Source organism: Ambystoma mexicanum, chromosome 12 (genome assembly GCF_040938575.1).
Source record: "Ambystoma mexicanum isolate Mex_15411 chromosome 12, UKY_AmexF1_1, whole genome shotgun sequence".
Classification (NCBI taxonomy): domain Eukaryota; kingdom Metazoa; phylum Chordata; class Amphibia; order Caudata; family Ambystomatidae; genus Ambystoma; species Ambystoma mexicanum.
The window spans coordinates 633,802,822-633,947,000 of record NC_090936.1 but is presented as its reverse complement, the minus strand read 5'-3'; positions in this window follow the sequence as shown (position 1 = coordinate 633,947,000).

The window sequence follows — 144,179 nt, the reverse complement described above, 5'->3', positions numbered from 1 at the left end:
GGGCATAGTGCCCCTTCGCCCCTGCTTTCAGATCTAATCGGGCATGGAACCATTGTGCACCCTCGATTTAGGGACCAGGCAGCTATGAACTTTAGTAATGCACTACTTTGGATATGGAAGAATGTATGAAACATGGCCTGTTACTCTATCACATGTATGCCAACAGATGGCAATTTGTGGCTCCTCCACTCATCAGCCAAAACGAAACCTCTTTCATGATATCCTTCTGAAACAGGTAGTTTACAAAAGGATCAGACGAGACACGGAATAGTTCATTTGAGGATTTGTAAAGGTAGAACCGATTGTTCCACTTAAAAACAAAACATTTTTATTAAAACATTCTGATTAGAAATAATAATGTGCTTTTGCACCTTGAAGCATGTGTTGTGCTAGATGGAATTACCAATAAAATACTTCAGACCCAATAACCAGACAGACTCAAAGGAGATGGTGAAATACTGCTTTAATCTCAAGAAGTAAAGCAGGGTGAATAAACACTCATCATTTCGACTCAAGCAGGATCACCCTGTCTTATCATTTATGTGTAGCATATATAATGCTAGATGTGATGTGTCATCTATGACGTCATCCTACGTGGCAAACTTCAAAAACCTATCGAGGGGTGGGATTGGAGTAGGGGATCATGTAAAGTGTGCGTGTTGGTTCCTCATTGGTGGTCTCTGTTCAGTAAGACACACCCTGGGCTACTTCTAATCACATGGTAAAGGGCACTCATAGCAGAAAATGTGGCAGCAGGATAATATTTTGCAACATTGTATGGAAAGTGCATGGCAGGCTATTCTAATTGGTTGGCAACCCAAATCCAACCTTGGACATTTGGTTTGTTAGCAGCACTTTCATAGAAATGAAACCCTGGTGGTTGGAGATATGTCATCTTTCCTCGTTTCCCAATTAGGCCACCCTTGCTCATCAGTAGGCCTCATGCCAGTGTCTTCTGTTTGAAGGTTGACCTTGCCAGTCTGTACTATCTCGGGACATTTAAGGGAGTGTAGGTGCACCACTATCTTAGCTCCAGGCCTAATGAATAGTCCTTGTTTGCGAGCTCTTCGTCACGTGTTGCAAGACCATGAAACTGTCCCTACCGACTGAGCTTTTAACCTCATTTGATTGAACTTTGCTGGGTGCAGTTCTCTTTTTAGCCTTTAGTGATATGCTCACTCTATCCCATATTGACTGCATGCCTTTGAGTCATCCAATATTTGGCATCAGTAAATGTTGCGCACCATTTTATTCATGGCTGTTTAACAACAACTCGGCAAGGTACATCCTTCTTGGGAGGTTTCCTCTGCTGTTTCAACGTGAGGGTATCTTCTGAATGACTGCCTGAGTGCAGATCATTTTTCATATAGCCAACGTGGTATAGAATCCTAGTCTGTTTATTTGTTTGTCGGCTTTACTGTTGCAAATGTCAGCATTACATGCATCATCCAACCCAAGTAGAAAACATTTCAAGAGTTTTGTCATTTCATTGTGTAACATACGTGCAGTCAGAACAGAACCTTGACTTGGCATATATATCGGAGACAAGCATGGCAAAAGCTCTTTAATTGCTTGCATTTTTCTGCTACCAGCCAGCATACAGTGTGTCTTTGATACAGTCATTGAGGACCTCTCTCAGAGCAATGCTAGAATGCTTTGGCTTTACACTCTATTACTGGACATATTGTTACATTGCTATATGGTCTGGCACTTGGACCTAAAAAGACATAGCATGTGAAGTGACTGGGATAAGAAGAAGCATGTTATGTGCTCAAAATCATTTTATAACTTGGTGGCTGGAGGTGTTGGCTGTTCTCCACTGTTGCAGTTGCTGGAGTTTCGAGGAACGAGGATCCGATTGTCCACACTGTGCAGGTGCTTGTCCTATTTGCCTGTTAAAAGAGGCTTTTTCACGTGTCAGCGTGCACGACTGCGGGCGCTGGCTGTTCCCTGTTGTTGGAACAGTTGCTGTAGGGTCACGGAACAAGGATCGGATTATCAAAATTATGGAGGCACTTGTCCTCGTTACCTGGAATAAGAGATCAAATTAAGCCCTTTGAAAAGGGCTTTTTCGCTCGTCAACCTGCGCTGGCTGGTCCCCGCTGTTCCTTGCTGGGGCGCTTGGTCGCTTGACTCGGAGTAAATCTGAGATTTACTAACCTGCGGCTGGGACTGCAGTGTGTACTGCAGTTAGAGAGCCTCCTATGGCCGACAGTTGTGAGCGGGTGAGTGCTCTGAAAGGTGAGCTCTTTTGATTGTCTTGCCTGGATCAGCTGTAAATCACTCGAGCCCCGTGCTCTGCTATGCCGCCTTAATTTCTACCTAGATTAGCATGGATGAACTGAGATGCCCTAATCAGGATAGCATGTGTCCAGACCCATCTACTACCAGCCCACAAAGAGTCCCCCTGGTAACTGCTGAGCAAATATTTGGTGGTAATCATAGGCATAGTGAGTCAGTTAAAATAGTATTAAAGATCAGGATATCAATAAAAGATTTCTTTTCAGTTTCCTGTTTGATTATGGATAGGCGCAGTGGGCAATCCTCTGATTTATCCCTAAACAAATCTATGGAGACCAACTCCCTTGACCCCTACTTGCTTGGGACACTATTTAATGAGGCAGTGGGGACCTCAGCATTCACTGATAAAAATCCTACACAGTCGGAGACTCTCTATTCTCAGAATGCTGACACTCCTCCAGAGACCTCTAAGATGCATGAGGCTATACCCAATATTCTTGGGTCTCCCTTGTTGGACTCTTCTACATTTTCAACATGTTCTTCTACTTAAAGGCATGGTCCAGTAAAAATGTTTATTGTCCCTACGGGTCGGCCATGTTTTTTTTAAGCCTAAGTGGCTCGATTTTAGAAAACTTTCCTATGGACCTTACCCGAGTTTTCGTCCATTAAACGCAAGCGAAAACAGGCACCAGGGAGCCGCCATTTTGTGATAATCCTATCACTTGCCGCATCGCCCTGGCTGACCTGCTTCTGCGGCACTAAATCAAATCCCCCGTCCCTGAGCCTGACATTATAAAAACATTCATATTCCCCGCCTCTCTCCGTGACGTTTCTGTGCTGCCTAGGCAAACGCGCCCAGTCGTCTTCTACGCGACTCCACACAGAACCCGGAAACCAACACAGACCATCTCACAACACAGCGCGCCACAATTCGGAATATGAAACTGTACTTTAAAATCAAACAGCAACACGGTACATTTGGTAAAGTACATTTATTTGACATTAAATGTTTAGAGAATATTCAGCAATTGCCATATGAACTCCGAAAGCCATTTATTTTCTTTTATCTGTATCCGCAAATCCTTAAAATGTTATCGTGAGTCACGCGCTGTTCCTTTATGGTACACAGGGTGTTGCTTTTCGTTAAAAGAAGCACTTTGGAAGCACGGTGAACCGCAAGGCTGTTCCATCAACTAGGCACTAGTCCACCGTAAAGGTTGATATGTTGCTTCTAGCCACTAGTACAGCGTAAGGGCATGTGGGCCCTTGGCGATCGTCCCATAATATGGTTAACGTGCTCCAGTTGTTCAAACGAAGCTGCAGGTGTCTATTGAAGAATCCGTCTGCCGGTGTCTCAAACCGATGACAGTAGCAGAAGGGGAGCAAATACCTGTTATGAAAACAAAAAAATTATAATTAGTCTCGCCAGCCGATCTTTATTAATATTACTCATTTTATTTATTACGGCCGATCAGAAACTATTTGCTTGCAAGGATAGTTCGATGGAGTATGTTCGGCTCTAAAATCAATGCGAAAACTAACTAAATAAATCGAGGCCAACACACAATGAGAAACGACAGTTAGTCTACATGCGTGTGGAATGATATGATATATGATATGGCATTTGTAAACGCGCCTATACACAAGTGTTTCAAGGCGCGACGAGGCGGGGGGGAACAAGGGCAGACAGACAACGATCCTACTAGGCCAGGTGTCTTTCAGATCGCGCATGGGGAAGGGGAGAGGGGGGTAAAAGTACTGTACATGGTTAGTAGAATACAAAATAAATAATAGGGCCAGCTGGTGGCAAGTGCAAGGTAAATGCCGGGAGAAGGGGCTGAAGGATACAGAGACAGTCCCGTAGTGCAGGTAGGCAGTGCAGTGAAAAGTGGCTGGGCCAAGGACCGAGATCGGTGAGACCAGTGGACCTGCATGCCCATGTGCCCACTACGAACACGTTTTCCTTGCTTTTCCTAGCTCTTCATTCATTCACTTATTCATGCATCCATTCATTAATTCTTCATTCCGGTAAAAAAGCATCTAAAGATTTACTCACATTATATTTGAAATTTCCATTGTGTCTCTGCGTAATGCAGTCTGTAAAACGGACCGTGCTCTTGACAACGATTTTTCGTATACTGAACTAAAATGAAACTCGGTCTAGTTTCTGAATTTTCTGCCTTATGGTCTCTTACGTTATTGCGCACCCCCTTCAAATGAAGTTCTTTCGGCATGGTCCCTGTCTCAAGGTCAAAAAACAATAGACCCTTATACTTCCAGTGCGACTTGTGGGTCTCTTCTGGGCACGAGCTGAAAATCAAAGCCGCTGTCCTTCGCATTCTTTATTTGCAACATCACGTAGTAAAGGCATCTGTGAGAACTTGAAGTTTAGAATCCCTCTATGTAGTGCGCCACAATGTGCAAATGCGAACTGGCTTCTCTCCCAAATGCCACGGCCCGCTTGGCGCGTTCTAAGGCCCCCAATTTTGTCCCCATTGTCTGCGAGCTTTGCAGCCCAAATGGAGACATTTAATTTTTGGCGGAAGGTCAGGGAAAGTATAAAGTACCACAGGAGTTGAGTTAAAAGTGAGATTTATTGTTTGTTTGTTTGTTTTATTATTTGCAATATGCAAGCCTCCCCTCTGTTAACAGTGTGCAACAGTGCGCAGCATTTACATTTACATGAGATGAGACATGAGAAAAATATATACATACACATATATGAGGATAATAGAGAGAATTCAAAGATGACACCCAGCTTGTTCGCCACCCATGATGGTGAAGGTAGGGGTTAGGGTTACAGGTACACTGTACAATAACATTTATTTACAAAAAGACAATCGTATTGCAATTATTTAAACCGGGATTTGTACTTCACAACCAGCTGTGCTTCTGGTGGACATGGCACAGATGCAATGTTCGGTGGCAATGGATCACTGCTCTGCACAGAAACGTGAAAAATTCCATATCTGTGCTTCTCTAACACAGCAACAATAAGGCCTTTCACAAAGTCGAACTGCATTTCATCATAGACTGGTTTGATCACCCATTGCTTACTTCGTTTTGAAAACACCTTTTCAAGGCATCCTTACTTTACCCCTAGTCCTAGATTGTTCACGTCCGACATTGCTGTTATGGGCCAAGACCGCTAGTAGAGTGCGATGTTTCATGCCCCGAAAGCTAAAATGCAAGCGCTTTGGCCTGTACTTTAGGCACATATTGTGGAACACCTCCAAATCTCCTGTGTGACAGAATTCTGTCAGTCCTCTCAAATCTCTTGATAGAGTTTTGTCGAAAACAATCTTCTCAATGGCTTTGTGTGTCGGTGAAGATGGAATCAACCACTTCTTCTTCCTTGCCTCCTCTGGGGACAAAGGGCCATGTTCACATTGGTGGAAATGTAGGTTTTCTGACCAGCGGTGAACGTTGGTACAGTGGTGCATCAGTGACCGCCATTTTTCAAGTAGTATTTCCACTGACCCGTCACAAGTTTTTGAGCTCCACCAAAGATGGTTGGTGATAGACTGGGACCACTGCAAAATACTTTCAAAACCTTTTTTTTTCCTGCAGCCAAGATTTTCTTACTGATTAATTTAGCAAGATGCCATACGTCAAATTGATGATTAATAAGCGGGAACTGCTCTCTCATTGTCTTGGCAATTGAAACGTGTCTGTCCGTGGCTATGAGGTCGATGTGCATTCCCCTTGATTGTAGATATTCCACTGATTTTATAAATCCTAGTTTCTCCATGGCCACTGAGGATGTACATTGTGTTACCTGCACGACCACCAAACTCACAATTTTATTACTATCCATGTCCTAAAAGTGGTAGGTGCAGTACTTGGCAGAAAATCCAGGGCTGTCGCACTGTCCATTGCTGGCTAGCCTGAAACGTTTCCCTTTGAATGTACTTGCTAGAGACAATTGTTCAATTTTCCAAGCATCACTAATGGCCAGAAACAGATAATCACGTTGGTATATGTAGTACAGCGATTTAGAAATGAAATGGAGTCCCACAAACTGAAAGAAAGCCTCTAACTTTCTAAAACTGGAGCCACTAAAAAGTGATGCAGCTGCACACAGTAGATTGCCTGCTGGCATTTTCCCCAGCATCGTTTGTACAGACCATGAGAACCTATGATTTAATCGACAGGCGGCATTTATTTTGACGTTACTGCCTTTTATTTGACGAGTCACATTAATCAATGGCTTCCCACATACTTTCCCTCTAACTGAATGCCCGCATTTCAGCATACTTATAATTTCCATCAAACAACTGTCGAATACAATGTATTTGCTCTCTTTCATTAGACTGTCATCCTGCGTCAACGTTGTTTCGGCCTGTGACGTTGCAGAGATTTCAACACATTGGAAAGTAATATTGCTGCTATCAAGTTCTGATGCGTCTATGGATGCTGCGGCTGGTTCATTCTCTGTCATTTCGACATCTGCTACTTCAACATTGATGGGAGAACACAACAATGTTGACATGTTTTTGGGTGGCAATTTTTTGGCGGGTGTAGATTGTGCGAATTGATCTGCAACTACTTCAGAGCTATCTTCAATACATTCAATATCATCTTCTTGTGGTGGTGCGGTCGCACTGTAGCAATGGTCCAATGCAACTTTGCTGTATTCTCCAAACACAGTTAATTCATGTTCTGACCATTGGACATGAGAATCTCGAGCCTGAACACGCCTCGCCTCAATTAATAGTTCCTCCATAGTGTACATGGTCTGGCAAGCAACATCTCTCATTCGCTTCACTGTCTGTGTATGTATAGTTCTGACACCCACAGGTAACTAGAGGAGAGATTGGAAAAGGGATGTTCAGTTTAAACACAAGATAAAGTGTAGTCCAATTGACAGGAAAAAAACATACAATAGTCCCCAGCACAAACACTTTTTTAAAGTTATTAACTGTTTGTAACTAACCTTTTTTTGTTTTTTTTTCTTTGCAACTTTTTTGACTCGACCTTCAACATCTGCACGCTGTAGCTCCAATTCGTTTCCGCATGTCCTCCCTTCCTCTTGCGCTGCAACAACTATATTTTCTGTATCCGCATAGACAGCACGGAATGAGGCTCCATCGTCTCCCTGAAAGATAGTACTTTCATTACTATGTATCAAAATATTGTTAGCATAAAACACACGTGAGGACGAACACACAGGTACATCTCAATAGCCAAACACGATTTAAACATTGTGTGCAACTATCAAACGACAAGTATTCGACCAGTGATGATCTATTTCGATGGAGCTGTCAGTATCCATACCTCTGGCTCTGCATGGACTGCCATGAATGGTTGTATTGGAGAGGAGGCATCAGCATCTCCCTGAAACACAGTACTTGCATTAGTATGGTTTTCAATATTGGAAACATAACACACACTTGGGGTCGACGGCAGAGGTACATATAAAGAGATAACCACAAATGATGGATTGTCTAAAACAATCAAGGAAAATATAATTATGCAGATTTCATCGACTTATTTCTCTGATTCCTTTGACATCTGCATCATCAAAATGGGATGTTGTGATTGTAGTGGAAGCTCCGTCGTCTCCCTGAAACACAGTACTTGCATTAGTATGGTTTTCAATATTGGAAACATAACACACACTTGGGGTCGAACGCACAGGTACATATAAAGAGATAACCACAAATGATGCATTGTCTAAAAGAATCAAGGAAAATCTAAATATGATCACATTTCATTGAGTTATTTCTCCGATTTATTTACATCTGCATCATCTAAATGGGATATTGTGATTGTAGTGGAAGCTCCGTCGTCTCCCTGAAACACAGCACTTGCGTTAATAGGGAAGAAAGTATAGCAAATGGAATCACGTTATATGATCACGCATGATGGAGCTGTCAGTATCCATACCTCGTGCTGCTGAAGAATATCTATGGATGTTGCAAATGTAGTGCGCACTTCCGAAAGCTGTTGCGCCGATTCGTATTTGCATGGTCCCGCTTCCACTTCCCCTGGAATTACTTGAATGTCAGGCTCCGCATCAAGTGCAGGGGTTGATGCTCCATCAACTGCCTGAAACATAGTACTTGCATTAGTGAGGATTACAATAGTGAAAACATAACACACACCTGGGGTCGACAGCACAGGTACATATCAACCGCTAACCACGAATGAAACATCTTGTAGAACAATCAAACGATGGAGCTGTCAGTATCCATACCTCCTGCTGGTGAAGAACATCTAGAAATGTTGTAGATGTGGCGGACGCTTCAGCATCTCCCTGAAAGACAGTACTTGCATTAGTATGGATAACACTAATTATAACTGAAAACAAACACCAGTGGACGATAACTAAGGTGTATATCAATTGGAAAGCACTAACCAAACATTTGGTAAAATAATAAAACGATAGAATAAAACTATTACTTGACATGCATAAAACAAGTCTGTAGCGGATTAGCCTAGTAAGATTACCTGATACGCGGTAGAAGTGGTTGATAACTGCAACCACGTCAAGGATGTAGAATGTTCTTGCTTCAGATTCAAGGGATAGTCAAGAAGTTGTAAAGGTAAATTAATGATTGATAATGAAATGCCAATATTAAAAATAGCCATGTAAGGCGACAGAATACTTGAAAAATGCTCAATACAGCACAGTTCCCTGTTCCCATATATATACATTTCGTTTGTGGGTTATGAAATCGAAAAAGAATATATTGATAAATGTCATCATTCAAAAAGCTATACACTCATATCAATATCGAAATTATTACAAGGGATAGAACACCTACAATATCAATTAATCCATTCGGCTACCTATACACCACCGCAAGGCCTAAAGCTAAATCCGGACACTTGACTCACCGGTGGCGGAATGTGGACGAATAGAGTGGGAATAGCGTTTTCGAGCAATTTCCGTGTCGTTCGCCGTTTATTCTTCTTTGGTACCCAAGATGTTGTGAACATGTCCAAGGAAAAGTGCCTGCTGCAGATGCGGTATCGATCACCCCTCTTGTCCTGTAAAACTTGTTGGACTCTACTTTCCAGCTCATGCAGTGGATATCCGCAATCTCTGACCCATTCTCTTATTCGATCAACAGTTTTCGGGAATACATGCATTGTAGTGCCTTCAGATTTCGCATGGGTCTTCGTAGGGCAACCGCTAATCGAACAGGCAGGCATTGTTGATAAATCTGAAAAGTAAATATCGACATTATTATACAATCTTCATGAATAAAGATTTGATACAAAAGTAAATGAATCATACAATCATCAATGCAAGGTTTGTTTTGGTCGCCGGAACTATACCAGTTCATTATGTGCGGCTTAGTATTTGCATAAGTTGCAGAAATGTATAAATGATGTGACTAAAATCTGAACATGTGACTCGTCCCTTGGATGTTCTGTCTTGCACGAGAAGGAAACATGCTTACATTATAGACTGGACCCGCGAAGGATGCAATTCGATGATAATAGACAAAGATGAAAATAAATAGATCTATTGATAGCATAGCAATGGAAACTCAAGTCAATAGCAATGAGACCAATGAACATAGCACTATTGTGTACTCTACTCGCAAATAGATAGAAATTTAAAAATCTGCGAAATATGACTAGGATACATGGCCTTACCTTGACCAACAAACAGTTGGATTCAGCAAGCAGAGCAGTATGTTGCAGGAGAATAGGTGGGTGGCCACAGGTAGCACACTGATGGGTTTGCTCTAAGCGGTCACAGAAGTTCACGGATAGCACGACGACGAGCAGATTAGCGTAGATCTCAGTGGTTGCCAGGTAGCACGTTGAGGAGTTGACTTGCAAAGCACAAAGATGTTCTCATGAGACATATCAAGTGGTTTATAAAGTATTAGAAACAGGGGTGTGTTTGTGAATGAATGACGTATGTATGTTGTGGTTTTAGGGGGGCGGGCTGCTTGAAGGGGAGGCCTGGCTGGAGACACGTGGTCTTAGGAGGCCATGTGAGCGATGGCCCCTGGGCGTGGGATACCTTTTGAAGTGTACATGCTGTTTGGCACCTTGGCCGTTTGCGCCCATGACAGCCCCCCATGCCAGCGCTCATCCCCGGGTGCGAACCACCTTTGATAGAGGGGGTGGGATGGATGGGCCTGGGGTGTGCAGATAAGGCACAGGAAGACTGCTGAATGGAGACACACTTATGTGGATTGCAGGGGGGCGGCCTGCTTGAAGGGGAGGCCTGGCTGGAGACACGGGGTCTGAGGAGGCCATGTCAGCGATGGCCCCTGGGCGTGGGATACCTTTTGAAGTGTACATGTAGTTTGGCACCTTGGCCTTTCGCGCCCCTGACAGCGCGCATCCCCTGGCGCGAACCCCCTTTGATAGAGGGTGGGTGGGATGGAGGGGCCTGGGGCGTGCAGATAAGGCACAGGAAGACTGCTGAATGGAGACACACTTATGTGGATTGAAGGGGGGTGGCCTACTTCAAGGGGAGGCCTGGCTGGAGACACGGGGTCTGAGGAGGCCATGTGACCGATGGCCCCTTGGCGTGGGATACCTTTTGAAGTGTACATGTTGTTTGGCACCTTGGCCATTCGCGCCCTAGACAGCCCCACATGCCAGCGCTCATCCACGGGTGCGAACTGCCTTTGATAGTATATCGTTGCTTATCAATAACAAATGCCACATACTGGAGATTCTTGTGAGCACAGACCCACACTTCAACCGGTGTATTATAGTGGTCAAGACCCTAAGGCCTGTATAATCCAATGGTAATTGTTAGTATAGATATATGTGTGACTTTTATAGAGACATAACCTACTGAAAGACCTTGAACAAGTGTTATTTAGTGCATGCATTATCGAGAATATGTTATGTTATCTTAGATAGATAGTGAGCACCCTGCTTCACAGCGACCAGACCTTCACCCATTCGGAGCACAGATGTCTGACGTCCATCCTTGAATGGAGACACACTTGATTCATTTAAAAAATCGAAACAACCGTTGTTAAAATATATGTGGTGTTTTATTTTCTATCTTATTTTCATGACACAAAAATACAAGATTTTAAAGATTATACAGGTCAGGTTGCACCACAGCGAGAGAAAATCCCCTGTACTGACCGCTGTCACTCGGAATGTTTCTCTTATGGCACGAACGCCACAGGCGGGTATCACTCTTCGAACGCGGTGTCCAAGCCTCCCGTGGAGCCACCATGTAAAGGAACGATAGGCCACCAGCCTGTACCACCTGTGAAAAGGAATGAAACAAACTGTTTTTAAATGACCAAGATAAGGTTAATAAACGTTTGTTGTCAATGAAAATTCTTGTAACTAATGGCATTCTGCACGGACAAATGCTATCTAGACAATGCACACTATTGAGCGACTTTCATGCGTTACTATGATATGAATATATAATTTTGGATATAGTAGAAGAACATGAAATAGGAGTCTCATGACAAGCAGAGTATACTTACTCGTTACTCCGATTACGAGGACGAACAGTTGCGCGAAGTTCATGCATAAGCACCATCATTATTCTCAACACGGCCCGTGTGAGGCAGGCTGCCCTGAAGTCTGGCTGCTCGGTGATGCATTGCGGTCGTGGCTCGCCTTCCGAAATGTAGGCCAGGCATCCCGCGTTTTCTCGGCAGCAACAGTTCTCGTCCTCGGTTGGCATTAGCTCGCACCGATTGCATGTGCACCAGGTCGCGACGCCGTCCATGCGACTAGGCCCAGGCTCTTCATCTGTTGAATCGTCCTCCCAACTGCCGTCCGAATCCCCATCGTTTTCGCGTGCTTCCCTTTCCAGCAGTTCGTCCTCGGTATACTCGGGCTCGTACATGTAGGGCATTATTGTAGCCATTGTGTGGTAAACAAAGTAAAATAATTTACAGAGATGGTACAGGTGTTCACACGGGCTACAAGCGGCGAAGGTAGCTGACCAGAGCACAGAAACGAGTCACAGAATACTCAAAGTAACACAGAGAGAGGAATGGAATCGAAAATCTGCTGCTGTGTGTTGGGAAACGGTCTGTTTATACTTATTGAGGAAAGAGGCGACCTGCCATTTCCATGGCGACACGTCATTAGCTGAGGCGCAGCGATTGTTGACACGAGAGGTGCTTTGGCGTTGGGAAATGGGCGGTACGAGTCTGCTGATGACAGGCTCATGGGCGGGGGATTTGATTTAGTGCCGCAGAAGCAGGTCAGCCAGGGCGATGCGGCAAGTGATAGGATTATCACAAAATGGCGGCTCCCTGGTGCCTGTTTTCGCTTGCGTTTAATGGACGAAAACTCGGGTAAGGTCCATAGGAAAGTTTTCTAAAATCGAGCCACTTAGGCTTAAAAAAAACATGGCCGACCCGTAGGGACAATAAACATTTTTACTGGACCATGCCTTTAAGGCCAGGCCTCAGCACAAGTACGTTCTGGGAAAACCCTGGATAGTACTACCAATCTAGGTCCGGCCTCCATTCAAGCCTTCAACATGGTTTTCTTTTCCATATTAAATCTGTTTGATAACATGAGGGCAGAGGTGATAACACATACAGAACTCCTACAAGCTATCCTATCTAACTTGGACGAGAATTCAATAATCCATCCATTACATTCTTCGGCTGGTGGCGACTTACGTTTGGTTAAAGATAACAACCTGGTAATACCTGAAGCCCCAACAACATTAAATCACAGTAGGATGGCAATAATTTGGCGTTTAGAAATCAGAGCCTTCCAATCCATGTCCAGGAGTTTGGTGATATAATTACGGAAAGTGGAGAACCTGGGACTATAATATTGGAATCCGAAGCTTGTTTCATAAAACAGAAACCTGTGCCAAAGTAAAAACCAAAGAACATGAAACCCACTTATCCTAATAGGAAGTCATCAAGAAAGTTTTTGCGGGTCTTAACAGAGCATGTTGCCTTTGATTGGAAATCTAATAACAAGCCATTGATAGAATTCGAACTTGCTCTGTGTAAGATTTCCATAAAGCCTATGGAAGTTTATTCCATGGCTGAGTCTGAGGTGGTCGATGACCCTTCCTCTGGTCTCGGGTATTCACCTCCTTCTAAGGCTCTTGGAATGCACTCAACAGTGGTTACCAAAGTCTGTATTTAAACAGGCATGAATACCTGGCCTGTTGTGGATAATGCTTGGGATTCAATAACTCATTGTCCCCCAAAATCTGTCCCTTGTTTATTATCCTCACCAATGGTGGGCAAAATTATTTTCCTCCCTTGAAGATGACGAATCATAATATTGATAACCAGCCATGAACACAATTAAAAGAAATATCAGTTCCGAAAGAACCAAGCATGATGAAGGCTATCGGACTCTAAAATAATGCTAGAATTCATCCTCCCTGATGGGAGCACACCACTTCTTTCTCATATTAATGTCTTATCTCTTCTCCACGAAATACCAAATCTGCAACTGGTGATGTCAAGCGACATAAAACTCATGGAATGTGTGAATGGGGACCACCTGGACATTGTGGGCCTAATTCACAGAGCCTTTTCCAATGAGGTTTTGCCATTATAAAACGCTTCTGTGAATTAGATCCTATATCTTTGGACATACCATCCCAAATTATTTGGGACAGGATTCTGACTGAAGTAGAGACATTTGAATCTATGGGATATGACATCACCGATGCAAGGGCATGGAAGCACTTAATTCCAACTTCCAATACGAAAAATGAATCCTCGTGGAAGGATCGAGGCTAAATAATCATATGACATCAGGCATCTGGAGACAGGCGAAGAATTGTTTTTAGTGCTGGCAATCACCAACTCCAGCTAAGATACACGGATTGGTCTTGGCTCCCTGCGGCTCTGCGTTCTCCATTGAAACGACCCAAGAATGGTTTTTAGCCAGCTATCATGTACAAAAATGGCCTCTTGGAACACTTCTGGCCACAGACAGCTTCCAACAAATGATGTGATATGCTCCAAACTGAGTGACTTCTCAACCATTCTCCTTCAAGAAGTGTGGCTGTCAGACTCCCCTCATTTTGCCGGCTTCCAAATAATGTTGCGACCTGCCACTCATGGCCTATTGGGAAAAAGTGTATTCTATGCATGAAGGCATTCTGACCGCGACTGTGACTTATAGTACGAATATTCTTTTTCCCTCCTAATTGCAAACATATATTGGAATCTGAAAGAAATGAACTATCCAATCATTCAATAGCAAATTAACATGTATTTTGGATGAATGGAATGCTATTTATTTATTATTTATTTATTCATATGCGCACAGCAGACTGAAGGCATTGTGGCGCTTGTTACAGTGTTGCTTATACTTAGTTACATACAATTCAGTCCGTCGGAGTTACATTGGACGATATGATTCTTTTGTTACATATATACATTGAGGGACAGGTAACTAGGAGAGCAGGGTAAGTTAAAGAGAGCAGTTTTGATATTTATTTATTTATTCGTATTTGTTGAGCGCACAGCAGAGCGAAGGCATCGTGGCGCTTGTTACAGTGTGCTAGTACTTCCCGTGGTTACATTCTGATCGGGGGTGATTTTAATGCTTATTGTTTGGCTTTTGAAAATATGCATGATAATTGCAATGTCTGTCCTACTGATCTTTTTAACTCTGCCAGCACTTATAGCCTGATTTTCTGAGGAATCATGGTCATTTGGATGAGGCTAACAAATGACACAGGGGGAAATCTGCATGTTTGTGTGCAAGATGCTTTTCCACAAATGTATGCGGTTTCATATTCACAAAACAGTGGTAAGTGACCACAATTTGCTGGTTGCGGAATTGAGTCTTGGACCCCCCCAGTATAACGAATATGGGACCCAAAAACTTGGAAGTTAACAAGTCGGGTACCCGAGTCACTTGGCGCCCACAAAATATTGCAAAATTGAATACACTATTGCATAATGCGTTGACAGATACTAAGGCAAATATGAACGCCCAAATGTCGCCCATGTGCTTTAATGTATTCCTGCAAGAATACCAAGCTAGACTCCCCTTGACAGGTGGTGGTGGCAAGCCTCGACATCATCATGTATACGAAGGGGCTATCCATTTCAATAAAAGGGAGCTTCGGAGAATCATCAGAGCTGCGCAGAGAAGTCAGGACACTCTAATCATTAAAAGAAAGACGATAAAGCTCTTTAAACAAAAGTACACAAATTGACTATTACACCGTCAGCACCTCGTGCTCCAGCATGACAGGGAAGTAATATTAGACATTTTAACTGCTAAATATGATTCCCAATGTTGGTCAATAATCAATCAATTAGAGCATTGCCAGCTGGAAATTCAAATCAATAACATCTCGCATACAGTCTGGCCATCCCATTTTCCAATTCTTTATGCATTGGGAGACCCTGCTAAACGGGAGCTCATACCCTCCACAGAGAGGAAATGGACCTTCTCTTTTGATGCTGAGGATATTGTACTTCTAATTAAGCAATCCTCAGACTCTAGAGCATCAGGACCGAACAGCCTATCTAATCCGGTCATTATAAGTGCACCGGAATTATGGACTTATCATTCAACACACACTTTTTTCTAATATTATTCTTCAACGAAAACTCCAGTATCATGGAAGGTCTTCCACTGTAGTCCCTATTTTTAAATGTGGAGACCGCTTAAATCTGTGCAGCTATAGGCCCATTACTCTACTTGAAGTAGATAGCAAGATTTTCACTGCAATATTGTTAAAAGAAATAGAGTCGTGGGCAATTAAAACAGGACACTTGAACACATATCAGACACGTTTTCGGCAGAGTATTGGTACTTCTTTCAATGGGTTATGTATTGATTTACAGAAATTGAAAACCATTAAAGCAACTAACTTACCCATTGACATGGGTTTCGTGGATTTCACGTCCGCGTTTGATATGGTTAACCATACTATCCTATGGTACAAACTCTCCAACTGGGGTTTTCCGGGTGGACTGCTCAAAATTCTAATATATCTACATAGAGATACGCACATCAGAGTCAGACCTATCTAAATGGCGATTCAATAGGCAGGATCCCAAAACATCATGGACTTAGGCAGGAGTGCATATTGGCACTGTGCCTGTTTAATATCTACATTTCAGATATTGGAAATGCGATGGAATCGGCAGAATTCGCAACCCCCGATTTGGCAACCTTCGCCTGATGTGGCTGGTATATGCAGACGATGTAGTCCTAATGGACCACTCCTCAATTGCACAGCAGAGGCTGTTATCTGCCCTTGATGAGAACGACTTGATAATTAATAAAGCAAAGACAAACATATTGAGATTTGCAACATCCTGATGGAGGCACAGCTTCAAGTGGTATTTAGAGGATGTGCCCCTGAAGAAGTGTCACACTTCACGTACTTGGGTGTCTCCTTGTTCGCTAGTAAGAACAAGGCTGAACTGATGAATGTGTTATATGCCAAAGCTGTACAATTAATACCCAAGATAAAACTAATTAACAACAAATTTGGCAAATTCTCAATATTATCAAATTCTTTAGCTGTAAGGTCATACCGTAATTTATCTATGGCATAGAAAGTAGTCTCATTTTTTACTATAATAATTTGAGTGTGATAGAGGCAAACATGTGGAGAAGTTTCTAAACCTTACCAAGTATGTTCCTGTGGTAGTGATCCATTATGAGTGGGGCCTACTTTCACTGAAAGCAAGAGTTCACAGGAATCTGCTTACTATGTATAGTAAAATAGTATCCCCTCCTGAGAATTCACTGTATACAGATCCCCATGACTGCTATAGGTTACACAACAGTGACATTAATGGCGGGTGGATTGATGAGTATGTCCAAATTCAACAGGAACTAGAGAACACCAATGAAATGCTAGTGCTCATTCCACATGTTAAAAGATTGCTCTGGGAATTAGATTGGATACACACTAGTAATGATATATAAGATATACTCTGACGTTGCTTTAGAACACAAGAGAAGAGTCAATCCACCACCTTATTGCAATAAATTCCCAGATGCCAAGTGGAGAGAAACATTTTCGAGATTTCGCCTTAATCTACTACCACTAAGCAAATAGTTCATATTAGGGATCAAATAGAACATCCCTCATGTTACTGCCGCTTTTGTGATACTGAAGCAGAAGGCATTTTGGAACATCTTCATGTAGTGTGTCCTGCTATTCCTAGCCCTAGAATTAAGTATTTTGGCAGATGTGTTCATAGCCATGCTTTTGTTGAAGAAAACTGGTTATGCTCAAGGATGTTTTCAGGGTCTTATACCTCTTTATACCTCTTTAACCATGGCTATATTGCGCTTTTTAAAGTATCTCAAAATAGTTGTGTAATGGATAATAGTGGCCCATTGACAGTAGTTTTTCAATTTGCATTTATATATTTATTAAGCGCTGAAATCCGGCAGGCATCAGAGTGCTGTAACGAAATAAAACTGAAAACATAAAATAACACAAACACCCAAAGCAATACTAACTAATTTAATATCAACATTCTTAACCAGTATTTAGTAGTCCAAAGCTAGACCACTATAAGTTTTATACATTTTAAATCAGATGCCTCCTTAGGCAGGTACTTGCAATTGCTAAATAAATCGGGTAGGTTATTGGCCCCACATCCTACCAGGACACAAACTCGATTTTCCTGAGCACACCGCATGTCAATATCCAGTCTGCGTAAAATGTTCAAGTCCGAGCATCTGACCACTCCCAATCCCCATACAATCTACAGTGTAAGATTGTATGGTTTTAGGCATGCAGGATTTATTTTCCTCAGATGAAATGCATTGATACGATTCCCGCAAATAATTTCTCTACATGTGCTTCTATTTGCCTAATTTTAAATTATATATCTTCCTTTTTTGTGTTTTTTTTGTTTGTTCTTATTTCTATGTGAATGTTGCAATGTAACCTTTTAAAGGTTTAAATCAACCAATAATTAAACGGACATAATAACCCATGCGTTTGGCATAGGAGAAATTATAAATATCTAATATTTATTTATTTGTTTCATTGATAACATTTTTATTAGCAAAGTTTTTTAAGAGGACTTTAGTGCAAACAACATACACAAATTAAGTGGCTGGAGGCATATTTGGCTAAGACATTTTTTATTACAGCAGTAGTATATTTACAGCTGCAATTAAGCCATTAAATCTCAGAAGATTGTGTAAAAATACACGACAACTGTCAGACCAAAGTTAATGTTATTGCCTGATAAAGCTAGCTCTAAGAGGGTGGACATTGCCATAGAGAAGAGCATGGGCTTGTGCAATCAATGTTTGGGTAAATAACCAAACAGCACCTGCAAATAGTGTGTCCCTCCTTGTGTGTTTCACTCCTATCTGTAATGCACTGCAATAGCTTAGGCTTATGAGTGTCACCTATTAGGTACTTATAAAAAGTTAATTGTCATAAATCAAAGCCCCCATAAAACACATTTGAACGGGGTTCTGGTAGCATCAGGCAGGTCTGAGTGGCTCTGTTTGTATCTGTTGTTATGAATATACCTCTGCCATCAGTTGTCAATGCATCCAAGCAGTGCTGAAGGCACCATGTTTCCAAACCTATGATGCTGCACACACTCAGGGTAATTCATGGAAATTTGCACAAAAGTGTCGCACGCCGCTGGCACACAGCGTGCCCGTGCGAATGTCTGCGCCAGCCGCGTGCGATAAAATCAATTTCCGCGCACAGCGTATTCATGGATTCTCGCCTCCAAAAGCAGACGTGGCGCAGAATGGCGCAGCGACCCTGCAGCAGCGCCAGTTACGCCCCCAAGAACGCCCTCACGCAAGGAAAAGCCATCAAGATCGCAAACTTATCGCAAAGGGCTGCGCCAACCCTGTACCAGTTTACCGGACTGGCAAACAGCAAACGCAAAGCGGGGAACGTGTATTACGGGTCTCGGGAACACGCGTGCGAGAGAAGTTTCACACGCGATCTGGCCTGGGGGAGCGTGTGCGTGTATTTCAGAGGTGCGCGAGAAGTTTCACACGCGAACGGGCTGGGTGCGTGTATTTCAGGGGTGCGCGAGAAGTTCCACACGCGATTGGCCTGGGTGCATGTATTTCAGGGGTGCGCGAGAAGTTCCACACGCGATTGGCCTGGGTGCGTGTATTTCAGGGGTGCACAAGAAGTACCACACACGATTGGCCTGGGCGCGTGTATTCCAGAGGTGCGCGAGAAGTTCCACACGTGATTGGCCTGGGCGCGTGTATTTCAGAGGTGCGCGAGAAGTTTCACACGCGAGCGGGCCTGGGGGAGCGTGTGCGTGTATTTCAGGGGTGCGTGAGAAGTCTCACACGCGATCGGGCCTGGGGGAGCGTGTGTGTGTATTTCAGGGGTGCGCGAGAATTTTCACATGCGATTTCAGCAGGGTACGTGTATTTCAGGGGTGCGCGAGAATTTTCACATGCGATTTCAGCAGGGTACGTGTATTACGGTGCGTGTGTTTTGCAGGCATTGGCGTTCACACGCTATTACTTCACAGCGGGTGGGTGTTGGCTACGCGTTCTTCTACACGCAAGGCAGATGGTGAGTGGTACCCTGCTCCCCCAGGCCCGATCGCGTGTAAAAACACCCGCGAGCCCCTGAAATACACATACCCTGCCCCCCCAGGCCCGATTGCGTGTGGAACTTCTCGTGCACCCCTGAAATATACGCTCCCAGGCCAATCGCGTGTGGAACTTCTCGCACACCCGTGAAATACACGCGCCCAGGACAATCGCGTGTGGAACTTCTCGCGCACCCCTGAAATACACGCGCACAGGCCAATCGCGTGTGGAACTTCTCGCGCACCTCTGAAATACACGCACACGCTCCCCCAGGCCCGATCGCGTGTGGTACTTCTCGCACACTCCTGAAATACACGCACACGCTCCCCCAGGCCCGATCGCGTGTGGAACTTCTCGCGCGCATAGAACTTTGGCGCACCTTTTTCGCCTGCGCAGGGACGCTACCGCCTGCTTTCGTGTGGCGGACATGTATAGGCCTGTGCGCGTCTTTGGCCGTGCGCTGTTTTTCCCTATTCCATTCCATGAATACGTGTTGTAGGCGAGCATGTGGGCGTTCCGCGCACTTGCCTCCTGTACTTCCCCCGTGACGCCCACATTTTCACGAGTTGTTCCCCATTCTGCGTGTAACGCCCCGTGTTACGCCTACTTTTGTTATGTGCGGCGCGCTATGTGCGAATTCGCTGTGGCCTTATCGCACGGCGTTCGATGACCTGTGCGCCAGCGTGCGCCACGCACTTTTTCAGTGCACATCCCACATTTTGCGCGTGCACGGACTTCCATGAATAGATGTGCGCTGTTTTCTGTGCGATAAACGCACTTGAACTGCGATTTTCGCTCTTTCACTGCGAATCGCACGTTTTCGCACGCTTGCGCCGAAATTTTCAGCGCACATTAATTCCATGAATCGGCCTGACTGTCTCAATGTTTTCAAGCTGGAAAAGAGCTGCTTTCGTCCTGGGCCATGTAGATGCTCAAAAGACGCACATCATGAATTAGGGCAGAAAAGCGCAATGTATCACCGATCCAAACAACAACAAAACTACAGCCAAACAAGCAGTGACAAAACGATAGCTTGGCTCCAGAATAGGTGAGTAGAGGGACAGCAGGGACAGGTCGGGTGGCAGAGGGCGGGTGAAGTGGGGTGTGGGGAATGAGTCACTTTGGCAGATTTGTGCTTTGTATAATATCTGAACAAACACGCATTGGCATCATCAATAGTTTGCCTCTTTAACAGTGAAAAGCATGACAGCAAGGGTGAAGGAACACATACACAGACAAACAATTTTAATGTGACCAAGTATTGCCATTATATGCCCAAGAATACCATCATCATATCATCGTCTAGATATGCCCACCCAGAGCCACTCATATAACCTGGAGGATGTTTAAAAGCCGGGCAAGGATTTAAATTGAGATTAGTGGAGCAAGAGATTGTGTATCACGTTACTTGGATGCCCCGGAGCTAAATGACTTTTAGGCAAAAAAAACTCCTAAATGCGTTGTTAAAAGCTACCTGTTTACAAATAGATGCGAAATACAAGAACGGAAACTAACAACGTCTTCATACAGGGAATGCCAACTTCTGCTCTCATTGAGAAATCACGTGCCTACCACTCATCAGAGTTGCAGCTGAGTGAGGGCACATTGGAGAACATGTGGACTTTGCTGGGATTCAAGCCTGCAAGAATCTAGGAGTACACAGCTCTTTGTAGGCTATGTCGTAATCCAATGAGATGTATCCCTTGCTAACAGAGCTTGCTTACATGGTTTGACATCTCAGCATGTATGAGTAGAAAGGTGGAAGCAGGACCCCATTGCAAACTGTTCAGCATGAGAACGTTACCAGTATATTTATGGAAGCCATCTTGTGGTCTGGCTATCGAGCCCATACTTCTGCAAGAGCTCGCGTGTGCAAGTGGGCTTTGGGGCCAATCAGCTAGTCTGTGATGCACAGATAGAGTGCATCATGTTGTAAGCTCTGTTATAGTGTCAACCATTTTGTAGAAGGGAGAGGAACTGCTTTAGTGAGGGGGGGGGGGCATGTTGATGGTTGTTTTAAGAGCTTTCTTTATTTCCATGCTGCTTAGCACATATATTTGCTTTCCATGGTTGTGCTTCATTCGATTGTGTTATTTGTCTTGTTATTGTGTTTGGTATCATGCTGAAAATACTAAAGAAGCTCATAATTCAGAATGACTGCCACAGTCCGGCCCTCATGTTGCACACGCGTTGGTCTCTCTATTATTGGGTCGTAATGGATTGGAAGCCTCTAAACATACACCTTTACAAATGTCCCAATCCATCATGGTGCTTTTGCAACAATAGAGAAAAAATGGCTATTTAAGTGTTTGTATGAACTAGAGTTAGTGCCGTGTTTCTGTGGGGGCCATGCCTTTGGCAATGTTGAATGCAAGCAGGTTCCTTTTATATAAGAAATTCGATTCTATTAGGGGTTGTCTTATCCAATGTAATCTCTCAGATCACCCTCAGAACACGTGTGTTTCACTCCAACGGGGTGCTTTTTTAAGGCTGCATGTTTTAATCAGATTGTGCCAGTTATTGATCCAGCATGATAAATGGGATCTTGCAAATTGTGTAAATACGTTTGATGTAGCGTCGAAGTTCAGGTGCACGTCTTTAAGTGTTGATGAAGTGGGTCTTTGTTGATGGCGCCTAGGGTGCGTCTTTCCCGAGGGCAACCTCAGGTGTTGGAAGCCTGGTTGACACACTCCCTGCAACGGTCTTCTAGGGGATCAGGTGTTTTGGGTGTTTTTTTCCGGGGTGTATGTGTGGCGGGACACTGTGAAGTTAGTAGAATACGCTCTGCATGACCCAGCTTGTGTAAGTGTGAGGCGGCATGGCAAGTTGCGTGCATTTACCTGCAGTGTGTGCGGTTAGCAGCGCGTGTTTGTGTCTAGTGTAAGTTGTAAAGAGGAAAAAGAAAAAAGTTTACTGGGGAGGGGAATCCTGGGCTGAGGGTGTTTATCATGCAAAGGAGTCCTAACTGTCCCTGGCTATATTCCTATGATGGTAATGGGGTGGTTATTTGGGTGTGTTCCAGCATTCCCTGACCCAACCTAGACCAGGTCTTGTGAAAAAGCACTGATTTATTTGTAGTCATGGTAGGGGGCGCATAGTCAAGACTGAAGCGATTGGGTATCGCCACCATAGCAGGTGTAACAATGTTGCGGTGGTACAAAAGAGGACTTTAAAACCTGAGTCTGTTGAGGGAGGCATCTTTCTAGATTAGATTAGGAGCCTAAAAGTGGCTTATCATTCACTATGGTCTCAAAGATGGACAGGGGGTCATCCCTTCTCATAAAGTTCCATGTTCTGTTCTTCTTGGCTTGACAGTGTGCAACTGGTTTTCTCAGCACTGTGCTTGGGTGAACTAATGGCAGAGTCAAGAATGCCTTCACAAAGGCCTCCATGAACTGAAAAACCCAAAACACGTTTTTTTTAAATTATTTTAGTTGGCATGCATGATACTGCAACCTTGATCACTCTGAAGCACTAACAATATTTGGCTGATAATATAAACCGAGGCAAGATAAGATACATATCGTTTTCTAACACAAAACAGAAGCTGGAGTAGTGTCAATGAATATCTGCACAACTGTCATGAGTTTACACCATACAACACTGAAGTACATTGAGTGGTGTCTACCTTGCCTTCCACAGGTCTAAAATGGCTCTGCGGGTCTGCACCACAGCACTCTTCTACAAAAACATTAATCACACACATTCATGTTTCAGAAGTTTGAAAGGAAGCGTCAGCACTGCCAGGATTGATACCGGAAACCTGCCTATCGAATACAGATTTAGTAACAAGTGTCCCCGGGCTGTATCCTCTATCCTAGATAATTGAGGCCTTTGCAAGAAATGAATAACAACCCAATTCGCTATTCAGTGAAGACTGTAATGCAGAGGCCCATTAAAACAAGTATCTGTGCGCCTCATGCTGTAACTGATTTGAAGGTAGATGCACAATTTCAAGATTCACTCCCATGCAGCGATTGAACTCAGCCTAAATGCTCAAAGTCCATTGCTCTAACCACTGTGCCAGAGAGGCTTCCCCAAATGATGACTTACAGGGAGAATTCTGTCCAATTCAAACGTAATTGTAAAACTGTTTTTACTGAACAGAAAGCATGTATTAAACATGCATGCCTGTTTCAAGTTATCATTTTCACTGGAGACATTCAGAGTCTGAAAAAGACATTGAGCCTTATTACACGTTGTGCGTTAAAAATCGACATTTACCGGCATGGCGCTATTAACGTGTCCGCCTTGTCAAGAGGCTGCTAATAGCGTACCATTACGAGTACGCGGACACAAGCATAGCACCATGCCGGTAATGACCCTACCACCATGCCGCTAAAGACCCCAAAAAGACCCTTAGCGGCACCGATGAAAGCGCTGATAGCACTTCCGACCTCCCGCAACATGCAAACAACGGTCACCGCTAATAGCGGCCATCGCAATTAGTGGTCATAGTTAAATAGCGGAACCGGAAATAGCGTCATCGCACAGGAACAAGAAAGAGCATGACGGCCATCTTTAAAAACACAATCCATTGCCATCCTCTGCCCCCTGGACCTGTTTCGAGAACTGTGCCATTCCAAAGCCACAAGGAATCCCTCGCCACGCCTAAGGCCATAAAAAAAACAACCGACCACCAGCGCAAGGAGAAGTTCACCAACGAGGAGCTAACAATGCTCACTGAGGCCCTTGCAGTGAATGCCGACGTGGTATTTTCAAACGACATGAGACCCTTATCCGGAAGAAGGCTATCTGGGCATAGGTTGCCCTGAAAGTGAGTGCGGTGGGCACCACCACCCGCACTGTCCGGGAGAGCAGAAAGCGGTGGGACGATCTCCGCCTCCGGGTCCGCAGTATACTGTCTGCGAACCGCAACATGGACATGGCCACAGGAGGTGGAGCAGAATCGTTGAAGGAGTGGGAGGAGACCTGCGCCAACACGATTGGTGTTGAATCAATTGACGGAGTCGGGAGCATGGAGCATGGTGTGGCCACTACATCAGATGGAGGTGAGTGTACACATGAAACTATGCACTGTGAATGTTGAGGTCCCCCCCAAATGTGAGCCCAGATTCACCTCATGGATGTGCCAACATCCATACATGCATACAACCCTGGCCATGTCAGTGTCAAACACAAACACACACACATGCACGCATCACCACAGACAAGTGCCACACAGAACCAGGCATGGATGACCCACTCAAGAGACCCATCACCTGCATCCCTACCAATGAAGTCCCAATGCACACAACAGCATGATTACCGTATTCTGCATGAAGTACATTGAACCATCACCAATGCCATCCCCCTCTTTGTCCCCCACAGGCTCACATACAGACAGTGAAGAACCTGTCACTGCGACTCAGGCACCCCCTGCCAAGAAAAAACCCAGGCCCCAGGACACAGGGGACACCCCCACTACATCAAGGGGCAAAGTGAGAAGTGTTCCCATGCTGAGTGCCAAACATCGTCGGAGCGCCACTGCTACCATACCGCAGTCCACACCAGCAACAACTGCCACACCTTCAGATATGAACCCCCACCACAGATTCCAGCCACGGAGGGCCCACTTTCCGCTGCCACAAGTTCCACAGGTGAGGCGGCAGCCACAGGGCTGCTCTCAGATGTGGAGGACCCGATTGAGTTCTCCATGGAAATGCACACCCCAACCACCCCAGGAACCCCAGAAGCAACTCCACAGCAAACACCAGGGTCCAGTGTCCATGGCCAGTCTGGTGAGGACAGCATGGGAGGGTGCAGTAGCCCACCGGTGGTTTCACCAGATGCCCTGGATGCAGAGGAAGGCGTAGCAGCCACACCACGAGCACACAACAGTGCCCTTGACCTGGCCAGCATCAGGCAGTGCCAGGAGGACATTACTGTGCTGGTTGGGCAGCATGTGGAAGAGGCTGCCCGTCTCAAGGGGGAGATAACAGAGACTGCCAGGCACTCGAGGGAGGCAATTGAGGCCTGTACCAACAGGCTGTGCATGGAGATTGGCCAACTCAGGCAGGTCCTCACGCGTATAGCGGACACGATGGACCGCCAGTTCCCACCACCACCACAGGGACAGACAGCCACCTCATCATCTGCTAGTTCGAAGCGGACAAGCCCCCTCCACCGCTCCACGCGCACCACGAGGCGCACGTCAACCCAACCTCCTAATGGTGATGGTGGCAATGGGGAATAGGGACTGCAGGGTCAACCTTCCATGTGTGCAGCAGGACAACAACATTGTGCAAGACACATAAGGGGTTGTCGGGGGGAGGGGGTAAAGGGTGTTTCGGGACTGTTGTGGGGGGAGGGGGGAAGGGTGTTTCGGGACTGTTGTCGGAGGATGGGGGAAGGGTGTTTCGGGACTGTTGTGGGGGAAGGGGGAAAGGGTGTTTCGGGACTGTTGTGGGGGGAGGGGAGAAGGATGCTGGGATAGTTGGGGACATGCACTTTTACATCTTAATATTCCTTAATACACTGGTGATTACTCAAAACACAGGCTTGGACTTCTTCATTGTGTATGTGTACTTTATTGGTGACAGGGTCCATTGTGCGCTTCAACACAGACACCAGTGCATTACTACCCATATCCATCCTACAGAGTGAAACCATGTTACTCAGAATATTTGGTTGATCAGATGCTGTCTCACATCACGTCCCTCCTGGCCATCGTCTCTTGCATGACCTGCATCCCCGTCACCTCCGTCCTCATCACCATCATCATCCTCATCAGGTGCTTGTATTTCAACATCAGGGGGCAGTGGCACATTCCGTCTGATACACATATTGTGCAGCATGACACATGCCATGGTGATCTTGGCCACCTTCTCATGGCACTACAGGAGAGCACCACCAGACCTGTAATGCACCTAAACCGTGTCTTCAAAAGGCCAAATGTCTGCTCTATCACGACGCGGGTACGGTTATGTGCACGATTGTAGTCCTCTTCGTGCCGGTTCTGTGGGTTCCCTACAGGGGTAAGGAGCCACCTCTTCAGGGGATAGCCGGCAACGCCTGTATGGGGGGAAGAATGGGGACCTGTTACTGGTCACCTCTGGAGTGGCCTGTACATATCAGACAAATCGACTTTGCATTGTGATTGATGTCCACGACTAGCAACATGCATGCAGACAATCTGTGTGACTGCAATGTGCAAAGGTGAGCTTGACCCTGCAAGTGGACATGCACAAATCATGGCTCTGACACCAATTGACATGTCCTGGGTGAGGCCAGGACTTAGGTGTCCCTGGGCCCAGGCAAATTTGAAACCACACTGCTAGTGTGGTGGCATTCCGATATCGATGATGCAATGCTGTATAGAATCACTTCACCGGTGCTATAGGTGTGTGGTTGAATGCTATGGCTAGGGGTGATCCCTTTGCATGCATTCAAGGGCACATTTCTGTATTGATGTTGTGCTGCGCTAATTCTGTATTACCATCTTGCCGCCATGTTGCTGATTTGTGTATTATATGGTGTGGCATGGTGTGCAATGTGGATGGATGTGTAGCATTCGTTGACCTGCATTGTTCTCTATGTTGTGCAGCTTATCATTGCATGTGGGTTATTGTCAGGTACATTGCGGCCTTCACTGATGGACATTGGGGTACATCTGTATGTCCATTTCTTCTACGGACGACAGTCAACACCCATTTGGAGTACGTATCCCCCCCCCCTAAACAAACCCAGTTGGAGTATGTATCTCTCAACTCCCCCCCCCCCCCAATTACACTGCCATGTGCTTGGCCGGCTACTCACCGAGTAGCCACGAACATTGTCCAGCTTGTTGCTCCATGTAGCGTGGTATGGTTGAGTTCCACAGGACCATGGAATCATGGGTTGATCCGAGAAAATCGGGCACAACAATGTGTGATTATCTTGTTAGCGTCACATACCATTTGGACATTGATGGAGTGGAATTGCTTCCTATTTCGGTAGACTACTTCATTGTGATGTGGGACCACCAATTCCACATGGGTGCAGTCGATGGCCCCTATGCAACTTGGGATGCCTGCCAGTGAATAGAAGCCAACTTTGGTGTTTGCAATCTAATGGGCAGTCCGGGGCAGGTATATGTGTTCACGTGCATTCTTCAGGAGGGCATCCAGTACCTGGTTCAGCTTGCGTGAGAATACTGGTTGTGAGATACCATGCATCTGCCCCACTGTATGCTGGTAGGTGCCTGTGGCCAGGAAGTGGAGCACAGTCACCACCTTCAGTAGAGGGGGGATGGCAGCTCTGATGTCTATGAGGCTCACTGTGTCGTCATGTATCATATCCACGATACTGGTGAGGGTATCCCGGTCCAGACGGTACAGGGTGTGTATCTGCTCAGGGGTTAGGTTAAATGGACTGGCTCTGATCCTGGGGATTGGTGGCTGCCTCTGTGGTATGACTAGGTGCCCTGGTGGTGCTTGCTGCGCCTGTCTTGCCCTCCTCCTCCTCCTGCGTCTCCTCTGTGCTGCCTGTTGTTGTTGCTGCTGCACTGCAATCATGTCCTCCAGCCCATGTAATGCTGCCAGTATTGGAACCATCTTGGTGTGGGAAGGGGTGTGGTGTGCTCCTTTTGTGCTGCCACAGTCTCCATTGCCTCCACCTGTGCTGATTGTGTCCACCTGTGGCAGGTGGGAACATTGCTCTGTTCTTTTAACGGGTGGTTCACGATGCCGGTATTAGCGCCATGCCGGTAAGGGTTTTTTGGGGCTTTACCATGACACTATTAGCATGTCCACATGGCTTGTGATGGTGGGCTATTAGCGGCATGGCGCTATTTACGGGATGAAGGGTCGCGCGCACGCGAACTGACCGCTATTAGTGGCACCGTAGTTAGCGGTGCCACTAATAACGGTAATCCGGGTCGTAATTGGCATGGGGATTTAACGTTACCGGTATTCCCTTACCGGTAACGTTAATCCCTTACCACACAATGTGTAATGAGGCCCATTATGTGTTTGCTGTCAAACAGATTTCTGTAAAAACAAAAAGGTAAGACAGAGCAGAGAAAAACAGGCTTGGTCACCCACACCTGAAATGGATTGTAATCTATAGAGCTGCCTAGAAGGAAGCCTGAATAACTCATTCATTTCAACTGCTGGAGTTGTCAAGTTATGATAGTAACAAGAGAGAAGACATTCCTTCACAAGGCTCAGCAGTTCTGCCAGGACATCCAGAAAGCACAGCTAATCCATCTTGCTAGGAGCCCCATTCCTACTGCATGGTGTATGGAAGATAATTTACAACCAGCTCCCCCAGGTTATCCAGAAATAAAGAAACACCTGTACAACAAACAAGTGTGGGATGGAGCAAAATACTTCAAATCAACCTGTGAGCTAGACCTTTTTCTATAGGTTTATATGCAATTCTCAGAGAATATTGGTTTCAGGTTCACATTCAAATCTAAACCACATATCCTCTGATGTCCGACCCCTCTGGAAGCAGGTCTTTTAGCGCAGCACAGACTTATTGTGGCAGTTGCCTCTCGTGCAAGGGTGGACCGCGCCAGAGTGGATCCTCACAGCATCCCTTCACTTACGATAAAACAAGCTTTCAATAAGCTAAGGCAGGGGAAATAATGTTACTTCCAGTGTAAGCATAGAATTAAAAGGATGTGGTGTTTATGGGGGGTATCCCAATCCCTGATGCTGCATTATTTGTTAACACACACTGCATGCAGCACATTGCACATCATGTGCAATGAGATACTAGCCCATTATGGAGCAGTCAGCAAAAGTAGGCAGAATGATACAACCTGTCTGTTTTGATGGTTCCCACCATACCCATAATTGCCTCCTCCCCTTGTTCTGCTCATGGAGCGAGCTGATGTGTGGAAGGAAAGCACATCTCTAAGAGGCTCTTAGGACATGTCTGAGTAACTACACTGAGTGGCTGCCAATGCAGTTACACTCTGCACACCTTCAAAAGCAGAGATTCTCAAATGTGAAACTACAGAACCACCGAGGAGGAGAGTCACACTATTTTGGGATCTGCCTTCATATTTGGTTTTGGCTGTTAGGTGGCACTCAAGTACCAACTAAAAGCTGAGACGATTACATTGGAGTACAGCTGCATGGTAGAGGACATGTGTGGAGTGACACACAGCTACGGGGGTGTTGTTTGGTTATTTACCCACCCATTGACTGCTCATGGCCATGGGTATCCTTATGGCCATTCCCATCCACTAGCTACCCCTGCCCACCCAAAACACATCCTCCTGAGCTAGCTATTTCAAGCCGTATCATCGAACGTTGGTCCGCTAGTGGTATTTCTGAGCAGTCTGCTGGGTTAACAACTTAGTTGCAGCTGTAAATATGCTACCAGTGTAATAAAAATAACTTAACCAAGTGTGCCTTCAGACACTTGATTTATAGCTGTTCCTTGCACTGAAGCCCTGTCTAAAACACGCATTGACAACGCCAACAGTTTTGTATGTGTTACATATACCTATGCCATGCCTACACAAAAGTGAAAACTGCAGACTTTACCAATACTTATTTTTTCAGCTCCAATCCCTTCAAGGCCTACTCTGTGCGCAAAGAACTATGAGCTGTTAACAGAATTGGATTAGAACTACAATGTTGGGGATGGAATCACACTAATTGAAAGTTATTTTTTCATAAGCGCTTGTCTGTCTTTTTAACTTTTAACTCTGTCACATTAGTTATTCAAAATGTAAAAGCTCAGAGCATCAGCTGTCCAAAAAATGATGTGTTCAAGAAACATTGAGCTGACTGTCAAGCAACAGTGGGAGGACATGCTTGAAATAACAGCTGCTTCCTGGAATGTAGTTGTAATTAAGAAGTCAGCATGAATGCCACAGCTAGCTGCAGGAGTCGACGCTTCGACACTATGTTTGGGAGCGGTGCTCGGTCCTGTCTATGGAAATGGCAGATGGTGACAGAGAACACGAGGAAGCAGCCACTGAGCTGAATTTCAGGAGGGAAACAAACTCTTAAATATGCATCCTGTGCAGGTACAAAAAACATTTAAAATGAGTCCAAACTATAATACAAACTGCGCCTTAGACTGGCGCTGTCTGACAAAATATGAGCACAGGAACTTTGGTCAGCGTTCTGCCGGTGTTTCCTTCTGGATTGCCATGGCCCCATGACCTGCGCGAGGTCAGGAACAATGCCATGACGAGTTTGCTGACTAGGGTTGGCCATGTGCTGGGCGCGCGGCCGAATCCTGACCCGATTCTTTCAGTGTGAACACTCCGTTGTTTTAATAAGATGACCCTGTCGTATTTTCATAGTAGGGCGTAGTGGGTTTTTTCGTTACTTTTTTGGGGATTTCCTGCTGCGGCACGTTATCAATCAACTGGGCGTAGAAAACAAAGTGCTTACATCCTAAACATTAATTACGCATTTTGTGTAAATATAACACACACTGTAAGAAGACATTCTGCATTTATTTACCGGAAGAAAACATGGATGATTATTCTCCAAATATGTGAGAGCGCCTCTCATGGCAATGAACAAACCGCCGCAATCAAACAACCCAGACACTGGATGTTACCCCTTCCGAGACAACAACCCCAGTGCGCACAATCCAATCACACTCAGAAAGCAGACACGCCAGACGCCAGTTTCTCCTGGTTCTGCAAGCACCAACAAAAGAGCACAACCTCGATCCTATCCCATTTCCCTCACTAGCCTACCCAACCCACTTTCTTACAACGTACCGGCTCCCTTTCCGGATGGCCACACTATAAGTCTGCTTGCAGGGGCCGTTGCGGCCGGCAGGTCTGACATGCCGGGCGTAACTATCCGAGTAGGCAGACTTGTTACGGAAGCAACAGCACCATAAGCAATGGTACCAGTACTTGTTGTCCCCATTCCCATGAATGGGAATGGGGACTTACACTTTCCCCGCCTGATATCCCTGGCCGCTGGGACTTGTCCCGGTGGCAATGGGATATCAGGTGGCGAAAACGCTGTTACGAGTTTGGCGACAACCCCCCGGTAGCAGGTTACCATTGAACTCTTATGTCTGGATTTCCTTAGTGATGTAGGATGAAACCCCAAGCATTCCAAAAGCTGACCAAAAACGTGAGAGCCCGTCCTCTGAGAGGGAACAAGGCCAATAACTTATTCTATTGGCTGGTGCCCAGTCAGGAGGATTTACAGTTATGGTTTAGCTCACTCTTCCTTAAAGAGTCAGAATATGTATTTGCAAATCCATCTGGCCCACAAGCACAGCACATCACTGAAATGCTAGACAATTCTTCTCTGAACAAGAGTACTGGCAACAACTTCCTAACTATTGGTGCACTTTTTATGTGGAAAGGGGGTATACATTCTTAAGGAACACTATGAACCCTGGTCATGCTATGGTGTATTTTGCACCACAATTCTTCTGTGAAATAGGATTAAAAGCCACAGAATATGTTGGGGAACACATTCAATATTTCCATACATCGGACTCCAAATCACCAAAACGTACACAGGAGTATTTCGCATCAGCAAATCATGTACATGCCAATCAGTAAAATGTGTGCTGAAACACCTGATGCACAGTAGACACAGATATAAGTGTGCCTCAACACAGAAATAGTGTATGTTACTATTGCCCTCTACCACACATTAAAATACCAATCTTAAATCATACACACGTAGAAATTACACCATTTAAAAACATTGTACCAAGAGATATCTCATTAACTGCACAACATTATTCATATCTACTTAATTAAATACAATCAGAACTGCCAGAACATAAAATACAACGTGAATTAGATGCTCATTTTTGTCTACATTCCAGCTTACCATATATGACAAACTTCAGTTTAATGTTCCAGTATGTTATGCCACTTTCCATATTTTCAAGCCATGTTTAACATGGCCTAAGTAAAGCACATATTATAAATCTCAAGTCAGCTTCAATAATCCCATGCATGCCTGTGTTGTTTCTGTAAAACATATTAACGTACTTGAATATACATTTCCCCCATAAATGTGTGATGCCAGTATAAACAGGGCAATGCCAACATTATCCTTGACAACACATGATTATGCAAGAGTGATGATGTGTTTTACTGAGGCAACAGTGGCAAGGCATTTTTTGAACCAGCAACAGAGTTTTTTGGCTTACTGCACAAAAACCCAGACTCATTTAAAAGTGGAAAAGGTCGCTTCAATGTGACAGGCCAAAGCTTACAATCAAAACGCTTAACTGGCTCCATGGCCTAACAAACTAAAGAAATATTTTAACAACCAATTATATAAATTAAACATTTTCATTTTCATTTTCCCCCAACAATTAAATAATTAAATAACCCACTTCCTCCCTAATTATCCCTTGGACCCTACCATCTCCTTGCCCCTTTTCCAGGCGTCCTGCTTTCTCCCAGGGGGCATGCCCCTCCAGGCTCAATACCTGTTCCCCCAGGGTGACCTGCTTTTGCAAACAGCTCCACCCCATCCTTTCCCGTGTCATTCCCCCATTGTGCTTCCCTCCCCCACATCAAAAGGGGCCATGCCCCCGGCGCCCCGACCCACTTCAACACCCTTCAAACTCCCCTCTACACAAAACTCCCCCTTCCTATGACCTGCAGCCAGCCTGACCTGCCACATCAGCAACATATATTACACACAAACTTTCACAATGCCCTGACCTGTCACACAAAACTACCAACCCCTACCATCCTAACAGACCCCAAAACTCATAAAAAAACTCGCCATGTCATCTAAAACCCCCCGCATAATCCCATGAACAATGGACCCCCCATATTCCATAACCAGACACCAGCCTAAAACCAAAATGAAGGGGTGGGAGGGCGGGACAATCACCAAGTCCTAACCGTCGCCTGCCTCCCGAACCTTCCCTGAGCCCTTAAATACCCCCGGGAGGCGCTCTGCCCCCCACGGCCACTCGCTGGCCGTGTGCACCGCCAAAAACTCCCCGGGGGGAAACGCTTCGCGTTCCCCCCAGGGCCCCCCTTTTGGCTTACTGCACAAAAACCCAGACTCATTTAAAAGTGTAAAAGGTCGCTTTAATGTGACAGGCCAAAGCTTACAATCAAAACGCTTAAGTGGCTCCATGGCCTAACAAACTAAAGGAATATTTTAACAACCAATTAAATAAATTAAACATTTTCATTTTCATTTTCCGCCAACAATTAAATAATTAAATAACCCACTTCCTCCCTAATTATCCCTTGGACCCTACCATCTCCTTGCCCCTTTTCCAGGCGTCCTGCTTTCTCCCAGGGGCCATGCCCCTCCAGGCTCAATACCTGTTCCCCCGGGGTGACCTGCTTGTGCAAACAGCGCCACCCCATCCTTTCCCGTGTCATTCCCCCATTGTGCTTCCCTCCCCCCACATCAAAAGGGGCCATGCCCCCGACACCAGAAAAACCCTCCCCCGAGGAGTGAGGAGTTCTTTCTGCCCCACCCCCCCCCAATTTTTTCTACCTCCAACTTTTTACCCAGTCTCCCAGCCAAGAACCAAAGTCCGCCAGGTAGTGATTATTCCCATACACAGACAAGTGTACCCCATCCTCTCTAAAGATAAGGAGACCCTCATATGTTATTTCCTTATGGTCCATGACCTGCACCGCCACCGAGGCACAAAATTTGACCATTTCTCTGTTTATCCCCTTCCTGGCCCGCTCTATTGCTCCCTCACTTCTCGCTCCCCTCCAAACTCTTTGCGGCAACAACTTAGTCCACACCACCACTGCTTGAGGCCACATTTCCCGCACCCACACTAAGTCCCACTTCATTTTCTTTAGCAGAGCCACCCCCGTATCTCTCACCAGGTCATTCTCCCCTGCATGCATAATCACCACCTCTGGAACCCCATAGTGTTCCCTCATCCCTGCCAATATCGGAAGCAGCTGATCCCACCGCAGGCCCCCCAACCCGTGCCATCTCACCACCACTTCCTTGTAACTGCACCCCAGTTGCCTTCCAAACACCCTTTTCTCCGCCTCTTTCCCAGCCCACTTAACAATTGAATGGCCAACAATCCAAACTTGCACCAACTCCCCCTTCTTTCGCGCAGCATCTGAAAAAGAAATTACAAAATCACTGACAAGTCAAAATATTTCAACAACAACAGTTGGCCCACAAAGTCCTACTCCACCTTTCTTCAACATTCCCCTTTATCAAACTTCCTGACGTACCCCTTGTATTTGCCAGACCTCCAACGCCCCAATCTTTTCACCTTGTCTTCTGAAAAACCCAGCCTGGTACCCTCAGATGCTGCGCCCATCCTAAAGGAATGAGTCCCAAAATCCTCTGCCTTTTCTCCCACTGCCACCAGCGCCTTCCGCAATACCCCTAGCACCTGGGCCGCTGAAACCGGCGATCCATCCGCATGCTGAAAAACCAAGCCTGTCTTACCCCCACAGCGCTCCTTCTACACCTTGCCTGCCTGAACTGGGCATAACACCTTGCTCCCTCGACCCAGCAGAACCCAAGAGCCCCTTCCCTTCTGGTCCGTCTTAGACCTTTTAGTCTTGATGTCTAAACCTTCTTCTGTAATTTGAACATCTTCCCATTGCAGTCCCCCTACCCCCCCTTTTCCCACGACCAACTCAGAAACACTGAAAGCCCCAAAGAATAACCACGTAAAACAAGTCGCAAACAGTTCCCCTTCCCATACCGACCGGCAAACTCCACCCACCACCTCAATCAACCTCTGCAGCAATTCCGCCGATATTGGCCTCCTCTTATCCTTGTCCCTCTTACTCTCCCTTGCCCATCCTTCCAACATCCTACTCGCCATTTCCCCCCCACTTGGCTGAAAACCCCAAAACCATTTCCCATAAAAGGCAATCCCTGCTAACTTTCCCGCTATCGTCGCCCTTGACCAGCCCCTGTCAATGCACCTCAGGAGGAAATTCGTGACATCATCCCTCCTCCACTCTTCCTCATCCCATCTACCCCTCCAACTACAAGCTCCTCCTCTAATAAAATCCTCCCAGGCCCTCCGGTATGACTTCTTAGATGCCACGGCCAATGAACCCTCCACCAGTGCAAGCGCTCTCAGCTTCCTATCTTCCACAGCTCCTCCGGAATCTGCTGCCCCTCCTGATCTGCATCTGGAGCCAATCCACGGAATCTCTGCCATTGAAAACGAGATAATGCATCAGCGATGCCATTATCCTTCCCCGGCACATGTGTTGCCTTAAACACCACATTCCATTCCATGCAACGCAGAACAAATTCTCTCATCAGTCTTGCCACCCTCTGATCCCTCGCTGACTCCCTGTTCACCACATGGACCATGCATTCGTTGTCAACATTGAAGTTCACCTTCTTGTTTTGCAACTCCTTCCCCCACAACTCCAATGCCACTAGTAATGGAAAAAATGCAAGAAATGCTATACTCCTCCCTTCCTTCAACCACCGCGCTGGCCACTTCTCCGCACACCACTTTCCCCCCCAAAACACTCCGAAACCTCCAGCCCCTGCTGCATCCGAAAATATCTGAACTTCCCATGTCACCGGGTCTCCCTGCAACCACATTGACACTCCATTGAAACTCTCCAAAAAGCGCAGCCAAATTCTGCAATCCTCCCTCACTGCCCCCGATACTCTTAACCGATGATGTGGGCACTTTGCTCCCGCCATGGCCCTTGCCATGTTCCTGCAAAACGTCCACCCTGGGGCCACCACCTTACATGCAAAATTGAGATGCCCAAATAATCACTTCATCTCCCCCAGCAGCATTTTCTTGGCCTCCACCACTTTCTCCAACAGTACCACCAATTTGCTCACCTTGTCGTGCGGCAAGCATGAGGTCATGGCCACTGAATCCAGTTCAATTCCTAGAAATGTTAACACCACTGCCGGCCCTTCTGTTTTGTCTTCGGCTAAGGGTACACCCAGCTCCTCCATCAATTCCTGAAACAACTTTAGCATTTCTTTGCAGTCCTCCTCTCTTTTTGCCCCGCTAATGAACAGAAAATCATCCAGATAGTGCAGCACACTCTCCCAACCCGAGCTGAATGACAAAACCCACTGTAGAAAAGAGCTGAACCGTTCAAACAAAGCACAGGAAATTGCGCACCCCATTGGCAATGCTTTGTCTATGTATATGCGGTCCTCAAACTGCAAACCCAACAACCAAAACTCCTCCGGGTGCACCGGCAATAACCTGAAAGCCGCCTTGATATCGCACTTGGCCATGAAGGCCCCTCGCCCTTCCTTCCTTATCAGCTCAACTGCCTGGTCAACACTTGCATACACAACCCCACATTCTTCCGGGGCAATGAAATCATTAACTGGCATACCCTCCGGCCATGACAAATGATGAATCAGTCTGAACTCCCCTGGAGCTTTCTTGGGCACCACCCCCAATGGGGATATCACTAAATCACCCGGCATGTCATCAAATGGGCCCACTATCCTTCCTGCCGCTATTTCCTTGTTCAATTTTTGTCTTATCACCCCAACGTTCTCTCTCGCCGACTTCAAATTTTCAGCCCACCGACGCACCCTTGGGCCCTGGTAACCTAATTTGAACCCCTGACAAAACCCCTCACTCAAAATCTTAGCCCCTTCCCTATCCGGATAAAATTGCAACCATTTTTCCAACACACCCACTTTAATTGGAATAAAAGCTTTTCCCCACAACCCCTTTTCCTGAACCTCTCCCCCTCCCCCTGTCTCCCTGTTGGAAACACTGAGTGAGAGGGTGTTTTCCACCACACTTGCTACACTCGTGCCTGAACCTACACAGGGTCCTTGTGCAGCCGTCCTTATTATACCCCCAGCACGCTGCTGAGGACTGACCCCTGCCTCCTCCCCCACCCCCTCATGGGCGGGGCGACCAAGAAAGGGCCGGAAAGGCACCGGCAGCCCACTTGCTGTGTGCAATGTCGGGCAGGCCTTGTTGGGGCCATCCATGGCAGCCAAAGATCCATATCTATCTCCCCCCATACCGTCTGACTGTCCTCTGCCATTCTCGCTCTGAATTCCTCATCATACCTTACCCAGGCAAAGCCCCCAAAACTTGTGAAAGCCTTCCTTATTACATCCATATATTTTAGCAGGGCCACGCAACGCTCCGGGAATTTTTCACAATACACACTGGCATAAATGATAAACGCCGACGTCCAATTTTCAATAGTCACCGGGACCCTTGGGCGTGAAGCCAGTTTCTCTCTTTTCCTCCTTAGACCCCTCCTTTGCTCTCACTTCCCTATGGAGCAATTTAAAGACATCCACAAATTCCCCCGCCTGAATCTTCTCCCTGGTCGCTGCCATCAAGTGCGCCCCCAATGGTTTTGTTATCCCCATGTATGGCAATTTATTCTCTTTTCTTTTCACTTCAACCTCCTTATCTTTCCCAGCTTACACTTCGAGCACCAATGGCTCCACCACCTTGTCCGTTTGGACCTCCACTGAGCAAATGCTCTTCTCAACCCCTGCCGCTCCAATGGCCTGCACACCAACTTCTTTCCTTACACCTTGCAGTCCAGACCCTTCATCCCCTGTCCCCCTTCTTGTGACCCTTCTCTGCCATGCAGATGACCATTCCCTTTCCCGCTCACCTCTTTCCACACCTGCCGCCTGTGGTCTGGCGTCCACACCAATGCTCCTCCTCTCCTTTCTTAGAGGGCTCCTACTGCGGGGACAAAACATGTCAGCACTCTCACCCAGCCAATAGTTCCCCTGACCCCTTCCCCCCCGTCCACCCTGCACTTCCCTTTCTATATCCCACCTCAAACTTCTTCTCTCCTCCCCACTTTCCCTTTCGGCCCTATAATCTTCCACTTCCCATTGCCCCACATATTCCTCCCATCCAACTTCATCACCCCTTAAATACCATTGCGGATGCAAGCTCATGCCCGAGTTGAGTTGATGATCTTCTTGCGAGCCCGGGGCGTCCGCCCCGCCACTCCTTTGACGTCTTCTCGGCGGGGTTGTGGAAACCCCTGCCTGGTCCTCTTCTCTCGGGCGAGGCGTTCCGTCCTCCACCCTGGAATCCTCATTGCTAGGGGATGTGCTGCGCCCTCTAGGCTCTCCTTGCGCTGACCGAGGAGGGGCCGTACTGAAACCCTCTACCTCCACCTGACCAGTGGGGGCTGCGCAGCGCCCTCCGCCCTCACTCCTCCTACCCGGGGGGGCCGTTCCGTGCCCCACTCTAACCTCCTCAAATGACGGTGACCTCTCCCTCCTTCTCCCACCTGCACTCTTCTGCAGGTATTTACCCCCTCTTCCCCTTTGCCCTGTCACCCCCCTCTGCACCCCTTCACTGGCTCCACTCTGATTCCTTTGAGCCACCTCCATCTGAGAATTCCTATCTTCCCTAGAACTATTACTCGCTCCCTCCCTCCATGGCTGCCCACCTGAAATTATTTCTCCCCCTGACGCCCTCCTGTCTATCTCCTTCCTCAACTTCCTGCCCCTAGTTTCCCAAACCTCCCCTCTCCCCGCCGATGGGGTGCAAGCCACCACTGCCGCGAGAGCCCCATCTGCCGCTGCTCTACGCTGCGGCCTACCACCACTTATCTCCCCCTCCGCCGTGACCGCTCCGCCGGTGACCTCCCCAACTGCCCCCTCCAACTGGGCCCTAGATGCCATACTAATTATTTCCAAAGCCTCCCTCAGAGCCTTAGCATCAACCAGACCCTTCTTGCTGGCTCCCTGGCCCACCATCGTGCACTACTAATCTGGTTGTGCACTACAATATATATGCCCCCTGAAAATGAACCTAGCAAACCTAAGCCCCCGAGCCAAAACGACCCGTGGACCTATCCCCCAATTGACAACTACTAACTTTGAAACTAGTTTTTTTTTATTTCATTTTTTTTATATTTACCTCTATTTACCCCCTAGATACTGCCCTAGCCCCTATAACCCCCTGCCCTGGCAAAGAAGTGCCACAAGAAAAAGAAAATCCCCAAAAACCAGAAGCCCAACTAACATAGGGGCCGAGATGCTGCCTTGTCACGCTGCCCCCTGGCGGCGTGTAAGCACCACCGCACCTCAAACCAACAAATGAACGAGGCCCCTTTAATGGGAGCACACTGCCCCCTCTGTCACACGACGGACACCGCGCACAGAATTCCCCTCTCCCAGCCGAACAACACTGGACCAGGTGCTCCCCACCTAATAAACCCCACAACAACCCGAGGACAAGAAGCACGGACCCAAACTCCCGCTAAACCCGCCCTCTCTCCCCACGGACTGCGTTCCCCCGCACCCTACCTAACCCCTGCCCCCTACAGCACTGGACGAAAATGCCATATTACAAGGGAAAATGCGCTGTCCCACACCCGCTCCAGTGCAGATGCGCTTCGTGGCAGCACAATGCTTCTCCTCAAAACCAAACACCCCACTGACAAGCGAACGGAGCAAGGATGTGCCCGACAAAAACTCCCCTACTCACCCACGGCACCCCAGAGCCCTCGAGCCACCAACTTCCTGCACTTCCCTAACAACGCACACCAGGAGATACGGTAAGCAGCGAGGGGTGTCTGATCTACGGCACCCCTAATACAACTTCACACAAAATATATATATATATATATTTATTTTTTTTAAACTAACCAAATACCTAACCGCCCACTATACTAACACTCCCCTACCTCACCTGATCTACCTCGCACACTCCTAGGCCCAGCTACTACAGGGAAGGCTCGGGAGCAGGCAACAGGACTTGACAATCACCAAGTCCTAACCGTCGCCTGCCTCCCGAACCTTCCCTGAGCCCTTAAATACCCCCGCGAGGCGCTGTGCCCCCCATGGCCACTCGCTGGCCGTGTGCAGCGCCAAAAACTCCCCGGGGGGAAACGCTTCGCGTTCCCCCCGGGGCCTCCCTTCTGGGAGCAATTTACACTCCGATCTATGGCATGCTGGTTTTGTCTCTGCAAAACTCTTTCTCATGCTGGAGTCAATATTACGTATAGAAAATGGTGATGCCATTTTCAACAAAAACATAAAGGTTGCAGGACTGGCATGGCATTTGTTTAATAACTGGATTGCCCCCTAAAAGTTGTCATGCAAAAATGTATAATATATTTTCCTGCTGATGTTCTTTCAGTCAGTCTATTCCTGTGTCCAGATTTCTGTGCTGGATATAGCCATTATATAATCAGGGGCAGCTCACATGCTAAATATAAATATAGACTAGATTGTTATGCACAGCCTCACATGCCTCACAAGCCCAAGCACTCACATACCATACCCAGTTTTGCCAACATATTTGTAGGCACCCCAACACATTCCAGAATGGCTGCTCTGTCAGAAAATACAGAGGCACCAGATAACTACATTCCCCGACTGCATTATGCCCACTAACTACTGCTGTTAACGCAGGAATTCATGCTGCCTCCTCAGTAGGGTTCCTGCATATGACTCTATGTGCCATATCAAGCATGCTCTCAATCAGTATAGGAGCCACATAGTATACTATTAAAAACAGAGGCCCAAAAACTATAGAGCCCTCTACCTGGTGCTTGCCAATAAATATACAACACAGAGTGGATGGTGGTATGCCAAATGCAAGGTAACACAGCTTTATTGGAAATAAGCAAAAGCTGGGGAGAAAACAAGATCAACAACCGAGCTCTCTCTCTCTCTCTCTCTCTCTCTCTCTCTCTCTCTCTCTCTCTCTCTCTGTCTCTCTCTCAAATTCTTCCACATTTGAACAGAAAACATAGTTTATATAATGAAAATGAGTCATTATGATGTCATCATGATCACTGAGCTATGAAAACCTATCTCTACTCCTAATTGCTAAACTACATATAGTATCTATATGTCCCACCCTACTGATTGGGTAACTCTCTATTTAAGGTCCCACCCATAAAACATCCCATAAAATGTACAACCTCATCATGCTGGAATATTATTGGTAAACTCTAAATCACTTCTGCAGAGCTTATTGGTTAACATGCAAGCACACTCTCTGTGAACTTGTGCCAGGATGACATGTGTATGTAGATGGGAGGAGAGGACAAGCGTATCACCTTTGTCCCTAATTAATTAAAACTGCCCATGTTATCTCAGTGAGTTTCAAAAGAGTTTGTCCTTGCCCAAATTCCAGTTTTCCGGCCCTCCCTGTCTTGCAACAGTAAACTCGCCATTCTGTTCTTGACACATTATGAATAACTATTGTTATGAGTCATGCTGCTTCCACCATATTAAGATTTCATTGCAGCAATTATTTGGTTTTTTTAGCCGCTCTTGCTTCTCTGTCATGGCTAGCTGATCACTGAGACATTAATCTGTCAACTACTAGGAAATGTAATAGTCTGCTGTGCTGTCGTAACTGATTTACCTTAATGGTTGAACGCTCGCTGCCCAGACACTGGTATCTTGTTCTGTTATGTAAACCTTCTCTCTAGCCTCCTCAGCATTTGACATTGCTTTGAGGCAGCTATGTCCAGCCACTGCAGCATTTTTCCTGAATTAAATGTATTTGTTTCAAATAGCGTGCTGAGCTGCAAGGCCTTCTTAAAGCTACAGACTTTATTCTCTGCTGTGCTTGTCCAATTTGAAATGGCAACTGCTTGTCACGTTTTTATCCTCTGCCGGACACATTTGCATTGCTATCTACCGATTTCCTGGTGCATGCCTGTCACATTATTTCCCTACCTAGGTGTACACAGCAACCTTATCTACCTACAATGTTGTGCCCTACTTCTGTAGTTAGTCCCTATCTTGTGTACACACCTTCCTGTCACCTAATCTATTCTATTTTAAAAAACCCTTATTGTGCAAGGTAATGCCTTATCTGGTCTCTACTTGTGTAGCACAACATAACTATTCTATGTGAGAGCTGCATTTCCAGGAGAATTCAAAGTGCAGTTTCAAATGTGTCCTTTCTTATCTTATAATTTTGTTTCTTCTGAGGAAGGCAGGGGGATAGAGCTTGAACATGCTCTCTAGTCAATAACTGCCCCACTACACTATATGTACAGATTGCAGTCTGCCTCAGCGCAGACAGCCTCACAGACATGCAGGTCCCAGAATGGACTCTATCTCTCAAAGTGCACATAAAGTCCCCTAAATACTTATCCCAGAATGCTCTGTAACACAGTGACAGGGTTATGGGTCTGACCCTGGCAAGGGCTTCAAGGACAGCTGAAGGGGTCTAGGAGAGTTGAGGTGGATCCCTGTCCTCAGATTACCAATATGCGTGGAGCCGTGTTTGTGCATTGGTGCATCTGTCTCTGACCCGATGCCTATCAGCCTCTATCCTAACCAGGTATCTTTCTTGTGATTGTTCAAGAAATTTCCCAAAACCTTGGAATAGAGAGCAGCCTGATGTACGAACACAAGATTAACAGACCACAGAAACCACCATGCACCAGACTCCTCAGAACCTTGGGATAGATTTTGCATCCTGGGATGCAGTAAAACAGAAAGACGTATGCCTGGTACTATAAGTGCCACAATGCACCTGTGCTCAATGGACAAGACCCATCCAGAAAGGAAGGAACAGATGGGTTACCCAAATAGAAATGGATTCAGCTCCCCAATTCAGATGCTGAATGAGAGAACAAACACCTGCTAGCAACTGCACAAAATTCACAACAGGAAAACAGTGGTGTAGCAGCAGTGAAACAACAGCCAGTGTGGAAATGTACAGTAGTAGGGGAGACCAGGGAACACTGCCAAAAATCAAGGAGGGAAACAAAGATAAAATAATGCAGGAGACCGCATGGCAAGCTGTATGGAAATGTGGAGTGAAAAGGAGCAGAGCTGAAGACCCTTATGAAGACTTCCTGGCTAAAGTCCAGCCCACAAGGGAAGGAGATAGGAGGAGTGAGGGTTAGAGAAGCTAGAGATTGGCCCAGAGAAGCATTTTACTCATTCGGCCAATTGGACCAGAAAGAATGATCTGGGCAGAAAGGGGAGACCTATAAAAATCCAGCAAAGTCAGTTTACAATGAAGTGTATGTGTGGGTGCCGAGGAAGAATAAGGAAGACCAAAATTTCTGAGAGGAGTGTGTAGCAGGTGGAGGAGGACTGTTTGGAGAGAGTGAACTTAAGGTGTTGGGATTGGGAGAGGGTAACCATTTTGGCTGTGTGTTGATGAGCACGGGAGTTAGAAAAGTAAGGACAGAAGAGTTAAGGGGATTAGAGGTGGTAAGGAGTTTTAGTGAGCGGGCACTGCATCACTCGGTGTGGTTTCATTAACCAGCGCACCATATCCATGGTTGTAGTTTATTGGGCAGGGCACTATATCCCTGGGTGTAGTTTAGTGGGCAATACACTATATGATGTGGGCCATTTTTGTGAGCAGGGTGCTATGTCCCCATGGCCAGTTTTCTGAGCAGGGCACTCTATTCCTAGAAGGAGATCAGGACCCCATATCCTTAGAGGGTTTTGGAGGGTAGTAGAGGCAAGACTAGCGTTTGGATGACAGGATTGGGAGGGAGGTGGAGAGTAGAGAAGGGAGAGAAGTGTTTAGGTCAGGAGACAGGGGTTAACAAGAGAGAGATAATTAGGAGTGTATAGAATAGTGGAGGCAACAGTAGTAAGAGAAGAGTGTGGAAAAGGTTTAGAGACAGCTATCCAGATCAATGACACTCTTTGGCAAACACACAGCACCATTTAGTTCACCTATAAGGTACCTTAGGCAGCCTGTTAGATAACACCCCTCCAAGCCTCTCTAGGGCGGGAAGAGAAGACACTGGCAATAGTGAACAAATCTTGGAGTAGGCTGTTTTAGAATCGGGAGCCTGGGCTAAGGAGGTGGGAACCCCCTTCAAATTTGAGGGAATGGGCACAGGGACCACCCCTCAACAGGAACCCCCAATTGCTTTTTGTACATATTTTTTAGAATGAAGGTTGAAAGCCCTTCTACATTGTCACTTAATCAAATGAGAACATTGTCATAACACGTCATGAAATTGCCTCAAGACTATGCAACCAATACATTGTCCAGCTTCCCCAATACAGATGCCTTCATAGGACTATGGCACACAGAGCACGTTGCTTACTCTCTTTAAATACCTCTCACTCCCACCTCAATCAAGACTGCATGAGGAGGAATTCACATTGATTTACTTGTATAGAAGCAGACACTTGACTACATTTACATGAATGCACACTCCCTCAGACCGTGAAGCTATCTCCAGAGGACTACATTTCCCAGAATGGACTTTATATCACTAAGAAGAGATACCTCTATGAGAGTGTCCAAAATGTACAGTCTCACCCAGGTCAGAGCGCACCCAAAAAAGGAATACATGTCCCAGAATGCATCTGTATCACTGAGTGCAGAGACTCTTACCAGAGTATGCATTTTAGAATGAGCTATGGCTCACTTTTGACAGGTGCCCCACCAGAACTGTATACCATTGAATTTCCCCTACATCATTAAGTCAGTATTATGAGGGGTCAGAAATGTGAGGTGGACAACTTGGCAAAGGTTTTTCATGGGTAGGGGTTGACACATGCCTCACTATCCCTATCATAAAGAGGATTTCCCTGTCTATCAACCTTGAAGCTACCCCTCAAGCGGAAGCTTAAAGTTACAAATGTTTGGGGAGGAGGGAGCTGAAGAGTCAGGGTATTCAGCGGGGGTGGCTAAGAACATCACTGACGAGTTGGTGTTGTCGGTGGGGGAGGGGGGAAATATGACAAAATAATTAGGCCTCTCCTGACGCCTGGCAGAAATGTGCCACTGGTGGATGTTATGTGTCACTATTCAGATACGCCATGGGAGTGTTATGATGGAGGAGGGCGTATGGTAATGGGAGCCACGTTTCTACAGGGACCAGAAGGTAAAGACTGACTCTTTATATTAAACAAAGGGCAAGGCTACTCTTAACCTCTGCACCTGGAATGTTAGGGGATTAAATTGCCCCATTAAATGTCAGAAAATACTGCTGTATATGCAGCAACACCATCTAGGTATAATGTTTCTGCAAGAGACACACCTAACATTAGACACAGAATCTAGTTCGGGAAACCGTGGGGCTGCCACAGGTACTTTTCATCATACTCCTCGTATGCTAGAGGGGTGCACCTTAATACACAGCAATGTGGGGTTCCATCAAACCAGAGTGGTGAAAGATGGGGAAGGCAGAAGGAGTTGCCCCCTGGGGAGGTCATCTGGGCTGGCGACTTTAAGGCAGTGATGCAGCCGGCAATTGACCGGATGGGTGGAGCCAGGGGGCCAGGAATAGGGGGACCAATTGGTTACAGGGCGTGACTCTCTCCGGAGATATTGAGGATGTGAGGAGGGTACGCAATCAGGGAGTGAGGCAATATACCTATCACTCGAGACCTCATAACTCAGCATCGAGGTTAGATTTCTTCCTGATTTCACATTCACATTCATGGAGCGGGTGGCGGGGTAGTGATACATGCTCGCGCACTTTCCGATCATGCCCCTGTAATCCTTGAACTGAGGCTGTCGGGAAGAGTGAAGGGACGGCTTCCTTGGCGGTTTAACAGTGAGGGCCTCAGTGATACAGTCTTTAGGGAGAGCATAACATCAGCCATAGATACCTTTTTTGAGGAGAATGTGGGATTGGTGCAGTCAGCGGGCACCTTATGGGAGTGTTTTAAATGTGTGCTAAGGGGAGAATGTATTTCTAGAGAAACAGGGATTCTAAGACAGATTAGACGAGAACTAGAGCTTAAGGAAAACTGTATACAAAGTGCTGCAGGCTGAATCCCCAAACCCTACGAATCGTGAACAAGCAGAGATTCTGACGCGGTTACAAGAATTTCCGGCATTCGCTATGCGGGAAGTAAAGTATATTGATAGTCAGACCAATGTAGGCCAATATGGGGAAGGGCACAAACCTGGTCGGACATTGGCTAGAGCGACCAAAACGGAGAAGCTGGGTGGTAGAATTCAGGCTATCGTGGATGAACAGGTGAGAGATCAATTTGAAGACACCAAAATTGTTTGGCAGTTCTTTAAATTCTATAGCCATTTATATTCTTCCCAGATATAGGCATCTCAGACAGATATTGAGGACTACCTAGAACAAGTCGCCTTACACTGGTGTTCTGATGATCATAGAGAACAACTGAACCGCCCTTTAACACTATCGGAGGTGCTGAACACTGTCAAATCTTTACCAAATGGGAAGTCGCCAGCGCCCGATGGGTTCAGAAAGATTGGGCCCCTACTTGTTAGGAATGTGCCAGCACAGTTTAGAGACTGGGCTCCTGCTGGACACATTGAGGGAAGCGATGGTTGTGGTGCCGTTGAAGCCGGACAAACCCAGTAATGATTGTTCTTCTTATCGCTCCATTTCGCTAACATTGATAATAAAATGTTTGCAAAAATTCTTGCATCACGGCTGTCACCAATGATGCTTGCGATGGTGCAGGCGGACCAGGCGGGCTTCATCCCGGGGCAATCTACCTCTGGTCTTCGAAGGGTGTTTGGGATGATCACGGCAGATCTGCCGAGGACTCCATAGTGGCAGGCCTATTGGGTGCCACTAAGGTGTTTGACTAGGTCGAGTGGTCGTTCTTGTTCGCCGTATTACGACGGATGGGATTGGGTGAGGATTATATCACCATGGTCAAGTTGCTTTATACACAACCGGTGGCCAGGCTGAGGGTTAATGGACAGCTGACACCGCTGATAGCCCTGGAGAGGGGAACACGACAGGGGTGCCCGCTCTCACCATTGCTTTTTGCCTTAGCAATTGAGCCATTTGCCGAACGGATAAGAGAATTACATATACACCAGGGGGTAAGGTTACAGAATCATAGGATAATAATTTCATTATATGCGGACGACATGGTGCTGTTTGTTAAAGACCCCAGAAACAATCTAGATCTGATTATGAGGGATGTCCAGAGCTTCGGGGAAATATTGGGGCTGAAAGTAAATGCCTCTAAGTCAGTGCTCTTCCCACTGACGGAAACAGTTGAACAATACCATGATGACTGGGGGTTCCAGTGGCACATGACTCAGACCCACTACTTGTGGCCTGTGTGGCCAGGGGTGAATCCGTGGTGTATCAGGGCAATCACCTGAGAGTCCTTGACCAAGCTCCTGTGGCAATGATGCAATGGAGAAATCTCCCTCTTAATCTGCATGGTCAGGTATCCCTCGTCAAAATGACACTACTCCCTAGATTCCTTTATATATTTCTGAACGCTCAGATAGGGATACCTAGGGAATACTTTCGTAATGTAAAATCGTCAATTGTGAAATTCCTGTGGGTGGGAAATTCGGCTAGAGTATCCTGGGACAAGTTAGTAGCACCTATATAAGAAGGGGGACTGGCATTACCCGACATTGAAACATACCATATGTGGCACAGGTGGGATATCGTAAGCCCTGGTAGGAGACACAAGGGGATAGGAGATATGTGGAAGTTGAATGAGCAGTAGCAGCACCAGACCTCCTAAGATCGGTTATTCTCACAGCACCAGGTAGGGTGCACACAACACAAAACTTAGTAGAGATCACAGGGCATGGGCACGCCTTGAGCATAAAATGAAAGGGGAAGGTTCTATATTCATCCAGGCTTCCCGTCATGCATGTACCAGGGATCCCTATCACTTTGGAGTTAGGGTTCGTAGCTTTGATGAAAAGGCTAGGGGTCTCCAATTTCAGCAACCTCTTCCCAGAAGGGAAGTTTATAACATTGGAAGAAATGAAGGGGAAAGGGGCAATGTCGGCCACAGACGCATTCTTGTATTACCACTTAAGGGTAAGTCTGCACCGGGTGCTCACCACTCTCCCTGACCAGCCACACATCTCCCCTATTCTGGACAAACTACTAAAGGGAAAAGTAGGACGCAAAGTGACAATCGGTTTGTACACCATGTACATGCACACCAGGAGTACAGATTGGGCATTGCCACGGGTAAAATGGGAAAGAACCTTGGGAAGAGAAATCCTGGAAGATATGTGGACATATTGTTGTGAGGGGATTATAAAAGGGGCCATTTATGCTAGATTTAAACTGGTTCAATTCAAATACATACACCAGTTCTATTACACCCAGGCTAAAATGAAAGAATATTTTCCAGATGCCACGGGTAAATGCAACATGAAACAGGCAGACTTACTTCATGTGTCCTGGAATTGCCCGAGCATACAGTGATACTGGGAGGAGGTATTTGATACAGTTAGTGGTATCACGGGTCAAGGGATACACCCAAAACCATTGGTAGGACTGCTAGGTTACACTAAAGAGATTCCCAAAGAAACGAGGAAACTAATTAGTTTACTGCTCATATTAACCAAGCCATGGGTAGCAATGCAGTGGGGGCAGGGGGGAGGGAGCCCTAAGTACTCACAATGGAAGACAGACATAATGTACTGTATAGATATGTAAAACTGATGGGGTTTCTAAACCGAGGCCGAGGCAATGTCGGTAAAATCTGGGATGCATAAACAGACTTCTTGATTCAACAATCTGAAGACACTGAGGAAATGTCATCTACGCCTGAGGTCACTGATTAAATGAATGATGTGATTAATATACAAATGGGTAGTGGCAGGATCTAGAATAAGATGGAAGAGATGCTCCACTGCTAACACTCGAGAGAGCATAGTTGATACACTCTGCTGAGTGACACACGTGTAAATTAAGGACGCATGGACTGCAATGCTACCTGAGGTTGTTTGGATGTACCGGGGATGGGGCACGGGGGGGAGGGGTATTGGGGCTTGTACGCATACAGTGTGATTGTTTTGTTGTTTCGTTGAAAATACCAATAAATACAATTTCTTTTTTTTAAAACACTCTAATAAAAAGGAAACTGTCCCTCACATGAATACATACATCAAACTCTTAAAGGTAATATATGGCAGTTCATATGTAACAGAAATAACAGTTACATTCAACATAAATCTAATAACAGTGTCTACTTGTAACCTGGGTCAGATCCCCTTCCCCAGATTCAAAGCAGGATTTTCAAAGTTCAAATAAGAAGGCTCCTTGTTGTAACAAAGTTTTGATCATAAAGTTATTAGAACTTCAAAAGTCTTTTTTGCTCCACATATAGAAAAAAGTCCAACATAACTTCTTCTCCTTAAGGCAACAAAAATACTTTCATAATTCTTCTATATCAACAACAATGTTTTGTCAGGATGATTCCACCACAATTTAGTGAACACTTTAGTGGTCCTTTTCCTGTTATACTCGCCTTCCAGGACAAAATCTCCTAACACTACTACAAGTACTAAGTGGTGAGGTTAACTTCAGACCTTCGAAATTCACAACTTCTTCTGGGAAGACATGATACACATTGGTGCTGTTTGTTCCACTGTTGTATTTGCAACATGCAGTGTAGATTATGCTCCTCTCCTCCTTGATACTTTTTACCAGGAGTGCTTCTCTCCTGACACTCTTGTTTTCCCACTCCCACGACAAATAACTGCTGATAATGTTTTTTTTTATCACTCTTGCCCCTCTTTGGCTTAGGCAATGCGTGTTGATATCTTGTTGAACTATTGCCTCTTCCTCACTCTGAAAATAAGGATCACAATCTTTCTGTAATTATGTTTTCTGGTTATTTAGCCAATATGGATTATATGCCTTTTGAAGTATTGTCCCCTCTTTACTTTAGCAATGGTTGTTATTGTTGGTTTGATTCAGTATTGCTCCCTCTTTGTCTTGGCAATAATGTTGGCTACTATAGCAGTGATTATAACCTTTCTTTTCTTGTCTTTTCACAAAGTTCTCATTACGCCAATGTGACTTCTTTATATTAGTTTGGTATTCAAAATAGTTATTAGTGGCCATCGGTCGGTTACGGAGGGTTCCGGGATTACCTAGCAAGGGTAAACTCCGCGCTGTATGCACATGCGGCACGTCGATCCGCTGACACTGTTCGTTCTGCCTCTGCTGCCTCCTGCACGGCAAACAGCTTTGATTTTCCGCCCATCCGGAAGAGAGAATTTCTCGCTCCTACTGCACTCCAGTGCTTGCCAGCCACTGGGACACAGCACGCAATAAGGAGAGTCTCTCTCTCCACAGGAAAAGCCTGCTACAACACTATTTCCTGCTGTGTAACCTCTGCATGTAAGGCCATCGATCTTAGAGACCCTCTCGGGTCGGCGACTCTGGCAGCTCCATTTCCTTTCTTCTTCCAATGCAACTGTGACTGGCAACCTCTGCAACTACTCCATCTCCTTGTTCAAATGGCCTGCACCTGATAGGGTCTTAAATAAATAAATGTCCCTCTCAGGTGTGTATCATTAGAACCACTAGACTGCATACTGCAGTTCAGTGCCTCTGAATCCCTTTTCCTCATCACTGTACTTAGGGCATTGTGGGACTTGGAGTCCCCAATATCCTGATTACCCTTTTCTTCAAAAGTTTCAATTCTACAATAGGCCATTAAGATTGTAGGGTATCTAGGGAAGTTAGAAAAGGGATTCTCCCAGTTCTCCTGACCCCATTCCCCTCGCATGTAATCCTCCCGCAGAACAACACCCCCAAGGTCAGGATCAGGAAGCATCTGCCTTTCCCTGGCCACATGAGAAGCATCAGGGTTTTTTGGATAATCACTTCAGATTCATCACAGTATGGAAGAGCTCCAGATCCAACAGGACTACTTGTCCAAGAAAGCACTCTGCCTAGCCAAATGGAAGGCATACCCACCTCAATACATGTTCCAGCATGAATTCTGCCCCAGTTTGTAAGACGTCTGACAACTGACAGTACTGTCCCAAATGTATCCTAATTTCCCTGCAAATGTTGCTTATAATTTGTTTTAGTTTCTCCCAAAGGTCGCCAAAAATACCCTCCAATTTACCCGACATTGCCTCGGAATAGCCCTGATTTTCACTTAATAGTCACTAATGTTTATTTTAGAATAATAAAATATAATCTACCCCTGTGCTGTTTTCAAATAATTTTACTTTACACTTTGAATAGTGTGTCGATGTATATTTGTCAAAGAAATATCGAAACATATTGCTTGAATTCTACCTATGCCATGGAAAAAGATTTCCTGTAGGTTACAAAACATGCAAGGCAACACACATCACACTAGTCAACAGGTGTTTCACTCAGTGGTTGAACTATGTTTTTCTTCCCACGGATATGAGCTTCCTCAGGGCCATTTTACGCTAGCTTTTATTCTTGTTAAATGGTTGGACATCTCCTTAGTTTACATAGATTCATCCAGCTTTTTAATTATGAAATAGTCACAATGATTTCAAAGCACTTGTTCTGTAAATATTCTGTCCCAGCAATTTATTTATTTATTTTTACAATGCAGTGAAACTAATCTGCTCTAGAAGACAACATTTTACAAGATGATAAATATTCATCTATTTCTCTTTAACACTTTTGGCGAATGTCACTAATGTTTACTACTGGAGATTACACACATTTCCTGTTGTTCCCATTCAATCTCTGGTGTTTACAACAAATTTCACCGGTGTTTCATACAGATCTACCTAATGTTCTCTTCAAATTTCCCTGATGTCCCATTAACATATTTCTGTTGTGTGGCCTCTTACATTCCCAGACCTACTATTCTCTTTTTAATTCTCAAGTGAAATGTCTTGCTGGAGGTCTACATAGACAGCATGTGATCAGGCAATGTTTTATCAGCCCCCTTTTTCCTGATCTTTCATAAAAAATGATCTGTTTTGTTAGATCTCTGTTAGATCCAGTTTGATCAACCATTTTCAAAGTTAGATCTGCTACAGAACAGGAGTTATAAGCAATTATTTAGGGGAGGGCTAACCCCTAGTCAGCAGATCAACCACCCTGAATCAAAAAAAGTACAAAAATGTATGTCATTTGTTAGCTATTTGTTAGATCTGGTGTGATCAACCATTTTCAATTCTAAGCAATTATTTAGAGCCGGGTCTATCCCATAGTCAGCTAGTTAGCCCTCCCTCAACCAAAAAATTGACAAAAATGTATGTAATGTGTTAGATATTCATTAAATCCAGTGTGATTTTCTTTAGATAAAACACAGATGCTGAAATATTTGCCTGCAAAGCATCGGGGCAGCCCCCACATCAACAAAATATTGGGCGAAAAGCAGTGGTCGAAGTGCACGAAAAGAAGTAGTGGAGCTATGTTCCCTGCCAGCCTGCACCCACTCCCCACAAACCCCATCATCACACCGCCTCCCACACACAATATAAACCCCCAAACACATGCCCCTGCTGTTTAGGAGAACGGTCAGTGCAGTCCACTGAAAGTGCAAGACTCAACTTCTTCCAACACTGTTATTTTAAAACGAAACCGTTTCAGAACGGTTTCTTTTTAAAATAAAAGTATAGGAGCTGTAAAACGTAATTTAAAAAAGTAGAGGAGCACCGCTCCCAGCCGCTCCCGCTCACTTCGACCACTGGCGAAAAGTCATTAATTTCAATAGATATACATCAGATCTGGTTTGATCAACAATTTTTAACATTAGATCCATTACCGAACAGGAGTTATTAGCAATTATTTAGAGTGCTTGCTAACCCATAGCCAGCCTCACTTTATCAAAAAAAGCACACAAATGTATGTCATTGTCAAACTCAGCAGCCTTAGAAGGAGTATCAGTAATATCCACAACCTCCTCCCCTTCCTCCTCACCTGAATCCTCAGAAGAAGTTAAATGGCGGATAGACTTCTTCCTGGTCTTCTTATTATTTTTTGAGAAGTGGTAGGGCCGTCCGTGGTGGGAAGCCACCCTAGTTCCCTGCCAGGCAGGGAAGCAGGAGGCTTCCTTCCCGCAGGGACCGAATAGAAGAGGGAAAAAAGCAGACGCTCAAAAAAACCCTCTGTGAGTAGGAAGGCAGTTCAACAGGTCCGGGAGGTGAAGCGATGAAATCCTGCAGACCCAGTGACAGATGGAGGATGCCTGATGGAGCTTTTCTGGACTGAAGACCGAAGGTGAAGCAAGTCCTTCAAAAGGTTCTGGGAGAGACGGATAATGGAAACAATCCGAACGTTGGAACAAGAGCGTCCACAGGTACAAGCAGGAAGGGAAGAGAAAACAAAACGGGAGCAAGCGGGAAGACAGGAGGACCAGAACGGCGAAGGAACGCCACGGGAAAAAAGGTACGGAAGACGGAGCGGCAAGGGGATGCCGCGAGGTAGAAACAGGAGAGAAGGGACGGCTAAGGGACGCCGTCAGAGGGCCAAGGGGCAGAGCGAGAAGCACGGAGGAAAAAACACACGGAGCGAGCAACGAAGTAGATAAACAAAGTTGCAATGCGCCGAACCCGGAAGAGGGCGGAGCTTAAGTAGTGAAAGCCAGGAAGACAGAGCAAAGACTAGAGCGGGAAACCCAGAAGTGGACAGAGAACCCGGAACATTCTAATGGCGCTGCCAGCATCAGGCGTTCCATAGCCCCCACCAGCGACTAGAAACCAGCGGCATGACAGCATGCCCCCTCCCCATGGAGAACCCCCCAGGTTTGCCCGGAAAGAGACGGTGAAACCCCTGAACCAAAGATGGGGCATGGACATGAGAGACCGGTTTCCAGGAGTCCTCAGAATGGGGGTACCCCTTCCAATGGATGAGATATTCCAGGCGACCTCCCCGAAAGCGGGAGTCCAACACGGAGGCCACCTCATACTCCTCTGGGGGTAAAGCAACAGGGATCGGCACAGCCGGTATGGAGAGATGATAGGGGTCCGGCCTATACTCCCTTAGGAGAGAGGAATGAAAGACAGGGTGAAGGCGGTGCATATGTTTGGGTAATGATAGCCGATAGGCAACAGGATTGATCCTGCGCAGTATGGGGAAAGGTCCCAAGAACCTGGGAGACAATTTAGAGGGATGCGGCCCACGCGGGAGGTATTTGGTGGATAACCATACCTTAGTCCCCTTTTGCCAAGCGGGGGAGGGCAAGCGCTTGGGGTTACTCTGATCGCAATAGCGCTGGCTACTAGCCCGTAGACTATTGACAGCAGTTTTATGGGCCTCTGTCAAAGTTGTGAGAATAGAATCCACAGAAGGAACAGTAGAAGGAGCAAGAGACAGGGAAGGAGTAAAGCTGGGAAGATACCCATAGGAACAGTAGAAAGGACTAAGACCAGTGGCACTGTGTACAGAGTTACTGTAGGCAAACTCAGCAGTAGGGAGAAGGCTAACCCAATTGTCCTGCTGATTGTTGGTGAAGCAGCGTAGATGTTGCTCAAGGGTGGCATTCGTTCCTTCCGTCTGTCCATTGGTTTGGGGATGGAAGCCGGACGATAAGGCACGGTCGATGCCCAGCCTCTCACATAGTTCCCTCCAGAAGCGTGATGTATACTGCGAACCCCTGTCCGAGATTATCTTGTCAGGAGTGCCATGCAGGCAGAAAATCTCTCTGGCGAACACGGTCGCCATCTCAGCAGCGGTGGGTAACCCAGCCAGAGGTGTGAAATGGGACATTTTAGAAAAACAGTCAACTGTAACCATGATGCAGGAACATCCCTCGGAAGCTGGCAGATCCACGATGAAATCTGTCGAGATAAGACTCCAGGGTCTTTTCGGTACCTCACCTTGCTGTAGGAACCCAATGGATCGTTGAGTTGAATACTTAGATCTACAGCATATCGGACAGGAGCGAACATACGAGACCACCTCTTTAGACATGTTAGGCCACCAAAGCTTTGTTGAAGCAGTTCCAGGGTGTTCTTTACCCCCCTGTGCCCGGCAACAAGATTGTCATGACACCATTGTAGCGCAGTGTGCCGAGTCTGTGAATCGGGTAGGTAAAGACGTTGTTGTTTGAATCCCAAACCATCCTGGATTGTTATGTCTTCCGAGCGTAGAGTGGTAAGAGGAAGACCATCAGACTGAGTGACTTGACGTACCTTCTCCAAGAAAGCATCGACGGTACATATGAATTTGACGTCAGAAAGCAACAAACTGGGAAGTTCCCTGGCAGGACAACCGGGACATGGTCTCCTGGAAAGGGCATCTGCTAGAATATTCTTGGATCCCGGCAGGTAGGTCAGAAGAAAGTCATATTGTGAAAAGAAATGGGCCCATCGGGCCTGGCGTGAGTTGACGCACTCCATATTCTGCAGGACTTTGAGATTTTTGTGGTCTGTTCTGATCTCGAATGGATGAAATTACCCCCTGCAAAAGGTGTCGGCATTCTTCACAAGCAATCTTCATGGCCAGTAGTTCCTTCTCGATGACGGAGTAATGAGTCTGACTGACATTCAAGGACTTGGAAAGGTAGGCTACAGGGTATTCGAGACCAGCATGTTCCTGTAAGAGAACTGCCCCCAAGGCAGCTGAAGAGGCATCGGTTTCCACTGTGAACCTTAACCCTTGGTCCGGTTGCTGGAGGATGGGAGCAGCGCAAAACTTCTCCTTTAACAGTAAGAAGGCTTGGTCAGCTTCTTGAGTCCAGGAAAAAGGGTTGGAAGTTTTCTTAAGTAATCTACTAATGGGAAGAACCATTTCCGAGAATCCCTGAATAAATTTGCGATAAAAGTTTGCAAGACCAAGGAACTTTTGAATTTCCTTCACTGATCCCGGAGGAGGCCAACGCAAGATAGCTTCGGTCTTGGCTGGATCCATGCGAATGCCTTCCGAGGACAGTATGAAACCAAGGTAAGATACTTGTGGGACTCCAAAGACACACTTTTCTGCATTGGCTTTGAGGTGGTTGTCTTGTAGCCTTTTAGGAACTTGGAGGAGATGAGTATTATGGATCTGGGCGGTCTTCGAGTATATCAGAATATCATCGAGGTAGATAATAACACAATGAAAGAGAAGATCCGAGAAGGTTCGATCCATAAAGCGCTGGAAAATTGATGGCGCATTGACCAAGCCAAAAGGCATGACACAGTACTCATAATCTCCAAACGGAGTGCGGAACGCAGTCTTCCATTCGTCTCCTGAATGGATGCGCAGAAGATGGTAGGCTCTTCGGAGGTCAATTTTGGAAAAGATCCACGCTCCCTGGACCGCCTCCAGAATATCCCTTATGAAAGGCATGGGGTAACGGTCTCTTATCGTCACTTGATTGAGGCCCGGTAGTCGATGCAAGGTCGTAATAAATCAGAGTCTTTCTTCAGAAAAAAAAAAACAGGGATGCCCCTGCAGGAGAGTGGGAGCGTTGTATGAGAACGTGTTGTAGGTTGGAGTCAAGGTAGTGCTTAAGTACTTTTTCTCCTTGAGGGAAAGAGAGAACATACGTCCAAATGGTACCACCGCATTGGGTACCAGGGTAATATGGCAATCCTCAGGCTGATGCGGAGGTAGTTCTTGAGGACCCTCATCATGAAAAACTTCCTGATAGAGAAGACACTCCTTGGGAATGTTGTTCACAGATAACACATCTGTCAGGGTATGAGTATCAGGAAGTGTGTGGACTGTAGCAGCCAAGGGTTGTACTGAGCAGCATCTTTTACAAAAACTAGAAGAGAAAGACAATTGGTTCTTGATCCAATCAATTGTAGGATTATGTTTCCGGAGCCAGGAAACCGCCAGAATGACGAGGAAATTAGCTGCTCGGATCAAGTCAAATTGGATGGTCTCGGTATGATGGAGCACCTTCATTATCATGGGAGAGGTGGTGTGAGTGATGAGACCGGAGCTTAAAGGTGTACGATCAACACCCTCAACCTTTTGGTCTTCTTCCTTCTCCAGGTGGCTAATACCTGTCTTAGCTGCCCAGACGACGACCATGAAGAATCCTGCCGCCCCGCAGTCCAGTAGCGCTAAGACTTCGAATGTCTGATGTGAGTGGTTCAACTGGACTGCGATAACCATGAGACGGTTGTCATCGGTGGCGCTGACTGTTGGTGTGATAGACAAAGAGACGTAGGGACCAGAATATCCCCCTTGGTAACTGGTCCCCACTAGTTCCGAGGTATGGCGTTTCCTGACCTGCGGGGTGGTACATCTGGGCAATCCCTTAAGACATGGGTGTTGGAACCCTAGTACATGCAGAGATTGAGGTCTCTGCGCCGCTTTCGTTCTTCGGCCTTAAGTGGTCCTCTAGTGGTTGCAATCTGCATGGGCTTGTCTTTCGTTGAACCCGTAGGAGTGGGGCAAGACGGAGCTGGGTGAGCAAAAATTGGAGACCCACGTTGCCTCCGACACTCAGACCGTCTTTCAGATAGCCGGAAGTCGAGCTGGATGACAGTAGCCCAGAGTTCTGAGAGTGTGGAAGGACGATTAACTCTGGCTAGTTCATCCTTAAGGTCTTCTCTCAGACCTCGACGAAAGATAGTATACTGATCATTCTCCTGCCAACCTGCACCCTCTTAAAGCGGGATATGTAGGACAAAAGGTCCATGTTCCCCTGACGAATGTCTAGAAGCTGTTCACTGGCTACTAGAGTAGTCTCTTGTCATTCAACGCCAGTTTGAACTGGGCTGTGAACCCAGCATAATCCTGAAGGAGAGGACTGGCACTAGTTACCAAAGGGGGTCCCATGACAGGGCATTCCCGGTAAGATTAGAAATCAGAAACACTATGCGGGCTTGGTCTGCAGCGTAAGTATGGGGTCTGAATGTGTAATAGATCACACAAGCCTCCATGAATTCCTTGAATTTGTTGGGTGATCCGTCGTATTTACCGCAGGATAAAGGCATGGGAGGAAGGTCACTGCGAGACTGCTCGAAATGGTCTAACCTCTGTCTGAGGGTAGTATTTTCCATTTTGACTGCCTGTAAATCCCATGTGAGAGTATGCAGAGCTGCGAGCAGTTCTTGCACCTGCTCGGAAGAGGCCATAGCTCTTAACTGTTGGTGTTGCAAACTGTCAAACTCAGCAGCCTTAGAAGGAGTATCAGTAATATCCACAACCTCCTCCCCTTCCTCCTCACCTGAATCCTCAGAAGAAGTTAAATGGCGGATAGACTTCTTCCTGGTCTTCTTCTTTTTTGAGAAGCGGTAGGGCCGTCCGTGGTGGGAAGCCACCCTGGTTCCCTGCCAGGCAGGGAAGCAGGAGGCTTCCTTCCCGCAGGGACCGAATAGAAGAGGGAAAAAAGCAGACGCTCAAAAAAACCCTCTGTGAGTAGGAAGGCAGTTCAACAGGTCCGGGAGGTAAAGCAATGAAATCCTGCAGACCCAGTGACAGATGGAGGATGCCTGATGGAGCTTTTCTGGACTGAAGACCGAAGGTGAAGCAAGTCCTTCAAGTCCTTCAAAAGGTTCTGGGAGAGACGTTGGAACAAGAGAGTCCACAGGTACAAGCAGGAAGGGAAGAGAAAACAAAACGGGAGCAAGCGGGAAGACAGGAGGATCAGAACGGCGAAGGAACGCCGCGGGAATAAAGGTAAGGAAGACGGAGCGGCAAGGGGATTCCGCGAGGTAGAAACAGGAGAGAAGGGACGGCTAAGGGACACCGTCAGAGGGCCAAGGGGCAGAGCGAGAAGCACGGAGGAAAAAAACACACACGGAGCAAGCAACGAAGTAGATTAAAAAAGTTGCAACGCGCCGAACCCAGAAGAGGGCGGAGCTTAAGTAGTGAAAGCCAGGAAGACAGAGCAAAGACTAGAGCGGGAAACCCAGAAGTGGACAGAGAACCCGGAACATTCTAATGGCGCCGCCAGCGCCAGGCGTTCCATAGCCCCCACCGGCGACTAGAAACCGGCGGCATGACAGTCATGTGTTAGATATTCGTTAGATATGGTTTGATCAGCCATTTCAACTATAGAGCTGCTACAGAACAGCAGTTTGAAGCAATTATTTAGAGGGGGAAACCCCTATTCAGCTAGTTACCCCACTCAATAAAAATAAAAAAATGTATGTCATTTGTTAGATATTCATTACATCTGGTATGATCAGGCATTTTTTGGTAGATCACACACAGGTGCTGAAAAATGTTGCTGCAAAGGAAGCAGGGCTGACCCACCCTCAACAAAATTTACTATAGATGTTGCGTAGATTCAGTTTGATCAACCACGTTTAACATTAGATCTGCTATTGAACATGAGTTATAAGAAATTATCAGGAAGTCAGCAAGTCAAATCCTCCATCAAAAAAGTTGCATAAATGTATGTAATTTGTGAAATGTTAGTTAGATCTGGTTTGATCAGGCAATTTTGTTGTTAGATCACACACAGGTAATGAAATATTTAGTTGCAAAGGAATGAGTCTGGCCCGCTCAACAAAGTTTTGGGAAAAAAGTAATTCATTTCAATAGATATCCGTTAGATCAACCAGTTGAAAAAATGACTGGTGTAAACCTTTCCTCAGATATAAATGACATGGGACAGGACCCTCAGCTGGGAGAGGTAACGTTCTTACCCTTACTCCGTGATATATCAATTGTGAGGCTAGTATCTATTACCTTCATAGTTGGTCCTCAGTTTGTATCACCTGATTCCGATCCCACTCTGACAGCATATGTGAGGGGTCAGAAATGTTTGAAAATAAGGTATATCCACCAGGTTCGGGGTGGATATTCAACCAAACATCACACTAACCATACCCTTGTTAGCACTCTTTGAAGTGGTGCTCCTCAGCACCCCTTTGCCTCTTTTCCCTTCCAACACCTGACATCCAATCTAATGCAGGATGTCTGAACATGCTAATGTCACCCCCAGTATTCTCGTGCCCTGTGCCTATTTAGCCACTTGAGCTAAAGCTTGCTCACTGAACTCCCTCTGGTAAGCATTAGGAGTTTACAAGGCCACAAGGGTTACTCTTGAGCCCCGTAAATATAATTTTAACATTAATAGCCAACCCTCCTTGTGTCTTCAAACTAGCACATCATCAAAAATTGTGTCCACTGACAGAAGAATTCCCACCCCTCTCTTCTTCACATGGGACGAGGACCAGAAAAACTGGCCCACGTGTTTACCATAAATATTGTATTCATTGCCCCTTTTAAAGTTATTCTCCTTTAGGAACAAGATGTTGAGTTTATTCTTCCTCACTTCCCTAGCCAACATCAAACTTTTGGTAGAGGAGTTCAGCTCTTTGTCATTTAGTGTGTAAGCTACAATATTATCCATGGCTGTAGCCATTCTGCTGCAAACAAGTAAAATGTTGCTTCCCTTCTGTGAGGGCTCAGAAATGTGAGCCGGGCCACGTTGTAAGGTTTTCTCAACATATGCCATTTTATTAGAATATTAGGTTGGATGAATGCCTCAGTATTCCTACCCTGGGGAGGATTTTGCTGCCTAAAATCAACTATAGGAAACACTCTAATAAAGGATATCTGTCCCTCACACTTAAAGATACAACAAATAAACAAGGACATACATGGCAGTTCAAAACAATAATTACTGACTTTATAAATCAACCAAAGTCTCTTGTCACAACTTGGTTGATCTCCCCTTCTCCAGGTTTTAAAAGTGATTCTGCTTCACAGTTCAAAAGGAGAACACAAGGAAATCCAGATACGTGACCAAGTACCAATATAGGGCCTGATTAATGGAAGTTTTTTATAATGGCACAATCCCACAGGAAAATGTTCCATGAATCAGTTCTGCTTGTCAACAGAAAATTCCAACGCATAAATTATAAGATTCATCTTCTCTGGACAGGTTTTCAGTTCTTCAATAGCAACAATGTTTATATTGCCCAAGATAATTTGCCACTTAAATTTGCAACCAAGTTCCAATGTAGTCGGAGATAAGTCGCGCCTAGAAACACTTGTGTACAGGAGCATTATGAATGACATATCATATCATATCATATCAAGCTCAACTTGATGACAGAAAGTACCAACACATCATTTATAAGATTCATCTTCTTCTCTGAAGAGGTTTTCAGTTCTTGAATAGTAACAATATTTATATTGGTCAGGATGTTTTGCTACTTCAATGACTCCCAAAAATATATCTTCTCCACAACAGCCTTGCTTGGCTTTTCCTCCAGTAGTACTATATCAAACAATGTCTCTGTCAGGACCACCTTGTGGCACTTCTTCGACTTTCTCTCTGTTAGGACCACCTTGTAGCCCCTCTCCAACATTTCACTATGTTAGGACCACCTTGGAGCCCTTCACCAACTTTCACTTGACCTACACCCTTGCCAGGCCTACAATCTCCAACGGTTTTCCATTTGGGGAAATTCCTGTTAGGAAAGATTTCTCTTTACTGTACCTTTCCTTCCATCTTTCTGGAACCCCCAACATTTTGCTTTTATTTTTGAATCTGAACTGTACTTTGTGTAGTGCAGTGAAGCCTTAAGCTTTGCTGCACTGGATTTCAGTGATATGTCATGGGGAAAATGACATGTCTTTCAGGTTGTCAGTATAAACATAAACATACTAGGAAACCTTATTTCCCTTAGCCGTGTTACTGTGTTACTACTTTTTGTTACTTTTGTATCACTTGTGGTGACTTTTTAGCATTGTACAAAACAGCTCACACTGCAGTAAAATGGGGGTACATTTTTGTTTTGCCCAATACTAACACTCAGAGGATTTTTGGTTACTCTAGGTGTGCTAAAAGAATAAACCGGTGGCAGCAGTGACTTTTTCCCACTTTTAGGGACTTTTCATTTAAGCCTCACCGCGTTTGGCTGCTAACTGTGGCTACTGGTCAAACATGGCCATGCCACAAGTTTTTTTGCTTATCCTTTAGCCATCTTGTTTGTTCTTTAGCCTTCTTCCTGGCCTGAGAGGCCAGGAAAATTTGTATAAGGACTTCCAGTGCCTGGAAAAGCAGAAGCTTTTGCCGGGCTACTGGAGGGCTGTGGGTGTTTGCTGGCAGAATGTGGGCTGGGACTGTATGGTCCCAATCCACAAACTGATTTCAGTGTGTCTGAGTGGTATGCATGAATGTCCTTGCCAGTGGTCCTGATTGAACCACTGCTGGGGTGTATGTGGGGGCTAGTCTGGTCAATGGCTAGTGAGGGCAGCTGCAGTTACCTGGCTTTTAGGATAAGAAGAGGACCCCTACATCCATTCTTCAGAGATCCTGGAGAAACCTGAAGGATCCAGGAATCCTATCCAGCTGTGAGACCTGAAAAGAAACCGGAGACCCGACTAAAGCAGGCCTGGCAACCAACTTCTGCTGCTGTCCTGGAGGAGGCCTGTCTTGCTAAAGATTTTTAGCAGTCCTGCGAAGGAGCTGTGAACCTTGGAGGGGAGGGACCATAAATTCCTGATGTCTGCTCGTAACACTGCAACCAAGAGCCCTCAAAAATGCCCCAGGATCGTCCTGTGGCTGACCAGCTCCGAATTTAGGCTACTCTGATGCCGGCACTACCAATCTGAGTTTCGACCTGGAACTTGGGGGGATCCTCAGCTGGCTTTACGAGACTAACCTCTGCGAGATTTCGGCATCCTAGCGCCAAGGGGACCCGAGAAAGGAGGGAAAGTCCGACCACCACAGTTGAGTCGCTGTGCTTCGGTGACCACTGTCTGGAATCTCTTAACTGACCCGAGTCCAGTCCTGAGAAAAGTCCTGCATTGCATTCTGCTGCATTCTTCAATCAAGAGTCCTTGCAACAGTGAAAGACACCAACAGGAGATCAGATAGAACCTGCCACCACTGCAAATCGAGGATTGCAACCTTTGGCAGGAAAAGCAACCTCAAACCCTCTTCCTTTGTCCTGCCATGTCTGGGGAGTAATCGGAGAGAAAGGGGTAAGTTACAGAGCTTCTTACCTACCCCTATACCCGCATTATAAGTCAATGGGCTTATAATAACCCTTTATTCTAACACTTTTGGCTTTGCCACTGCTTGTTTGCGCAAGACTCCTGAACATTGGGGCTACTTCTGTTAGCTAGTTTAACTTGTATTCTAACCATATGAACCCTTCACTTGACCCCCAAGACCCTACCTTTATTTTTTCCTGCCTGCGTCAAAGATTCTGTGGAACCTTTACCTAAAATATTGGGCAGAAGACCCTAGACAATTTAGGGCTGGGCAATTTTAGTTAGGGATCATTCTCTGTGGACCTTGTGTGCATAATACTAATATTACCTTTCCTTTGCAGAAGTTTGTGAAATGTATTATGCCCTATAATAAGCAAATGCATATATGTATCTATTTTATTCAGTGTTGTGTCATAACCCTACTTGCTAGTAGTCACTTTTCTATAGTGTGTTTTGGACTATAAATAATAACTATATTTTATACATCCTGTCTAAGTGTAATCTGTGATTCCCATTGTGTGACCTCATTGTGGACCCTTTACAAGCTAAACACCTCTGAAGAACTTAGCCTAGACCGCCTGTCGCTGCTACCTGAACTGGTTTGGCTATAGCTCCCCAGAGTTGTGCCTGTCACAATATAGGTTGGCCTTATATACATCCTTCCACAAGGCCAGAGTATAGGAAATCAGTCCTAACAACTACCATGCCTGAATAGCTTGTCATCACAACAGTACATTACGTTCTGTGTTAAATAGCAACAAATAATAACAGCTTCACAACATTTAACAACTCGCAGCTTCAAGACTCTCAACACCTTTTTATGGAAGACGAGATCCACATTGACACTCTTCAACACTTTTCTGTAAATTATGTTTCTTTCCTTCTGGTCACTTGTCCGCAAAAGGGAAGCCTGTTGACTACTCTTGTCTCCCCACTTCACTTACAACCAAAGACTCACACGAGAGGATCTCCTTTTACCTCTCCCCTGGTTTTGATAAACAGTGGGTATCCCAATGTGTACCAAATGTTGTATACAATAGGGGCAGTTAGTTCCAGAGTTAACATCCCTTGCATTAACCCACTTCTGCTGCTTGTAATTTTGCAGAGATTGGGTTTGTCTTATGCCCAGTCTCTCTTGGTTTAGGCAACGCTTATGGACACCCACTCCTAATAAAGTTGCCCCCATAGTTTGTTGGGTTTTCCAAAAACTCCCAATTACGATATTATAGTCTTTTGGATTCTGTTCATTAAGTTTTCTTAAGCGAGTACTGCTTCTGTTGTTTTGTAATTTGTCGGTATTCAAAATTAGCGTGTGAAGTATTTCTATTCTATTCACACATGAGTGCAGCTCTGCATTCTCTCTACTACTATGTGAGTGCCTTTCATTCACACACTTACTTCATGTAGGATCGCAGGGCCAGAGTGCTCCGTAGTGACTCACCAGTCTCAACCTGCGGCTCTGTTCCGCTTGCGTTCCACACAGAGGCGTAGCTAGGATTGTCTAGCAAATGGGGCCTGAAGCTAATGTAGTTGGGCCCTGGTTCCACGGGATTTCTGCTGCTCCTGCTCTTCACGATGCAGCAAACCTCTCCAGTAAGCCTGCCTATGCTCGCGCCACTTCACTTTGGAGCACCACTTGTTCCAGAGCCTCCCTGGTGCACGCCAGCCACCAGAGACAGCCTTGAGGCTTACAGGTGCTCGCTGGCCACCCGAAACAGCCTTCTGCACACTTCCCGGTATCCAACCTCTGCTTAACAGGTCACAAGGGGGAAAGCCTTCCTTCGTAATGTTTTCCGCTGAGCAACCTCTGCACTTCAGGTATCTGGGGACACGGACGGCCTCAGGACCAGCAGCAGGAATCTGCCTTGTCCTTCTTCCAACCCACCACAGCACCTATATGCTCGAGTGCTCCCATGAAAAAATTCTGATTCTATCACCTGACTGAACCAAACATCTAACCCTAAAACTCAGCCAACAAAAATATATATAATATAACAGAAACTTTTGGAGGGGTAGGTATCCCTCTTTCTTTGGAGACCCCTGGAAATGACCAGGCCACTTGGGTTATAGGAAGCTGCATCAGAATTACCCCTTCATTTTAATTATCTTGCCTGGAATAAACAACTTGACAACCACAGTAAAACTTTCAGGCAACATCAGTTCAGGTTTTAGGCAGCGGATCAGCTATGTTTCTGGAATTATGAGCCCCAGACATCTTCTTCCTAACTCCCTTTCCTCTGAAGGTCCTCAGAAATATATTCGCTTTTCATTGTCCTTCGTCATTGGGGTTGCTTCACACCAAGGTCCGAATCAGTCTGGGAAATATCCTCAATGATGGTGACCCCATATGTGGCGCCTTTGAATTTGAAATTGATGGGAAAGGGGAAGTCCCATCTGTATCGCATATACCTTTCAGCTTGCCAAAGAGTAAACTGCCTTCATGCTTTGCACCTAGTGAGAGTGCCTCCCGAGAGGTCTTATGAGATCTTGGTTTTAGAGCCAGTGCACTCAACCAAATCCTTCCTCCTCACCATAATTATGATGTCCAGCTTATCCCTATAATAGTGGTATTTCCCACCCCTCCAGCTCTGTGCCTCCAATAAAAAAAAATGGTCTTGCGTGTCGTCAAAGCGGCCACAAGGCGTCCTTCATCTTACGTTCTACAACTGGTCCGGTTTCACCCTACTCTTGAGTTAGGCCCCAAACTCTGATGTTGCTATGCCTTTCACAGTCTTCTATATTAACCCTCTTAAGGGTAAGATCTTTGTCACTCTACTCGACCTCTTTGATCCTTGCATGTAGGTAAATGTTCATGACGTCCACCTGATTGTTTTCCAGTGCCTCCATTTTGTCCTCTATTTCATCAACCTTTGCTTGGAGTGTACAGAGCGACAATTGCAGGTCTGCATGCAAGGCTTTGATTTCTTGGAAGATATTAAAAACATTAATTTTCATGGGCCCCTCATGATCTGCCTGGCTAAATGGCTACATTGTATTTGTGTCCCCAAGCAAGGTCCAGTGTGCACTGGGCCACTCGACTAACCCCTCGCACTTGGATGGCACACCAACCCGTCACAAACTCCACGAGTTTAAGAATAACTGGTGGAGGAAGTCTCATCAGCAAGGAACTGGTAAGGCCCAGGTAAATCACTGAGAAAAAATGCTGGGGGGCATTATGCTTCAGAGCCGCCTCAGGGACATCCAAGCAACTGTTCACCACAGGTACCGGCCATAAGCAAACTTTTTATGGGCCAACATGTAGTGCAGAGGCCACGTGCTCCTTGGGCCCTCTTTCCTCCCGGCCCTACACCACTTCTCCCCACCTCAGTATTCCAGAGCAGAGCCTCAGAGCCATCCTCTATGCCCACAGCACCCTCATACCTATTTGACACATTATACAGATCTCAATCCACCAGACCAACTAGACAACAATACACCAATCAACTCACTATACCTCGCATCAATAGGACCAAGGCAGGAGGTATAGGCTTCCCCTTCCTCGCACCTAAGCTGTGGAATTCCCTCCCCACTGACCTCAGAGTGGAAACATCTCTCTTCTCCTTCCGCAAAAAACTTAAAACTGCCCTCTTCAACTAACCTTTCTCCCCCAACCACCTGCCACTCAATGTATGTATGTAATAATGTCTACGTCCAATGTAACACCTACGGACCTGAATTGTATATAACTAAGTTTAAGCAACACTGTAACAAGCGACACAATGCCTTCTGTCTGCTGTGTGCTCAACAAATGTGAATAAATAAATAAATAAATAAATAAATAAATAAATAAATAAATAGGTCACATGCCCTCAGGAGTGCCTACAAGGAGTTTGTAACCTCCCTACTCTCCTGCAGGCCTCGCTGAAGACCTGCATGGCCTGGCACCATTCTCTCCTCTCTGGAAATGCCCCGAGCGTAGGATGTCCACATAGCATCTCCCTGCTCGGGGTCCACCCTGCAGCCCTCCACAGACCTCCAGCGGACTTCCGTTATGGACCAACGGGTACTCTCCTACTCTCTGTCTTGAGCACCCAATGCCATGCTCTTCTCAAGTCCGCTTCTGCTGCGCTGTTACTTGTGCCAGCACCTCTTCGGCTCAAAAGCATTATGTCTCCTTAGGAGACCATTTATCAATTCACAAGTTAGTGCAGGACCCCCGTTCACTGCTGTTGGTATCCCCCACCTTCAGACATCATTCATATGAGTTGGCAGACATCAGGGCTCATGAGTCAAAGCTCCTTAATCTGATGTGAGGATGTTCATCCAGAGATCATCCTTTATGCAGCCGTTTTGTCTGTGTCCCCTTGTGGTCCCCCAAGCATTTTCAATATTATAGCCACTGCAGAACATATGTTATAAGCTATTATTTGGACAGAGGATAGCCGATAGGTAGCCACCCTCAATCAAAAAATGTATGTCATTTGTTAAATATTTGTTAGGTCTGGTATGATCAGGAATAATTTGTGTTAGATCACACGGAGATGTCATATATTGGCCTGCATAAGAGGCAGGGAGGCACTTTTCTCCCTCCACAAAAGCTTGGACAAAAAATAATTAATTTCAATAGATAGTCATTAGGTTATGTTTGATCAACAATTTTCAACTTTAGATTTAATATAAAAATGATATTACAAACAAATGTTTTGAGGAAAGGAACATGCTGTTTACAAATAATCTGAGGGGGTGCAATTCATCATAAGTCCCTAGATCAACACCTTTACACACATATCTTATTTGTTAGATATTAGATGTTAGATATGTGTTAGATATTCACAAGTGTGAGAGTGCAGAGATAGGAGACTGACCCTTGGTTGTGAATTTATTGGTAGAGACTTATATTTAATAACAAACACAGGGTTTGGAGAAAGGTTCTAACTTCTTCTAAGTCTAAGGGGGGGGGGTTCTCTGCCTTAACAAAACTAACTAGTGCCTGTGTTAGAATGTCCAAAGTAAAAGTTCTACTTCATGTTTACAATTCCTAACCTGACCCTCACATGCTAAAATCAATATAAAGTGAGAAGGGACTTGTTTTTCAGCTGGCCACTCGCATCTCTTTTCCAAAGCTCTAACATAACGTTTCAAAGAAAATGGTGTGCCAAAACAAACAAAGTTTCACAGTTCTCAGGAGATGATTCCCTTCCCCTTGAGTCCTTTCAGCTTTCCTATCACACTTGGTTTACTCGCCTGCCAAGTGGCTCTATTTCCTACCCAAACACTCTTCTCTGCTTGTGTTATTTTACAGTTCCAAGTGAAAAAGGGGTATAGTTATTCCCCTTTTATTGTTGTAGCTTTTCCACTTAGACTTGGTTCACTCGCCTGCCAAGTACTACCTCTTCTTCCTCCTAACCGGTGAGACGAGGAAGAGTAGCGTTCCCAATATTAACAAGCAATTTTCCCATTGCCTGCTTCTTCTTAGTCCTCCCGCAGTGGTCTGGGTTCACTCTCCTGCCCAGGATTGATTATTGCTTATACTTTTATTATTGCCTCTGTATATGGTCCCATACTGTCCTCTAGGAGTCTGCTTCCACCCACCTTGTCCGCCCCTGCTCCCGCTGAGTCCCAGAGCACCTTTTAATACGTAAATACCTCTTTAACGGCTTCAGCGTTAAACTCATGGTTGGTAGTTGCTCAGGTCCGTGACAGTGGAATTTATGGGGGTCCGTCACCCTTCCTTAGGTCAAGAGCTGTTCCCAGGGTCCAAGCCGTGCTGAAAAATAACTTCTGTGATCTTTCTCTGGCCTCTGGTCCTGCTGCACCTTTGTCCAAGGACGGCTTGGCCTTTGGGGTTCAGCGCGCCTCTTAATGTCGGTGGTGGCACCACTTGTCGGATTTTCCTCCAGAAATGCCTTCTGCATCCCTCCATCGACCTCCCCTCCTGCTGCTACCTGGAGGACACACACTGATTTGGAAGTACCTGGTTAATTTTCAGGCATTTCTTTGCTCACATCCTTCCCAACTCTCTTTACTCAGTCGGTTTTCGCAGCTCCTCTCCCTCTGACTACTTCTTTGACTTCTCTGCTTCAGACGCCTTCTCCCCGAGTCTCATCCTTCTTCCTTTTTCATTGTTGAACTGTATTCAGTTATTGGACAACAACTAGAGAGGTGATCATGGTTCTCATGCCATCCTCTTGCCTCCCTATAGGGCTTCCTTGTCCCAGTTTGGCTAAAATTTGTAACTGGTTCTCTTTTACACCAGCACATAGATGTATGTGGTGTTTGGGCTGTCAGAGGAGGGGGAGGTAATGGGCCTGTCTTGATCATAGGTGAAGTGCCCCCTCCTTTAAGTATAGGGGTCATATCCTCGGATTCGTCACACAAGCCAGTAGCACTTGGCATGCTTTACCCACAAGGTACCTCAGTGATTGGAGGAGGCAACTGTGAGAGGGAGTCATGAGGAGTGTGATGGATTGACTTCTGCTCTGCAGGAGTACAAGAATGAGTAGAGGCTAAAGCGCCCACTCAGTCCTCACACTTCTACTAACCAAGAGCCAACGCAATCACAAAGGTAAAACAGGTACATTAAGAGATAACTCCATCACTTCAAACCTACAACCTTGTACCTTCACTAAGCAAAACAGGGCCACATTTAAATTTCTTCTCTTGGTTCATAAATATATCCACTTCAAGGCACCACTGTAGCTATCCTCCTCTATCCAACTCTATAAGCCTTCTTGTAATCTCCACTCTGCCTCCTGGACTACCCTTGTTGCTTCTCGCCCACCCTATGCTTCGTCTCGCTTCCGCTCTTTCTCTCTTCTTGCTCCACTTTTAGGGAATTCTCTCCCCCAGACTTCTGAGAAGCAGTCCACATGGATTTGTTCAAAACCAAACTAAAAGCCTACCTCCTCACCTCTGAATTACCCTCTTAAACTACCTCTCATCTGCCTTCTACCTAACATTTTTTCCCTCGCCTCTAACCTGCCTCTGTTCCTCACTTCCTCTGCCTCCACTCTAGCACTTCACCCATCATGGTCACACCCCGAGCACAGCTGGCAGTACCGCCTACCTGCACTTAAAAATGTCCAATGTTGGTTGCCTTACATATATGTATGTTCATTTATGTATTGTCCCTGCTGACTTTTCCATTTACTCCCCTCCAAATCCTGGTCAGAATGTCCCTCAAACTCACCCCATTGTAAGGAGCTCACTCCTTCCTGTTAAATCTGTTTTCTTATCTATTGTACGTTCTGTTGTGATCAAAAGAGCATTGTTTCTGTAAGGGTGTCGAAGAAGGAAGCTGGCACAAGGGTGGCATGTTTATTTATTACCCTCACTACCCCTAACTCTAAGAGGGAATTTCCTGCCTCAAACTAACACTAAAGGATCGGTAAGAATGTCCGTCCAAAAAAAAGTCCACCGTCCTGTGTCACAACCTACTTCTATCGCTTAGATTACAACTAAAGAATAATATAATCCAACAAAAAGTTCCTTTTCCAGGTGAATGACTCCCTTCTCCTGGTATATGGGTGGTATTCCCAAAAATATTCACTTGCAACAATGTGCCAGGCAGAATGACTCCCTTCCCCTGGCTTGAATCAATCCAACAGAATGTTCCTTACCCAGGAGAATGACTTCCCTCTCCTGGTATATGGGCGGTATTCTCAAAATGTCCTCTTGTAAATGGATGCCACAGGGAATGACTCCCTTCCCCTGGCTTGTATTTCGAGCACTTTGTACAGTCAACTTTCTGGACCAGGAGAATGACTCCCTTCCCCTGGCGTCCCTTGATTGCACTTAAAAGGATTCAGTTTCCTCACCAGGGGAATGGCTCCCTTCTCCTGGTGTTTGAGAGTTCTTTTTCAACTTGTGTTTTATCTTGACACTCTTTCCCTATCTTGGGATCCCAGACACTTCTCTGGTTGGGCATATCATTAATTCATCATAACTTTATTTCGGCGTGAAGCCATACAAGCTTTCACTACAACATATAAGACATAAATATAAAACATTTAACATCACAAATAAATTATCAAGAAATGTTCTTTCAAGTTAAGGACAAAAATGCATTAATATAGTCAAGCTGGGACCCAATTACATCACAGGTATGGTTAAGTTTGAAGCAAAGACAGTTCAGAACCAATTCCAATAATGACCCAATAGTATTAATGCACCATATGCCTTGGAATTCCGGGCCAAAGGGTGTCACCTGGAGGCCTATTACCCAAAGGACAACATTTGCTCCTGGGAGCATGACCCGTTGTGTCATATTTTTACAAGGCAAGACACTAAGCTCTATTAGGCCATTTCCCAGTGATTGACATCACTTATTGAAGTTAAATAAGCCATCAGATATTCCCGGATCTCTGAAATCGATTCTAATAGAATCAAAAGTGTTACTTCCCTGGGGACTCACCGTAGTACAGTGAGCGATGTGTTCCCTGTAAATAATTAAACAACCCCTCACTATCTGAATCCAGTGAGTGCACTTTTTTAAAAGTGCCTCCCCGATCCGTGGGAGATTGGGGCCAATTTAGGGACATTATAAAGGAATACTGATCCCCATGCCCGGGTTTCTGTTAGCCTAGTATTTTTAACAATTGACAAAAAAGGAACCGACTAGACCTGCTTGTCACCTTATCAGAAATAATATTTGACCAGGGTGCCTTAAATACCTTAGCTCTAGGGGGATGCACCAGCGCGGGGAATGCAGGGCGGTATGTAGTCCTGCTATGATCACAAACCTTTACATTTCTATTACGCAATACCTCATTACCCACAGTTACTTTTATGGAATGGGTGCTGCATGGTTCCATCCTGTTAGTCTGTCCACGCCAACCCTCAGTATTCCCTCAATGGCACTGTTATTATTGAGGGTTAATTTGGGGTTGTTTTCAGGCATAGATGGGCCAGTTTCATTCACATTAGTCAAATCCCCTCTTTCCTTCCCCTTGGCCATTGCACAAGGTCCCCTTGAGCACACTCCTTCCAACCACTTCAATCAAGATTGTAATTAAACTTTTGCGAGTCAATATTTCAGTTAACACAATGCCACACTGGCAAACATTAGTCACTAAACCACTGTCAGCTGGCTGAGTTGGTATAGGGTTTGCTACTTGCTCACAATGGGGTAGTGGGATCAAAGTTCCATTTCTAACAGTGCGCGATTTGGTACTTGCTCATGGGAAGTTAATAAGCTAGAAATTTGTTTGTCTGGTTAAAGTGTCACTGCTTACTCCCAATGATGCAGCCTGCATCCTCATTTCCATATTTCCCTTATTTTCTGTCTTGGGAGTTGCTTCCTCTAGCAGAAGTCCAATACAAGATCCCTGCAGGCAGAAAGTTAACTTACATGACTTAATGGAGCTTGTGGGGTCTTCAATTTCAGCCATCTTGGGTTGAATAGAACTGCAAAGAATAGGCTTTTCGGGTAAAGTCCAATTGGAGTGGCACTCAGATTGACAGTGGAGAGGCAGAGCCGAAGGGACGGCAATAGATATTTTATGCATCTGGTGAATAATATCAGTCTGTTCGCTCTACCCACTGTTGGTCTGTTGAAGTTCCTTTATGTTACTGTTTTTACTTAATACCTGACTGGTCCAAATTAGTTGGAGGTCAGTGGCTGCATGGCTCCATGGAGACTGATATCCAACTGTCGGCATGTTTATGTGAGAAAAGGGGGGGGTTCTATGTGAGTCTGTGCTCTTTCAAGTTCGGCTGTGCTCACAGGTTCCCAATATTGTAATGATTGTGAGGTACACACTTGTTGGTGTTTCTATACAATGTCATGTTTTATTCAGTTAGTTTCACATTCATCGTAGAAACGTACATTACTTCAACTTGTGCTCGTTGTGCCCTTTTAGGTGAAATTGCGTCATTCTTAAAAAACACATGTGCCAACATTTCTTTGCATGTGCTACTGTTTCGCCCTTTATTGGGCTTTGTCAAGGAACTTTTTACTTTGTTTGGTGCGTCAACTTGAATCACTATTTACATTTTATGCATACATTTCTTTGTTATGACTCACATATAGGTAGATTTGTTGCTCACTATGTAAATAGTGATTCAAGTTGACAAAGCGTATTTTCTGCCTTAGGTACTACACACATTGGCTTGCTCTCAATATAGTGGTCTAAGATGGAGGGGGGCTAAGGAATGTGGGGGTGTGATGTTGTATAATGGGTTGTCTCTAAGGTGGTTGTCCTTATCCCCAAAGGGGGAGTCCCTTCCATGAGGTCCATCCACATTAAACTATCCCTGGGGGGACTATTGGGTACCTCCCTAGCCTCATGGGAAAGGGAGCCCCCCCCCCTAAGGAGAAGTGACAATACCTGGCAAATTGTCACAATATATAAATAAATACATGGATTAAATAAATATATTAATTAATACCTCATTCGCCTTTTGTGGTAATGTGGGTCGAGGGTCCAAAATAAAGGAATGTCCAATCAAGTTTCTATATAAATTTATATTCTTTAATCAAACACACCAAATACAATAATAACTAACTAGAAAACACTGTAAAAATGCCGCACTGTGTAGAAAGAGCCCAGGATATGCAAAGATAGAATAAATGCATCACGTTGAGTAATGAGACAGGGGGAGAAAAGGCAATAAAAAAAACCACAATGTTCAAAGGATATGTTCTTGATGTTGCAAAAGGGAACAACAATGACCTATCCAGTCTCTAGAGGCCAAATATGGACCTGGTGGGCAGCTATTAGTGAATAATAGCCTTGCAAAGGTCTTGGTGGTTCGACAGCATTGAAGCAGACTTCTTTGCATTGATCGCAGGCTCTCTCCCATTTGAAGATGCAGCAGGAATGGTGATCCAGCAGCAAGATGTTGTCTAGTTGGGGTCGAGGGGAAGGAGGCTGTGGTCTCGAATCATCTACTCGAGCTGTGCGGATCAGATGGTCGCCAGGTTCCAGTTGAAGTTTGACCGAGGCGAGTTGATTCTATGGAGTGGCCCGGAGGTCACTATTCGGGAGAAACCAGATTTCGGGTGATCGACTTACCGGTACAGCAATGATGAGCCTGGTGCTTCGGATGGAGACTTAAGTAATGCAAGGCAGTGGTACTTCATTGTCCCGAGCTGAGACAACAAAGTGCTTCTGCTAGTGCAGTGCAGCGGCAAACAGAGCTGAACAGGCAAATGGCTGTTTGAAGAGCAATGATTGCCAAAGGCAGCCTAGAAGGATCCTGATAGTTTCTTCTGCATCGAACATGCTTGAGTCACGGCTCGCAATGGGCAGACAGTGAAAACAGGGATCTGGGCTGTTCTGGCTTCCAGGTCTCCAGAGCAAAGGTTAGTCATTTCTAAGGCTCCCAATTACCCCGTGAAGCACGTTGTTGTCTCTTTTGCATTTTACCTCTTTCTCTGCTGAGGAAGCCTCCTCTACTCTTTCATCAACTCTTTCTACAAGTCTAGATCAGCTATATCCTCTCTCACCTTTTCACCCTACTTGTAAACCTGACCAACCTTGGCTCTCCTCTCATCTTCATTCCATGTGGCGGCTTCTCCGCCGCTTGGAAAGACGCTGCCTTAAAAATCACTCTCAACTAATCACTCTGCATACTTCTCTTATCACACTCTTTACTGTCTATAACTGTCTAAATTTTGCCAAATCCTCCTACTTTTCTGATCTTCTCCATACTGAAGCCGCCATTCCTAGGTGTCTTTTTCAAACTTTAACTCGGCTTCTGTCTCCTCCCTTGTCTGATCCCTCGATCAATTCTACACTCTCTGCCTCTGACTTTGCTCACTTCTTTTCTTCCAAAGTCCACTCTTTACGTCAGAACATTATAAACTTGTTTCCTTCTAACACTGTATCTTCCTCTCTTTCTGCTCCCTTGACTTTCTTTTCTGACTTTGCTCCTGTCTCTGACTCAGATGTATCACTTCTCTTGCTTTAATATCTGTCTTTCTACCACAGTCTTTCCTCTAGCTTTCAAACATGCAACTATCATTCTCATTCTAACAAAAACCCTCAGCTAATCCTCTTATTGTCTCCAACTTTTGTTCTATCTCACTCTTACCCTATGTTTCTAAGCTTCGAGAGAGTCTAGTTTATGCACAGACCTCTTCTTTTGTCAATGATCCATCCCCTCTTCCACATTTTCAATCGGGATTTTGTCCCCATCACTCAAACAAAACTGCTTTGACCTGTGTGCTTAATTCTCTTCTTTCAGCTCGTTACACTAAACACTCCTCCTTTCTTATTCTTTTTGATCTATCTGCAACTTTCAACACAGTGGATCACTCTTTACTCTTGGAAACTCTTTTCTCTTTTGGAAGTAGGGGATCTGTTCTCTCCTGATTCTCTTCTTATCTGTCTAACAGAACTTTTTCTGTCTCTTGGGGTGGTAAAACCTCCTCACCTTTCCCTATTGAGCACGTTGACCCCAAAGGTCAGTCTTAGGTCCTTTCCTTTTTTCATTATACACTGCACTTCTTGCTCCTGTTATTTCCACTTTTGGACTCTCTCATCACTTTTACGCTGACGACATGCAACTTTTTCTATGTTCTCGTCTTTTACTTCGGAAATACACCATACTCTTACAACCTGGCTTTCCGCCATCCAATCTTGGATGGTGTCTCACTTTCTTAATTTAAATGCTGGGTAGACTGAGGTCTTATTCTTCCCTGCTAATACTCTTTCTTCCCCCCATCGTCTATTTCATTTCCTCCATCTACTCTTTCAATTTCTTCTACTGCACGTAATCTTTGTCTTCACTTTGACTCTAATCTTTACTTTAGTCACCACTTTCCTCTCACGTCTGACTCCTGTCGTTTTCATCTCTACAATTTTCGTAACGTCTGTCTTTCTCTTACTTTCCATGCTACTAAACATCTTATCTCTTCTCTTATTTTCTCGCGGCTCTTCTATTGTTCTCTCACACTATTTGGTCTCCCATCTTCTCATCTTGCTCCTTTAAAATCTATCTACCATTCTTCAATTCATGTACTCTGCTCACTCTCCTTCCTGACTCTATTTCAGCATCACTAGTCTCACTTGGCTGGTTACCCTTCCACTCTCAACTTAAATTTCATTTACTCTGCTTAGTCTTTAAATCTCTTTATGGTTTAGCTCCTGACTATCTTGCTGCACTCGTGTCCTTTTATACTCCTTCTCGCTCCCTTCGTTCCACTACTCTCTTTAGGTTGAACGTTCCTCCCCCTCCTTGTACTCACTCCCGCTTTCAGTCTTTTCAGCTTCTCAAATCCCTTCATTGGAATGCCCTACCCCTCTCCCTTCGGTCTGTCTCTGTTTACTCCCTCTTTTGGGCCTGCTTCTGATTGTTAGCGCTCAGTGTTGTTGTTGCTTGATCTACTGAATTACCATTTTTTTGCTATACCGGTTAATTTTAACTGTGTGCAGTGCTTTGGATAAAAGCGCTTTATAAATACAAGAAAAAAAAAAATACAAAGTACATCTTCAAGGGTCCTGCAACACAGTGAGGTCCCAGACAACAGGGTGGTTGGTAGAGATGCGGTCTTGGTCCAGAAGCAGAGATCAGCCACTGCACCATTGGTCCCTGGTGAGGGTTAGGGGACAGAGCTTGCCTCTGCCTTACAATTCCTGCCAAAAACCAAGGGGGGTCTTGAGGGGCCTCCAAGGGGGGCCTCTGCCGGACATTAGTCCCGGTTATGAGAGACTTACCCAGAGTGTTTAGCTCACTATCTTTCACAGAGGAGAAATATCCAAAACATATCAGTCTTTTTCCTTCCCTACGGCAGTCCAGCACTGAAATGCTAGGCAATTCTCCTCTAAACAAGAGTACCAAAAGCAACCCCAGACACGTGTTTCAGTCTGGTTGGACCTCATCAGTAGGGTGGAGCTGTTCCTCTCTAAGAATAGTGAGCAAGGGGTCCACGTCTGGATTCCCCTAGTAATTTAGGGTGAGACCCAAAGTTACTTAAATATGCAAAAAACAAGGCGGTTCCTGGGAGTGCCTCTGCCGGACAGACAGTGTGCTGTCTGAACATCTATCTCGATGGCTACAAAGATTTTTAACTTTCTCATGCTATAGGGCAGAAGTGCACATACAAAGCAATCCTCATCTGAAGGTCACCTTCCAACTTCCTTCATATGTTGGTACCATATGTTGTTTCCCAAATGTGCTGTGCTATCCAGATAATCATTTAGTTCATTATTGTCCTCGTGTGTGCTTCTTCTGGCTCTTATTCTTTTGACATGAGCTTTCAGAAGCATGTCACGTAGTACTTCTGTATAACTCCTTCTTGCTGGAGGATTCTCAGGCCTCTCCATCAATGATCCTGGCGTTTCCACTTGTACTGTTCAAGTAAGAGAAAGTGCAATAAGCTTCATCCTTTAAACATACCAACTAGGCATGAAAATGTCTCTCAAAATGTCTGTTGTCGTCCTCCTTCCACGCACTGCCCTAATATCATACCTCACAGGATCAGGTGTGCTTGGAGGTGTTGTCTCTGTTTGCTTATTCTCTAAAGTCTTTTGTCTCTTTAAAAGTTCAGCTTTCTCCATTTGCCTCTCAACTTCTTTTGGCATTAAGCTTCTCATTGTTGTTTGTCCAAACTCCTCCCATTCTATGGAATGTAATTCTGAAATCATTGGTACAAGATCAGGTGTGTTTGCACTTATTATCTGTGTAGGTGTAATTTTCAGCAATCCCTTATCATGTTTACTTTGTCGACCCTGTCTCCGGCGTTTCAATTAATTTGCTAAAACAAGTGTTGTGTGTGTGTCATTGCTTGCCACATCTATTTCAAGCTCAGTCACTCTATCATTCTTTCTGGGAACAGGAATGACTATATAGGGTCTGGCGCTCTTGTAGGTATCAGGCGTACATTCTCAGGTGGGAGCGCGGGAGTAACGCTTTGTGCACATATAAAAAATGTGGTTCTAATCGTCAATGACAGCAATATGATTATGAATATAATGCAAGCATAAATGATGTACTTATATGTTATCTAAATTAACAAGGGGGTCCTGGGAGTCCCTCTGCCAGACATTAGTCCTGGTTACGAGAGAATTACCCAGAGTCTTTAGCTCACTATCTTTCACAGAGAAGAAATATCCCAAACATATCAGTCTTTGTCCTGCCCTGGGGCAGTCCAGCACCGAAATGCTAGGCAATTCTCCTCTGAACAAGAGTACCAACAGTATCCCCAGACACGTGTTTCGGTCTGGTTGGACCTCATCAGTAGGGAGGAGCTGTGCCTCTCTAAGAATAGTGAGGAAGGGGTCCACGTCTGGATTCCCCTAGTAACTTAGGGTGAGACCCAAAGTTACTTAAATATGCAAATTAACAAGGGGGCTCCTGGGAGTCCCTCTGCCAGACATTAGTCCTGGTTACGAGAGACTTACCCAGAGTCTTTAGCTCACTATCTTTCACAGAGAAGAAATATCCCAAACATATCAGTCTTTGTCCTGCCCTGGGGCAGTCCAGCACCGAAATGCTAGGCAATTCTCCTCTGAACAAGAGTACCAACAGCATCCCAAGACACGTGTTTCGGTCTGGTTGGACCTCATCAGTAGGGAGGAGCTGTGCCTCTCTAAGAATAGTGAGCAAGGGGTCCACGTCTGGATTCCCCTAGTAACTTAGGGTGAGACCCAATTTTACTTAAATATGCAAATTAACAAGGGGGGTCCTGGGAGTCCCTCTGCCAGACATTAGTCCTGGTTACGAGAGACTTACCCAGAGTCTTTAGCTCACTATTTTACACAGAGAAGAAATATCCCAAACATATCAGTCTTTGTCCTGCCCTGGGGCAGTCCAGCACCGAAATGCTAGGCAATTCTCCTCTGAACAAGAGTACCAACAGCATCCCCAGACACGTGTTTCGGTCTGGTTGGACCTCATCAGTAGGGAGGGGCTGTGCCTCTCTAAGAATAGTGAGCAAGGGGTCCACGTCTGGATTCCCCTAGTAATTTAGGGTGAGACCCAAAGTTACTTAAATATGCAAATTAACAAGGGGGGTCCTGGGAGTCCCTCTGCCAGACATTAGTCCTGGTTACGAGAGACTTACCCAGAGTCTTTAGCTCACTATCTTTCACAGAGAAGAAATATCCCAAACATATCAGTCTTTGTCCTGCCCTGGGGCAGTCCAGCACCAAAATGCTAGGCAATTCTCCTCTGAACAAGAGTACCAATAGCATCCCCAGACACGTGTTTCGGTCTGGTTGGACCTCATCAGTAGGGAGGAGCTGTGCCTCTATAAGAATAGTGAGCAAGGGGTCCACGTCTGGATTCCCCTAGTAACTTAGGATGAGACCCAAAGTTACTTAAATATGCAAATTAACAAGGGGGGTCCTGGGAGTCCCTCTGCCAGACATTAGTCCTGGTTATGAGAGACTTACCCAGAGTCTTTAGCTCACTATCTTTCACAGAGAAGAAATATCCCAAACATATCAGTCTTTGTCCTGCCCTGGGGCAGTCCAGCACCGAAATGCTAGGCAATTCTCCTCTGAACAAGAGTGCCAACAGCATCCCCAGACACGTGTTTTGGTCTGGTTGGACCTCATCAGTAGGGAGGAGCTGTGCCTCTCTAAGAATAGTGAGCAAGGGGTCCACGTCTGGATTCCCCTAGTAACTTAGGGTAAGACCCAAAGTTACTTAAATATGCAAATTAACAAGGGGGGTCCTGGGAGTCCCTCTGCCAGACATTAGTCCTGGTTACGAGAGACTTACCCAGAAGTCTCTCGTAACCAGGACTAATGTCTGGCAGAGGGACTCCCAGGACCCCCCTTGTTAATTTGCTTATATGTTATTTTACAGCATTTGTTTCTTGGGCAAAATGGATGTCTCTCCTCCTGAAGGGAAAACAATACTACTGCTTTGACTGCCCATCTCGATCATCTAAGGAAGCAAAAACGGGTTGTTTAATACATTTTCATTACTATCACTTCTTTCTGGACTCTGCTGTCTCTGGATCTGGATAGTAGACAGTCTCCTATCTCTGGAAACAGTTCTGTTTTGCAATGTAATGTTCCAACAATGAACAATGACCTCAGTAAGTCTATAATGCGTGTTCCATATAGACTAGTTCCCAGTCTATACCTCAAATCCGCTTCGGTCCAGATGACATGTTGCTTCCCTGTCAGCATAAAAGTGTATTTCTTGTCAAGACTTCCACGATCTGTCCCTCGAATGAAAGTTTCTACACGCTTCAGTGATTTCATGAGCTTGAAGGGCAATCTGAATAATGATTCAGTTCAGGATTATGCTCAAATGTTCTGTGTTCGCTGGATCGCGAAGAAAAGTCAAGACACCAGTATGTCTCCCAACATGATCTGTACAGTCTTCAATTAAGCGAAAGAATAACACGCTGACAAGTCTATTCGCTGCTTCTTCTGAGGGGGACATTTGTCTTGTCTTTGCTGTACTCCAGCAATAATAAGAACTGCTCTGTGATAACTGTAAGCAAGTTTGATGTTGTCTTTTTGTTATCAGGATCTTGCAAAAACTCTGTTATGCTTGTAAGTCTCCCCAACAATGACGGGTAGGACCTCAATACGAATTCCAAATAGGTCAGTATGTTCCTGGTGAGGACACTATTGTGTGATACCATAAGGAAATCCAAACAAAGACTCTCTATTGAATGACTCAGAATCCTGTATTCTCTTCCAATTTATATATCCTCGATCAAAAATCGGCATAGCTTTTCTGAAGAAGTATTCAGTGTGCCTCAGTCCAAAGTCAACAAGCCACTTGTGACTCAATAAATGCAATTCTCTTCTTTTACCTTGCAACTAGGATGCACAGAGTGTTCGTATTTGTGTCCCTTTTTCCTTTATTTTGCTCAAAGGAAATGTCCAGAACTGAGCCACAACCTAATCACAAAAGTTCCTTGTTTTTTACACTTGACTGGTCATGCGTCCTTCTTCCTCATCATAGATCTCGTCTGCACGTGTTGTGATTCTTCCCCGTTGTCTGTAGTCTCTCCGGGTTGGGGTACGGGCAGAGGGGTCTCTCCGATATATGGCTTGATGTCACCAAGTAAAATCCAAGCTCTTCTTCCCTGTAACTTGACTGCAGATGGCGTAATGTCCTCCACAATGAAAGGGCCGTTGAACCTTGGCTCATCCCACCTTTTCCTTGTTTGATTCCGAACTAGGATGGAATCTCCAGGGTATAGTTGAGGTACAAGTAACTCCAGAACCTTGTCTGTTGTAGTATCTCCTTCTGTGTTCTGTACTGCCCTACACCCTCCTGTCATCGCTGCAGCTGTCCTGAAATTACAGAAAAACTAGATGTCATGCAGTTCAAATAGTTTTACATTTCCAATCTTAGCACTTCTCCTGTTGGCTGAGCATCACATCTAGCTCTAGTTCGAGGCACCAAATGCATCTGCATTCTTCTGCCGTCACAATTTCATGTGGCATAAAATGGTGATCAGAACCAGGCTTGTTTGCGAGTGAATACAATGCCAGTGGAAGGCAGTGGAACCATCCTTTCTTTAGAGTAAACTTTAACTTGGCTATCCTTTCCTTTAATAAGCCGTTGAGCTTCTTGCATATGCCATTCCCTTGCGGATTATATGCCAATAAAAACCTGTGCTTTATACCAAGCAACAAGCTGATCTGTTCAAATACTGCATTAACAAAATGAGGAGCATTGTCTGACCTCATCCCTTCACAAACTCCCCATCTGAATTTGGCTGCACAGGTAGAGTCTGGGTGTGTACATGGACAGAGAATGGACACACCACAACAATTAGATACCTGTACCCGTTACATACTTGAATCATATCGACGTAGTCGATATGAAAGTGCTGAAAAGGACCATTAGGCATTGGGATGACTCCTCTGATTACACGTAGTGTATGCCCAGCCGTAAATATCTGGCAAATTATGCAATTTATCATAAGAAATGCAACTTGCTCTGCTAGGTTTGGTACAAACCAGTCTTTGGCAATGGTTGGTGCTAGATTCTCTCTTGTTACATGCGCTGGATAGTTTAACTGCTCCAGTGCTATTTTCAGTAGGGCTACAGGCATTACTGGTTTACCAGTGCTGTCTTGTAGCCATAGAGCCTCAGAGGGGTTTAAAGAACACCCTCTTCACTTCCAAAGGTTCTTTTCTTCCTGGGGTGCCTCCCCTTGGAGCTCCATTAACTGAGTATTTGACACATTACTGTAGCCTTCCGGCTTACTCCTCACAACAATCATTTCCTCATGCACATCAGACATTTCCACATCCATCATTGTTTCATCTTCAGCTGCCACACGCTTGGCTTCAGCATCTGCTGCTTGATTTCCACACGAGATAAAATCTGCCCTTTCTTGTGGGCTGTGCATTTCACGACTGCTATGCACACTGGGCATTGTAGTGCCTTAATGAGCCTGTCCAATAAGGCGGCATACTGAACTGGCATGCCGTCTGCTCGGCAGTAGCCCCTCCTATTCCAGCCTGCTAAGCCTGCATGCACTGTCGACGTCACATAGGCAGAGTCACTGTACACCGTAACTTCCTGGTCTGCGTGATTCTCGAGTGCGAGTATCAATGCCAATAATTCTGCAGTCTGTGCTGAATAATGAGAGGGTACACGTGCACTAATAAGTACCCGAAATTCCACATTTGCCGTGTGCTTCACCAAAGCGGCACCTGTATATCTTTGTCCATCATTTTGATCGATCCTAGAAGAACCGTCAATGAAGACAATTTCTCCTTCTGCCAATGCATTTGCTTTTATTCTGGAGATCTCATCATATAATTCTACATAGTTTGCGCAATCATGTATTGGCTCTCCTTCAGTAACTGGCTCTGCTATAAACATAGCTGGGATCACTATTCTGCATCGAACTATTTTAATTGTTGGATTTGATATGACCACCTCATAAGCAGAAGCTCTTTGTGGTGTCAATGAACCTTTCGGTTTCTCTAAAATGACAAATAATGTGTGCTCAACGAATAACGTCATTGGGCACCCCATTACAATGTATGTAGCGCTCTCTATGGTGAACCCTGCGGCAGCCAAACTTTGCTCGCACAGGAAATTACCTCTCATCACTGGGTCTAAAATCCCACTGTAGTATTCCAGGGGCTTGCACCCCAGTGTGGTTTTCTGTGTAAGGACTGCTGTCATAACAGTACCCTCCATATGTGAAAACAGATAGAATTCCTCTGCATAATTGGGAATCCCTAAAACTGGTGCTGTGAAAATGGTCTTTTTTAATTCATCAAACCCTTCCTTAATGGCCTCAGTCCACATGATATTTTCGTTCGTTTCCTGTGCTTTTTTAAGGTCTGGTATAAGAACTGTAGTCAAAGACCCATGCCCTGACATAATTACATAATCCTAGAAAATTCTGCATTTGTTTTATCATGTGTGGCTTAGCTGTTTTCAAAATAGCTTCAGCTCTTTCAGGGGTAACCTTCTTTCCTTCATGTGAAATCAGTTGGCCTATGTACAACACCTCTTGTTGACAATACTTTAACTTCTCTTTGTCAACCTTATATCCTTTCTTAGCAATTATACTCAATAGCTGAATGGAATTACGTCTGCATTCTTCCTCTGTTGTGCTGCAAACTAAAATGTCACCCACATATTGCAAAACAGCACTCTCTAATGCAATGTTGCTTAAGTCCATCTGTAGGACTCTATTGAAAATCAAAGGGGACTCACAATACCCTTGAGGCAGCCTTGTGCTTTCCAGACAAACTTGTCTGAACGTAAAAGATGTCAAATCCTACAAATCTTTGTGCAATGGGTTTGAGAAAAATCCATTTTTCAAATCAATCAAAGTGAAATAACATGCCTCAACAGGTATGTTACATAGAATTGTGGACGGGTTAGGGACTAGAGGGAACTCGGCCTCTACTATCTGGTTTATTGGCCTTAAATCTTGTATTAAACGCCAAGATAAACCGAAATATTGCATGACGACTCTGAGGTCACTAAGATTCCCTGAACCATCATGGCGGAAATAGTCTTAAAATTCCCTTCATCCACTTCCCTGACATGGGATACTGTCATGCTTTTGGTAAAATTGCTCCTGGTGTCAGTTTAATCTTCACTTCTCCGACTCCTTTCAGTAAGCCTACGTCATAAGGGTCCTGTAGTCCATACTGAGACAGGCACCTTTGCCATGTCGTCATCAAAATATTCAGGGCGTTTTTTGTGCCAGCATTATTCTCTGGGGCACCTCTCTTTTAATCATTTTCACCCAATAAATGAGATTTACCTCAAATGTCATCTCATCCTCACCTATTTGTTCTTCAAACAGATCATCAGTGACGTCAGTCAATCTGTAACCTTCCCCTATGAAGATTATTGCGCACCATTGTCTGCCTTCATCATCACAACCGTCAAGCAAAGCCATCTCACCTCGCACTATGGCTGCTTGTATCGTTAAGGGAAACACTTGTCCCTTTTCCTCATGCATAGGTATTCTTGGTCTGAACAGAAACTCATCTGGGGTTCTCATCATTCTGTCTGCAAGGCCTGGTAGCCATGACATTAAAATGCGCACTCCATATGCCAATATCTCAGGTTCTAATGGAATAGCTCTCATAGCCATTCGTCCTGCGTATGCTCTGATAATTCCGCACACATTTAAATAGTGCATTCCTGGAGTTGAACACACTATTCCTTCCTCAGTGAACGAGATTGTCATATTTAACTTTGTCATCAAATCTTGTCCCAATATATTGACAGGCATCTGTCTCGAATACAGTAGTGGCACCTTCATGTGACATTCTCCTATAGAAACTGGAAGTTTTTTTGTGAAAGGAACACGACTTGTACCTCCTGTAAAAGTATTCATGGCGTCGCCGGACAAAGAAAACTTGCCTTCACGTATACACGAACGTGTCGCACCCGTGTCAACTAAAAACAAATAATTTTCTTTATTATTCGATGGTAGAGACTACTCACATCTTAGCTATAGGGCAGAGTAGGAGTTTTCACAAACACTGAAAAGTTAACAAAGGTTTTGAAACTTCTAACTCCTGTGTCAGTGTCATACTTGTGATACCATGCCTCCCTTACACTAGACTCAACCCCGCCCCTTTCCCTTCTCAATAGAATCGAAGGCCTTTAGAAATACAACAAACAACCTGGTCTGAGGCCTAGCCCTTGGTGAATGGGTGTGGCTTCTAATTCCTGTTCCTAGTTCAGCTTCCTGTGGAGTTGCTGTCTCTGGAAACATAGCATTACCTAGCCTTACAAAGGAACAAAGAGAGGCAATCCCCAGGGCTAAATAGAATTTAATAGCATTATAAAAAGATAAAATAAAATAAAAATAAAGTTGTGCTGGTGTGCACTGGGAGCCTTGTCTGGACTAAATATGCATAACCCTTAAACAGCTGAACTGGACCCACAGGGCTGACACATGTGATATCAAATTAATGTGTCTGATATAGCTATAAGAGATGCCGGCCACCATACACTAACTCAGGTATGGCTTATATTTACAGTGTACTGAGCCACCAGGCCAGGACCCTCAGAGTTATGCAGTTATTGTAATAGGGGTGCATATCTTAAACGTAGCCCCTGCATGGCAGAGACTTGGATGTCACTGCAGCTGTTAAGAGGGCACCTGTGACCACTGAACCTGTTCTGTGCCACTGGTTGCGCAGGCACTGCGAATCAGGATACTGAGGCAGCAGGGCACAAGTACACATTATGCTTTTGGCATGGAGTTTATGAAAAGGGTAATCTGATCAGCACATTTCATTTTCGGAGATGGAATTACCCTCATCAGTTTATTATGTAATTCAAATAAAAGAAATCCAGGGCTCCTACATCCTTTCAAGAAGGCAATTCCTCAAAGAGAGTTAGGCCTGTGTGAAATACTGTCATTCATTTTCCTTCTGGAAAAGGCCTGGACAAAAGTGGGTGTGGGAGCACATTGGAAGAGGATGCAGAAGGTGACCAACTGTGGATCAATTGTCAATAAAAGCTGATGATGTGCTTGTTAGCCAGCCCACCTTTGTAATGAAAACAGTGACATGGATCTTCTCACCACTTTTCCAGACCAACGTTTCCTTGACTGTCTGTGCCTTTCCCTGATCAATAACCTGCCTGAATATTTGTCTGGTGCAAATAAATATTGGTTACCAAATTACAGGAAGCCTTATCTGACAGAGACAGTGGGCCTGCCCCCACCTTAGTAATGGACGAGTATGAAAAGTCTCCCTGTGCGGCTTATTGCAGCAAACCACTAGTGTGAATGCTACCTTTCAAGTGTTGGACTTTCTGCTGATGTCTCATATGCAAGACAGCATGGTCCTCATAGCATCTCAGAGCTTGTCGCGCAACACATGCAGGATAAATGCTCTACTTGAACCCCTCCAGTACAGGCAGAAAAGAAAGCTGTGTGGCCCAAGCTAGCTAGAGTTGTTGTTGAAATTCTTAGCAACTCCACAGCAAGTGTCAAATGATGGTGTGATTTACTGATGCTGGGAGGATAGTAACAGGCATATTTGTTGACATCAAGTGTACAGAGGATGACCATTTTTAAAAATGAACCATTAGTACATAACCAAAAGCTCTTCTCTCCCACTCATCCCCTTACACGTTTCAAGATGAGGGTGTCTCTGCCAAGGTAAATAAAGATAACGTGTTTAGTCTTGGTGTATATGTGTTTGTTTGTGTGTGTGTGTGTCTGTATTTGCATGCGTGAGAGTGTGAGCGAGTGAGAGAATGTGAGAGTGGGAGAGAGAGAATGTGAGAGAAAGTGTGTAAGAGAATGGGAGAGCGACTGTTCTTATAGATTTGTGGCTCAGCCATATTACCCTTAGTCTTCTACTGGCGGGGCTCCCACATCGCCCCTTGCTTCAACCAACCACCATCACCTCCTTCTTCCAGATGACTGCAAGAAAAAAGACTTGTTAGTGCGTTTCTGCACGTGTGCGTGCATGTGTCTTGTGTGTGTGTGTGTGCGTGCGTGTGTGCGCGCGCGCGCGCGCGTGCTTGACAGAGAGAGAGAGAGAGAGAGAGAAAGAAAGAGCGAGGGAAAGAGAGAGATATTGATGACTTCTCCTCTGATGATGAACTCAATCATCTGCACTGACCCAACTGCTCCTGCCCGAGGCCATCTTCTCTGCTGCTGTCCTTTCAAGGTGATCCTCTTTCCTCTGAGTCATTTTGCTGATGGCCCTATCAAATTGTATGGTGACCCAATATTCCTGGTGGTGCTTCCTGCTGTGCTCTCAGAAAATGGCAATCACGCATTGAAGTACCATCTTGCAGCACCCTAGTTGTAACCCACAAAACCAGCATGATGTCACCAGGAAGCCTAAGAACAGAAACTCCAGGGAAACTCCAGGAACATAACAAGCAGGTTTCACTGCAGTGCTGGTCGTCTTCACTCTAGGTTATTGCATAATGTTGGCTGAGGCACTTTGAGAAGTGCTGGTGTCAGTCGTTGCTGTTCCAGTGGTCATCTTAAATGCAGCACTTGTGGTTGCCTCTATGCCTGTGGGCAGTGCTACTGCTGGGCAGTGCTAGAAGTGTACTAAAAAAAGTAGTGGACTGTACCTCCAGCGGGCCCCAGAGTAGGCACTTTGATTCATGGCACCACCCTATACATGTATTTCATGGACAGTACTCTAGATATTTCTTTCAATGGACTTACCCTGGACATTTCTTTTGTTAGCACCTGCCCTGCGCATCTTTCATTTGGAACTTTTGGCCCACCGCCTCCTGGGGCAGCAGCAAGATTTCCATCCTCCACAGATTAAATACACGTTTGTTTGTTAAAGAGCTTGTGTGGTCATTCCATTTGATACATTTTCACTGAGAAGGGGGGAGTGGAAAGGCATGCCATCAGGGACGTCATTTGGGGGTGGACAAGGTCCTAGACTGTGGCCAGCACCATGTGGTTCTTTGTTTCTGGCGTGGCTGGCATTTTTGTACAGGGTCTTCAAAAAAACAGGGCATTCCACGAGTGTAACCCTTTGAGCAGTGACCCTAAATAAGAAAGAATTGGAATAGCAAATAATTTGTCTTTCTGGAATTCTATACAATAATTGCAAGACTCATTAAAGGTTTATTTCAGGCACACTTCAGGGGGCTTAAACACCTCAACCCAGCCTTTAATCCTTCTGAGGATGATAAAAGAGTACACATACAGTCTGGGCGTATATCTGTTCTATATAAAGCCCTTAAGCGGAAGTGCTATATAATAACACTTTATCATTTATCATTTGGCCTTGTACGTCTGCTTGCATTCACAGTAATTTGGTAATGTGGGCCTGTATTCATTGATATTAATGATACATATGGGAGGTCATTACAACCTTGGTGCTAAGTGCACCAACTTTACCACCATGGTGTAAACTACGTTTACACCATGGTGGATGGCGGATTTACCGCCCCATTCCAAGGTGAGTGGGGCGGTAAATCCCCATTTCCCATTTTCCCTTCCCCATTCCCATTTTTGCCCCATAGGGCATAATGGGAGTGGGGAAGGCGCTAATTACGCCGCCGTAAATTACGGCGGCGTAATTAGCACCATGGCGGGTTAGCGCCATGGACTTTAACGCCTGCCAAAAGCAGGCGTTAAAGTGGGAATCCGGCGTTAAGGGTTAACGCCGTCGTTAACCCTTAACGCTGGGGTTGTAATGAGGTAATCCAGTCGTGTATGAAATGTAGATCACATTATAGTGATATCATAACCCTTTTTTTCGTAGGGTACTTAGGACCAATGCTATGTGATGGCACTTTTGTTAAGGGGTGAAAGGCATTGTTCCATCGCTTCACGTGAGGTCACTTCGGGGTGGGGTCACATGATATCACTTCCTGTGATGTCATCAGGGAGTCAAGGGTCGTGTGATGTCACGTCCGCTACCACTGGCATTTTGGTGAAATGATGTCCCTGCATGCCATGCGCTTTTTTGTAGTGATGCACTTAACTCTGTTGGTGGAAATTGTTGATGATTTCTTCTTGCAGTCAAAACGCCTGTGTTTGTCCTCAACATCGGTCATGGTCAGATACCCTTTTTTGGAAATGTTATGCAGCAGGCGACACATGCCTATGATGAGGCAGACCTTATATGGTTGGTACGAACAAGCCCCACCCACCGTATGACGATCCTGAAAGCAATTCTTCAGGACACCCAACTGCTCCCGAAGTGAGGTTGCAGGCATCAGTTTAGGCAGCATTGAAGAGTTGCTTCATAGGGATGATATCACCCACTGAGCATGCAGTGGGCCTCCAGAGTCACATCTAGAGGGGAGCAGAGGGTTGTGATTGCCAGTCATGTACTTAAGGATGAGTAATTTCATCAGTCAGATAATTAGCAATTTGTCTGGGTAATGCATTTCAGTGGTTGTGACATGATTCTTGGCAGATGGAACACATGTGTCAAGATGTCCTCATGCATGGCTCTCTCACGTTTCACATTTCTCACATCTCCCCATAGCAGGCCTTCATAATTGGCTACAGCAGCATCGCTTGAGCTCTTCTATGCAGCACAGTGCTGGGAGCATGCCAATAGCATAGATCCGGAGCAGGGGTGCTTGGGGCAACAACAGAAGTAATTCCACAGAGCAGGGCAGGCCGGTAGATGGAGTCCTGGCCTTGCCGCCCTGTTTGTCACTTGATGGTAGTGCAGGTGGCTGAGGGGAGGGGGCTGCATGGAGGATACTAGATATTTTAAACGGAATTAACAGCACCTTATACCGCATCAGCGAAGTTATAATGAGACCCATAGTCAATTGCATGTGCTTCTCCACCCAGCCTGTTGCCCAGTTTGCCCACCTATATTTAAACTTGGGATAGGAAACACAGCCAGTCACTTGTTGGACAATTGTATTTGGAAAATTGTTCAAGATGTCGGTCACATTTTCAGTATTGCCTCCAAAAAGGCTGCCCAGACTGAACAATATGGTCAGCCTTTTAGAGGCAATACTGATAGTGTCATGACTGACTAGGAACTTACCTAGAGTACCTTTAAGGTTTCATGCATATTTTATCCATCACCCTGTTTCTGAGAATTTTGTTTTCATATATATATATATATAGTCACACTTTGCTCCAAACATCTCATGACAATTACCAGTGTTTTACTTTCTATTAGAAAGAAATAGGTATATGCAAGTCACTTGGGGTTCCAGTCTATGGGGGGTCCCTACAGCTTACTTCAACCTCATGTGGGGTCCCATTTCCCTATCCCAGGCATCCCTATTCCCCCACAATGATTCACAAAATACTAGTAGACTATTTCCAGGTGACCCCTACTGTCTGAATCTATCGCATATCCTAAAGGGGGGCCTATAGTTGGTAGCTTCATCAATCCCTGTGCCTCAGGGACTTCCTAAAGGACCCAATAGATTGCCTCTTTGTTCTGTTTCTATGCAATGGTTAACGCCACATATTCTCCATCCTCCCCTGCCACTGCTCTCTGTCACATGCGTCTGCCCTCTTCTCAGTCTGTCTCTATCTCTCTTTGTTTCTTTCTTTCTCTCTCTCTTGCTCCATATTTTAGTTTCACTGATTGTACTGGTTGTTCTTTCTTCTCATATCACCTCCCCAAACTGGTCTCTCCTTCCTATGCTCTGCTTCCTGGTCTTACCTCTCATTCTTTCTCTCACTTCACCCCCAGTTTTTGCTGTTCTCTCTCTTTCTTTATCTCTACTTCTCCTTTGGTCAATCGCTAGTTGATCTATTCCCCTGGGGCCCGGGAGGTACACTGGAAGTCTTTAAGAAGGCTTCTGGCCCACCCCTTTTCAGCTTCCATTCTTGTGCAGGCAGCCATATGTTCAGATTGCTCGTTTTTCCTTGGATTTTCTCTTAACTTTGTTGAATTTTGTTTCCAACTGGGGTTGGGAGGAATTCTGGGTCTCTCCTGTTCCTCTGCACTGTCTTTCCATTCTCAGTCTTTTGGATCCTACCCTTCCCCCATTCCCTTGGGGGTCCATCTGGAGTTGGTGAATTGGGTGTCTCATTCCTTTTGGCAAGTGAACATTCCAGTCCATTCCACTTACGGTCATGACTCCATTCCCCTGGTTCAGGACTGGGTTTTCCAGGTTTCACCCAGGTGCAATCTGGGAGTTGTGGTTCCATTCTACCACTACTTGCTCTTGTTTCCTTGGGTCTGGCTTCACAGCTGTTAAGTGTTCGTGGGTCCTCGGGTGTTCTGAAAAAGAAGAAAAAAAGACCTGACCAGGACAGAGACTAATAGGTATTGAGGCAGGGACATGGTATCAAATAACCCTGCATATCGCCAAGCACTCTGGTGAGCCCTCTCATGTCCCCCACACCACTGCTGGGGTAGGACTGGCTCTGGCTGTACCCTGATAGGCTCTCTACCCTAGAATGAGATGAATCCCTGCGGGCCCCTGACAGGGTCATATCCGTGACTGTCATTATATATCTTTATATATAATTAGTTTTGTTTGCAATGAAGACGTCAAAAAAAGACGTTGCCACTATAACAAAAATCTAAAAGGACCAATTGATGGTCACTGTGATGTCAATGTAGTTTTAGGGAATGGATAATTAAAGAATTGAAAATATTTAAATGTCAATGGGCGATAAAGCAGGCTGGCATTAACATGTATTTGTGAAGAATATGCCCACACAAACCTATTGATAGTGGCTGTACTCTACTACCTCAACGTTTCCCCCGCATTGGGGGAGCCCGGGAGACATGAAACAAAAGACACTGCAATCACAAATACAACATTGTTGTATTTATAATTGCCATGGTTTTCTTTTTAAGTCTCCCGGCGAAAACCACTGCAATCATAAATACAACGCGGTTGTATTTGTTATTACCAGTACTTTCGGTTTGAGTCTCCCGTGTTCCCCTGCCTTGGGGGAGCCTGGGAGACTTGAAAGGAAAGCCACTGCAATCCTAAATACAACATGGTTGTATTTATAATTGCCCTGGTTTTCTTTTTAAGTCGCCTGGGCCCCCCCGGCTCAGGGGAGCTCGGGAGACTTAAAAAGAAAACCATGGCAATCATAAATACAACAAAGTTGTATTTATGATTGATAATTGCCTGGACTTTCACTTTAAGTTTGCCAGGCTCCCCCAGCTCAGGGGAGCCCGGGAAAGCATAAAAAACACAAATAAGCACTTACCAGCAGCACATGGCAGGAAGGATCCTGACTGCAGTCTCTGCTCTCGACTGTAATAAGCAAAAGCTCCCAGTAGGGGGCTTTTGCTTCATTATTGCAGAGCTTAACACAAGCACAGGAGGCTCATTCATTTCACAAAATGGATGCCTCCTAGTGCTTGAAATGTTTGACTTTCAGACTCATTTTCTCAAAATTTTACATAGGAACTGTCTTTAAAAATATTTTTATATTTATTTTTGATTATGGCCCATCTTTTGAGACAATGGGCCTCATTACGACCCTGGCGGTAATCCGCCGTCATTACCGCCATGGCGTAATGAACGTTAACGCCGTGGGACGATGGCGTAAAGGGCGCCACATTACGACCCATCGCGCACGAGCATTACGCCATGGCGGTAATGTAAACTGCGCCATGGCGGTAGTGCCCCCAAAACGGCACCTACCGGCATCGTATGCGGCGCAAGGTGCACCACCGCCACCGCCGTACATAGCGGTGACCGTAGTTAGCGGTCACCGCAATTAGCGTTGACCGTAGATAAGCGGAACCGGAAGTAGCGTCACCGCGGCGGAACGGGAAAGAGCACGGCGGCCATCTTTAAAAACACAATCCATTGCCATCCTCCAAACCACTGGACATCCGAGCCTGAGACCCCGCAAATACCGGCTTCAACCTTCTACCTGCAGGAAGATGCCTAAAGTTGTGAAAAAAGCCTGTGACCGCCAGCGGCAAGACCGCTTCTCCAGAGAGGAGCTTACCATGCTAGCGGAGACCCTCCAGGAGAACGCTGCAGTGGTATTCTCCAACCAACTGACAAGACCGGCCATATCCAAGAAGAAGGCCATATGGGCACTGGTAGCTCAGCGGGTCAGTGCCGTGGGAACAACACCCCGCAATGTCAAACAGTGCCGCAAGCGGTGGGACGATCTCCGGCTCAGAGTCAGGAGCATACTATCAGCTAACATGAACCTGGCAATGGCAACTGGGGGAGGATCGGAGTCCCCTATAAAATTGCAGCCATGGGAGGAAATCTGTGCCTCCACAATCGGAATGCAGAGCATTGAAGGAGTAGGAGGAATGGAGAGAGGAGCCCCGACATCGGGCGATGCAGGTAAGTGGCTCAAATCAAGGCATGCAAATCTCACCTAAGTCCATTCATGTGAAGTACAATGTTGGCCCATAGTGTAAATGCAACACATCAGCCGGAGACTGCCCACAGATACATCCGATCTGCACCCTGTACACATGCAGTATGCACACCCTAACAGCAGCCACCCACATACCTCCATGCTACTTCCACACAAAAGGGAGACAACTTTTTTCCCCTGCATGAAATGTGCCACATGTACTAACTGATAAGATGCCAGTCGCCACAATGCCCGGCCAATGTCCGCAGACCCATCAATAACACTCTCCCTCCTCTGTCCCACCACAGGCTCAAATTCCGACCTTGAGGAAGAGGACACCACTGCCTCCACACCCACCAAGAGGGCCAGGCCAACTGTGCCAAAACCACAACCCTCCACCTCTGCCCTCCCGAGGAAAACCCCACAGCAGCCAAAATCCATGCAAGGGAAACAGGACAGGGCACAGACAGCCACCCCAGCAGGCAGTACAGCAGCAGCAGCAGCAGCAGACATCACACAAATCATGCCCACAGAAGCCACAGCCTCTGCTGCAAGCAGCACAATTGGGGAAACTGCTGCCATTGCTGCCTCCTCCGACAGCGAAGCAGGGATCTTTGAGGAGAGTGATGTCAGAAGCCCCACAGGCCACCCTCATTCCCCCTACCTGTCCCTAAGCAGCCCGCATGCGGATGCCACACAGGGTCAGCCAGAGGATGACGATTGGCCAGCCACTCCATCCCCGCTGCAGGGGCAGATCAGCCCAATGGGAATACCACTGCCATTAGCCATGGGCCAGAATACCAACCATTCTCTGGAGGCGATTGCCACCCGGCAGCAGCAACTTTCCTCGCTGCTCGAAGAACATGTTGCTGAATGTGGGGGGTCATGTGCAGCAATGGAGAAATGTGCAGAGACAGTGAAGGGAGCTATAGAGTCGTCCACAAAGGACATCTGCGCGGAACTAGCTGCTGTGCGGCACGCCATCACTGACCTTGTGCAGACAATACGGGCCATGCGTCCAAATGAGCAGGCAGGATCCTCCTCGGTTGCCAGCTCGACACCGAGCAGCCCCATCCGCCGATCGGGGAGGAACCTCCGCAGCACAGGCAGGGGTGCCCCGGGGGCCAGTGGAGGGGGCTGCCAATAGTGGCCGGACAGTGTAGGAATCCTACTTCTGACACTGCTGCACAGACTAACTCACACCTTTGTTGGGATTCCAGGGGGGGGGGGGGGGTGGAGGGGGGAGTGGGTGTGTTGGGGTGTGCAGGGGGGTGGCGGGGAGGTGTGTTGGGGAGTTAAGGGGGGAGTTTGGGGGGGGTGTGTGCAGGGGGGAGGTGGGAGGTGGTGGGTCACAACGTTCCATGTCTTGAATACACTTTTACCTTGGAAAAAAACCCAGAGTGTGTTGATTTTTTCTTTGCGCATGTGTGCTTTATTGGTGTACAGTCCACAGTGTGCATGTCCCGGTGCCACACAGTGCCCCAAGTGCAGTCACCATATGACACACACCAGCCATGTGTGCTAGAAGCAGTGGTCGATGATAGTTTGGCGCATTGCACGCCCCTCCTGTGCATCGCCTCCTCCATGGGGTGCCGCCCCATCTGCTCCCTCCTCATCCTCATCAACAGGTGGTTGTAGTTCTGCGTCAGGGGGCAGGGGCACATTCTGCCTGACGCACATATTGTGTAGCATTACACATGCCATGACGATCTTTGCCACCTTCTCATGGCCATACAGGAGTGCCCCACCAGACCTACTGAGGCTTCGGAACCGTGCCTTCAATAGGCCGAATGTCTGCTCTATGACCACACGAGTACGTGTATGTGCACGGTTGAAGTCCTCCTCGTGCTGGTTCTGCGGGTTCCGGACTGGTGTAAGGAGCCAACTCTTCAGGGGATAGCCAGCATCACCTGTATGTAGGCGAGAATGTATGTGTCAGTCATGTTGTCTGATCAGGAACATGATGTTCCATCATGGCTTGCTTCCAACTGTTAATTTGGCTCACATCTACATGACCTAATTTATTCACACAATGCTACCTGTATATGCTCATGGCTTCCATGGCCTGTTTTGCATGCCATCACCCAATGTATGCAGAGGGGTTGTGTGCATTGTAAGTGCCCATCCTCTGTCTCCGATCTCCGTGTTACTCACAGACAGGTGGAGTATGCATCCCCCCCCCCTTTCAGCCAGGTGGAGTATGCATCCCCCCCCCCTTTCATCCAGGTGGAGTATGCATCCCCCCCCCCTTTCAGCCAGGTGGAGTATGCATTCCCCCCCCCCTTTCAGCCAGGTGGAGTATGCATTCCCCCCCCCCTTTCAGCCAGGTGGAGTATGCATCCCCCCCCCTTTCATCCAGGTGGAGTATGCATCCCCCCCCTTTCAGCCAGGTGGAGTATGCATCCCCCCCCCTTTCAGCCAGGTGGAGTATGCATTCCCCCCCCCTTTCATCCAGGTGGAGTATGCATCCCCCCCCCCCTTTCAGCCAGGTGGAGTATGCATTCCCCCCCCCTTTCAGCCAGGTGGAGTATGCATTCCCCCCCCCCTTTCAGCCAGGTGGAGTATGCATCCCCCCCCCTTTCAGCCAGGTGGAGTATGCATTCCCCCCCCCCTTTCAGCCAGGTGGAGTATGCATTCCCCCCCCCTTTCAGCCAGGTGGAGTATGCATTCCCCCCCCCTTTCGTCCAGGTGGAGTATGCACCCCCCCCCTTTCAGCCAGGTGGAGTATGCATTCCCCCCCCTTTCATCCAGGTGGAGTATGCATCCCCCCCCCCTTTCAGCCAGGTGGAGTATGCATTCCCCCCCCCCTTTCAGCCAGGTGGAGTATGCATCCCCCCCCCTTTCAGCCAGGTGGAGTATGCATCCCCCCCCCTTTCAGCCAGGTGGAGTATGCATTCCCCCCCCCTTTCAGCCAGGTGGAGTATGCATTCCCCCCCCCCTTTCAGCCAGGTGGAGTATGCATTCCCCCCCCCCCCTTTCTGCCAGGTGGAGTATGCATCGGTACGTCATTCACCTGCCCACTTCCATTACATTGGACTCACCGAGTAGCCAGGATCTTGGGCCTGCATGTTGCTCCATGTAGCGTGGTATTGTGGAGTTCCTCAGGACCATGGAATCATGGGTTGATCCGGGGAATCGGGCACAACAATGTGTGATGATCTTGTTGGAGTCACAGACCATTTGCACGTTGATTGAGTGGAACTGTTTCCGGTTGCGGTACGGTACCTCCACGGCACGTGGAACCACCAATTCCACATGGGTGCAGTCGATGGCACCAATGCAACCGGGTATGCCGGCTAGTGCATGGAAACCCACTTTGGTGTTAGCTATCTCCTGTGCAGTCCGTGGTAATGAGATGTGGTTGTCTGTGTGCTTGAGGAGGGCATCGAGCACTTGGATGAGTGTTTGCGAGAATAATGGTTGTGAAATGCCATGCAGGTGCCCCACTGTGTGCTGGTAGCTGCCTGTGGCCAGGAAGTGGAGTACAGCCACTACCTTCAGTAGGGGGGGGATGGCGGTTGGACTTTCTATCATGCTGACGATGTCGTTGTGTGTCATGTCTACGATGGCGGTGATGGTGTCCCGGTCCAAACGGTACAGGGTGTGGATCTGCTCAGCAGTGAGGTTGAATGGATTGGCTCTGATGCGTGGGATTGGGGGCTGCCTGCGTGGTGGCACTGGCTGTGCAGGTGGGGCTTGCTGGGCCTGCCTTGCCCTCCTTCTCCTCCTGCGTCTCCTCTGTGCTGCCTGGTGTTGTTGCTGTTGTAGTAGTTGTTGTTGTTGTTGTTGCTGTTGTAGCACATGCATTGCTATCAGGTCCTCCAGCCCCAACATTGCCATTCGAATTGGTATCATTGTGGAGTGTGTCTGGGTGTGGGAAGGGGTGGGGTGGGCTCTTTTTGTACTTCCTGAGTCTGTATTGCCTTCACCTGTGCTGTTTCAGTGCACCTGTGGCAGCTGCATTCACTTAACATGGCCCTTTACGGTTGGTTCGCGATGGCGTTGTTAGCACCATGGTGGTAAGGTACTTAACGGGCTGGGTGATGGCGTTAGGTGCATGTCCGCTTGGGTCGGGATTTGCGTAACTTTCCGCCATGGCGCTAAGTACGGTGTGGGCGGGCGCGGGCGCGGACCCTTGTCGCAGTTAGCGGCAGCGTTGACTACGATGCCGCTAATGGCATCGTAGTTAACGGTCACATGTCATGATCGGACCTGGCGGAAAAAGATGGCGGTAACCATTTACCGCCATCGTTTTTCACTTAGCGCCAGGGTCGTGATGAGGCCCAATGACATTTTTGAGTGTACTTCCCCTTTAAGCCCAGGGACCGCATCTCTCATGCCCCAAAAACTCTTTGCTGGCTCCCGGTTGTGGCACAGATTAAATTCAAATCCCTCTGCATCATCCACAAGGCTTTCTGGGACTTGGGACCGCGCTATCTGCTACTGTCTCTTACTAAATACTTTCCATCTGGACCTCTACAGTCCTCTGGCACCAACGCAATGTGTGTAAAGCGTTTCGCTATCAGAGGGCCGGAGGCCGATCCCTTTCTTTAGCTGGCTCCCTCTTATGAAACAGCCTCCCCCTTCCTCTTCGTCTTGGGCAGGACTTCCTCAAATTCCAGAAGCTCCTCAAGACTTTCCTCTTCACCTCCTCCTTCCCTTCTTCCCTACTCTGCTAATCTCACAGTTGCTGTGATTGGTGACCAAGGTCCTTATGTATCTTTCGGGGTCCTAGCCTGCCACACCCAATTGCCCCAGCCCCTGCCTACCTCGCAGCACTTGCCTTGGTACCCACTGGCCTCAATCCTTTAGGATTGCACTTTCTACCCAATGCGGTTCCAGGCCGTATAGCACTTACCATGCTATGGACTTCATCTGCTGCTCACGCACAAGCACGGACATTCGAGCACTTACCCCATCACCACTTCTCCCCTTTACGCTGCACTTGCACATTCTGAATACCCACAAGGCATAGTAGGTTTGTCTTTATCTTCCACTGTATTCGTTGTTTTCAATGCCATGTTCCCTCCCTGTTGCCCTAGGGCACTTTGAAACAGAATTGACTTACTGTATAAGTTCCTAACAAATGCACAATACATAGATAAATAAATAAATAAGCTGGTGATCTGTTGAAAGGTTGGGCAACAGCATGCATGCTAGGAGGACTTCTTGAAGCACACAATATGAAGAATCAAGCATACGTTTAACTGTACGCTTGATTTGCCGGGCTTTCTTTATGGTGCCTTGGTGTCAGAGTTGTCTGCATATGTCCTTTCTATTGCAGAACATTAAATAATTCATAGTTTAATTCATAGTTTACTTTATGGCCTGTTACAAGAACATATGTTATGTCTGCATTACAAATAGTTTCTGCCACTTGTTTGTGAAATTGCTTATATAAGTATCAGAAAAGCCTGCATTCTGCAGGTTGGGTGATTTAAACTTAAATCTGCCTGGGCAAATGTTTTGTGCTGGTAGATTCTCCCCAGCCGCAATGTTTGATGTGAGGTAGTGTTCTACAGGCGTGGCTGTCACATTACCAAATATATCCCTCATTCACAGAGGAATGAGTTTAGGAATGCAGCAGTACTTTGGAAGGTGGTCTTCCCAAGTTCTTCTGCATTCCGCGTCGCAAGCAGGGTGCCAGAGAAAGCTCAATGCAGGAACTGGCTTGACATGCTTGGCATTATTTGAATTTTGAGCACTTTCCATCCCTCTAGTGACTGTGTGATAGTGATCTATGAAACAGTTTGTCAAGAGATTTAGTATGCTTTATGTTTTTCTATTTTTTCTTTTCTTTATATCATGTCTATATTTAGCCTGGATTTGAGAAAGGCAAGTCAATTTTTGTCGAAGCACGTGTCATCCACTAAACGCTACAGTAATTTGCAAATAAAGCAATTCCAAATATTCCTCAAGACTTCTCTCTTCTGTTGAGAATCCTCGGTTCTGTGCATGACTGATATGATACTATTTATGGGGTGCACTAAATGTGTAAGCTCACCCTACCATTGAAATAATGATTATTAAACTTAATTAAGTAGTAGGCCAAAATTTGCGAATACAAATTACCGACCCCACCAAAAGAGCTAAAATTCATACCACCAAAAGTTCAAACTATAAAAAAGTTTGTACCTTTTGTGGTATGTATATTTTGGTGGGGTCGATAAAAAAAAAGGCTGCAGGGGCTGAGGAGCTGTCTTCCCCGCAACACCCCACTCACCATACTATACAGTATAGTGAGCGGGGCTTGCGGGGGACACCCCCGCAGCTGCCCGACAAACATTTTTAAAAAGAAAAGGACCCTGCGGCACCGGTTCCTGATCACAGAAGTGAAAGGGAACAGGCACCTCAGGGTCCAGAGAGACGGAAGGCAAGGTAAGTAAGGGGGTGAGGCTCTGTTGGGGGTAGGTGTAGGGGTGTGGGTAGGGGGGTTGGATAGGGGTTTGGTCACATATCGGGAATGTTCAGGGGAGAAATGACCGAAGATTATTTTGAGCAAGTAATCTTCGGTCATTTCTCCCTCGAACATTTCCTTCACGGGAAAATCACACAGATTCTTAATTAACAGGTGCATGGCGCATAGGCTAGAAATGGTTAATTCTTGTATTTGTGAGGCTTCTCTGGGATTGAAGCTTTTTTCTTTTCCTGTGCAGCCTGGATGTGCCAGACTTTAAAGCAGTTATTGGATATTACTGAACCAATTGATTGTAAAAGTGGTTAGCGCAGTGGAGTGCAAGTCCACAGGTTAGATTCATCTTATTGAAAAAATATCCTTCACCTCACCTTAGAGGAGCTATGTTAGGTTTACTTTTAAACCCACTTTCAACTATGAATGTTCTAGGGCCTTGTCTCAATCTTCCAAATAACAAAACGCTTTACAGATTTTGCAATGCATTGGTATTACAAACAGCTAAACACCTGTTAACGGATTGCAAGGGAATGTTCAATGTAATTTACAAACACTATAAAGACATTTGGTCTTCTACGGCTCCCATAGGGACAGAATTCTTCTGGAACAGATTGATATCTATGAACCAGCTGTCATTAACAATAACGTTGGAAAAAGCAGCTGTCGGACTACAAACACACTTTTCCAAAGACAATCTTAAATATGAAAATCGCGTGGAAAGTGACAGGGGACTAGAAGAGACAAAATTAAATGGCATAAGACTGAAAAATACTGAAACGAGAGCGCAATTTAGAATAACTATGGACGGTAGTTCTATTTTTTAGATGGAAGCAAATAGTCATCATTTTTTTATAACGGGATGTTCTTTTATAACATTTTGTATATCACGTTTATAACGATTAGAACATTTTCCTCTTGTCATTTCATATTTTGTGTAACAATTTTTTTTTACTTTAATGATAAAATGGCAAAAGTTTTAACAAAATCAAAATGCTAATTAAAAAAATAAATACAAAACAATTCTTCCTCTGAAACATCTGAAAATGTAAAAAATGCATTTGCAGTGACGGATGCAAATACACAACAAGCTACCAATGCATATTTAGATGTCTGCTGCACCTGCCACGTCCATATAGATGCAAAGGATAGCTGTGGGTCAATTTTGCCCGCAGCCAGGCCCAAACCTCTGTTATTGAATCAAAGACTTGACATTCAGGGGCCGATTCATAGAATTTTTGATGCAGAACATAGGGTATTTTTGTGTGTAGCTGCGTGCAAATCCCCCATCGTCGATTCACGGAATCGAATGCGCAGTACTTTTCTTGGACTTGTGTCGAGTTTGCGCTGGCTCTGCAAGTCTGAGCGAGCCATCAAGGACCTTGCGCGATACTCCAAGCAGAACATGACCGTGGGTTGCACAGAGGGCTGGCAAGGGGGTGGAACACCAAAAATGGGGAAGAGCTCGAGAAAAAGTGGGCGTTCTGAGGGATGGCCTGCAGGCAGTCTCTCGCATGCCTACAATTGCGTGGCACGAGATGTATCCAAGGATTCGATAGCACAATGTCTCGGCTGGGAAATGGCCACACAAGTCCTTCAAATGATCCACCATCCGAAGGCAGGCATAAGTACACATGCACGTAGGATTTTCAGCACGCTGGTGGGCTTGCATGTCGGATTTCAGGTTGCATGCACTCAATCAGGGTTCTGATGTAACTTAGAGATGCGCGTAAGCAGTGTAGCGTGGTGCAGGAACGTTTTACATGGGTTCGCACGCAGGTTTTCCAAGTTATTGCTGAGTTACGATTTCTTATACACATGTTGTTGGGGTGCTAAATACAGTTACGGGGGACCCCGCACAGGGGCCCTAGGTCGCAGGCCTGTTTACAGGGCACCCTGCGCACTGTTTGAAGTGTGCGTGTATTTGCACCCAGGGAGGGTGCAAAGGTAGCTGATCTGGCAGTTTTCTGCTTTGCATGTGGGCATGCTGGGTGATCCGGCCGCGACTTGCGAATACTGTTACTTTGCGCTGTCAATTCCATGAATACGTGTGGCACACATTTTTCTTTCTGTGTGCAGTGTCCTTCTCGGCGTGGGGCCCTTGTTGAATGTCTGTGTGACATTCCCAAATCAGCCTCTTAGGCAGATGCAAGGGTACGTGTGCCTCACATTGGCCCTCGTATATTGTTTTGTGAATCAGTCCCTATGACAGTATTTGTGAATTTGGTTTCTTGTCCCGGTTCAAATGCTAGCTTCCTTTTCCCCAATTGTCTTATGCATTAGCAATGTGCTGTTGTTCGGCTACTTTATGATGGAATATGGCATCATTTTAGAAACCAGATGCTTATTGAAATCTTTTTCTGATGTTAAGAACTGTCGACATTTTATCACTTACGAATATTTCTGAATTCAATACAAGTGTTGGGTGATTATGCAAGCCTCCCATTGTACAAGCTGAATTGCTGAGACATTTTGCAACAGACATGCATTTCACCATCCATCCATTGTATTCCTGAGCAAAAGTATGTATTTTGAATAGTGCAAAGAAAGAGCTTACAGTAACCTTGGCAGCTAAACAGGCCACACTATGAAGAGGCTGGTCCCTTTATCAAGATGCACACAGCGAGAGCGAGTTTTTGATTGGTTATGGAAGTACCTTTATATAAAATAAGAGTTCAGTCTATAGCTAAAAGATTTTATTTAGTCTGCCTTGTTTTGTAGCCACAATGACGTTCTTAGTCTATGCTAAACTACTGGCTAAATATGGCCTGAAGTCTGCGTTCGTAGAATTGTACTGAAAGTATAGCAGCACATTTCTCGGTTCTAATGCAGATAACCCCTACTATGCAGGTGTATCATTATCACATGACAGGTTGGCTGTCCAGGAGGTCTGTGCTTAGACTTCTTCAGGGAGATTGTAGGTAGTTTCTGAAGATGACCAAGAACCAATATAATAAGCATGGACAAAGCCAACACGTCCGTCTGGCTTTGAAAATATAGAGGGCATGATTTTTCTGTAAAGGCCCCACACTCAAAAAAGGCTTACCCTCTACCTTTGAAAAGCCGACCTATTGGCTTTACTAACGTTATATACATTAATACCAGCATGTTAATTCCACACCGTCCAATGAGCCAGAAAGAGAAAAGAATATATGAAGAGAATAACAATCATTACTGACATGCTCATACTCGTCTCAGTCGAAAAACGAGTCAAGAATATATGATTAGAGTGATAATCATTACTTAAATGCTCATACTCATTGCAGTAGAAATAAAGAGTCAAGAATACAAGAAGAGAATGATAATCACTACGGCAACGTTCATACTCGTCCCAGTAAAAATAGTCAAGAATACATGAAGAGAGCAATAATCGTTACTGGTATGCTCACACTCGTCCCAGTGAAAAGAAATTGGCAAAAATAATTGAAGAGAGTAAAAATCAACTCAGGATTGTTCATGTTTGTCCCAATGGGACGAAGTGATAAGAGAGAATAACGAGCAAGAGATTCAATACTGGAATACATATATTTTCTTCAGTCAATATAACGAGTGAATGTTAAAGAAAGGTGAAACTTTAATTGTGAATGAAGATAAAATAATAACCTATTCTCCAGGAAGGAGCAAACTGAACAAGAAGGAAACAATAATAGAGTGAAAGAGATTGTTGAAACATGAAAAATCCAGTACTAGAACTGTACAAATGAATAAAGAAAGTTGCCAAGATCTATCCTACAAACACTTACTAAAATAAATGTGGTAGAGAACCAACTCACAGGAAAAGGGAGTCAGTCCCCTATATTTTTGTTGTTTGAATATTGGTAGGGCGAGAAGAGATTCGTTTTGGACAATGGACTGAAATTGATTTGGTCTTTCACTAACGACTGACGAGCACCTTATTTACTTTGGTTAAGTAGGCAAACCCCTTGTATAAGGATAGGTAGGAGTCTTTTCATCTTTGAGTTAATAAACCAAAGCAGTGAGATGGCAAATCAGATTCTGTGTCCTTCTTCTGACCGGCCACAAATGTCAATATCTGTTTTTGTAATTTTGCAGAAAGGTTGCAGGTAAGCCTATGGGGGCTATGGACCCGTTTATGTTGCAGAAGGAGTAAAGAGTGGGGGCTGGTTGTGTGGCATTAATCTGTCTCTCCATAATCATGGGTGAGGTTGAGATTGAATGAAGACTCATGGCACAGTACTGTGTGTCATGTTTCTTAATAGAGCATATGCTCTCAGAATCTCCTGTTGGCCCAAGATCACCAGGCTGTTCTTCAATAGTACATGGATGTTTTGGTTCATAATGCTTCAATAGCCGTTGTTTCTGATTAACTTTCCTCTGATGGTGTATTCTTTAAATGTACTGTGTTTTTTTCTTTAATAGCAAAAGGTTGAATAACATTGCCATACTTCTTCCAGCATCTACTAAAATCATTCTGCTAAGTAGCTATTAACATTGTTCAGGGGTGCATGAGTGGGAAATGTGGTTGAGGAAAGGAAAGAGGTTGGTGTGCAGCCTCCAATGTAAAAGGCCTCTTCTGCATTTTCAACAGAGGAGATGTTTAACATCCCAGAGATGCCACCCACATCAGTGAGTGTTTGGGGAGTAACACAGTTTCCTAGATACACCTGCTTCTATTCTGGTTAACGTTTCACCTTGCTCTCCTTGTACCATGATAGGAAAACTGGCAAGAACCGTGCAGAAACCAAGGCGTGGGGTCAACCAGACCTTTATGAGTGCTATGTACCACCAGGTGGAGACAGGGGTGCCATCAGTAGAAACTACCGCACGGTTTTGTAATATATGACCTGTGGCCTGTTCGTTTTGTAAGTATGTAGTCAGCAATTGCAGAGTTTCTTGATACGTTCATAATTCCTGTTTATAGTTGCATTCCCTTTAACAAAGTATAAAGGTGCTAGTACATTGAATGGACAAATTCCTAGATTGGACAACAAACAACACCACCAATCTCTCCATCTTGAAGGAAAAATCACAATTCAGTGTTATGGTATAAGCAATTTGTGCTGAATTAGTTAAATAAAATGATGTTTTCCGTTTATAACTAATACATTAAATCATGATTTGTTCCATGTGAAAGGATGTTCTACATAAATCCTCTATTTCCGGGTTTCATGTGGGCAAAGGGACATCTGCTATTCTGAACATACATGTTTGCACAGTATCATGAATGGTTTTTGATATGCCAGAAATCAAGGCATCAATCCCTGGCACGTTATGTGAGGATCATGATTCTGCTCTTTGACCAAGCAAGATTCATAGGGTAACACACACGGAACTGCAAGGACAGGATCATTGAATTCTTGAGGATTTTGTGATGATTTTCCTGGTCTCCATTGTGCCCCCATTCAGCCGCATCAGCACGCCAGCCTCATTAGTCAAGAAAGTCTCTGTACCATTGTGGTGAACTCCCTGAGATCCCTGTTGTGATATCTGGGGGTATCAGGCCACTAGGGATGGGGTTGGTTTGGCTGCTACCCAATGTGGCTACGAGAGGGGGGATGAGGTAGGTTCCCAAAGTCCTGCTGCACCCTGCAGGATGCAGTATCCCCCAATCTTACAATACTAGGCCAGTGCATAATTTGCTACAATGCAAGTCCAAGAATGTCTGCGGGACCTCATCAATAAACCCAGGGCTAAAAACTGGGCCACAGACACTGAGTTGTTGTGCTTCAAAGAAATTAAGCACAGTTGCAGAGCTCCCACAGAGAGAAGTACATGAACACTAGCAATACCGCAAGCCTGCAGTGTTTCAAGACCAGAGGTTAGATACATTTAACAATTAAGGTCAGAGCCCCATGACCTTATCATCCATGGAATATCTACAGAATATGGTGAACGTTTACCTGCTGGATGCAATGTAATGTAAATAACATTTATAGCGCGCACAAACACTAAGTAAGGGCAACGTGGTGCTAGCGGAAAGGAACTAGGCAGACAAAAAAGTGTTGCCCGCAGAAAACAGACAGTTAGATTTGAAAAAGATAAGTCTTCAGGGCCCTGCGAAATAAGAGATGGTCGTCCAAAGCCCGCAGGGCCCAGGGAGTAGCATTCCAAAGGATAGCAGCGGCCACAGAAAAGGAACGGGCACCCACACAGGCAAGCCTGAAGCGGGGAACCAAAATCCTCAAAGCACAGGCCGAGCTCAAGGGACAAGCAGACATGTAAGGCCAAAATGTACCCTGCAGGAAAACAGGTCCAATCCCAAAAAAAGGCACGATGGACCACGCAGAGGGCCTTGAACCTAATGCGCTTAGCCAACGGGAGCCAGTGAAGGTTATGCAGGATCAGGGTGGTATGAGAGAACTGAGGAGCACCTACCTCCAAGCGAGCTGCCGAGTTTTCTAACACTTGCAACCGCTGCAGCAGATACTCCGTCTGAGCAAGATAGAGCGCGTTGCAGTAATCCAGGGAGCCAGACATCAGAGAGGAGACCAAAAAAGCCCAAAGATGAGAGGGCAAATAGGGAAGCATTTTCTGCAAAATAGACTGACAAACGGTACTGATCTGACGCTGCATGAAGAGGGAGTTAGACATTTTAGCCCCCATGTTCTTCACCACCAAAGTGGGCATAGGCAGGGCACCGAGTTCAGCTGGCCAGCATGCAACAGACCAGCAGAACAAAACAGCGGCAGAGCCCACTGGCAACACCTTGGTCTTGTCGCTGTTAAGGCAAAGCCAGTTCCTGCCCACCCACAAATGGATAGTCAGAAGACCGGACTGGCAGCGCTCAGCTGACACGAACTGAGACAACTGAGACAGATCTAGCCACACGAGAATCTGTATATCGTCCACATAAGAAAAACACAGAAAACCGAAAGAGTGAATCAACTTAGCAAGAGGCTCAATATACAAATTAAAAAGAAGAGGAGAAAGAACGGACCCCTGATGGACACCACAAGTGAAGGGCTTAGCTGCCAAGATAAAAGGAGGAAGAGACAGAGACTGTGAGCGATCTGTAAGGAATGATGCAAACCAATTCAGGACCAGAACTGAAAGGCCGGCCACGGACAGCCGTTCCAACAAAATGGTATGGTCTATGGTGTCAAATGCGACCGAAAGGTCCAACAGGATCAAGGCTGCTGTGCCCCCCTGAGCCACAATCTGGGACAAATTGTCAGCCACTGCCACCAAGACTGACTCGGTACTACGACCAAGATGAAAACCTGCTTGGAAAGGGTCAAGACACCCCGATTCCTTGAGAAAGGAGCATAGAAGCAGCGTCACTAGAGCTTCCAGGAGTTTCACGGGAAACGTGAGCAGTGAAATAGGGCAGAAATTAGAAAGAATAGAAGGATCAACATTCGGCTTTTTAAGAAGAGGAAGAATAAGAGCGTTTTTAAGAGGGCCAGGAATGTAAGCTGATGCAAACGAGCATTAGTCGCCACCTTAGGAGGGTGCAAAATTCTAGGGCAAATCTCTTTGAGAATTTTAAATGGGATGATATCAGCCGGAGAAGCTGATTTAAGGGCAAGCACAGACGTAGACACAGCCGCTTCTGTGAAGACTGGAAAAGAGAACCAGCAAGGAGGAGACAGGTAAGGCAGACTGGCCCCCCCGCCGACAATGCAGGTGCCGGGGTAGCCATAATTTTCTTGCGGATGATGGAGATTTTATCATCAAAGTAGTTGGACAAAGCGTCACATAGTACTTGGGAGGGGGCCACTTTATTAGAATCCAGGGGTGAAGAGAGAGAGCGGACCACCTTAAACAACTCCCTAGAGGAGTTGGCAAAGGCCATGACACAGGCCACAAAAAAATGCACACTTGGCATGACTAATGGCGAGCTGATAGGCAGCGGTGGCCTGCGGGAACATCAAGTGGGCCAGGGCGCAGTATGAAACATGCCACTTCCGCTATGCCTGCATGCGAGCTAGCCGCAGCTTGGCAAGGTCGGCTGAGAACCAGGGCTCGGAAGGTCGGGCACTGGGACGACTGGCTTTAAGAGGTGCCAGGGAATCTGCAACAGCAGAGAAAACAGATGCCAGAGACAAAAAAATTGCAGGGAACATCACCATGCTGTTGCTGGGTAATGGCCAAAGCAATGTCAGAGTGGCAAGTCCTGCGCCAATGCAGCTTAGGGGGGCAGGGAAGTACCGAGGGACGTACCAAATCAGGGGAAATCACTAGAAAAGGAATGACCAAATGGTTACACCACAAGGCTGGCAAAAATCTGGACAATGAAGCAAGTGAAGGAGATGTAAAAAAAAGATCAAGAGAGTTACCCAGATGGTGGGTGGAGACCCCTACTAACTGGGGAAGGCCAAACTCTGCGAACGTGGAGATAAGGCAAGCATCCTGAGTATCCGCAGGGTCATTAGGGTGGAGGTTGAAGTCCCCCAACACAATAACCATTCCAAACTGTAGTCTAAGGTCTGCCACCATCTCAGACAGAGCAAGACAGAAAGAAAGATCAGCCCCCGGAGGGCGATAAATCACCAAGAAATGAAAAGAGGTGGTAGGACTAATTGAGACACAGAGCAGGTCAGTCTAGCGTGATACATAAAAGCGACCCCACCTACTGTTTTAGGGGGGACCAGGTCACGATTAAGAATCCGATACTCAGGAGGGAGGGCGTGAACCAATGAAGGAGTCGATGAGGCTTTAAGCCGTGTTTCCATGACAAATACAAGATCTGGTATATGATCCTGCAGGGGAGAATGAACATCCACAGCATGTGCCTAGAGCATTAAAACAGTAAACATTTCAACTGACAATCAGCCGGTTGAGCTAGCACCGGCATAAACTGGCTGAGATGACACTAACCCAGAGGAAACACAGTGTTAGGAGGGGCCACTTTGATAAGGCAGTCACAGGAATAGGATATCAGACTGGTGGAGGAACACACCCAGATCATGCAGCGCGGATGAGCGCAGATGGGCCAGACTTAGGCAAGATTTTGGCATGGATGAGGGGCTACTGCTGCGCCCGTCCGCTGCGCTTCCGTGGGGTGGAGAAATTAGATCTGCACATGCAAGAGGGAAAGGGGACAACTCGGGCATGATGTGGGCATGCAATAGAAAAAAAAACAGACTTGCAGCAGGAACAAGCCCTGTGCGAGTAAGAGGCCAAAAAACCCCACGCTGACTGCAGCCTAGACTCTGCAGTTAATACAAGGAACAAAAGTAATTAAAATAAATAAGGAAGATTTACAATAACATTCCTTTCAAAAGCAGAATACTGGATAACTGGGCCATGGAGGAAAGTGGACAGCTTGCTCCAGCTGTCCACATACCCTATTGGAGCCAGCAAGACAGTGAGGGAAGAAACAACTTAACATCACATTCTGTATGCAGGAGACTTCCAAGATGGTGCCAGATGCCACATTTATATTTAACTCCTCGCTTACACTTATGGGTAACTAGTTAGCCAATCCTTAAACAAGTTCATAACCACTAAATTAAGGGGTGACGCTTGGAGATGGGGAGTCAAATCCCTGGGTTCAAGCATAAAATGGGGAGCAACCTATGGGGAGTCAAAGATGAAGTCCAGCCTTCGACAATTCATGGTTTCTCATCACTTCTCCTCAGAGGGGAGCCCCTCCCTATGAGGCTAGAGAGGTGAGGCTGCTACCCAATAGTCCCCCTAGGGGTGATAAAAAAGCTCAAGGACCTGATAGGGAGAGACACCCCTCATGTGGATGAGGACTTCCGTCCTGTGAAAGACCTCCCTAAACCGTTGTTCCCAGAAGCTATGGCCCTATTGACTCCTTCTCCCTCCCAATCTAAAACTACTACTGTGTGTTATTGTGAAATCTTTACTATCGTATCTGTAAAACCAGATTGGACTGAGATAAAGAAAACCAAAGAAACCTACAGAACAACAGTAGAAGGGATTACCAAAAACTGTGATGAGGTGGCTACTAGGAGGCATTGAGATAACTTCAAAGGCATTGATGACAGACATTGGCACTATAGTGGGGCGGGCGCAGCAATATAAAGTAAAGACTGAGGAAGGACTTGGTGTGTTCAGGAGCAGGAAGAACAGCTAGAAAAGCTGGCGGCCATCCTGCAGGGCTGGGGAAATTCAAATCTGCGCTGCCCGAAGCATCAAAAGACCGCCAGTCTCGGAAGGAGGAGCTGAAAGGAAGCACAGGCGCCACAGTAAACCTGACTCGCTACAGAAGCACGAAGAATCTAGCGGTGCCATGGCCTCTTCGAGGTGGACCGTCGGGTCCATAAAACACACAGAGACCACCACAGCAATGGGTCCGGGGAGCCACACAGACCAAAGAGGAGGAACACAGGAATACATGCTGAATGCGTGCAAATCCAACAGTGACCTGAGAACCTGGTAGCTCTCCTGAGTGAAAATAAAGGTAATGGGAGTTGTGGGAAATCCGGGTGGGGTCCAGGGAGCCTGAAGAGTCAAGCCTTCCATGGGAGTGATCTCCCTTGTCACAGTGATTATACCCAGAGAACCAAGAGTCAAATTTTCCTCAGGAGTGATCTCCCAGTCACAGTATTGATACCCACAGAACAAAGAGTCAAATATTCCTCAGGAGTGATCTCCCTCTGCACAGTAGTGATACCCAGAGAACCAAGAATCAAATAATCATTGGGAGTCATCTCCCTCATCACAATAGTGATACCCAGAGAATCAAGAGCAAAATGTTCCTCAGGAGTGGTCTCCCTCATCACAGTAGTGATATCCAGAAAACCAAGAGTCGAGTGTTCCTCGGGAGCAATCTCCCTCGTCACAGCGGTGAAACAAAAACCCATAAATCTCTAGAGTATATTGGTAGGAAACTCCCTCATCACAGTGGGAAACACAACGTATGTGAAAGACATCAAAAGGACCAAGAACTGTCACGGAGTAATTTCCCCAATAGTCAAGATATAAAAAGTCTTGACAAAGTACCATCAATAAGAAGAGGAGTTGATAAAGTCTTAACTCTGTTGTTCGCAAATCCTTAGGAGGTATTTAAGAGACTTCTAAAGACTCATACAAAGGACTATCAAGGAACAGTCTCCAAAACTTTTCCAGATAGACCAGGAGAAGGGAGTCATTCTCATGGTCTAGGTGTGTAGGGTAAATCAGACCCTGGTACAAGAGACTGCTACTGAGTCAGCCTAAGACTGGATTGTTTAGCCAGGAGAATGGAGTCCGAATTGTTTCATCAGGAGAAGGGAGTCATTCTACGGATGGCTTGGATAAGAAGTTAATTGAACCCTTTTTTCTTGGTTTATTTGTTAGGTGTAGGGCTAGAGTAGTTTGTTTGGACAGAGGATGGTATATTGTTTTCATTTTTTACTTACATCCTGACGAGCACCCGAGTTATTCTGTGTTGAGGTAGGGAAACCCCTTTAGAAATAGGGAGAGGCAGGTTCTTTTCTTTATTTGAATACAAGTCTATAGGCAAAATGATACCAACTTGTCAGTCTCTTTACTCCATCACACCACAAGCCCCACTCAGGGAAGGATAAGAATGCCTGGTAAAGCACAGAGTGTGTGAGGATCCTGGGAGAGTAGACTCTTCTACCTCGTCTGCCTTGGTACAAGGGGATATGATAAAAAGAGAAGCACACAGGTGGAATGAAGGGTGATGGAGCCCTGTTGTCTTCTGGATAGGGATGAAATCCAGCTGACTAAGATCTATCTTCAAAAGAGAACCCTGGCAGAGGAGAATGGGTTAGGAAAGGAAACCAATACATTCTTACTTTGAGGGAACTGAAGGGCCACAGCCCATGACTTTCACCTGCAACCTTATGAAAGAAGAGAGACATACTGGTCAGTGTCAGTAGGGCTAATAAAATATTGCTGCCTGACAAGGTCCTGGAAATGCCTGTCTCAACCATTTGAGCACACAGAGGGCTTTGGGGAGATATACCAAGTTCAGGTAGTAGAAAAACACAGAAAGAACCGAAGCAACAGAAGGCCTGAGTAGGGGCCTAACTAAAATCTGAAGATTGAGGTCAGACAGAAGAGTTGTTGAGAATTCAGAACCCTGCAGACTGGCTGATGATATCCTACGAAACTGAAATCAAGAAATATAACAGGAGTCTGAACAACAACGTGCCCCGGGAGGACCTAATAGGAATACTGAACCCAGGATCTGGGAGAAAGGTATACAATAAAGGCACCACAGTGCAATCTGTCTGGAATAAGATCTGCGCCATACCTATAACCAGAGGATCGAGGTTGACAATCCAATCAAATTGCAAACTGAGGCAACTGGGATCATTGAATCCTGAGGAACAGAGTCACCGGTTAAGAGCTAATAGGAATAATACACCTTAGGAAAGGGAGAAAGACATACAACAAACCTCTTTGTTGGACAATTTTATTGAATTATTAGCACAACCTCCCTGCCCGAAATCTTTCGAACTGTGGAAAAAGGAGATTTTTGAGTTTTTTTATGAGATCGGATTTGTCATAGAAAAGGATGTCAGCATGTCATCGGTAGAATCAAAGATAAAACAAAAAACTGCCCAGGTTATGAGACAGATATAAATACCTTTACATTTTGAGCCAACAAAACAAATTTAAACTGTATACATTAATATGTTTTCTGGTGGACTCACCTTGTTTTTATCTCAAGAATCTATATAACACTAAGGTTAAAAGATTCATAATATAATTGAGATTAGAAATACTACCTACATTTTCCAGGACAGGTGCATAGAGGAATATTCCCTACTAGGAAAGACTTTGCCACATATGCAACAGAGAGGTGGAAACCCACAGATATCTTCTCACAAATTGTCAAAAAATATGGGATATTTATGTCAAAGCATATCAAGATATGAATTGGACAATTTTAAATCGAATCAATCCTGGGGTCTTCACTATGTATCATATTTGGTGTAAAATTGTGGATTGATTGGACTTGTTAGATACTGCTTAGTAATAGGATTAATGTAGTTCTAAAAGGTTTTTAATTTTTTAAGAGGTTGATAATATATTTCCTTTTAACATGCTTGTTTAGTTTTTATAGGTAAAGAGATGTGGAATTTGTATGGATTTTATTGTTCAAATAGTATATGAAAAAATATGGTGATGCGTAATGAATTGTTTTCATATATGTAGTGTTAACATGTTTATTTAACCAAACAACACTAATTGAAAAAAAGAAAAAAAAAACCCTCTAACAACGTGACCAGGAAAAAGATCTACTGTGCACCTCTAATCCACTTTCTCATTGAGCAAGATCTGGTATAAACTGAGGTTATGTCCAAATCAGACCTGTTACAGAGAAACATTAAAAACCCCATTCTGCAGTAAAGACTCTCTACCTCAGAAGGAAATCCTTCAGAGACCTGAAAACCAACAGTTGGGTGATAGACCAATCACCCCAAGCTCAAAGAACCAATTTACGATGTTTTGGCAGGGGCCAGGACTGTGGTATCATCCATCAAAGAAGTTGATCACCTAGAAAGAAAAAACGACTCTAGGGCTTAAGAGAGAACCCAACCTATTACAAAAATCTAAGGGAAATCAGGACTTGAAGGAATCCTTGAGAATGTTGGTGAAAAAAGTTCAAATATGGACCTGCTGAGCAGTTGAAAACCAAGACGGGTGCCTGGTGGCTGCAGAGGTGGTTTAAACCAAGGCAGATACTTGGTGGCAGCAGAGGGGGCATTTAAGCCAAAAGGAAATTTGAGGAACACCTCTTTACAGATCAACAGAGAACCACACAGGACTGGGGCAAGGTCCACACATATCTCAACAGGGACTCCAGGAAAAGGATTGAGAATTATAAGGGAAAGTAGAGAAGAGTGGAAAGAAGACTAGTCCGTATGTGCTAGCTGCTGAAGAACTGTTTTTGTTTATTGCATTAGCTTAGAAACACACTTTTTAAGAGTAGCGTTTAACTAATATTTGGCCCAATCTTTGGAACATGTCTTGCTAGTCTAGGCTTGGCTGAAGCATAGGGACTTATTAAAGACTAGGGTTTTGGTATTTCTGTTGAACACTTTGGCGAGCCAGAAGAAGGATTCAGATGCAATTTGGACATCTTTTGCATATTCTTTATTTCACAAAAATAATAAAAAAAAGTCTATCTTGCCCTACTGCTTTGCTTTTTCCGTGCCTAACCAAACTAACTAAAGGTGCTTGTCAGTCGTCAGAGGTATAAAACAAAACATCCTCCATCCATCAATCTAATCCTACCTGCTCTACGGGAACTTTTGAGACCCTCTAGTCTCCATCATGCACTCCTTATCTGGATAGTCTTTTCCCTTTCTTCTAGCAACTTAAATCTTTTTACTTCTGGTGTTTTTTCTTCCTCTCTGTTGGGGTATTTTATACCCTTTTCCTTTACTTGATATACCCTTCCTGGGGCCTTTCCTCTGGTTATTGCTTCAAAAGTCTTTGGGTTTTATAACTGTGTGCAGTGTAAACTCAGCAGTTTTATCAAAGTCTTTCATCCAAGAATGCCAGTATTCATTACAAGTTACATTAATCAACTCTCTTGGACCCTGCCAATACAGGGCTTCCTGTTTTCCTCTGGTTTCAGCCTTAATATTGCAATTCCTTCAGCAAAGTTCACACTGTCCTTGTTGCCTCCCCTTTTCAGACACATCCGAGTACCTTCATTTAGCGTGGGTTGAATCACTGCGCTCGGCATTGGCTATTCTCCGACTATGGTTTCTCGCTTCTTTCCAGGCTCACCCTTCTCGTTCCATTAGCTTGGGGTGCTCGGCATAGCTTGGCAGATGGGAGGGTTCATTTTTCCTACTCTTTTAGGTTTCTGCATCGTTCATTGGGTTCTCACCCCACCACAATCTTCTTGTGGTCACGCCACCACTCGGGATGGTCCTGTGGATCCCATCCTTACAGTGCTTACCTCATTGTGTGCAATGCAGGCCTCCAGCATCCTTGTTCAGCATTGTCTTCCTTGCAGGTTTTCACTGGCTCCGTGGCTCCACACTGCTCTGTCCCTCCAATGCGTACATACATCAGAGGGCTTCCCCTACATATGCTTCTCTCCTCAGGTGTCATACCTCCCTAGCCTCAAACAGGGTGCCTCCCCTCCAGGGGGCAGGGGGTGAATACTCTCGATTCATCACACCACCTTTTGGAATTAGGGTGTCTATGTCGGAGATAAGGGCTTATTAAGGTTAAGGACTCTGGTAGAAGGGGGAGAAACCCATAGCACTATCACTTCATTTAAGTTTTAATGACACTCACTTTGTTATTTGCTTAGAGACTTTGTGATCTTGGTTATTTTAAGATTGGTGAGTGTTAACCCAACACTACCTTGTATGATGTGTTAGGATAATAAAGCAGTTTAAATATATTTCTGAATTTTGTGCCTCACTGCTCAGCCTACTACACCCATCCAACTTAGTCCAACATACATCATTACTCGAATCTTCAATCACTATCCAGGACACAGCACAAAACCTCTCTCAACCAAACACCCGTTCCCCCAAGGAATGAAGACGAAGTTATTCATTTACTTACATTTATTTATTTACAACAAAATTGTTTCAATAGACAAAAGTAAACCATCAGGCAACTGTCTGTGTGCTGTCTCCCTTTCTATCTGTGCACACAGGAGTCAGCCCTGCAATAAATAAAAAAGGTTACTTTATTTGACATTACTAAATATCAGGGTTTACAAAGCAACCTTTGAACAAAATGATCATGTGAGGGCAGTGGGAATGAACATCCCCTCGCCACCACGAGAAAAGGGGTCTGCAACCTGTGAATGACCAGATGTTTTTTACGACGACTGTGGTCCCTCCCCATTGCCTAGCATAGCTATGGCCAATGGGAGTTGTAGTCCAAAGAATTCGGCGAGCCAAATGTTGTAAAAACAGCTCCATCAACTCTTATCACCTCCACTCAGTATGGCGATGAGAAATTGGAGCTGTAGGTTAAATGTACAGTAAACGTACTGTTCACAGTAATGACTACACATGGCAAGGTGCATCCTGTGTCATGCCTCTCCTCATCCTCAAAGCCGCTATACATTAAAAAGCAAGATCAGGAGGCCACCAGGGGGCGCACAGGCAATGGCAGCCTGAATCCCATGCTCCGTCAGCGGCCAGGTTGAACTGGGGATTGAGCCCCCCCGACACCTCCCCACAGAGAACGAAGGAGCTGGCACGGGCAGTTAACCCCCGGGGCTCCCACCGAGAGAAACAGCGTCATCGAAGGCCCCCCGGAAGGCTGAGAACCAGAGCCGCGGCCTCGGCGGTAAAACCGCCTACGGAGAGCCGGGTGGGGGCAGGTCCAGAGAAGCAGAAGGGTGAAGGAGGTGAGGGATACCCAGGGGCATCTCGGCCGCGACTCCTCCCATATAGAAGAGGCCTTTCGCCAATACTACAGAACCCTCTACTCCTCGGAGTATGACGGGGATGATACTCAGATAGAGGATTTCCTGAATTCCATACAGATCCCATCCCTCTCGCAGGAGATGGCAGAGGGGTTAGAGGGCCCGGTGACAGAGGATGAGATTGACAAGGTGATAGGTGGGATGAAGGTGGGAACCTCCTCCGGGGATGACGGCTTCACCGTCTATTTCTACAAAAGATTCCGCTCCACCCTGGCCCCGTTCTTGGCAAGAGTCTTCAATGCTGTGCTGGGGGATGGCATCCTCCCCGAGTCCATGATGGGGGCCATAATAGCAGTTCTGCCCAAGGAGGGGAGGGACCCCGCAGAATGCTCCTCATATCATCCCATATCTCTGTTAAATATTGACGTCAAGATTCTGGCCAAGGTGGTGGGGAGGCGGATGGAGGGAATTATGCCAAAGCTAATCCATGGCGACCAAGTGGGCTTTATTACGGGAAGACAAGGGTCGGACAATATCTGCAAGACAATAGACCTGCTCCACTTTGCCCAAACGTCGGGGCTAAAAGCATGTGTCCTCTCCCTGGACTCGGAGAAGGCCTTCGAGAGGGTCGAGTGGCGATACATGGGGCTCCTCCTCCAGAGGATGGGCTTTGGGCCTCACATCATTAGCTGGGTGTCCGCCCTCTACAGGGCCCCCACGGCAAGGGTTCAGGTGAACGGGAGCCTGCCTGAACCATTCCCCCTCTCCCGAGGGACAAGGCAGGGATGCCCTCTATCCCCCCTGATATACGTTCTCACGATGGAGGCATTGGCAATAGCAATTAGAGCCCACCCGGACATCAGGGGGATCAGAAGGGGTGACGTTGAATTCAAACTTTCCCTGTTTGCAGATGACATCTTGGCATATCTGGTGGACCCTGGCGCATCACTTCCCCCCTTCCTGGCGCTGGTGGCCGCGTTCGGTCGCTTCTCAGGTCTGAAGATAAACGCTGCAAAATCTGTCTTGCTCCTTATGAGGACAATAAACCCGGGGCTCGACCTTCTGGACTGGTTTCATGGGATAAGAGTGGAGAAGGCCGCTGTACGGTACCTGGGGGTACTCCTCACCAGAGACATATCGAAATTGAGCGCCGCTAACTATGACCCCATGATGGCAGAGATCAAATCGGATTTGAGGAGATGGGACAAGATGATCCTATCGTGGTATGGCAGAATGACTGCAGTAAAAATGAATATATTACCACAGCTTCTCTACCTCTTCACGGCTCTCCCAACCAACATCACAGCTCAGACTTTTAGAGAGCTACAAAAGGGGGTTCGGGACTTTGTGTGGCAGGGGAAAACCCCGAGAATAGGAAGGACCACCTTGACTCTGCCTAGGGAGGAGGGGGGATTTGGGCTCCTGGACTTTCACCTCTACTTTTGTGCCGCCCAACTGCGCGTTCTACTGGAGCATATGAAAGAGGGAATGGGGACGTATTGGACATACTTGGAAGACATGGATGCCCATGCCCTGAAGATCCGAGACCTCTTGTGGGCCCCTCGCAGGTCGATTCCGCAACACTTAAGGTCCCACCCGACCCTGGGAGTCCTCTGGAACATTTGGAGAGAGGGCCCCCGGACTGCTCACCTCAGCACCTGGCCATCTCCGATGACCTCTCTCTGGGGCCACCCCCTTAGATTGGGAGGCAGGGGGTTCCGCCACTCACAGGAATGGTCGGATAAGGGAATGGAATGGGCGGGGCAGTTGTTCAGAGAAGGGGAATTCCTAACCTAAGAGGACCTGAGGGACACTCTCGGAAGAGATTCGCTATCCATCTTCGAATACCTCCGCCTGAAGGGCATCCTCTGCAACCCGACATGGGGCCCGAACCTGAGGAGACAGCTGACCCCCTTCGAGAAACTCCTCGACCTGGTGACCTCAAGGAAGGGGGCGGTGTCCAGCATGTACAAAATCTTAAACACCTACGACCTTCAAGGCAGAAGGAACTTTCATATGTTTTGGAACAACCTAGTAGGGGAAGAGATCTCCGAGGACTCCTGGGCCAGGATCTTCAAGATAGCATTTCACGGAAACTTGTTTACCTCGGACATGGAACATAACTTTAAGGTGTTACAGGGGTGGCACAGGGACCCCGCGAAGTTGTCGAGGATGTTCACGGGGGTCTCGCCTAGGTGCCCGAGAGGATGCGGACAGACCGGCACTAGGGGACACATGTGGTGGCTCTGCCCGAAAGTTCAGGACTACTGGGGTTCAGTGCAGGACTGGAAGGCGGAAGTAATAGACGAACGTTTGCCACTAAATCCCGTAACAATGTTGTTGGGTCTCCCCCCGGAGGAAACAGAGCTATATCGATACCCTAGGATGTGGGAAACCATGCTGAGGGCAGGCAGAGTGGCCCTTGCCCAGAAGTGGAAAAGCCCCGAGCCCCCCTCCAAAGAGGACAGGCTGCTAAAAGTGAAAAATATGTTCTTGATGGACAAACTGACTGCGATGGTGAACAAAGAAAGTAACACGTTCCTCACAAACTGGTATAGTGTGCAGCAGTCTTGGGGCTGAAACGTTCATTGATTTTGACGCTAGGCTTCTGGCCTGAACGAGCCAGGACTGACCCCGAAAGATGAGACAACACGCCAGGGAACCCATGACCTGGGGGAAAGCGGCATTTAACCAACAGATGAAAGGCCACAAATTGAATCATCTCCACGGTACAGACGAAGGACTGAACATGGAAATTCCCCCAAAGGCAAATATAGGTTTCTGAACAAAGGGTAGGGGGGTGGGCAGGGGTTGGGGTGGGTGGTTGGGGGGGGCAGGGATTTTTCGGGGTTTCTTGAATGTGTTTGTTGTATCTAAAAATGCTAATAAAAACTAAAGTTTAAAAAAAAAAAGCAAGATCACACACCTAAGGCATGATTACAAGTTTGCCAGTAGGGGTAAAAGATTTGATGTTTTACCACTCTGCTAAACTACAGGTCTCAGTACTGAAACTCTTTATTTCCACCTTATTTTGTATTGGTTTATTAAATGAAAAGTGCAAACACCTAGTTTTTTCATCTACTAAGGGTGTTCCGTACCTAACCAAACTAACTAGGGTGCTCATCAGTCATCAGTGCAAATAAAGACCAGTCCTATATCCAAAAACTACCCTTCTCTGACTCTACCACTAGTAGAATAACACAAAGCACAGGAGAATTACTCCCTTCTCCTATGTGCTGGCTGTTCACCATGTTCATCTCAGTATTGGATCTTCCACAGTTCTGGCACTGGATCTTTAAAGTTTCCAGACTACTCATTCTCTCCTTTTTATACTTTTCTTATCTTATCCCTTGGCTCTTTGTTCTTTTGTCTGCATTCAGACTTAAAGGTTTGTTTTTACTCAAGGTCCACCATTTTTCTTGAAATGGATGAATATGAAGGTTCCAGAAATTATTTTGACTCTCTTTATTTATTCTTGATACTCTGTCTTGACTGGGTGAAGTATGAGAGTTCCAGTAATGATTCTCCCTCTCTTCATCTGTTCCTAGCACGTCACCCCTGACTGGGACTGGTATGAGCGTTCCAGTACTGATTCTTATTCTCTTCACATATTTGTGACACTTTATCTTGACTGGGACGAGTATGAGTGTTTCAGTAATGATCCTTACTCTCGTCACACACTCTTGATATTGTATTGTGACTGAGATGAGTAGGAATATCCAAGTAATGACTATCATTCTTCTCACACACTCATGATGTCTTATTTTGACTGGGACGAGTATGAATCTTCCAATTATTATCTTCTCCCCCCTCCCGGGTCTCCCACGTTCCCTGTTACCCAAGCTCTTCAGGGATAACGTCAATGGTTGGTATGACAGTGTAGGAACCTCTGGATTGCTTGTCAGGCTGGCTCTTCAATCTTTCTGCTGTTTCCCATTGGGCTCTCTTTCGTTTCTTTGTTCATTTCGCTCTGCTCTGTCTCGATGAAAGTGGTTTCAGAGTAGTTTATGGACTGACTAGTCCAGCACAACTTGTTTGTGGTTACGCCACAATGTATTCCTCATTAGAGGTAGGGATGCCTTGTGTCCCTCTCAGTGCTCCGCTTCTCTACTCCTCTTCAATGCCACGTGTCCACTGCTACACCTGGGCTTCCCATCCGCATCAGATTCTGCACATCCAATCTTCTTTCTGTGTACCATTGCAAATCAGTTTGAAACGCGCAGGAGATCCCTCTCTCTGGGCCTCTGCTTCCTCTTCTTATTACGCTGCCGTGGGACTTCCCCAGTGCAGCATTGAAGTCCTTCCTTTCTGTTTGATTCATGATCATTACTCTTCTACAGGTTTTCTTCATCTCAGTATGACTCACATTTTACTACACAGGCACTATTACAGTATTTGAATGATGGTAACATATTTGGATTGGTTTTTCATGTTTTTTCATCAATAGATGTCTTTGAAGAAGGGGTAGCGATATCTGTTTCATGGAGTTCCCCATGAGAATGGGAGTCTTTGTCCCCAAGGGGGGTGTCTCTCCCAGTGAGGTCCCGCTTGCCTCTAGCCCTGGGGAGGGCCTTGCGTAGCTGGCTCACTGACCTAGCCTCAAAGGGAAGGGTAGCGCCCTATGGAGAAGTGACAGAATGCTGTGATTCATCACATACACTTTCCCTTAATTTATTGGCTTCCTCTTCTTCTTTGAGAGGAACCCTTTTCCTTAGTTTATTGGCTTCCCCTTCTTTATTGAGACGAAATCGACTAAGGAACTCTACATTTCCCTGTTACCTTCTCTTTCGATGTTTCGACTGTGAAGCAGAAGGGCTGTGTTGGCGGTCTCCGATGGGCCGCCTCCGTGAGCCCCCCACCCCCTGTGGTAATGAGACACAGAGACGGAGATGTTGTCGGTGTGGGCTCCCCGGTGAACTGACGTCACCAGGAGCCGCCCCGTTTATTTAAACTGGCACGCGACGGAGTTGACGTCACTCCGTCGCGTGCGTACCCTTAAAGGGGCAACGCCACACTCCTCCTTTTCCATAGCAACAAATTGGAAATAGGAGTACTTAACTAGCACACATCTATGACACATATCACTCTATAAGTTTCAACAAAAACCCCCATTTATTGACAGCCACCCCGGATCCCCCGTGTGTACCTGTCATGGCCTAACCATTAGTCCCCGGTCAGCCTCCCAGCTCAGTCCGTAACATAGTCACTGAGACGGGCAGGTTTCCCACGCCCTGATCTCAGGGGGTACCTCCTGCCACCGTCCCTGGCTGGTGTTCCTGGACTGGGTCCGCCTCGAGCCGGCGATTCCACTACGGCGCGTTCTCCCCCACCTTCATCCAGAGCGCCTTCACTTTCTCGGTTGTCCGGGTTGTCCACTCTGGGGTCACCAATCTTCCTGAACAACGACGCATTCCTGGTTACCGATGAAGTTCCATCCGATGCAGTCACCATTGACCCCTTGACGGCTACCACGTCCAGGGGGGCGGGTTCATACGTGAGAGACAGTTTTCCATGAGGGTGACGATTTCTTACCAGCACCTCATCCCCCAGCGCGATGTGTGGGGGTCTGAGCCCCCTCCGGATGTTCTCCATCTGTGTCCTGACCTGTCTGTCCTCTTCCACCTGCTCATTGTCGATGACGGCGGGGTCTCTGTCCCCCACCTCCGGTATGACATCTCTCGGGCACCGCTGGAATAGTGCTTCTGCCGGAGCCACCCCCGTAGACGAATGAGGGGTGGTGCGGTACCCTTGTAGGAATACGTACAGAGCCCTCTGCAAACACTCCCCTTTTCCATGGGCAATGCGGAACACCTTGTTGAGGGTGCGCATCATTCGCTCGGCCTCCCCGTTGGCGCGGGGCCACAGCGGGGTGACCCGCCGGTGTTGAATTCCATACTCTTTCATGAGCTCTGCGAAACTCTCCCCCTGGAATGGGGCTCCGTTGTCCGAGCAGAGCACAGAGGGGAGGCCATGAGTGGCAAAGATCTTCTCCAGCGCCACCACCACGTTCTCAAACGCCACTGAGTCTATAAACTCAACTTCCGGGTACCTCGACCACTCGTCTACCACCACTAGAAAATGCGTGCCTCTGGATGTAGACCCAGAGTCGGCGTGCACCACTTCCCATGGTCGAGTCCCGTGGGGCATTGCTTCAATGGACGGTTCCTTCTGGGCCGGGGCCGCCGCCTGACACCACACACAAGAGGCCACAAACGCCTCCACCTTCCGCTCCAACTCAGGAAACCACACCTTCTGACGGAGGCGAGCTTTGGTTTTGGGGGCCCCTTGATGACCTTGGTGCGCCAGCGCGATGACCTGTGCCACTTTGGCCTGGGGCACTACGATCCTTTCCCCTCTTAGCAGTAGCCCCGACTCGGAGAATGTTAGTTCCTCTCTCATTCTCCACAACTGCTCGAGGGTGACCCTGGCCTCACATGTTCTTCGCTCCACCGCCTCCAGCACTGTCTTCCAGGCACCCTTCTGCATGGCCTCCTTCAGGATGGAGAAACACTCGTCGCCTTTCGAAGCCGCCTCAAGTTCCTCCACCTGCATGGAGTTGGGTGTCGCAGTCTCTATGACCAGGCAGACGTGTTCGTCGGCTTCCTCCGCCGACGCCGACACCTGCGAGTCGTTCCTGGGGTGTCGAGATAGGTAGTCCGCCGCATTGTTGGCACCGGGACGATAGGTCAATGACACCCCATACTCCAGCAGGGCGAGCATCCAACGCTCAATCCTCACTGGCGGGCGAGATGACGAGCCCGCCATGATCGGCAACAGCGGCTTGTGGTCAGTGACCACGGTCACGGGACGCCCCAGAATGTAGAGGCAGAAGTGCCGACAGCCCCACAGCACCGCCAGGGCCTCCCTCTCGATTTGAGAGTAACGTTGCTCAGTGTCAGACAGGGCCTTGCTGGCGTATGCTATTGGCCGGACCTCCTGGTCTTTTCCCACTTGCGTGAGCACTGCCCCTAGCCCATATGGGCTGGCGTCCACCACGATCTCCGTCTGCAGGCTCGGGTCAAAGAATGCCATGGTGTCATGCGCCGCTAACGTCGAATATTGTCAAATGCCGCCTGTTCCAGAGGGCCCCACTGCCAGGTGGTGTCCTTCTTGGTGAGCGACCTCAGGGGCTCAGAGCGGGATGCGAGATTTCTGATGAAACGGCCGCAGTAAGTGACCATCCCCAGAAAACTCCTCACCTCCGCGACATTTTCGGGCGGGCGCGCCTCCTTGATGTCTCTCACTTTGCGGGGATCTGGTGACACCCCATCCGCCTTGAATACGAACCCAAAGAATTCGATCTCCGTCTTCAGAAATTCGCACTTGTCCTTGTGTAAAGTGAGGCCCAGCAGACGTAGCCGTTCAAAAGTCTTGGACAGGCGTGACAGATGCTCCGTTTCCGATTTGGCGTACACTAGGATATCATCGCTGATATTAAGGACGCCCTCCAGATCCGCCAGTGCACCTCTTATTATGTTTTGAAAGACCTCCGCTGCCGAGGACACCCCAAAGCTTAGTCTTTTATATCGATAGAGACCCCGATGTGTGGTAAAGGTAGTAATGTACCTGGACTCGGGGTGCAAGACCACCTGATGATAGCCCGATCTCAGGTCGAGCTTAGAGAAAAACCTTGCACCCTGCAGCTCCGCAATAATGTCATCGATGGTGGGGGTGAGGTGTCGCTCCCTCTTTATGGCCTTATTAGGCAGCCGCATGTCCACACAAATTCTCACAGCATCGGGTTGCTTGGGCTTGCGGGCGATGACAATGGGGGACACCCAGGGGGTGGGTCCTTCAACCTTTTCGATTATGTCCAACCCCACGAGGTTGTCAAGTTCACGATCCACCAGATCCCTGAGATGGAAAGGGACCCGTCGGTGCTTCAGCGCCACTGGTTGTATGGATTCATCGATATGGAGTCGGACCGGCTCACCCACCAGCTGTCCAATGCCCTCAAACAGGGATCCATGTTTGGCCAGGAGGACCTGGATGTCCTCTAAGTATACTGCGTATGCGAACGTGACAATACCCAGTGCCTCCGCCGCGGCACAGCAGACCAGGGTGTTGTCGCTCACCGGTGTAACGTAGAATCGAGCCCGTATGTGTGAGTCCCCATACTGCACACCGGCCACGAATACACCGTCTAGAGGCAAAGGCCGGTCCCCGCGGAAGGTGAATATGCGTGCCCTCGGCGCAGCCAGCGCAGGCGGGGCCAGCATGGTCTTGTAATGCTGGCGGGCCATTACATTTACAGATGCGCCAGTGTCCACTAGCATCGGCACAGAGTCTCCATTAACCAGCACGTTACACCTGGGTTGTCTTTTGGAGCGGGACTTGAGCACGCTCACACTGGACACAAAAAACACGTTCTCCTCATCCTCGTCCTCCTCCTCCTCCTCCTGAGGGGCTCCTTCGTCACCTTGGTCCACCTGGGCAACGTTGGAGGCCCTCTGGGGCCGGAAGAAGCCGGCTCGAACTGGTCCCCTCGGCACAATTTTGGGGGCGGCAGACTTACACATTCTGGCGAAATGGTCAGGGCCTCCGCATCTGCCACACTTGACTCCCGTTGCCGGGCACTCCGCGGGGTGCGGGAGATCATAGCCACACTTCGGGCAGGAGACATTCGACCCCTGCGCGCGCTGGCTCTGATTGTTCATGGGGCGCCTTAACCCGCGGCCTCTTCCGACCGCACAGATCTCTTCCACCTTGGCTGGGCGAATACCCGCTTCCATCCTGGTTGCCCGCAGTTCAGAGACCTCGTGGCACCTCCCCAGTTCTAGGATGCGAGGGAGGGTGATGCCCGGCTCTCGCAGGATCTGGCGTCTCAGTTTCCCAGAGCTGCACCCCTGAATGAGTTGGTTCCTAATCATGACCTCGGGGTCATTCCAGGCACACGGTGCTGCCAGACGCCGCAGCCGCCCAAAGAATACATCCAGAGTCTCATCATCTTTTTGGCGAGCCGTTCCCATAAGAAAACGTTCATAGTCCGCATTGGCCATTGGCAGAAAATGATTATGGAGTGCCTCCTTTGCCGCAGCAAACGATCCGTCCACCGGCTGCAGGGACATAAATACCTCATGCACCGCCGGACCAGCAGAGTACAGGAGGGTGGCCAGCTTGCCGTCGTCCGTTGTTTCCATTGTGGCCCTGAAATACATCTCCAGCCTATCCATCCACATCTTCCACCTCTGTCCCAGGCCCGATGGAGCACCCGAGATATCAAACTCAGGCATTGGCTGTAGGGACCCCGGTGGTTTCGGCGGAGGGGCAGGTGGAAGCACAGGCGGTACCGGACCCACAACAGCAGGAGCAGCAGCAGCAGCAGCATCCTGGTTCATGGTGGAAAGCGCACAGGCACCCCACAAGATTGGCAAGAAAGGGGCCGCAACTCACCACCAGCCGTGATCTTCGTGAAGGTGTCACTCCAGCCAGCATGCAGACAATGATGTGTCCAAAAATTGAGTAGAGGAAGAGACAGACTCCTAGTGCAACAGCAGGCTCCCCATGGAGTCTCCCTGCCTCTGCTCGACAATAATAGTGAAAATTGTCAAAATTTCCTCACGAAATTGACATGTGCTGTGTTCAGCGACCATCCGCCGCTGAAGTTTCCAAAAATTAAGCCCGGATGGCTCACCGACGCTTCGTTATGAAGCCGTGAGTCTCCGAGGCCTGTTCATCAAAATGGCCGCCGGCCGCGTGCGTCGCTTCCTTCTCTGCGGTCGGAGTTCGTCGCGCGCTCACATACGATCATCTGCGCTGCGGCGGAACTCCCCCGCGTGTCCCAGGAAGCGATCCCGGTCTCGTCGCCACTGTTGGCGGTCTCCGATGGGCCGCCTCCGTGAGCCCCCCACCCCCTGTGGTAATGAGACACAGAGACGGAGATGTTGTCGGTGTGGGCTCCCCGGTGAACTGACGTCACCAGGAGCCGCCCCGTTTATTTAAACTGGCACGCGACGGAGTTGACGTCACTCCGTCGCGTGCGTACCCTTAAAGGGGCAACGCCACAGGCTGCAGGTCTCAGAACCATTTCATGATCCAAGCGTTGATGTCCTGCCTTAGACTCATCCTCATTAATGGAGAGTGATCAGTGACGAGATTTCTGGTAATATATAACGCTGGGTGTTCTATACCATCATATTCCTAGGATAAGACAGCCCGTAATCCTGCTTTGGATGCTTCCATTTGTAAAACAAACTCACAAGTAAAATCTGGTACCTTCAATATAGGTTCACCACACAGAATGTTCTTTAGCCCATTGAAACTGGTTTGGGCTTCAGGGTTCCATATTAACCTTTGAGGTTGTGCATTTCTGAGTTTGTCTGGGAGTCTAGCGGCTATGCTGGAATAGTTTGATATGAACTGTCGATAATAGCCGGTTAGCCCCAAAAAAGCACAACGCTCCCCCTTAGTTTTGGGCGTGGAGGTTGATTGGACTGCTTTAACTTTCTCACTTTGAAGTTGGACCAGACCGTTACCTATAAAGAAACCCAGTATTTCATGGCTGATTGGGCTAAATGGCGCTTTTGGGAATTGGCAGTTAATCCATACTTTCTTAGGACTCTGATGATTTCATAAAGATGAAAAACGTGATCTAGCCAACTCTCGCTATGTATGACAATATCGTTGAGATATGCACCACAAAAGTGTGTAAAGGGCATCACCACCCTATCAATCAGGCTTTGGAATGTAGCAGGTGCCCCGTGAAGGCTGAATGGCAGGACCTTTGAGTGAAATAAGCCCTGAGGGATCAAGAAACATGTTTTCTCCTGGTCTGTGAAATGTAGAGGGACCTGCCAAAAGGCTTTTGTAAGGTCGATCAAGGAGGTATAGTTTGTTATCTGTGATGAATCCTGCAGACTCCTCACAGAATCCAAGCCTAAAGACTCCTCACATTTGGGCAGGGGAATGCAGCTGCTGCCTGATCCTAACCCTGGGGCTGGTATAAGCTCGGAGGATCGCATGGGAGTTGAAGGCCATCAAAGGAACATGAGGACTCTGTCAGGAGATAGGGTGTTTATCCTCTTCTGAGGATGAGGATTCCCTAATGCCTGAATATCTGATGGCCTGTTGTCATAGTAAGGCTTCGGGCCTCATTACACGGAATGCGGTAAGGGTTTACCGGTACCGGTAAGGGCACCGGTACTGGTAAACCCTTACCGCCTTACTACGAGGTCCCTTTGCGGGACCCGACCTTAGCGGCTGGTTTTACCAGCCATTAAGGAACGGGCCCGCAAAGGGACCTTGGTGCTAATTACGGTACCGCAATTTGCGGTACCATTATTAGCTCCTTCCCCATTCTCATTGAGCCCTATGGGGGCAAAAATGGGAATGGGGAAGTGCCTTGATGAATGGGGAATTACCGCCCCCGCTCACCTTGGAGTAGGGCGGTAATTCAGCCATCCACCAAGGCGGACACGGTAAAATACCGGCGGGAACCATGGCGCTAATAGCGCCATGGTTACCGCATACCGTGTAATGAGTCCCTTCCACTCACAGACTTACACAAGATACAAAGTATAAGATTCCTTTTGGTCAACAGGAAAACAATATATATAGGGAACAGTGATATAAGGCAACGACTTAGATTAAATGAGGTTACAACAACTTTTACAACAACTAAGTACATTATGGACTTCAAGTCCCGTAGTGCTCTTCTTACTGAGACGAGGAAGAGGGATGCAGAGTTACTAAACTGTAGTGAGTGGTCTAGTTGATGTAACCACCCACACCTGAGCGGGACCTTTAAACATTTAAAGGCCCTCAGGTGCAGGTTAATGAGGAGCAGCAGTGGGAGCAGTGGAAGCTGTGTAATTAGAGTGATCAGCAGAAGCAGCAGTAGGAGAAAGTAGAAGCTGGGACCAACATGTTGCTAGCAGTAGGACACCGTGCAGAGCAAGTGGCGAAGGTCGGAACCCCAGACAGATGCAGAGGACAGCCAGTGGGAAGCAGTGTGGAGGCTTGCTATGCCAGATGAGAGAGAGGCTATCCTTGTCCTGTATCTTGCTTCAGTGAACAGTGGTCACCGAAGTGCGTGTGGAGCAGCAAGTGCTCCAATGAGTTGGCCTATTTAAGGTATTCCCTGAGGCACTCTAAAATAGGCTGCTGGGTACAAGTGCACATTTTGAATACTAAACCATTAAATTAAAGCGAACAGGAGAATATTGTAACCCTTATTTCCAAGAGGGGATAATGAATAAACAAAGCAAATGAACTTTCCCATGAGGGAGACATTGAGCAGGAGAATATGCTAAGAAGTAATGGCAAATCCACGAGGGGGCAATAACTAAGCAAAGTAAATGTCATCTTTCAAGAGGGATATGGTGAATACGAGAACACTATAACCAGTATTACCAAAGCCAAAAGGTATAACTTGCTTAAAGAGAAATATCCAACAAAAAGGGACATTATAACCTAGATTGCCAACTGTCAAGATGTTTGATAAAAAGACATTAGAAACTGCAGGACAACGGCTCTCCTTGTAGAAAGGATCAAGGGGGAGAGGAGTATAACCTGCATTGCCTAAGGCAAACTGATACATATGAGAAGAGAAGTATTGTCCCTTTGTACTGTATTCCTGTAAAAGAAGTTGTGACCCAATTGTGCTCAAAGTCAGGAGATTGAATAAAGAAGCAGTTACAAGTTGAAACAGTTGTTGATTTATCTTTCCCCATTGAGGATTTAAATGTGGAAATATGTGAACAAATCTGACCAGACAGTACAAATAATAGTGGTAGGAGTTTTTATCATGGCTGGCGAGTACACCAAGAAAGGAACAATTAGAGGTTAGTCCTGCCAGGTGAGTGGACCAGGAATAACATGTGGAGAATCCTGCGGATCCCCAGCCCTCCCCGGAGTCTCCTCCCGGGTGGCCATGAGAGGGCAGACTCTTTCTGATCCCAATCAGATGCCAATCCTAGGGGTGATGTATTCCTCGAAGATCACCTGGGGGGAGACCAGACCCAGTGAAGTGGGGAGATTGTGCAGGGTGAGACACAATATTTCTCCTTAGAGAGGAATACTGTTAACCCAAGTCTAATAGAAGATTTGGCTTATTGCCATTTTGATACATCTTGACTGACTATTAAGGATTAACAGGCAAAACCGAAAAGAGTGACTTCACTTTGTGTTGAACCCAAGAAACCAATTGTTTATACATCTAGATTCCCATGTATCCTCTGCAAGATTAAAAGTATCCTAATAGAAGCCATGAACCTGTAACCTTTTCTGTCCCTTCTGTCTCTAATAGGGTTAAACCTTATAATTCTTCACTTAATAAATCTAGGGTATTCTTGCAGGGTACATTTTTACATCCTTTGAAGAAGTAGAGAAAACAAACTTTTCAAGCTACAAGTGCCAGAATTCTTCAGGGAATGTGAAGAAGAGGGCTGAAGAGGTAAGCAATAATCCAGGTCAGGCAGGCAAACCTAATGACTCGAAACAAGGTAAGGCAATTAAGCCTAAAAGTCTGCACCTGAATCCAATCAGTCCACCTGAGGGGCATAAAAGGCTGCCTGAGAGTGAAGCAGCAAAAAGAAGCTGGGTAGGAGCTGGAAGGTCAGAAGGTGTAGAAGTAGAGGAAGCAGATTGCTTAGCCAGCAGAACATGAGGAAGTCTGACCACAACAGGGACGCCGGAGTAGATGGGAAAATATCAATTGTAAACTCTGAGTTGGTCCTGTGTTCACAAACCCTGAAGAGCAGTGGCAGCACTGGAGAGAAAAGAAATCAGAAAGCAGTCTTTCCAGGTGCACCTCCTTGCTGGTGTGTGCCGAGCTGAAGTTGCAGTTTTACCTAAGACCCTGGTGTAGTGTGCAGCCGAGGGAAACTTGGGAGTGGGAATCTCTTCCCTAATGAGGCCATATTGCAGATACCCATGCAGTGGAGGGGTGTGAACCCCTGAAGTGCCTGTAGCAGTAGCAGAAGAATCAGAGAAGTCGGGAGGTCTCTGCAGCCCACAACCTTATTAACAGGGAGTTGGAAGAAGAAGCTCCATACTCCTGAGAAGCAGAAGGTCCTTGCCAGTAACTGTAGCCAGCTAACAATTGTAATTGCTTCGATTTATGAGCAAGTGAGAATCAACCGTAGAAGTGGGAAGTCTTTTAATAATGGGAAAGTATCACAGGCTTACCTGAAACGCTTGCGTTTGATGAAAAGCCTTTCTTTCCTGAGAAGCAGAAATACTTTGTTGCCAAGTGGTCGCGTGTCTCTGATTAGCATGGAGATGCTGCTGGTAGCTGAAGCAAAGCGAAACTGACTACCCTGAAGAGTTGCAGGTATTGTTAAAGGAACCGCATGCATGAGACAATGTTTCCCTGTGCCTTGGAGGCTGAGTGCTGACTGAAAAGTGGGAATGAGTTATTATTTAAAGTGGCAGTACAACATTAAAACACGATAATGCACCCCTAATATTGATTTCCCTTGTGAACAATTACCTTGCAACACATCAAAGGTTGAAACAGCAGCAGAAAGACGTATTAGAAGTTGGAGAACAAGCAATGTCCAAGCCCACAGAGTGATCTCTGTGAAAGCCAAATCCCATACATGCAAGAACAATACACCAGTGGTTTTGCAGATGCTGGAAGTTTTGATACTCATAAGTCTACATCCAAAGTTGGGAGAGTGGCACAACTACTTTGGGGTTACCACTAAAGACCATGTGTACATAAAACTGGGGAAGGGAGCTAGGCACTTGTTTGCCAACGTGAAGCAGAATCTATGGTAGCTGCAAGACAGTCAAAGAGACTGCCCTTTATAAGGAGATAGAAAGAACTGTGCCTTGCCAGCCTGTGGAGGTAGACGTCTTGTAATAATGCCTACTTTTAAAGTTATCATGAAGCAGCATATTGAGAAGCAATAGAAGTTGTAGTAGCAGTAATAAGATTGTGATTGTCAGCATTGGTGAAGTTAACTGAGAGGCCAAGGGAGCTTTTCTCACAGTTATATTGTAGAAGGAAGTTGGTTGAAAGAAGAGTGACTCTCATGCAAGAACATCCTGACAATTGTATAAAAGACACCACAGATTTCAGAAGCAAAGTAGTCTTTGGCAGACTGGAAGAGCAAGCTTTTGTCAACTTCATTTGTACTTTCTTGGAAGGAAGTTGTCCAAGAACCTCCATTGGTGCTGTTGATTCTTTGTGGAACTATAAAGAAGGAGGTCTTTCACCCAACAGTGAATTTTATTTGTGTGAACTTTTTGTTTCCTTGGAACTGTTCAAGACTTTTGTTGAGACTTTTTTTTAACTTATAGAATATTGACTTTGGACCTTCTTCAGACGCAGGATCTGGCCAGGATCACTAGAAGTTATCCAAGACACTGGGTGTTTGGTAACTTTTAATTTATGTTGTATTTCTGTTATTTAAATGTTGATATTGTTTATGTAGAGGGTTAGTTTTGTGAATGCTACAAGGTTTTCCTTTAGATCTTAGAATAGGGACGGAACCCCCAGGCAGAGTAGGTTTAGTTAGGATTCTTGTCATTATTTTGTACATAATAAAATGGCAAATCCTGAGAAAACACAATACAGTCATGAGCCTCACATTACTGACCCCTAGCAAAGATGATTTCAAGTACTATAAAGTGGTGGAAGGTTGTGGTGGAAAAGAAGTCACAATTCCACCAATGTGTTTTGATGAACTGTTTATAAACCATCCTGACAAAACGACATTACGCATGAAGAAGAAATGTGAAATGATAAAAAGGCATTTGATTTCAGAGGGGAGAATATTTACATTGATATTTGTTTTGACATCAGAAGAGAGAACACTTTTTTGGTTTACCAAGCAAAGACTGTGGAAGATGTAATAATTGTTTTCAAGATAACAAATTCTTGTTGGAACTGAATTAGTACATTTAGCCAAGTCAAATGACATTTTGAAACTGTGCTTTTTATTTGGCTAATGAAATTGAACTTTGTGTTTGAAACATCCTGTATTGATACAGGGGAAAGGGATCCAACCCAGATCACAAGGATCCTTGTTAATTGGGTTTCTGAATTTATTAATTATTGTTTAAAGCTCACATTGCCAGACATTTCCTGTATATTTTGTTGTATGTTTATTAGTGTGAGGACAGATACTTTTGGACATTAGGTCATTTTACGTTATCCTTAGTTTGTTAGGTAGGGAAATGTTTTTTAGGCTAGTGAAAGATAGGCGTTTATCTCACATTTTATTATTTACTAAAATGGCTTCTTGAGAGAAAACGCTATCTACTTGTCTGTCTTGAATTTCTGACCCCTCACACAACCCTGGTTTATCAATCAGCTGATCTATCCAGGGCATTGGATAGTTATCAAATAGAGAGAATTAAGTATGTTTTCTAAAATCAACGAAGAATCTCAATGATTGATATCGGCCTCTAGCATATCCTCCTCTTCCTTTCTAGTATTTCTTTTCTGGATTCGGGGGCCCTATAGGGTTTTAAGCTTACTATTTTTCTTTGAACTGTTCTAATGATGTGAAAGATGTTTTTAACCCCTCCAGGCCGATCAATGAATACATCAGGAAAATGATCTATTAAATCCCCTATCTTTGCCTGTTGAGAAGGTGATAGGTCAGATGAAACTAAGGTTTTTTCGCGGCTGCGATCAGTGTGGAAGGTAGGCATTGTTACTGTGGAATCCCCAGTGGTGTCTACTCTCCACTTTTTAAAGAGATTGACATGGTATATTTGTGTCTCTTGCCTACGGTCTGGCTGGGAAATAAGGCAGTCAAATGGGCCTTTCTTCTCAAGCACTTTGTACAGGCTCAACCACTTTGAGACCATTTTGTATTCAGATGTTGGTTGTAAGACAAGGACTAATTGTACTACAGAGAAGGAACAGTGAATGGTCTCCTATCATAATTGGCCTTTTGATGTTCGTGTGCCTGTCCTAGATGTTTGGACAATGGAGCTCATTAAAAGTTGGGAAGCATTCCGGCAGGAAATCTGCTGGAATACCACCCAACGCAATTACTGTTACACCACTTGGTCGGTCAGAATTTCCGCCAGTTTACAAGTGGCGATGGCTGAGTTAATCCCCATTTCTTGACAGTCCTGGACTCCATGGGATATTTTTGGCAGAATTACTGATTTTCAGATGAAAGTGGGTGGAGATACTTCCAGCATGATGTTGCAGGTAAATCCCCCACTCCATGGCCATACTCGTAGTATGGCAGAGTGGGAAATGAAGTGGTAACCCAGCTACTGCCAATATTTTCCTGCACTACCATACTCGCAATGAGCCCCAATTTCTCTTACCGTCGTCGTGTGTGAACATAGGTTCTGTGCGGTTTGAGAAATTGGTAAAATGGTCTCCTCCCTCTCTCTCTTCCTACTTCTCTTTAAGAGTATCCAACACATCCTGTGGATCTCTCCCATAAAGTAACTTCAAAGGGTGAATACCCTAACAAGGCTTGAGGTGTTTTCCTTACGCAGATAGGGCCCACAGAATCATGATATCCCAGTTCTTTCCATCTGCCTCCACTTGTTTGCCAAGAATCCTTTTCAGCATTTGATTAAAGCGCTGCACTAGGGCATTGGTCTGAGGATGATATACTGATGTCCTTAGTGTCTGTATATGAAGGATTTCTTTTACCTCACACATGAGGCAAGACATAAAGGTGGCACTCTGGTCAGTTAATATCTCTTTAGGGAATCCTACTTGAGAAAGAAAGGGTAATACCTGTTTTAAAATTAAGCTGGGTGGTATAATTTATCAACGGGAAAGCATCAGGATATCAGGTGGAGTAATCAACGATGACTAAAATAAATTGATAACCCAATTTAGATGTTTCCAAGGGTCCCACTATATCCATCACTATCCTAGAGAAGGAAATGTCAATAATGTAGAGTGGTTGTAAAGGGGCTGGTGGAACTGGAGTAGTTGGAGTTTTCTGACAGATGCTACAAGTCAGTACGAAGATCTTAACCTCTGCAAAAAACCCAGGCCTATAGAACTTTGGTGTTGCTTGACTCTGAGTCTATCCGACCCCTTGATGACCTGCAGTCAAGCGAGAATGGGCTAACTCAAATACCATTCTCCTGTGGCTTATGGGTATTACTAACTGGCCTCGAGGGGTTCCTTCAGGGTTAACATCCCCCCTGTACAGTAGTCCTTTTTTTAAAAAGAATAAAGAGCCCACTTGACTTCTTCTTTCCTAATCGTATATTACCTTTGCGAAAGCCTCCACAAGTATATGGTTGTTTCTTTGTGCAAACAGCAAATCTGGAAGGAGACACATTTCTTCAGTTTCTGTTGGAGGTTTATCTTTCTTTGGCTGATCTGCTTACCCAAACCCTGAGAGCCTCTGTTTCTGTCTTTATGTGTTTGTACTTCCTGGGGTATAGGAAAAAGTGTTTTCTCCAATATTCCTTGGGCAATATTTTCCCCCTCTTTTACTGTGTATGGATTATTCCTGTGATTATGTAATAGGAGACTTTAACATCACCCCAATAATTGGGATCAATGGTTCCTGCAATCACGTCTAACCCATTTCTCCAGGCTAGTTATGATTGTGATGTTAACCTTATGTAAATTCCCTTGGGGGAGATAATACTCCAGTGGGGAGTAAACACCTTTCTCCAGTCGGCATTATTATTTCAGAGGTACTCTGTAAATCAAAGCCAAAATAATCTGCTATGGCTACAGTGGGTCTTGGTACTTAATTTGGTAAACAGTAGGGTCCCCCAACCTTTATCAGTTGGTCTTGATCCCATCTTCTGACACCAGATATGGCTGGTCAGAAGATGGACGCTCTTATTTGCCATCTCAGTATTGGTTTATTAAATGTATATTATGAAACTCCTAACCTTCCCTCCACTAAGGGTGCTCCCTACCTATCCAAACTAAATAGGGTGTTCGTCAGTCATCAGTTATAGTCCAAATCAAGATCAATCCACTGTCCAAAAACTACCCTAATCTGACCCTAACACTATTCAAATGAAACAAAGCACAGGAAAATGACTCCATTCTTCTGTGAGCTGGCACTTATCCATTTTCTGTTCAGTATTGAATCTTTAAGAAGTTCTTGGTAACTACTTTTATCAAGTCCCATAGTTCTGACACTGGATCTTTACAAATGTCAAGTGTGCTTTCTTTTCAAATACTCCTTCTCTCCTTTGTATACTCTTCTTGTCATATCCCTTGGTTCTTCATTCTTTTCTCTCCATTCAGACTTAAAGGTTCCACTCTTTTTCTTGACTTGCATGAATATGAATCTTGCAGTAATAATTGTCACTTATATATTCTTGATACTCTGTCTTGACTGGGACGAGTATGAGCGTTCCAGTAATGATTGTCACTCTTTTTATATGTTCCTAACATTTTATCTCGACTGCGACAAGTATGAGCGTTCCAGTAATGATTCTCATTCTTTTCACATATATGTGAAACTTTATCTTGATTCGGACGAGCATGAGCGTTCCAGTAATGATACTTATTCTCTTCACGTATTTGTGATATTTTATCTTGAATGGGACAAGTATTAGGGTTGTCTAGGGGCTGTTTGTGTGCTTTATACATTTAAAAATAAAAATTAAATAAATAATAGCATTCCAGTAATGGTCCTTACTCTCTTCACACACTCTTGATATTGTTTTTTGACTGAGACAAGTATGAATATCCCAGTAATGACTCTCAATCTTCTCACACACTCCCTATGTCTTATTTTGACTGAGACGAGTATGAATGTTCCAATAATTAACTTCGGTCCCCCTCCCGGGTCTCCCGCTTTCCTCGTTACCTAAGCTATTCAGGGATAAAGTCAATGGATGGTTATGACATCTGAATTGCTTGTCAGGCTGGCTCTTCGGTTTCTCTGTAGTTTCCCATATGGGCTCTTTCTCGTTCGTTCCTTCCTTCGGTTCGCTTTGCTCTGTCTCAGTGAAAGTGGTGGCGAAGTTTATGGACCGACTAGTCTACTAGTAGTAGACTAGTCGTGGTCACGCCACCACTTATTTCCCGTTAGAGGTAAGGATGCCATGTGTCTCTCTCAGCGCTCCACTTCTCTTCTCCTCTTCAGTGCCAGCTGCCTACTACTACACCTGGGCTTCCCATCCGCATTGAAAGCTGCAGGTCCAATCTTCTTTCTGTGTACCATTGTGAGCCTGTTTGAAACTCGTGGGAGATCTCTCTCTCCAGGTCTCCACCTCCTCTTATTCCGCTGCTGTGGGACTTGCCCAGCACAGCATTGAAGTCCTTCCTTTCTGTCTGATTCGGGATCAATATTCTTCCACTGGTTTTCTTCGTCTCAGTATGACTCAAGTTTTCTTTCACAGGCACCATTACAGTGTTTGGATGACAATAACAAATTCTGATTGGTTTTTCCTTTTCTTCCATCAATAGATGTCTTTTAAAATGGTTTAGGCATATCTGTGTCAGGGAGTTCCCCATAAGAACGGGAGTCCTTGTTCCGAAAGGGGGAGTGTCGCCCGGCGAGGTCCCGCTTGCCTCTACCTCTAGGGGGGTGGGGTATTACGCAGCAGGCTCCCCTTCCTAGTCTCATAGGGAAAGGCCCCCTGGGCACAAGTGACATAATCCTGTGATTCGTCAAAATGGCCAGGCAAATGTTTGCACTTCTTAAATCAGCAGGACTAAAGTGCATCCCATTGTTAGCTGCACAAGTAAAACATTTTCAGTACACACCACTGGCAGGCATAATAATCCCATAACACAGACAGAACAGCATTCCATATCAAGGAAAGGGTGAAAACATGTGTTAGTGTTCTGAGTGACGGTACTCTATGCTTTATTGTAGCTAATATAGACTTACACAGTATCCGCAGGATTGTGGTGAGGACATTCCAGCATCAACTGATAGAATTTCAGGGAAAGACTGTAGAAAGATAAAATATTTGCAATTAACACTTTGTACACCTTACTGTACATCATCCAATTCCTCCTAACATTTACCTGATCACATAAGTGGAGACAGCATTTCCGTGGCAGAGAATCACATTCAAGATATATGAGTGAGAATCACACAACATGTGAAGTTATGCTGACATGAAGGCCAACATGTGTTTAGCCTAACACACACTTATGCCACTGCAAACGGTACTTGGGTCTCATTGCCACAGCATGGTGCTAGAAACCTAGGGGTATTCTCCCAATAAGACACAGAGAGCCCTCTATACAGGTTGCCAGGGGAGGGCCATCGCTCTTGGATCCCAACCCTGGGGGTGGACTGGTGAGGGAGGATCACCTGGGTAGGGGAATAAGGGTTTTCCATCATGGGAATACCCCAGGCAAGACGCAGTATTCTGACGGGGCAACAAAAGAGGAGGAGGAAGTGTTGGACGCCTTCATGGGATACGTTGATTCCCATCACCCTAATCTAGATTTCACTTTCCCTAATTCCAATCCCGTCATTAATGACCCACCCAGGGAGCGAGGGGGAAGAGTCAATTGCCCAAGGTGGGGTAGGAGACAAAACATCTAAAATCAAGCCAGGAGTATGGAGTTAATATCCAGTCATCCTCTACCAATTTAAATCACAGGGAATACCATCAAAACTCATGTTTATATAATCAACCATCAGCAATATGGAAGAGGGCAAGCATCCCCTTGAGGGAAAACCAGGCTGCAGGATTTCCCTATGTCCATTGTCGATTCCCTGATAAAAGTGAGGGAAAAAGATCTGTCCATCAAAACCCTTCCATCCGCCCCTGCCCATTTTCAACCAATACTGAGACGACAAAGAGGCAACTGGGTGCAGCAAAGATTACCCATAGGAACAACATGGCGAAATAAGAGAAACCTACTATAGAAATAACTCAAGTTGTCCCACTAATAGAGTCAGGCATGGTCAGGCATTTAATAATGACCACTCACACCTGACTCCACTTGACAGTTTTTTCAACTATAAAAGGTGTGGCTTTTCACAAGATGGAGAGCGAGCTGGAGATGCTGTAAGGACCCGAGAAGCCAAGGAGCAGAGAGCAGCAAGTGTAAAAGCCTGGAGGAGAACAGCATGCCGAGGCACTGGCCCAGTGTTCATGAGGGGCTGCAGCGTGGCGTGGGAGCTGTGCCTCTAAGGAGCCGGAGTGAGGCAGCCTGTATCCTTCTGATGACGTTTGGGAAAATGCTTGTACCCTTGGGACGTGTGCCAGTTCCAAAGGTGCCTAAGGGGCAGGTGGTGAGACTCTGACCTCAACCCGTGCATCCAGAGGAACCGCTTGTCAACACAACACTACCTGGTAAGAGAAAGAGAGAGAGAGAGAGAGAGAGAGAGAAAGAGAGAGAGAGAGAGAGAGAAAGAGAGAGAGAGAGAGAGAGAGAGAGAGAGAGAGAGAGAGAGAGAGAGAGAGACACACACACACAGGAGCGCGCGTTTGACTGAAACAGAGCAGGAGAAAGACAAAATCTTAAAGTTGCACAAAGCGGAACGTTTTGAAAGTGCATAAAGGACAGAAAGCATAAGAAACAAACAGACAAAGAGAAATTGAAGGAAGAAAAGGGGCACAAGCTGCGCAGAAGAAAAGAAAAGGCGCAAGAAAGGAATATGAAGAGTTTAAAGAGGCCAGAGTGTGTACAATGAAGAGAAGTGCAAAGCATGCAAAGTAAAGCGAGCACAGTGTGTTAAGCGTGCAGGAAGCACGAGAAAGAAACAGACAAGTGCAAGAGAGCACAGTGAAACAAAAGGATGTGAGGTGCGCAAGAGGCACAATAAGAAAGTAATTGAAAGTGCAAGAGTGCACTGTGGATCAAAAGAAACAGCAAATGGAAGGTGCACATGGGCGAACAAGAAGCCAAGGAAAACAAGAAGGGGTGCAGGAAGCACCTGAAGCCGATAGGCTTAAAAAGAAGAACAAGGAACAAAGATCAGAGTGGCCACATCTAGGCTGGTGCAAAGAACCGGGCGGTTTTTAATGTCTCTGATTGTGCCCCACAAGTGAAGTGTGTATGAAAGAACTGTGTTTAAAAGGAAAGGTGCATCCTGACAAGTTGAACTTGAAACCAAAAAGGGGCCTAGGTTTGGGGAAGGGAACCCTGAAAGGCCTAACGAAGAAAGCAAATTACATCCTGACAAAACTGAATTTGTGCTGGAAACTAAAAGGGGCCCGAGTTTGGGGAACGGAACCCTGAGAGTCCTAACCAAGTTAGAGACTTAGGGCCTGATTCACAGACCATTTTCAATGGGATTGCGCCATTATAAAGCGATTTGGTGAATCAGGCTTTTATTGTTTTGTAGTGTTGAAAGGATTGAAGCTTGGGCAAGGGAGCCCTCAGGAGCTTCAAAAGGAACCGTGTTATATTACTTTTGCTGTGTTTGGAAGTTGAACATGTTGAAGCTTGGGGAAGGGTACCCCAAGGAATCCAAAGACACTGAAGGTATTTAGAGAACATTGAAAGGGCTCCCTGGAGAAGGTCTTACGATCAGCCCTTTTTGATTGAACTCATTTTTGTGACATTGACTAAACTACACCTGGTGAGGAGACCACCTGAAACCAACCTTGACTTCCAATTTTCTGTTGAACCACTGTTTTTTCCTTTTTAAAGTCTTCCTATCACATTTTTGTAAAGAGTGAAGGCAAGCATAGGTTTAGACACAGGCGGACCATTTTGGACAATTAAACATCAACGCCCTTTAGAAACATCAGTTAAGGGAACCATCCCTTTAGTGTTAGGGCCAGTCAGGCATTATACCAACCCAGGGACCTTAGTAAATAAAGGTTTTGAAACTAACTCTTTTGAGTCTGTGTCTCTCTTGATACTATGCCTGTCTCACAATGGGCACAGTTCTCATGCAGAATATGGGAACACACTCTCCACAGTTGGGATGCTCTGAAAAGGTTTACTGTCATGAATCTGAGATTCTGTCCTTTCTGGACAGTCTGGTCCCTTAGACATTGACTATTGCAACTCAAACCCTCCTAAACATGGCCGACGCCATGGAACTGCACAGTCTAATCTTTCTAATCCTGTCTCATGCTTCCTTGAAAACAGACACGCCCCCGCGGCTCGGCGCGTCTCAACGCTACGCTTGTCTGTACTCCTCGTCCCGGCAAGTTGTGTATCTAACTTCCTTGTCCTCGTTTTTGCCTTCGTTCCCAGTAAGGCTCCAATTTTCCTGCTCCCTTCCTGGCATCCATTCCTGAGTGGCCACTACCTCCGACTTAGCGGAGCTACGCAAGCCGTTTCTCGGTCATTCCCGGTTTAGTTTTCCCTTATCATAGACCCTTCCTGGATCCTCCCTGGAACTTTGAACGCATCTGGAGCCTCGTACTTCAACACTCGCTACCTGCCTGCAGACTGGCTTCAGCAGAAACACGCCTGTACCTTTACAAGACCCGCACCTCCAAGAAGAAGCAGCCTGTAAACACCAGAAAAAAGACAGCAAGAAACAAACAGGTGAGTCAAGAATCCGAGGACTCGGATTCTGACAGTTTGAGAGGCCCACAACCTAATACTGTTCCCACAATAGAGGCTGCTGTACAAGACCTCATGAGAGGAATGCAGGAACTGTCTACGGAAGTTCAGAACCTCAAGGCTGAGAATGCAGCCTTAAAACAACTCATTTTGTCCAGGGATTCGGCATATCAGGAAAGTGCATCTGTGGGAGGCATAGTGGGCAAATATGATGGCAATCCGAAAGCATTACGCTCCTTCCTTGATTAATGCTTGGTTCATTTTACCTTTAAACCCTACTACTTTTCCACTCCCAGGGCTAAGGTGGGGATCATGATCTCTCCCTTATCTGGCAATGCACTGGCCTGGGCAACCCCTTTGGTATCTGCGGGGGATTCGTTACTTGACAACTATGACGAATTTGTTACTGCCCTTAAGGCCATGTTTGACCGACCAGCACAGGAGTACTCTGCCCAAGAAAAACTACTGGAATTCCAGCAGGGAAACCAGGATATGTTGACTTATGTGACCCGCTTCAAGCAATTGGCTAAAGACGCTGACTGGACCCCTGAAGCTTGCTTTACCTTGTTCCGACGCAGATTAAATTAAGAGGTCAAGGATGAGTTGGCCAGAGTCCCGTCCCGGATCCTTCCAGGCCCTCCTAGATTTGTCCCTACAGATCGACTTCAGGATACAAGAAAGAAAAGCCAAAAAGAGGAAGACAAAGAGTCCTCTACAAAGACCCTTACCTGAATACACCAGTCCTAAAGAAACTCCAAATACAAACCCCGCTGAGCCAGAGCCCATGCATCACGGTTCCTTGTGGGGTCCCATCACTTCCCAGGAAAGGACCCATCAGATCAACAGTGGGCTGTGTATGTATTGTGCTTCTGACAAACCTTTAGCAAGAAACTGCCCGATAGCCCCTCCAAGACGGTCGGGAAATGCCAGCTCCCGGTCCTGAGCAGAGCTCAGCTTCGGGAGAATGGTTCGTGCTCCGAATCTCCTCTAACCCTGGACTCTTCCCTGAAGAACTCCTTGGTGCTTCTCCAGGTGTCCCTATCGACGCCCAACAAGGAAATCTCTTCCATCCTGGCCTTGGTGGATTGTGGTGCCATGGGCATCTTCCTAGATGACGAATGGGCACAGAGACATCAAATTCCGAGAGAAACTAAGAACATCTTCCAGGCGGTTGAAGGGATAGATGGGAAACCTCTGTCCTCAGGACCCATAACCCAACAAACCTCAGAGCTATTACTTTCCATTCACAACCATCAAGAGTTACTGCACTTCGACATAATTAAGGTTGCTCATTACCCAATGGTTCTGGGTATGCCCTGGCTGCAGAAACATAATCCATACATCAACTGGGCAGCAGGATCCTTGTTCCTGGGATCCGAGTTTTGTTTTTCACATTGCCTTCCTGGAAAAAGTCAACAGTTCAAAGGAAAAGAGTCCCTGGATTTGCAAACCATCACCCTTTCTAGTATCACGCAGGTACCAAAAGTATACCATCAGTTTTCAGATGTATTCTCCTCTGTCATAGTACAGTCTCTACCTCCTCATCGCCCTGAAGACTGCGCTATTGACACAGAAGAAAATGCAGTCATTCCCTTTGGGAGGATGTTCATTCTGTCTGAGCCCGAGAAAACTGCAGTATGTGAATACTTAGACACCAATCTAACCAACGGAACCATTTGTCCGTCCAAATCCTCTGCTGGAGCCTCCTTGTTCTTCATACCAAAAAAGGACACTAAGGAGCTCTGTCCATGCTTGGATTACCGCAGACTGAATAAGTGTAACCTTAAAGACCGCTACCCCTTACCACTCATATCGGACATCCTTGAGGCACTACATGTAGCAGTGATCTTCACCAAACTGGATTTACGAGGAGCCTACCACTTGATTCACATAAGGGAAGGCGACGAATGGAAGACGGCCTTTCGAACCCCCTTTGGCCATTACGAATACCTAGTGATGCCATTTGGCCTTGCCAATGCTCCTGCCGTATTCCAACGCTTCACGGACCGAGTCTTCTCTGACATGTTGTTCCTTTTTGTAATTGTCTACCTAGACGACATATTGGTTTACTCCCACGACCCGGCTCTACATCAGGAACATGTCACCTTGGTTTTACAAAGGTTACGATATCACCATCTGCTGGCCAAACCCGAGAAGTGTATCTTCCACGTGTCCACGGTTAGGTACTTAGGATTCGTTATGAGCCCTCAAGGGGTAGCTATGGACCCAAGCAGAGTCGAAGCCATCGTTTCCGGGCCTGTACCAGCCTCAGTTAAACAAGTAAAGTAATTCCTAGGACTTACAAATTTCTATAGGAAATTCATCCCTATGTTTTCATCCATAGTGCAACCCATTGTCAGTCTGCTGAAGAAAGACACGCCTTTTCGGTGGTCAGCAACTCAAGAAGCCGCCTTTCAGAAACTTAAACATCAATTCACACGTGGACCCATCCTGGCTCAACCAGACACCACCAAACCCTTCCTGGTAGAGACAGACGCTTCTGAATACGTAATTGGGGCAGTACTCAAACAGGAAGCAGAAGATGGACATGAACACACCATTGCCTATTTGTCATGGACCTTACATCCTAGTGAGACACATTACTCGGTCCTGGAAAAGGAACTGCTTGCCATTCAACAAGCCTTCACATATTGGCGCCACCTCCTTTTGGTCACCAAACGTCCTGTGCTTGTGCGGACTGATAATCGAAACCTCCAGTTTTTACAGTCAATGGAATGTAGAAACAGCCACCCAGCACGTTGGGCCTTTTTCTTCACCCAATACCAGTTCGGCATTCAACATTTTCCCACCCCTTCCAACGTGATCGCTGATGCTCTCTCCAGACGACCAGATTACATGCCAGAAAAAGCGCGCACCTTTCCCAAGATTTTTACGGACATGGTGTTCATAGCCCAGGCCAACTCGCTTTTGGATATCATACGCTCAGAGACACCAACTTCTGACATTTGGAAGGACTACACAAATGATAACCACTAGGCTCTATCTGCCAAGGATGGATATCTCTTCAAGGACAAGAATCTGGTCATCCCTTCTCAGAACACTCGAACTAAGATAATGAACCTTTGTCATGACACATTTCATTCCGGGCATCGTGGAATCAAGACCACATATCAAACAATCTAGAGGAACTTTTGGTGGCCTAGAATGATCACAGACATACGTGCATATATACAAGCCTGTGCAGTTTGCAACCAGAACAAAACCGACAACAGGAAACCAGTAGGGTTACTTCATCAACCTAACCTGCCATCTCGACCCTGGGAAATGATTGCCACAGATTTTATCGTGGATCTTCCTCCTTCCAAAGAACATACCACCTTAATGGTTACTATAGACCTGTTTTCTCACATGGCCCATTTTACTCCTCAGATCAAGCTATCTTCGGCGCAAGAAATGGCAGGGATTTTTGTTACACACATCTTTCGATTACATGGTCTACCTACCAATATAATCTCTGATCGTGGACCGCAATACATCTCCAGATTATAGAAACACCTTTGTCAGCAGTTAGGTATTCAACGTACCTTATCTTCGGGATATCATCCTCAGACAAATGGCATAAATGAGAGGGTATGTCAAACCCTTGAACAGTATCTATGGTACTTTGCTTCGAAAGTCCAGGACGACTGGTTGTTCTTATTTCCAGTAGCAGAATTTGCTTACAACAACTCGGATCACTCTACGACCAAGACAAGTCCCTTCTTTTGCACTCAGGGGTTCCATCCGTCCGTTTTACCTACGCTCTTACCTCATACCACACTAACTCCATTGTTGGATTCTTGGATTGCCAAACTAGTCTCAGTACACAGAGATGTAAAGGAACACCTAGAAAAGGCCAGGATGGACATAAAGAAATTTGCTGATACCAAAAGGCAACCCGGTCCTTCCTATACTATTGGAGATAAAGTCTGGCTTTATTCTCGATACTTGTCCAGGCATCTGAGACCCAACAAACTGGCGCCACGTTTTTATGGACCATTCGCTGTGATGGAAATCATC